This window comes from Pimephales promelas, chromosome 7 (genome assembly GCF_988280905.1).
Source record: "Pimephales promelas chromosome 7, fPimPro1.hap1.1, whole genome shotgun sequence".
Taxonomy (NCBI): domain Eukaryota; kingdom Metazoa; phylum Chordata; class Actinopteri; order Cypriniformes; family Leuciscidae; genus Pimephales; species Pimephales promelas.
Window position 1 is genome coordinate 24,820,177 of NC_142775.1, and position 130,919 is coordinate 24,951,095.

Consider the following 130,919-nt stretch of genomic DNA (forward strand, 5'->3'; position numbering starts at 1 on the left):
TATTATTCATAATTATGCAGTGTCATAACAACATCTCTGACATAAACCAAACCGTTTGAAAATCTGTCAAAAATTGAGTAAGTTATGGTTATATAAATTACCATCACCATTAAAACGCGATGTTACGAGTGAGCGAGCTGGCTGTGACAAGATGGCCACCAGGTATGGACGTTGACCTCTATTGGCCAGCCTTTATTATGGATATCTATGGTCTCTAATCTCTATTATGTGGATGACAGCTGATCTTTTCTGCTTGATCTGCTTCTTTGCGTGTTTTGTTCAAGAGGTTCAGTACTCTTTCAGAAGATATCACAGTGCCCCCTACCGAATAAAAGTGAAAAACACGGAAAGAGGTAAAGTCTGTTGCATGTACCCGCAAAATTAAGTTAAAGGGTTAGTTCACCCAAAAATGAAAATTAAGTCATTAATTACTCACCCCCATGCTGTACTAACCCCGTAAGACATTCGTTCGTCTTCGGAACACAAATGAAGATATTTTTTATTAAATTTGAGAGCTGTATAACTACCACATTGGCTGCCTAAGGGACTGCCTCTTGACGGCCCAAAAAGTCAATGAAGAAAATGTTTAAATATCCCAAGTGACTACCGTGGCTCAACTATACGTTTATCAAGCGACGCGAATACTTTTTGTGCGAAAAAACAAACAAAAATAACGAGTTTATTCGACTATTTCTTTTCTTCCTTGTAGGCCAGAAACGAGACTTCCTTAGATTTCCACGACGCATGCGCGAGAATTGCGATCTGAAGTAGTGTAAGCTGGTGTGAGCAGATCGCAATTCTCGCGCATGCGTCGTGGAAATCTAAGTAAGTCTCGTTTCTGGCCTACAAGGAAGAAAAGAAATAGTCGAATAAACTCGTTATTTTTGTTTGTTTTTTCGCACAAAAAGTATTCGCGTCGCTTGATAAACATATAGTTGAGCCACGGTAGTCACTTGGGATATTTAAACATTTTCTTCATTGACTTTCTGGGCCGTCAAGAGGCAGTCCCTTAGGAGCCAATGTGGTAGTTATACAGCTCTCAAATTTAATCAAAAATATCTTCATTTGTGTTCCGAAGACGAATGAAGGTCTTACGGGGTTGGTACAGCATGGGGGTGAGTAATTAATGACTTAATTTTCATTTTTGGGTGAACTAACCCTTTAAGATCCGTGGTTAAGTGATAGAAGAAAAAAGATAAATTGAAATGAGCCACTTTGATTCCCTGCAAACTTATGGGTAAGTGTATGGGGAGGAAAAAACAAAAAAACAAAACAAAACACTGAACATGGTAAGATTTGCAATCCTTTTAATGACATTGTGCCACTGAGAATTTAATGACAGAAAAATGTCACTTATTTACATGACTATTCACAGTGTAAAATAGACTTTATTCAAATACATACAAAAAAAAGGCTTTCCACCAAAACATTCTCTTAAATAATATTTTTCAATGTCACTATGTACAAATATACAGTATAATAAAATACTTTTTCTTTTTAATAAGCCACAGACTTATCTATAACATTTATGATGAAGATTTGGTCCCTACAGGGTGCAGGGTTAGGAGGGTGAGACACAAAAAAATCCAAAAAAAGCTAAGGGATACTGAAAATTTGGCAGTCAAGTAGGAATACATTAGCAGCAACTTCCCATGTCAATGAGTAAGTGGCTCTTGACTATCATGGATGATTAAATATCAACTTTACATCATTTCATTAGATCCTTCTGGTTGTTACTTTTGTAAATCAAATTTTGTCACTTAATGCAGAACTGTCATTTGCATTTTCAGCAAAGATATAAAAATTTATATTCCTGTTACTTCTAGTCCTTACTTATTCACAGAAATTTGCCATGGTTCTGTGTTCTGAACACCATGATATAAACCTCTTTTGCTAGAAGCAATGTTATCGAAGCCAGGTGGAATAATTATGGGTGGTTTAAGATTGGAAAAAAAAGAAGAAAAAAAAGAAAAAAAGGAGTAACTTTTTTTTTTTAATAGATAAGAGCTTTTTTACATTTTCAGGCAAACAAAACTTCAGAAAGATGTTCCTCTACTGCCAAAAGCTAAATCTTTTGCAACATCATTCCTGAGATTTTAATTTATAATAAACAATGCTTTCCGGAGTGTACAAGACTACATTTAATTATAAAACCTCAGTCACTCAAACCTCCAACATTAAAGAATTGCTTTTTAACTCGCCTTTTAATTGGAGAAGAATATTGCTGATAAAGATCTACTTTCCAGTAAATAATCTTGTCTGAAACTGAATGCAGCAGTGAGTTTCCAAACTCTATTCTTGATTGAAACTAAATTTGAAAACACATTGGTGATCAGTGCCACGTGTCAAAATGTCACAGGGAACTGGGAGGAGAAAACAAAAAAGCAAATGAGATGAGGCGGAATCTGATGCCATTCAACCAGTTCTCTTTGGCACAATTAGATAGGAAATAATGTCTAAGAAAAAGAAAAGGAGCAGTGCGTTTATGACCATCTGACAGAAACATTCCCATATCCCCCCAGTCCTGAGGTTTAAAGACAACCCATTAAGTCCTCATCAATAAAATCAGCTTCAATACTGATAAAAACTGGAGACACACAAGTCCCAAGTAACGTTACATAAATAGTGCAGATCTGTGTGCGAGTATTTCAAATAGGGCAGATGGAGTGCTCAGAAACAGTCCAGATGATTCATGCTGTTGGCTCTTAAGTGAATCTCCTCTAAGAAGTTCTCCAGCTGCTCAATCAAGACCCTCTTCTTAAACCTATGCACACAAACAAACATACTAAGTAATTAGATTAATTAATAGAATAGAAGCATCATTTTTATGGCTTAATGCATTGCAAGTGCATATGTGCAGCAAACATGTACTGAAAGTACACTACTTTTGATAGCACACAAACATGCACACCAGAAAGCTTCATCTCCACAAGTTGACCAATTAAAAAAAAAAAAAAAAAAAAAAAATCAACTTGTATGTATGCATGGATGCATGCATGCAAGTCCATTTCTCAGATTTAAGTCATTGCTTACACAGCACAAGTGCCCACTACTGGTGGAACCCTTGCAATATGATTAATTATAATGCCCTAAGCGATTGATCACTTCTGGGTAAAATAAGTACGATCAAAGAGAGTTGCTGTTGGAAAGGTCACAGTTGTGTTGTATTGTTATCTATAGATCTGCATGAAGTGCACACGAGTACAGTAGACTTGCTCCCCCAGTCAGAATCGAGGGTCTAAATAAACTTCCCTTGTCCACTAGAAGTTGAAAGCAAAATCAAAATGGTGGCTGGGATTCCACCAGGAAGTACTTGGAGAAGTTTGCAAATGTATGTCTAAATGTGGAGTAAAACGCAGGAAATGCATGCACCTATTGTTGCGTCTCTAGTAGTTTGTTGTTCTGTCTGTTTCTTTTTTGACTGTGAATCCAGTGCTGCCACCTTGTGGACCAAATGATTAGTGGCAAAAAAAAATTCAAGGTGCATTTGAACTGAGCGTACAGTGTAAAATCTGGCTCCATGCATTCTATGCATTCTTAAAAAATTTAATTATCCTACACTTCAAGTATATCATATTGTATGTGTATTTGGGCCTTACTCTTTATACAAATCCCAATATGTAGTCAATCTAGTTCAAAATGTTGAATCTGGAGAAAGGATTTTACCTGGCAGCCTCTTTGATTATGCTTTGCAGGAAGATCAGACGTGTTTCCAAACTGCCCTGGATTTGCTTGAGGAGGTAGAAGATTTTCTCATAACCTGCGTTAAGGACGGGGGGTTGGGGAGGTAAAAAGATTTGATGTATGGTGTCATGAGCAATGTCCAAAAATAATTGTAAAACCACTGGAACAAATGAAGACCGGTAATACTGTACAATCTACAAATAAAAAGAACAAAATGGAACCCAGCTGTAATATTACAGATTTTCACATTTAGCAAAAGCCAACATGTCCAGTGGATTTCACAAGACAAAGCATTGGTGGGAGACCACCCCTCCTTCGCTCACTGGACGCCATCCAGGAAAGAGCATTTAGAGAGGAAATGATGGAAACACTTTACTTGAGCAGTGTTTAGTTACATACATCTGCACGTGTTGTTACTTACGTCTTCCAGGTTTCCGGATCTCCTTGGTGATGAGCACTCGGAGTTCAGAGTTTAGCTCCTGGCTCTCTTCGTTTCTGAGTTTCTTCAGCTGGCAGGGGGAAGGGTAGCGGCACGGGACTTCCTCTTCACCCTCACTGCCCAGAGAGAGCTCGCTCTCGCTGGATTGACCGTTTTCCTGAACTCTGTCCTGCTGGATCTCAATCTCATCCAACTGAAGGTTGTTTCTTTGCTCGATTGGTTCAGACTCTGGCACAGGACTCAGCTCCTTGTCAGAGTTGTTGTTGTTTGACTCGAAATGGTTGGTGATGAGGTTTTCCAATTCTGTGCAATCGTTATCTGCTGCTGTGTTGGATCAGACATGAAACATGCACAAGTAAAATTGGAGCTTCCATGTTTTAGACACCAAGGAACCAGAATTAAGTTGGATGATTGTCACACCTGCTACTAAAGTTTTTTTTTCTGCATGAGTTTATTAATTACTTACTTCTGGGTGGTGTTTTGGGAGGTGTATATGCCCGTCCCGGCCGAAGCAGTGGAGACATACAGCGCCTGCGTTTGGGGGCCCCTACCCCAGCAGGACTACTGGACTCTCCAGGACGTTTGCCTTTGCCTTGAGTGCCAGTAACAAATTCATCTGCCTCATCCACCATCATCGCCTGACATGAAGAGAAGAGAAAAAGTGCTATTTGCCTGAAATTCAAATCTATGTAGGGCTTCTTTTTGAAAGCCTGAGATCTAAAATTACCTTCTTGTCCAATTTGAAGGGGTTACCAAAAGTGTGCAGACGTTTAGGCTGATCGGGGTCTGCCTCTCTCAGAGGGGCCGGGCAATGCTTCAAGAAGTCCTGATAGTTGCCCATCTGAGCTATAGGCACACTGTGAAGCTGATCTAGAAAAAAGTTACATAAATAATGTTTAAAAATGACCATATAAACGGCATCATGAAATTTAACTTATCATATCTCAGATTGAAGTTAAAGGCTTGCAGTACTTTCAGAAATCAAACTAAATGTAATTTAGAGAATCGTCCAGACATTGAAAAAAAAAACAAAAAAAACTGCTCAGTGGAAATCAATAAGCATTTATGGCTGTCTGAGCATTACCTTGATCTTGTCCTTTCAGAATGCAGATGCTAGAATGCAGGAGGTTCCGCCTCATGCGACTCAGCTGGTCCAGCAGATGAGCTCTTGGGATATCATAGGGGTTCCGCAATCCTTGTGGTTTTAATGCCTGTGTTGTCAAATAGAATAATGAAAAATATGAGGGATCCAAATTGGTGATGAGGGATCTGAACTAACCACTGAAAATTTGCTGAACAACACCCTGTTGAAAAGTTGGTTATGCACAAAAAAATGTGATTCTAAAAATCATGTTCCATATATACATTAAAAACACTCACAGTCAATTCCAGCCTTTTAAACATTAATCTCACACTGACTTGATTTAAATTCAGAGAGATCATATGTATTTGTGGATCTCCTGGTCTTAAGCACATGAAAACAGCACAAAACATCTACAAAGTGTGCAGTAGTGTACATGGACGCACTTTATTCAGAGCAGCTAATTGAAAGCCGGCAAACTCCTTGGTGTTTGCCTCCATTGGCAGAGCTGGCCCATCTCCTATGATACTTTGTAGCAGCTGTGTGAAATCCTTTCTGTGGGCCAGAGAGAGGGCGGAGCTTCTGCAGCGAAGTTTAATCCCACCTTCTGGCACCGCCTTTTTCCCAACTGATGCACAAACTCGGTCTGCCTCGACCTTCGTCTGTAATATACACAATTTAATAATTCATAACTTTATAAAGCACTTTTAAGAACAAAGCCTTTAAAAACAAGCTATATTAGTACACACCTGCTGACTGAGCTTTTTGAGATACGACACAACACTGTAGCTGAGGCCGTACTCCATGTTGTCAGCCAACAGGTTTGGAGCTCCCATCATTCTTAGTGCTTTCCGCAGGGCCTGAAAGAATCAAGATGAAGAAAAAATAATTTAAATTTACTTTTGTAACGTTAAAATGAGCATGAGTGATTCCATTACTTACAGTGATGTAGTAGGGTGGCATTGTTTTTAGATAGTTTTCAAAAGATTGTCGCCACTTCGCTGGAGGCTTGAACTTGTGTACAGTAATCAAGTCATCTATAAATGCATGATGAACAGTTATAAAACTTAAATCCATCAACAATCAAAGAAAATACAAAACCAAATATAGTGTCAAATTATGATAATTGAGATGTTAATAATGACGCTTACCAAGCAAAGGCAGCACCACAGGGTAGTTATAGGGCATGACAAATAGGTTGACACAGGTTAGAGCTGTGCTGGCCTTCAGATAGCCAAATGGCTGCCCGAGTTCCCCGTATTTAGCGCTATTACACACAAAAACCTGAGAGAGAATAAAGTTAGTTAGTAATTCTGAGGGTGCTTTCACACTAGCACTTTTGGAATTATTGAAACTACTATTAAGGATTTCACTGTTCTCATGTTTGAGTTTCTTGTTTTAACAGTTTTCTTAAAGCAGACACAGAGTGTTAATTGATATGATACATATCTGATGGTACAATGAATAAGTACACTAGATGAGGTAAAATAGTCTACAATGAACAAAAAGAGTTAACATTGCACTTGCACCATATGCACAAATCAAGAGAATAATTATGATGTAATGTAAAAATACATTCTTCAAATGACAACAATCTTTGCGATTATAATTATGCTTTCAGTTTAACCATTATACAGCATGGTGAAAAAAAAGTTACAAGACAAAAAAAAAGGACAAAAGTTGACTAAATATGATAAAAACTAAAAAGTACATTTAACAGGAAAAAGACTAAGATGAAATAAAAAAAGCTGACAAAATTAACTATTGCTCACTCATTTTCCTGACAAGTGTGACTAAGCAAAAGGGGTAAACAGCTGCTGCATTGATTATGAAAATGCACCACAGTTCAGACACAAATATTATAATGTGAACAATCCAGCGAGGGCAGAGGGAGCAAATAAACTCTAGCTCAGACCAGGCAAAGTGTGAAAGTACCCTGAGTGAACATACATGTTCCCCGATTAGCATGTATAGCACTAAAATATTGATTCTAGCAGTACCTGCCAGCAGGTGTGCGGTGATTTCCTCTCCAGTATATACTGAGTGAGCGGGGAGGGCTCTAGCTCATACTTGTCAAAGGGCACTTTATCAACCACCATGGGCTCTGAATCCACACATGAAAACTTTACTTGTGGGTGGGATGCACGTGGAGGCTGTAGAGGAACACAGGCAAATGAGCAGACAGCACACTTACAAGTTTACATTTCACTAGAAAATTTACAGTTTTTATCATTTAAAGCTGCCGTCGGCAAAATTTTATTGATCATATTCAGTAAAATCGACACTATAATCCGCTTCTAACAAACTCTTTGGGAGGGTATTCGTTGAGAGTGGGAAGTCCACTCAATCTCCCAGACTTGCCGACTGCAGCTTTAACAACATCAGTAAAGTTTATGTTCATGGCAACTCAAGAGTAATAAAATAAACAATAGTCATAATAAAAATTATATATATTTCAATTACTTGTATACAATCATTTGCATTACACTAGAAAAACCTAGAGCATATACACATTACATTAAATATAAAAAGGACTGAACAGATGGTCCAGGATACAAAAATTGAAACATTTTTCTCGCACCAAAGTAGGAGAGTTCTGGTCAGGCCAAAAGGACTCTGGGATAGGCCAATGGCCAACAGGAACACCAGTTTTAGGGTTGGGTCTGACATAGATCAACTTATGACAACTGTGCCATGATTGAGGTCCATATTTCATCTCTGCTGGACCATCTGGATAAAACAAACAGTTGTTTCATTAATAATGGCTTATTTTGAAATTTTTATTCAAATGTTTGGGGTATGATTTTTTTCTTTGCATTGAGAAAGAAATTAAAAAAAATGTCAGCAAGGAGCACTACATTTATCAAAAGTGACAGTTAATTTTGCATAGTTAAAAAACGTTTATATTTCACAATTACAGTTTGATTGTATTTATGATCAATTAATAATTAGATTTATTATTAATAGGTGCTTCACTGCAATACTTCTGAAAACTATACAAGCCTGGTCCTCCTTTACCTTCAGTTGGAGGAGGATCAGGTCCATTTTTCTCAAAATTGATGACGACACCACTCTGGATCTTCTGCACCAGAGACTCCAGGCACTGGTTTAGCATTCTCTGGGAAAACACGCTGTACGAGCGGCCTAAACAGAGCGGGAAAACAGTTCAATTGCATCTGACGTGAGATTTAACTTGAGTGCTTAAATGTAGGGGTGCATCGATATGAAAGTTTTGGCCGATACCGATAACCCATTTTCTTTACATTTGAAAGTTGATAACCAATATATTTGCACTCTAAATTGATAAAATAGTCTAAAATGGATATACTTTGATAACAAACAATAGGCTTACTATTAAAAGCAATGTCCCAAAGACTTCAACATAAATCAAGCATATCCAATACAGTAGCCTATTTTGAACCAGTGTAAGATTCCTTAACTTTTATCATTAATTTTACACTTGATTGGACAACTTCATTTAAACATGGTAATGCTTTATAATAAGGTCATTTTGTTAGCATTAGTTAACATGAACCAACAATTAAATGAACAAAACTTCTACAACATTTATCAATCTTAATTAATTAATGTTAATCTCAACATTTTATAAAGACATTAAGATCCAAAGTTGTTAAACTGTTAACATTAGTTAATGAACTGCAAACTAACATGACCACAAATATTTGAACTATAATTAAATAATGTAATGTTATGACGCAACCCCTGAAATAGTGCCCAGCTTCCAACGTGACCGGGACTAAGTTTGTGTAATCATTACGCCTGCTGCACTCATGGTACAGCAGTGAAGTTTCTTGATTATTATGCAGGAATGAGAATATAGTTCCTAGTCATATCAGCCTAGAAAATCACAACTTTACATTTTCCGTCTGTCTTAGTGCACGATGTAACTATAGACGAGTCAAGTTTTAAATAGGAAAAATATCGAAACACTTTGGTAATTTTTTTGGGAGAAATGCTAATGGTCTTGTGCACTTCAATGATGTATGCTAAGCTATGCTAAAAGTGGTACAGCCAGAACCGGAGATTGGTCGAATGGATTCAAAAAAGGTAAAGCTCAACAGTTTAATTTTGGGGGAGTTGTAAAATGAACGTATTTCCAAAAAAAAAAAAAAAAAAAAGACACTTGAATGACAAATTTACTTGTCCGAAGGACAAGCACATGAAAAGGCTTAATGGCAAGCCCTGATTATTGATTTTTATATATACTACAGGCATTGTAACAAAAAGCAGATGGAAAATCGACGATGTTGCGCTTTAATTTGAGTTCACTTTTAACATGCAGTCCATTACCTTTTCTATTCTACACCTTTGTCTTTCTGTGATAAAATTTTCACTAAAATAGGTAAAAACGCATACACACCCCCGGTGACCTCACACATGGGTGTAATAGGAGAAGAGTCAAGAGGAACTCCACCCAATGGTTCAGGGTCAGGAGAGGAGTGGCCTGGAATGCGGAGCACTAAAGAGAAGAGTCGCTGGTCCCATCTGAAGGGCTCTTTGGTCAGCTCACTGCCAGGCAATGGTGTTGTCAAAGGTAAATGCAACTGGCGCAGAGAAAAAGGATGAATTAATTCACATGTCAGCACATAAACGGAAAAATCCCTGGGGGAAGAAACTCCTGTAGGAGACACTGACTTAAGATATATTTCTCATTTTACAAGCTAGAGACTTTTTACTTTTACAGAGCTACAAGTCATACTGTTAAAAAGAACAATGAAAGATAGGTATGGAAAGGAAGGAACAAACTACACTCACCTAAAGGATTATTAGGAACACCATACTAATACTGTTTGACCCCCTTTCACATTCAGAACTGCCTTAATTCTATGTGGCATAGATTCAACAAGGTGCTGAAAGCATTCTTTAAAAATGTTGGCCCATATTGATAGGATAGCATCTTGCAGTTGATGGAGATTTGTGGGATGCACATCCAGGCACGATCTGAAGACTGTGGAGGCCATTTTGGTACAGTGAACTCATTGTCATGTTCAAGAAACCAATTTGAAATGATTCGAGCTTTGTGACATTGTTCATTATCCTGCTGGAAGCAGCCATCAGAGGATGGGTACATGGAGGCCATAAAGGGACAGACAGGACCAGAAACAATGTTCAGGTAGCCTGTGACATTTAAACGATGCCTAATTGGTGCTAAGGGGCCTAAAGTGTGCCAAGAAAACATCCCCCACACCATTACACCACCACACCACCACCACCAGCCTACACAGTGGTAACAAGGCATGATGGATCCATGTTTTCATTCTGTTTACACCAAATTATGACTCTACCATCTGAATGTCTCAACAGAAATTGAGATTCATCAGACCGGGCAACATTTTTCTTGTCTTCAGTTGTCCAATTTTGGTGAGCTCTTGCAAATTGTAGTGGAGATGAGTGGTACCCGTTGGGGTCTTCTGCTGTTGTAGCCCATCTGTATCAATGTGGTGTGTGTTGTGGCTTCACAAATGCTTTGCTGCATACCTCGGTTGTAACGAGTGATTATCTCAGTCAAAGTTGCTCGTCTAGCAGCTTGAATCAGTCGGCCCATTCTCCTCTGACCTCTAGCATTTTCCGCATACTGGACTGCCGCATACTTGAAGTTTTTCCCTTTTCACACCATTCTTTGTAAACCCTAGAAATGGTTGTGCGTGCAAATCCCAGTAACTGAACAGATTGTGAAATACTCAGACCGGCCCGCCTGGCACCAACAACCATGCCACACTCAAAATTGCTTAAAATCACCTTTCTTTCCCATTCTGACATTCAGTTTGGAGTTCGGGAGATTGCCTTGACCAGGACCACACCCCTAAATGCATTGAAGCAACTGGCATGTGATTGGCTGATTAGATATTGCATTAATGGGAAATTGAACAGCCATTCCTAATAATCCTTTAGGTGAGTGTTTATCAAGAGGAACACATTTAAGTGGGGGGAAAAACAAGAAGGGGATAGCAAGCACAAAATAAAAATAGGAAACCCACGACTAGACAGGGTGTTATCATGAGCCCTCAAGTCCAGCCCATACTGACATATGACCCACCTCATCTTGCACCCCAGAACTGCTGGTCAGCTTGGTCCCATCAGTTATGGCCAAAATGATAGCTGGCTCCAAGAAAAAAGGGTTTCTACCCTGCAAAACACAAGACAAAATAATAATAAAAAAAAAAAAACTAGCGAGCCAATTACACAAAGGCATTGCTTCATACAACCACTCTTTTTGATGTTAACACATTGACTTCATTATACAAATCTAAAATATGACCTCTATGCACTGATAAAATAATATATACTCAATCAGTTAAATGCTCTGCTCTTTCAATGTTTAGATTAAATTGTATCTTCAGCACAGAGCATATTTTATGGATGTCATTTCTTAAAGGGACAATCAACCCATTTGCATTAAGATTTCCATTGTTAGAAATCCAGTCATACTATTGAATGGTCGTGTAACACTCATTTTTCCCAGAGATGAGAGAAATCCACTATTTACTTTTTTCCCTTCATCCTACAATGTCGCAAAAATTGTCATTTTATGTCATTGTAGGAGGAAGTGTAAGAGGGGGGATTTCTGTAAAGACTACAAGCACTAGTTCCCACCCTTTCAAACCCGCCCATAGGGGGTTGGACCTAATGCGCTAACAGACCCATCACAGATCAGTGCCATTTTCAATATGCGGGAGACTCCCGGAACGTCTGATAGCGAGGGGATTAATGGGCTATATGCACAGCTTCACTACATCCTGAACTTCAGCCAGCTCCTTGTTTCCTGTCTGCTATTATTGGCCAAATTGATTAATTCAGGTGAGCTTGTCCTCAGTAGTCAAGGCAACAATAATCAGACACACCTGAATTAATCAAGTTTGGCCAATAATAGCAGACAGGAAACAAGGAGCTGGCTGAAGTTCAGGAAGTAGTGCAGCTGGGCATATAGCCTATTAAGATGCCGAAGACAAAACGCTCCAAGGTTTGGCTGCATTTCACACGTAAAATAACGCGTCAGTAAGTGTGCCGTTTGTCTGAAGCCCATATAGAATCACGCCAATCCATTGGCTGATAGCGCGGGTGCCGCCTTGACGCTCTTACGTCGTAGTAGTATTATATTAGCACACATGACATAACCGAAGAATGATATGTTCTTCTGGCTAAGACATCGCAAACCCAAAGGTTTGCCGACCAATCAGCTGTGAGCAAAGTGACAGCTCTGATGCAATAAAGTCACTCTCCCAGTTTCTCTTGCTCCAAATAAAAAGGTAATTACACAGAAAAAATTTAAGACAAAATCATCTGGCTTTTAGTGATGATCATAATTATTTTTTTATGATTTATATAATTATTATACCCTTAAACACATGGTTCCAAATTGTGGACATCGGGCATCATTTCCAAGTTAGCCTTAGTATTATTTATCAGTGGAGACAGTTTTTAAAAATTCTCATCCAATCGTTCCAGTTGCATAGTTCGCAGGTGTTAGGCTAGGGTGAGTCAACGGTAACTGCTAGCCTGCCAGTAAAAACAGTTTTACCCACTCCACAGTACACCAAAAGCAAAAAATTATAACGCCTGTAAACAGAATAATGTTAGAAATCAAACTACCCTTTTTTAACAGCAGCAGCGGCAGCATGATATGTACCTAGGCAACCGAAAGAGGTAGTGAGAGAGGTAGTAAAGGTAGTTCCGACTGTAGCACGCTTCAGTTCGGTGTTTACTTTTTACTAACCGGAGAAAAGTAAAATTGCGCTGCTGCAGAGAAACTAGTTCCTGTAAATGTATAGCGATAATTCTCTCACTACCTCTTTCAGTTGCCTAGGTAACTACATATCACGCCGCTGCTGCTGTAGACTGCTAAAAAAAGGGTAGTTTGTTTTAACATTATTCTCTGAACAGATATTTATATCAATAGTCTGTCAAGCATTATAATTTATTTGCTTTTGGTGTACTGTGGAGTGGATAAAACTTTTTAATAGCAGGCTAGGAGTTACCACTGACGCGCTATCCAAGTACCGGCAAACTATACAACTGGAACGACTAGATGGAATTTTTTTTTTAAACTGTCTCCACTTGTTACATGTGCATGTATTGGTGATTTTCATTTGTTCTGTTATGCGTTTGTCCTCTAGGAACACTAAGTAAATAACACTAAGGCAAACTTAGAAATGAGGCCCGATGTCCAAAATCCTGAACCACCCCTTTAATCCATTAGACACAATAATTTTTAGTTTAACGATTATGCATTTAGTTTAAATGCACTACTAATATCACTTTAATGTGAACAAATTCCATGAACTCAGGATCAAATTCAGTGGAGAGGAAGTAGATGATCAGTGTAATGGTACAAACAAAGAATAACCAGATAGTTTTGGTTGTCAACTCAAAACCCTGAGTTTAACCAACTACTACTACAAAGAAAAAAAAAAACAAAAACAAAAAAAACACTAAATCTGTGTGGGAAAATGTTGCATACGTTGCATTTTCCCAGCTCAACATGCAGAAATACAAGAACTGTCCTCTAGAAAATTTCTGTGAACTTTGTGTTTACAACCAATAAACTAAAACAACACAACCTGGAACAATTTTAACTAGAGTACACTTTCACAGCATAATCAAGGTTGCACTTCAGCTAGTCACCACCCTTATTTGCATCCACAATGCAGTTTACATATTTCTACAGTGTCAAGAGGGGCCCTTGGGATTGTGTTGGCACAGTGTGAGCCTATTGGGTGCTTGTATAACTGTGAGATGTTGGGGATGGGCTCATGGGGTTAGGCCACAGACTTTATACCAGTCCCTGGTTTATAACATACCTGTCCATAGTTGTCTATCCCCGAAACTAATCTATTGAGATTGAGCAAATCAAAAGAGGTCCTTAAAGACTGGCCAAACGATGTCAATCCAACTGCTTGCAGGTTCCTCAGCTCGGTCATGAAAGTGGCATGACTGTCCTTCCATCCTGCCTGAAATATCAAGTCAAAGTGAAATGATTAGTTAAGTTTTAAAGAGATCCTCACATCACATCCCTTCAGGCAAACACGTTTATCTGAAAATGGCTGAGGCAATAATGTAGAGTAGAGAGTCCTCTCTCTGGGTGATAAAACTAAGTTAGTCCCCCATCTCTCTTTCCTCAAACACAAACACACACACACACAAAACTCTCTGCTGCCACACTGAACAAAATGTCGGCCATGTTTAAACACACAAATTCATGCTGGGCAGAATGTTTTCACACCACAAATTTAGACGTGGTGTTTTGACAAGCAAATAGACGAAGTGAATGATTAAAGTGTCTGGAGTGAAACAAAATAGGTTTGGAAATAAATAAAGGAGTTTGTACCTTTATTCCTGCCGGCGCTTCCTCGAAACTCACTAACATGTATCTGTCTCCCCTGCTGGCCGGATCTCTGCTCCTCAGCTGTGAAAAGTGGATGGAAACGTAGATTTTTAAATAATTTTTCAGTAAAGTACGAATGTGGAGCATAGACGTGTATAAATTTACCTTCAGGAAAGTCTCAACTGCGCCCTTCGCTATGTCCAGATAGCTAGTGCCCAAGTGGGAGCGCTGGTTCATGGAGGCGGACGTGTCTATCAAAAAAAGTAACACTGGCATTGTGTTGATAATCGTCCCTTCTACATGGACCGAGTGTCAATGCAAGCGGACAAATGCCGAGAAATCTTTTGTTCGCCGCTTGTCGCTGCTGTCAGCACGCTGCTAGCCGGCTAATGCTAACTGTCTCGCGCATTCTTTCTGTCAGAGTGTAACGTTAACTGTAGTTAATGTTGAAAGATCGATGCCTTGTAAACTTGAGCAAACCTCAGACCCTGGGGGGGAAAGGTTGTTGATTTACAAGTGAAACGGGTGTTGTTGTTGTAATTTGAAAGAGATGCCTAACTTTTATCATGGTAACTTTCTGTTTAGTTTACGTCCATGACTCTCCTCACTCTGAGATCTGCTCGCGGGCTCCAGTGGTTTTATTCTGCGTTCAGCACTTGACTCCGCCTCCAAAGCCCTGCCCGAGTAGCGTGCGTCCAAACGCCTCAGCTGATTGGCACCTGAAAATCAAACATTAGCATATTCTCAAAAAACGAAGCTCAACGGGAGCATGCGCATTTGTAAACATTCGATTTTTTTATTGTTATTATATGTAATTTCAAATGCATGCATCAAAAAAAAAAAAAAAAAAAAAAACCTAATACAAAAGTAAATACAAAGTATTTATCAAATTCTCTCAATTTTTTTAAGTCTTTATAGCTTTTTTATTCAAATAACCTCTAAGTCTCTACTAAAGGTACAGTTTATATATTTTTTTTTACTTATTTTTACATTTCTGTAAATAATGATTTGCTGGATAAAATCAGTTTATACTCATTTATATATTACATTTAGCCTACCCACCTTTCCAGTATGCATAGAAGTACATTAGATGTGACATGCTATTGTTGCATGATATACATTTATTCATGTTCTATGTTAGTTTTTTGCTGGTAGTTGGTCTTTGGAAGCTTGTGCTAAATTGTGACTTCAGAAACAAACATTTGAATAAATGAAATCTAACTGATTTTTTTTTTTTTTTTTTTAATTTCGTCTTGTAATTTGCACACTGGGCAGTACCATTAGCATGGGGGTGTGGCCGTGGACTACCATTATACCCAGATAGCATAAGTCTATTTGATGTGATTTTTAACTGGAAGGCCTATTTTTAAGAGTGTTTGCTCATCTGCAATACGTCAATGCCAAATAGACTTTTAGAAGATGTCGTGTTCATATATGAAAGAAAAAACAAACGAGCGAGACCCTGCAAATGATTTGGGATATAAAAAACCTGGGAGAATCCTTATTAGTTCAGGCTTTCATGTAGAGATAAGAGAATGAACAATTCTATGTCTGTCCGCACATGATAAAGCCGAACTATAAATAGAACAGTTTTCACTGTTTATTGTTAAAACCAAAGTATATTTACAAATGTTGAGGAAAAAAAGAAAACAGACTAAACTACCATGAAGAATTAAATTAATTATACTTGTGTATTGAACAAATGTACAAGTTGCATCGTTGTACAAGATGCTCATCATGTCCTACAAATGTCGATGTTTTTTTTTTTTTTTTTTTTCAGTTTTTTATTTTATTTTTTATTTCCAGTGCCTGTTCGTTTTGCGGTGACGAAGATGCAACTTTAATACACTTATTTTTTTCTTGCAAATTGGTTCAGAAATTTTGGTCTAGTATGTTTTCTCATTTAAATAAAACCCCCATCCATGCACACTCCTTTAATTTGAAATATATTTGTTATTATACTGATGCCCACACATCCAAAGAATACATTTTTAATTTGTTTATTTTATTTGGTAAATTTTTCATCCATAAACAGAAATTTATGGGATCACTCCCTATTTTCTCACAAATGTCGATGTCAATGAAGTGGGGAAAAAAAGAATGACGTTCAACTTCCTGTTCTACACATTTGGTATTCGTCAGAGTCAACCCTGCACATCGCAAACGCATCTGCGATTCATTCAAAAGTCGGATCGTCTTACACGGTCAGAGAGAGAGAAGAACACGCTTATTCAGATGACATGGCGATCGTGTTTCACTAAACAAAAAATTGTGTGAGAGGTAATCAGCTGACCTGCAGCATCCCTGCTCGTCACGCTTTACCGTGCTGCAGGTCTAATCGACCTGCGCTCGCTCAGCGCTAAGGCTAAGCGAGCGTGTTATGCAGCCGAGAGAGGTGGATTCAGGTGACGGAGAAACTACAGCGCCATGGCGGCAGAGATTCCCCGTCCGCAGACACGAAAGCCCGTCCTGTTGAGTAAGATCGAGGGTTTCCAAGATGTAGTGAATACGGCTGTGATCATCCCCAAAGAGGACGGGGTTATCAGCGTATCTCAAGACAGGTCAGCAGCACGCGTATGATTAGAAACCCAAAGCAATTACTAGAATTACAATGCAGAATACGCAAAACACGTCATACAACAATCTGTACACTGGCACGCACAATAATACATTGAAACATAAATTATGTGTCCTGTATGATGGATTTATTCTGTTTTTTGTTTTGGTTGAATAATTCGGAGGACTAAAGAATAGCCTATTATCATAGCAAATGGATGATAATAATGAGGCTGTAATATGCAAACACATAACGTTAACTAAAGCTCATTTAAGCTGCTGCTATCGATGATCTCCGTTTGTATGCTGTCGGCTATTGCCGGATCTTTTCTGTGTAACTTAGCTGCTATATCGTTCGCGGGCGAATAACGTTATTTAAGAGAATCTTTTAAGTGAACGATTTTGTGAACCATGAAGCGCGTGACTACCTTTTCCTGCCAGTTTAAAGACTGTCAGAAATGATCAGAGAGCACTGAAAAAAATAAATAATTAAAAAATGGCTGATTTGAATTACAAAAAGACGAAATTTTGTTTGTACGATTGCTGTCAGTCTCGTTTCACGGCTATTAATAAAGTGTAAAAATTATAAATGACCATATCAAATATGTATGATTTTTTGTTTGATTAATGGATTAAAGAGCTGTGTGTGTGTTTCATATTTTATTGTATCCCTTTTTCTTTAAAAAGTAACTAAACTCAAGAAACACCAATGATTTTGGCAACCCTTATCCTGGTTATATTTTTTTTTTGTTTGTTTTTTACTTGGCAACCAAATTTAGTTAGAAGTCTTATTGTGTCTGGTGATTAAGGTGCCAGGGTTTATCTTAGCCACCGACGTGTTCTGAGCTGTCCGTCCGGGTAATTTGTGTGCAGTGTATTGCATGTCATGTTGTTAAGTAAGGTTCTGCTATATACATGAAATGTTATAATCAAGATTATTCATTTATTTGCTTGCTTGTTATAATTTTTAGGACAATCCGTGTGTGGCTGAAGAGGGACAGTGGTCAGTACTGGCCCAGTGTCTATCACACAATGCCTGGTGAGTCCAATGCAGTTCCTGGGCAGCTTTCTGAGAGCCAAAACAGCTACATAGATCTCAACATTATGAGACATGCAACCACATAACTTCAGGAATTTTACTATCAAAGTAAAAAGGTGAAGTGAAACCAGTATGGGCATGAACTTCTGCTTGTGTTCGTGTTCAGACAGCAGTTTTATATTTCTCAACAATGATGTCACGGTTTTGCTTGCTTTTTACTTAACTATGGCAGACTATGGCTAAGAGGTCATTGACTGTCAGTAGAGGGTTTATGTTTACAGTTGAATAGCGATCGATGGATTTTGTAAGATAGAAGAATCTCATATTCAATGTCTTTCTTATGTTGCAGTGGCTTGTTCATGTATGTCATTTAACCCAGAGACAAGGAGGATCTCTGCAGGGTTGGAAAATGGCACAGTATCGGTATGTTCATTAAATATTTATTATCGTCAACTACATTATAAGTGGCACTGCTGCAGTATTCTTACACACACCTGTTTTCTATGTAGCAAAATGTCTCTAGCAGGTTGTAAGATACATTGCTAAGCTTCATTAAGCCAGGAGTTTCTCTTTCCAGGAGTTTATCCTATCGGAGGACTACAACCAGATGACTCCTGCGCGAACATATCTGGGTGAGTCACATCTCTTTTTTTTATTTTTAATTTTTTTAACTTAACTTAATATAAATCATATGACCATGCAAAAAGGCCTATTTACTAAATTGTCTGGTCTTTTGGGGGATTTTTTTTTTTTAAACAATTTTAATCCTTAAATGGATAGTTCACCCAAGAATATAAAGTCTGTCATTACTCACCCTCATGTTGTTCCAATCCTGTATGACTTACTTGCTTTTGTGGACCCCACTGAATTTCGTTGTATGACTAACAAAACACTATATAATATATATTTAGTTGGTGAACTATCCTTTAAGTAAATATAACTAGCTTATTACTTGGGGTCTTTTTGGGTGTTATTCTAAAAGATACAGGTGATTTATATTTTGGTTCCATTCTTATAACAGCAACCAAAGAACAATAGATGACTAATCCTTTAATACCCTTGTACATAATTGTAGTCAGTTCTGTATAAACCAATATATATGCAGGCAGGGCAACTTTATTTTTCAATATGTACTCTGAACATTCAGCTCTCAATCACAGTGTATCATTATGGCTTAGAATGACATTAGTGTGAAACAGCTAGCTAACCTTCTTTAAAACGCAATAGTTCACTTTGAAATTAATTTTGATTTGTTTTAGCTTACCTCAAGGGCATCCAAGATGGTTTTGTCTCTTTTTTTCATCTAAATTATCCATAACAATGTCTGGGCACAAATCTAGCACATGCTATTTCAATTTTTTTTTTTTTTTTTAATAAATGTGTTTTTTATTGATCACTGCAATAGTGTCTGATCATTGAGGATTGTGTTGGTTAAATGAAAACTAATAGCATTTTCACAAATATGTGTATACGTTTTGACTGAAGTATCTAATTTTGCAAACAATCTAGGAATTATCTAGGAGTGTGGTGTTTGGATAATTGTGATTTATATTTTGAAAAAAAAAATGTGTGTAAACAATTGAAAAGAACTGTATTAATATTATATGTGAAAGCATAATTCCATCTATTTTTTATATTATTTTTTTTTGAATGTGGTAAAGTGCTCCCTCCCTATTTTTATTGTGTTTTGTCTTTTGTTTGCGTTAGCTCATCAGGGTGTCGTGACTGTGGTGCTGTTCGTCTTAGAGATGGAGTGGGTTCTAAGCACAGGTCAGGACAAGAGCTTTACATGGCACTGCTCAGAGAGCGGACAGCAGCTGGGTACATACAGGACCACAGCATGGGTGTCTGGACTACAGTATCCATTCATACGCCACTTCAGATATGAAATATCCCACATGTTTTTATTCAGTCTTTATAAAATGTGGAATGTTACTTTCTATTTGCAGTTTGTGTTGTCTTCTGATGAAAACCCGTTGTATGAATTTACTTTTGCTTTATTATAGGAAATAAGCTTCCTTAAAATAATGCTTGTTTTTTTCTGTTCAACAACAAAAACACCAATTATGTGTAATTTATTTTACAAATATAACTAGATAAAAGGATTGTTCACCCAAAAATGAAAATAATGTCATCATGTACTCAGCTTCATGGTGTTCCAAAACGGGCTGGAATATGAGAAATGTTCACAATGTTTTTGACCATCCGAATGAAATTAATGATAGAAGATTATTAATAGATAAGAAGAGATTCAGGAGCGGTTCTGAAATTTTATAGCATGGGCTTCTTGACGATCTGTGTAAGATTTGATGTGGAGACCAGACATGCCTTCGTTGGAGATCTTTCCGGACAAGTGACAATCCTGAAGCTGGAGCAGGACAACTGCAGCCTTGTTACCACATTTAAAGGCCACACAGGTGCTTCCGCAAACAGCACTTTACAAATAGACACACTTTTCACATATCAAGGACTTCAAGTGAATAAATTAAATACTTAATTGGGCTTCAAGTACAAACATGAACTAAATTATAATTATTTCCCCATTTAAGAGGAATATTATGTGGATGTATGCATGAAGATTAGTTTATTTTGTTTATCACGTGGCTTTAAGTCCTCATAACCACATGATACACAAAATACTGATCTTCATGCATGCATCCACGTAATTTTGTATAATGGAAAGAAGTATCCCTGCACTTCCACTGTAACTAACCCTGCACACTGCAAATGTACATCTTATTGAATCTTTTAACATAGACCCTGTATGTGTGCAGGCAATGTTACGTCACTGTCTTGGGATCCTGTGCAAAGGGTTTTATTCTCTGGAAGTTCTGATCATTCAATCATCATGTGGGACATTGGAGGCCGTAAAGGCACAGCTATTGAACTGCAGGGACACAAGTAGGACATGGATAAATTGTTGTCATGTATTTAAGATTTGAGACTCTAGAAAGCATGGGTGTCATATCCTAATATTTGTGTCTGTGTGTGTGTGACAGTGATAAAGTGCAGGGCTTGTGTTACGCTCCTCACACTCGTCAGCTCATTTCCTGTGGCTCAGATGGAGGAATAGTTATCTGGAACATGGACGTCACACGACAAGAGGTGAGAGAGATGTAGAGCTAGAAAGTATCATCTAGGACAAAAGTGATTGTCTCTGTCAACAGGATGTGTGATATTTATGTTAGTTTCAGCATGTCTTCATCTGTTCTTTATCTCAGACCCCGGAGTGGCTTGACAGTGACTCGTGCCAGAAGTGTGAACAGCCGTTCTTCTGGAATTTCAAACAGATGTGGGATAGTAAGAAAATTGGTCTCCGCCAGGTACTGCACACAAAAACATAGATTGTACATAGATTGATAGAAAAAATAAATAAAAGAAAAATAAGTTAATAATAATGAAAATATATATTTTGTCTTATTTTGCTGCAAAATCAAGAAAAAAACAAGATTAATCTATTTGAAAAAAAAAAAATATATATATATATATACATATATACACACATACACTTACTTTAAGGATTATTAGGAACACCTGTGGTTCTCGCGCATGGGTCGAGGCGCACTCGTGAACTCATAGACCTTATTCAGAGCAGCGCCATGACAGGTATGAAAGTTAGGCTGTGAGGGATAGACTTACCGTGTTTTCAATGGCATACGCTGTAAAAAGCGGAATAAAGCTCCTAGATTACTTACAAATTTCCACAGCTTACATTGTCGGGAGTTTTTTGTCAACTGACATTTCTTGAAAAGATATTTTTCCAGTGTTTCAACAATCCGAAAACACATTAAATAACAGTACAGCCCATTGAATAGATGCATGCCTATCCCTCACAGCCTCGCTTTCATTCTCATTAAAAATCAAAGATGGCGCTGCCGTGAATAAGGCGTATAGGCCCACACAGAAGAAAATGATTAGTTGAACAAAGTCGTTATTTGTTATTTTAGGGGATTTTTTTGCACATAAAAAGTATCCTCGTCACGTTAAGGTTGAGCCACTGTCGTCACTTAGACTACTTTAACGATGTTTTTACTATGGAGGAGTGATCCAGCTCTCAGATTTCAGCAAAAATATGTTCATTTGTTTTCCGAAGATGAACGAAAATCTTAAATAGGACTGTAAATACATGAAGAATAGTTTTCCGAAAATATATCTCAAATTAAGTTTTTCTGGTTTAGTTAAATGATTGTTTGCAGTACTTTATTCAGCCAAATCTTGAGTATAATTTGAAGCAGCTTCATTTTTCTCCCTTGCCAGCATCACTGTAGGAAGTGTGGCCAAGCCGTTTGTGGAAAGTGCTCCTCTAAACGTTCCACGATTCCTCTCATGGGATTTGAGTTTGAAGTGCGGGTTTGTGACAGTTGTCACGACTCCATTACAGATGAGGAGTAAGTAAAATTTTTACTGTCTTCAATGTTTTGACTATCTCAAATGATGGGATCACCCAAAGCTTTCTTCTTGTCCAGACGGGCACCCACTGCAACGTTCCATGACAGTAAGCACAGCATCATACATATGCAGTATGAACCAACCAGAGGCTGGCTGCTCACCTCCGGGACAGACAAAGTGATCAAGGTCGGTCACTGTTCTCACACAAGAGTGTTGAGTGTACTGTTTGATAAATTGTGGCTGGAGATTGAAATCATTTGAAAATCTGTGGTGTTTACATGCAGCTATGGGACATGACTCCAGTGGTATCATGAGAATCATCTCCATCATCTGCAAGCAGCAAGAACTAAGAATCCGTTCTGAACCTGAACCACGGAGAACGTTCAGAGTTCTGGCCCCTTTCCATGGGCAGCTTCATCTCATGGTGGAAAAACTCAAGGATTTCATGAGATTTAACTGATGGTTTAAACTGAGCATGTGCATTTGTATGTATTTGTGCATGTGGGTTATGGAAACAAACATGTAAATACTTTCCAGTCTAAATCTGTTTAGTTCCAATTGTTTATATTGACATGACCTAATGTTATGTTGTCTGTAAAATATTCTTTCATCATCTTGTTATGTCTTATCCTAAACACAAATGAATCCTCCTGATAATGCATTAAAGCATGCTGGAACAGTTTCTATATTCAAGTGCCTTCACTGCACATCAATCAGTGGTTTTGGCATGGGAAAATACTGCCTGCTTTTGACTCTTGGTCATGATCTGGCAATCTTGACTCTTTAAATGTAAGCACTTAATTTTACTGGTATTTTTACACTGGTAAATTTAATAGAAGAATTAAACACACATAATCACAGATGTTGTTTATACAGGGTACAATTCAGCAATGCTTTATTGTAATAATACTGTGTTTGGTTTGATTAAAGATGATGTTTCATAGACATCTCATTACTGTAAGAAACATTCACTGTTTTTCATTCTTTCAATGGCAATGAGAAATTTTAATGTCTTTCTTCAGGCACAATTTTTGCTGTATATTAAATCAATCATGGCTTACATAATGACTTGCAAAGTGAGTGTCCTGTCCTATAGCACAATATGGACATTGAGCATTTTTAAGAGGTTACTGTAAAGCCACAGTATGTGAAACGCTACAGCTGAATGATTATGGCGAGGTTAGTGTTTTTGAAAAGGACTCATTTGACTAAAATGGGACTTGGCTCATTTTAAAGTAAACCATTGTAGTTTGGGGTCAGTTTTTTTAATATATATATTTTTTGAAGGAAGTCTCTTATGCTCACAAAGGCTGCATTTATTCTATTTGTATATATTTTAAAAAGTAATTTATTTCTGATGGCAAAGCTGAAGTTGCAGCCAATCCACTCTTCAGTGTCACATGATCCTTCAGAAATTATTTGAAGATGCTGATTTGGTATTCACATATATATATATATATATATATATATATATATATATATATATATATATATATATATCAGTGTTTATAGTTGTGCTACTCAATATTTTGTGGAAACTGTGATGCATTTATTTTCAGGATTCTGTGAGCAAAGAACAGCATTTATTTTTTTATTTGTAAAATTCTAAATGTATTTACTGTCACTGTTGATTATTTAAATGTGTTCTTGCGGAATAAAAATATTCACTAAAGAAAATCTTATTGACCCCAAACTTTTGACAAGTAATGGGAGTAAAGTCTTTGTTCACCTTGAATTAAATTCCCTTATTTTTTGTCACATGATAGTCAGATTCTTTTTGTTTGTAATGGCTCTTAAAAAATGTCAAATCCTACATAAACATGATCTGATCAGTTGTTTTGATAAGAAAGTCTTATGTAAAGCTCATAATTGTTAATACAAATGTAAATAAATTCAATTTGTCTAAAAGATTCAGACAGATTCACTATTTTCATATTTTATTAAAAATCACATTAATAGCCACAAATTGGCTTAACAACATTTTTTAGTCAATAATTAGCTAGTTAATTGTAAACTCGTTTGTTAGTGTGTGTATAAGAGGCAACACATCTATAATATTTGTGTATATGTTCATCTTCATATTTATTTGTTCAGTTTGAATTTTTTTTTTTTTTTTCAGTTTGAAACAGTCATCTATTTATTTGTATGATAGTGTGAGTACAGGTTATTGGTAGTGTTGTATATCATGTTCTCAGACAGCTGTTCAGGTTTGATGTCAGTTTCTTGGCCAGCCTGTGAGGCTAATTCAAAATTTGGGGTTTTATGGAACAGCAGTTTTAGATTTATGAATCAAATAATCTGTTGTTTTACAGACTGCAATAGTTGTCCAAACCATCAATGCATACTCAAAACCTTGTGGTAGTTGTTTGGGGAATGACTTTGCAATTTACGTAGAAAACACATTGGAATAATGTTAACCACAGCCATTTTACTTTTAAATCAAGAAACTCATACAACTGCCAATTCCAAAAAGCAGAAGTGCATGTATTAGTAGCCTTAAACTAGTATGTATTTGTTCAGAAGAATGGACAATAAATTTGAAATATTTTGAATATACATTTTAGGTTGTTTTGGTTAGCCTGATTTGGTATAGAAATCATGAGCTTCTCACATCTCTGCATTATTAAGAATGAACATCACAATCTCTGTGAGGAATGATTCAGCCAATAACTCAACCGATTAACACTTGAATTTGATGGCGAGCTCCTCCAGCGTGGTCATCAGCTTCTGGTCTTCAGCTGGAGAGGACCTGGAGAAGGCCAGAGGCAGATGCGTAGAAACAGCTTTTCTGTCTGCAGATGAATCCGTTTGTGGAAGAGAGGGCAACGATCAGTTACATGTTAAAGAGACCTTTAGTCTGCTATACATAAAGACATATTCAAAAGATGTGATCAGCAAACTAACATACACTTTCTGCTAAACAGTGCTGGGTGAAGTTGCTTTTAAAAGTAATCCATTTACAATATTAAGTTACTAAAAGTAACTAATTTTGTAACTTCTCATCTGGTCTAGGCTTGCTTGTTTGGTTTATACATTTTGTTGTAAATTTAAAAAATAATCCATTACTTTGCTAGTTACTTGGAAAAAGTAATCTGATTACATCACACATGTTACATGTACTTTGCCTTAACCCCAACACTGCTGCAAAATGACAAATAACTGCACACTTTATAAAGATGCTTGACCTTGGAAGAAGAGGCCACTGGGCTGCCTGCTGGCAGCATCTGACATAGCCAGCCACACCACTGTGTCAGCGCCCTGAGCTTCAGTACGGAGCTTATTCTTCATTTTCGCATGAAAATCAGGCATGGATGACTGTACCGCTGTGGACAGAACACAGATCCAAAACAATATTGTAGCGACTGAGATACACAATATCTTATTGTATAAACACGCTGCCCACCTGGGGTGTCTGCCCAGCCGGGGTGCATGGATGAGAAGTGGATTTCCTTGTGCTGAGCTGCGAATTGCTCGGTCATGATCACCTGTTGCCTCTGAGAAAGGTCACAGTTTAAGCTAATCAACTCTAGAATTTTTACTGAAAACATCAAAACAATATTTTAAATCCATTTTTTTTTTCACATACTATAAACTCAGAAATAACATGAGGACAGTGAATCAGGCTACACGATGTATAAAAGCTTACACGGTGACAACAATAAATTATGTTCAATGTAACAAAAGCAGAGTGGTGATGCTGCTGTCTTGTGGTGAATATGTTGTCTTGTGCGTTGTGCCACTATTATTTTTTATCATTGATGGACTGGATTGGTTAGCACCAAAAGTATGATGGTTTTGTAGTCTATGGACTATGGAATTAATTTTTGTAGTCTATGGACATATGAAATAAGAGTAAAAAAAAAATGCAGTGCAAAGTTTTTACTAAAGAAGTTTATAATTTAGAGTAGTACCTTGTTCTGTGCATAAACCATAGTCCCGTCAAAAGATCCTTTCTCAAACTGAAGGTCCTCTACATTCAACTTCTGAACCAGCATCCCACCAGATGACACAGTGATCTGTAATAAAACAAAATGATAATTAATCAAAATAATTATTCTAAAATAAAATAAAAACAATAATGGTAACACTTTACAATAAGGTTTCATTGTTTAACATTAGTTAACTACATTCGTTAACAAGAACTAACAATGAAAATACTTCTAAAGCATGAATGTTAATCTCAGCACTGGTGTAAGTGTAAATGTGTTTGGAAACAGAGATAAATGGTGGCACTGCCTCTGTTTGCAAACGGCGTGTTTATTACTCTACTTATTAGGACGCAGGAGAACTGATGCATTTCTTCACACTCACCACTCTTGGATTCTCTGACTTCTTCAGTGTAGGAATCAGTGCTGTCGTCAGAATATAAGTCCCTGTAAAACAAACAAGATCAGTGTGCCAACCGGTCTCTTTTATCTTATCTCTAGATTTGAAGTGGTGACCCTAAAAACATTCTCTACCATAAGGGATATCCTCCGACCTTTGTAACTCAGTACTATAAATAAGCAGTAAGAGCTCATACTGTGTGGTCCCTATTGGAAAAATGTTAAGATATGATCAATATCAGATCAGAAAAAGCATGAATTAACTTTCCTACCAAGTGTGTTTGTCGCAAAGTTTTTCTCCAGACCATCCTCAGTCAGTTCTCTCTGATTGACCATGCAACCCGCATTATTGATCTATGGCAATAAATCACATTTCAAGTACAATCACAAGTGGAGACATGATGACAATGTACAGATGGCACATGCTTTGTTGTACACTGTAAAATGGTTAGTTGTCACACCATTTTATAATAGTCATCACATTAGCAATATCCCTGTGCAGTACAGTGATTTTGCAATGCACTCGACTGCTTTAGCTTATTATGGTATGTTGATATCTCCAAATTAAAGCCATTCACCAAAGCATGTAGATTGTGTTTCTGAGAGAATCCATTGGCAAACTCCCACACTTTCCTGGGGCTGGACATGTCAACTAGGTGAACATGGACATTCTGAAACACACGAGACAAAGAGTTCATTGCTTCCATTTCAGACGCATGTGAAATAATGATTTAAAGCATTAAGTTACATTTACCTCATTTTTACTTTGCTCCACGATCTCTTTTCTTGCCTCCTCCGCACGATCTTTATTTCTGCACACCAGATGCACTGTCCCCCCTGAAGAAAAACAAAATCGTTTGAAAGAACTTTGAATTGCTGCGATTTTCAGTAGCACTACACATCATTTGCCAGTAGGAGTTACTGTTGTGTCCATTTTGTTGAAACGTCCAATTGTCATAACAAAGGTGACAGAATGTACAAGATCTTCGCTTATAAAAGAGTATGAATGAATGGCAGTCGTCTTTGTTCTCACCTCTTTTTGCGATTTCGTAGGCGGTGGCTTTCCCTATGCCACTGTTCGCTCCGGTGATGATGAACGAGCGGCCGCTCACATTCACTTCCAGATCCGCAGCGCTGAAGCGCCTCTCTGCTGCCTCATAACCGCCCCTGATGACAATAAACTGGACTTTAACTAGAGCACTGCACAAACTATCGATGGTGATATTAGGGAGAATACCGTTTAACGTTATATGTCAAAGTGATGGGCAGGCTGGCTGAGGCGAAAAAAGACAGACCGATTATGACTTACTTTGTATATTCCTGAAGACCTTTCAGGAACCAAACTGTGTTTCGGTAGAGAGACATGAGTACGACCCATAGACTGTAGAAACTTACGATATCACTCGTTTCCACTCGAAAGTGGTATCATAAACATAGACTGGTCATAAACCACGCGAACGTTAGTATTCAGAGCCCCGCCCCTGTGGCGTTTAATAACACATCACATGTTGAATGTGTTGTAACGCAGGGTTGCCAATTCCCCGGTTTTACAGCGCAATATCAAACTTGCGCGAGCGAGGTTGACATAGATTGCAAAAATTACGTTCGCCTGAAATGATTGTAAATATTTTATATTCTACTAATGATAAAAATGGTCTATTATAAGTTTTGTGAGGGAGGGACACTAGCCGACTTTGAGCCTCTGTGAGCTTCTTTATGAAAACAAAATATGTTAATGATTAATACTATAGCGATGGTAAAATTGTAGTAAAAATATCAAGTTAAAATTGTTAGCATACTAAACAGTGACTGTAAATATGTATTTTAGGAATGGGAGTGGCATGTTTTCAGTTTTTATTTTGATTGGCCTATGGAATCGTTTTGTTACGCAGACCTGGCAACCTTTGTTGTACACGCGGTATCAATACGCATGCGCACTTGCGCATATTCCTCAGAGCCTGTCTTGCCAGAGAATGTCGTACTTCATAAAACGATAAACATGTAATTTGCTCGATGAAAAAAAGTTAGCTTGTGTGCTTATTTGAAAAAGATTTCAAAACATAAATGATATACATAAATTATTAGATCCAAGTTCCACCACATAGTGGGGTTGTATTTTTTTTTAGGCCAAGTCGAGTGTTTCAACCAGTCTATGGTTTCAACCTAAGTAGCAGCTATATCTGTTATACCTACAGTAAGTGCACAGGCGCGCAACTATATATCTTGAGATATAGCAGCGTATTTTCTTCTCTCTCTCAGTGTCAGGATGGCCGAGTGGTCTAAGGCGCCAGACTCAAGGTTAAAACCTTCCATAATTAACATGGGTATTCTGGTCTCCGAATGGAGGCGTGGGTTCGAATCCCACTTCTGACAATACTTTTAATGGATACCTCCATAAAATGTATTTTAAATTGATTTACATACTTAGAATGAAGCAAGTAAGCATAAATACAAAATTAACTTGTGGTTTAAACTATAACATTTAATAAAAAAATATTTTTATATCATTAAATTAATCAGCATTCAAGACCGAACAACAAAAAAACTGTTAATATATTTTCTTTTAAAATATATAATTTAATTATATCCAAATGTGCTTTAATCATGATTTTTCATATGATAATTTTATGAAGGTAAAATGTGCAAGAGAAGATTTGTAAAGGTGTAGCCTAAATCGCAGAGTGCACTGAAAAAAGGGAGACTGGTCTGTTAAATTTATCAAATTATATTTAGTATATTTTACTAAAGGGTGTTATGTTCTTAAGTAAAACGTGATAGCATTGTGTAGACTGCACATTAAGAAACATATTTGTAGCATTTAACTGTTATTCCAAGAGTAATTCATGTATTTTGAAGCTGCAGCTTCATGCTAATGCAAAATGAATAAGATCTTTTTCGTTCATTCATTATTCTATTTCGGAATGAAAGATGAAATTTAAAAAAGGGTAGCAATTGTTTGTTTTTTTTTAAAGAAGAAAAAAACAGAAATGCATGTATTTTGTTTTCCAAAATTGTTGTTATCAGTATATGAGAGTTTTCTTTCGTTTTGAATTGTTATTTTTAGAAGTAAACATTTTAGATTTCTCAGGTCTGTGAGGCATGCTACCTTATGCCGAGTTTTGGTTAATTTATGAGACAAGCTCCAGTTCACGTGCCAGCACTTGCTGATTATCTATCTGCTATTAGCCTACTTCTTATTTCTTAAATCCGGGCAATTGTTGTAAGTTGTTAATGTTCTTTTTCTAAATTAACCCTTTATATTTAATTTATTTGGATGTATCGTCATCATGAGAACCTGTTATATTGAGTAAAAAGAATCATTTAGTCATAGTTTTGTTGTAGTCGTATAGCCGTCTTTGAGTCTATTGGGATGTTTAGACGTTTATTAGATGTTTACTGACAGCCCAAATTTAGCCTAGTTTTAGCCTAGACGTCTGGGCTGTGTTTAGGCGGCTATTAGACGTTTTAGACGCAAAATTGCTTGCTGGGTTAGGCTATATGCACTGCAAACGCAGTATATGTGAAAGAAGCGCTATTAGCGCGTGCTGCTCCTGCACCGCATATCCACCGCAACTCGCACCACCACTGCAAACGGAGTATGTGTGAAACGGGCGTATACAATTACACAAATAATCCACTTCCAATCCAGGTCACAGTGTTATCAGTGTCACAGTAATGCTCTTGTATTGAATTGCAATGGCTTCGAAGCTCCTCGAGATGGCACAAGACAAGGTTTATTCAACTATTGGGTTCTTGGAAAAAACACAAGACATTGCATGAAAGCCAAATGTAGCCTACAACAACGACTTAAGTTTAATTTATAACAATTATTTAAAACCTTGATGGGGACACTATTTTGAAATCTTGAAAAATTAAATAGGCCTATGTTTTGGCTATTCACGTGTGAAACGGAAACACTTTACATAAGATCATTTAGTTAATTAACTAGCCTACTACAACAGCAGCCTTGGCTATTTAATAATTAATGAAAATACTAGAGTTTATGTTAGCTCAGGTCCAAATTTTAATTAAAAAATATATGGCCTAAATGGAGAAATTATCATTATAACTTAATAAACGCGTTTCATTAATATTTAGGCTATGGTGGCGTTAATTTCCACTACTAGGCATATAAATGTTTATTAAAAGTCATTGTTTTCCTAAATGTTTGGTGTAAGAATATACACAAATAAATAAATCAAAAAGTGCACATATAAAGATGGAATGTTTTAATTAAAGAGACAATAAAAAGTTTAAGCTATCTGTCATTTAAACTAATATGTTTCTTGTTCTGTTGTTGTTGCTAATTTCTTAATAATGTGCCTTATATTTCAGTATATAAATCTCGACCGTGCACACTTTATCAGCTAATGATGTGTCTCTTCGAACAGACAACTTTACATTTTCAATCGTTTTGGTTTCGAGGCAGATCCTGTTTGTCAACTTTACTACATGAACGAGTTTGTAGCCTACTTTTTCTCTCACACAGAGAAAAGGGTGGAATTTAGGCGTGTCTACTTATTGGCCATGCCAGGTAAAAAACCCAATGGATGGGAAACACGGAAGTTCACAAAAAAAAAAAAAAAAAAAAAACTGACAGAGAGCCTCCACAATCTCAGTTGGTGAACGAGACGGTCACCTGTGATGATGCTGAGCGCATCTCGGTAAATTTTCTGTTTACAAACTGCATCTGATGGTTGGATTTGGTTTCAAACAGCCTGTAAAACGTTTGTTTAGCGATCGATCGACAGTCGATGATGTGAATTCAAACGCTCGCTACTTGTTTAAATAAGAATCAGGCTCCATATCAGTCACAATGAGTGCTCCAGTCACTGAGGGTCAAGAGCCCTCCACCTCTGATGGAGATCCACAGGGACTCAGTGTAAAGGATGTCAATCAGATGATCATGGAGTTCATGATGTTCATGATAAAGGCGATTATCCTGTGCTATCCCGTGTACCTGACCGGCTCGCTTGGACTCAGCATTAGTTGGATTCTTCTGAGCATTCTGATGTGGACAATGTGGAGAAACAACCGCAGGTGGAAAGATCGGAGGATCGATACAGCCATTGACTTTTTGGAAAACGAGAAGGACGTGATCAACACTGAACTCAAGTCCATGAACATGCCAGCTTGGGTGCGTGGTCTTCTTGACTTTTTTAATAACATGTCCTGGGATAATTCTAATTTTAAGTGCAGCCTGCAAAATATACATTTGTAAGTTGATTCTGAAGATGCAAACTAATGCTGGTGGGTAAATACTGTACTGTATTTGTGTATTAGCCTACTGCTTATATCCAAACAAAACTGGATGGTATTAAACTGTCAAAGGTGTGGCTTCTTGTTGTGTTGCTTTGGGAACATCACAAACAAAGATGTCAGCTTGAGCTTTTTAATTAAAATACCAAGCCCTTCATACTTTAAAACAAGAATCTGACACACCCTTTAATATGGTACTAAAGTTGAAATAAATAAATACACAAAATTGGTTAGGTGTAAAACCATTTTAGTGGACCTGTACAGTTTCAAATTAGTCTTTACATTTGCTACTCCAGTCTAATCTTAAAGAAAAGGAGATGTGAGGTTGTCAAATATCTAAAGAATGTTTGTGACACCATAAATCAATTAAGACAAAATTTTTATTTTGGGATCTCATTCTCTGTAAAAAAAAGTAACCCGTCTCAGGTTGTCAGGCTGCTCTCTAAAATAAGAGTGTGAAATAACACACCCGATCTTTACCGTAGATTTTGATATGAAAAGATTACAAAGGCACACATATCCATGATACCATAAAATAAAATAAAAAATGCCTGACTAAAAAACTGGTGTTTTCTATTTAAATAGCCCATCTGAACATCATAAAGTTATTAATGAATATTGATCCTTTCACAATATATATATATATATATATATATATATATATATATATATTTCAGAGGCATTCAAACTTATTTAGGAATTAATCTAAAAACTGAAAGAAAAACAGAATTAAAGGGAATTAGTTTAATATGGTGAAAATGAATTCATATTTAAACAACTTGATCTTGAAACTAAAAGTGTCCAATTATTGTATTCGTATTCTTTGCCCTGATAGATTGATTTTGCAGATGTTGAGAAGGCTGCTTGGATTAACAAGGTAAGATTTCTGCCGTAGAAGTTATTTGCCCTTGACATATTTTTGCAGACCTCATAAATGTGTCTGCATGTGGGAGTTTAGACTTTCGATATTTCTACCTTAAATGCGTGTCTCTAAATGTGCTTGTTTGTTGTAGATTCTCCAGCAGGCATGGCCATTTTTTGGCATGTACATGGAGAAGCTTCTCATTGAAAACATTCAGCCGGCCGTAAGATCATCCAGCACCCATTTGAAGACCTTCAGCTTTACTAAAGTTCACATGGGACAGAAGGTACTATTCCACAATCTGGCGCTGTGTGCTTAACTACGATTAGACCGTGATAGCCCTCTACTATAACTATTTCAGCGATCAAATATAGAGTTTACAAGGGTGTATTTGCATTTCAGGCTCCAACTGTTACTGGAGTACGAGTGTACACACATGAGCTGGAAACAAGAGAGGTCATCCTTGACTTCAACATTGTGTAAGCTTTGCTTGCCCATATGACTGCTATAATGTGTGGTTTTATCACTACAGTCCATCACTTTCTGAAATGTTTTAAGACTCTCTTTTTCTTTCATCCACTGTAGTTACGATGCTGATGTGGACATTGATGCAGATGTTAAACCAGCCATCAAAGTTGGAGTCAAAGGGCTTCAGGTTAGTGATGGAATGTAATGAATGTTAAAACAAAAACTTTTTAAATAGTTTAATAGTAATCGATAGGCATTTTTTTTTTTTTTAATTTTGATGTTCAAATGTTGACTTTGAGTCAGATGAGGTCACATATTTGATATACACTACTATTGAAATGTTTTTGTTTTTTTCTTATCTTTTTCTGGTCTCTTATTTTTAACAAGGCTGCATTTTTTTGTAATCAAAAATACAGTAGAACAGTAATATTGCTAAATATTATTACATTAAAAAAAATGTTAAAATGTAATTTATTCCTGTGAGGCAAAGCTGAATTTTCAGCATCATTACTCCAGTCTTCAGTGTCACACAATCCTTCAGAAATCATTCTAATATGCTGATTTGATGCTTAAGTAACATTTACTATTATTATCATCATCAATGATGAAAACAGTTGTGCTGCTCAATATCTTTGAGGAAACTGTAATAAATATTTCTCAGATTAAAGTATAGAAAGTTCAAAAGAACAGCATTTATTTAAAATAGAAATGTATTGTGACATTATACATGTATTTACTGTCACTTTTGATCGATCAAAAGATGATAAATGTATCCTTGCTGAATAAAAGTTTTAATGTACTTAAAAAAAAAAAATCATACTGACAAAAAACTTTTGAATAATAGTGGACAGGAGGTTTTTTTTTGAGCTCATCTTGCAGAACCCTCAGCCACAATGTACCAAAAAATTTATTATCTGTGTCCATATGTTTGTTTTTCATCATTTGAGAGTATTTACAGTTAATGTATACAAGTTTTTAATAACTATGAATGTTTATTTTTTTCCTTCAGCTTCAGGGAATGCTACGTGTAATTCTCGAGCCTCTGATTGGCCAGGCACCCCTTGTAGGTGGAGTCACCATGTTTTTCATTCGCCGACCCGTGAGTATGGATATTGCAAGCAATTGGCATGTTCAAAGTAAAAAAAAAAAAAAATGTGTCATGAGTTGATTAGCGAAACATGAACATTTTAAATTACATTTCCAGGCTCTGCAAGTCAATTGGACTGGAATGACTAACCTTTTGGATGGTCCAGGGCTAAGGTACGTTCACAGATATTAATAGTTTTGCTTGTCACTCAATAATATGTGTGTAGCTCCTTAAAATGTTAAAATGACCATGTCCATTTGTTGTATTTATGAAATCTGTCAGAATAATGGGATTTTTTCTTTTTGTAGTTAGATACATGTTATCTTAGACGTATTAAATTATAATTATTGCATTATTTCATAACTAAAGCACTTTGTGCTTTTAATTGTGTGTATACTTTGTGTTATCAAGCAGTCAGCCCTGTAATAAGCATGAGCAACTTGATCACATTAAAGCTGGAGTGGCTTAACAAACAATGAAAAAAAAAAAAAAAAAAAAAAAAAAGCAGTAAACAAGTTGGCCACCTACACTCATCCTCAAAACTGCTTCAGGACATGGAATGTTGTCATGCAAGTTTATATATAGACGACTGTGTATAGCCTGAAAGCCTCCAGTGTGTGGAGGGATAAATAGGACAGGTAGTAATGATAAGGATTAAAGGTGTCCTTTTTTTTTTTTTGGGCTATAAGACTATTGCAGTCTGAGTAATCCAGCCACATTTAATTGATATGCAACGTGATATAAAGTCTTCCTCAACAACATTTAAATCGGAATCTCTATTTACTCTTTAGTCATATGTCAGAATCAGCCATTGTGGACATCATCGCCTCTCTCATGGTTCTGCCCAATCGGATGTGCATCCCTTTGATTGACCAAGTCAAGGTCGACCAAATGAAGTTTCCTCTTCCTCGGGTAAGACTGGCAATGATTGGTTCCCATTACCAAAATCAGTCAAAAAGCTTTTGTGTGTGTTTAAAACTGGAGAATAAGTTACACCATGTGAACATCTTTAGGGTGTTGTACGGGTCCATGTTTTAGAGGCTCGGAATCTTGTAGCAAAGGACACACACATGATGGGACTAGTAAAGGGCAAGTCAGATCCATATACTGTGCTAAGGGTTGGGAACAAGCAATTCAAAACAAAGACCATCAAAGAAAATTTGAATCCACGCTGGAATGATGTTTATGAGGTAATTATTATTATTTTAAAACTGAATCTAATAACGCATATTATTTAACCATTCAAAATATGTATTGGTCCATCTTGGCTAATTTTATTTTATTTTTACATGGTTTTTAAGGGGAAGATGGATGTATTTTTCTCAGTCCTGTTACCAAAACTTGTGTCTTTTAAAAAGAATATTTAAAAATTTGTCAATAATTCCTTTTTTTTAGTATCAAAGAGATGTTTGTTTTAAATAAATTTTTAACTGTGCCGTTCTAAATTTTTTTTTTGTTCCTATTAAAGGCTACTCAAGCCTCAAGTTTATTATTGTTTTTAATAATGCAATTTGTTAAACAATTGGATTAATGATAGACTAAACATAATTAAAGAAATTGAGCTTTAACATTATTTTATATATATATATATATATATATATATATATATATATATATATATTACTATTAACATTGGGTAACAAAGGCCTATAAATCAGTTAAAATAAATCATGTTTCTATTTAAATCTAGTGTTTTGATCAGGTTTCTGTAAGGTTTTGTTTTGTTAAAAAATGTAGCAGAAATGGGATATGGAGGAACACAACAATGAAAAGAAAAAGATTTCCAATGGATATTAATCATATTTTATGTTAAAATTTAGCATTAAAGTTTACATTTTCTGTTAGATTAAAGTGCAGGACACTTAATGATAAAATGTACCTTAGAGTTCTTTTTTATGCATATTTGTACACATAATGTCCTGGGAACAGAAATGGAACCCACAAGTCATTTCAGATAGTCAATGTGAAGATCTCATTAATATTTGATTTCAATAGTTTGTCATTCATGAAGCTCCTGGACAGGAGTTGGAAGTGGAACTTTATGACGAAGACACAGACGCTGATGACTTTTTGGGCAGGTAATGATGATTATGCTCCTATGAGATGCTCATAGTCATTATTTTACCCATTTTATGTGATAGAGTGTGAGATGTTGGATTGTCTGCTACAGGTTCAGTTTGGATTGCGGAGATGTGAGAAAAGACAGAGAGATAGACAAGGTGAGCTTTAGAAAGATAGAATCAATGCTCTTTTAATGATAGTTGATTGGAATGAGAGAAAAAAAAAATATATATATATATACTTCTCTGAACATTGACAAAAAAGTATTAAAATATAACATGATGTACTGTAATCAGGTTTTTTTTTTTTTTTGTTCACTAAGTTGTGACTTTGATTTGCAGTGGTACACTCTGGAGGATACTGAGACTGGCGAGATACATTTGAAATTGCAGTGGTTTTCCTTGCTCACAAACCCCGAACTGCTGAAAGAGGTAAGCTTGTATTTATTGCATTTATTATAGTTACCTTAGTTACCTGTATTGATTTAGATACTGCGGCAGATAGTTGAAAAATATGTGCCATGATTTAAGTAGTGTGTTTAACAAAATATGTGTTATGTGAATATCTAAAGAATCAAACTGTGTCGGGTCACATTTAAGTTTCTTTTCATATATGTTTTCTTTTAATTTGTTTATTTTCACCGTTCAGACCAGTGATGGGCTCGCTTGCGCCATGCTGGCAGTATATCTAGATAGTGCCTCCAATCTGCCTGTGAGTATACTTGTACAATGAGAGCAGTTTTAAAAGACTGCCAGCCTATTATAACACAGCACTTGAAAACAATTGTAATTAGGTTTCCATTTTCTTTGACTTCAGAAAGAACAACATGAATTTACTCATAATGAGAAGCATGGAAAACAACCCAAAGTGGCCCGGGTAAGAAATTGCCTCAACTCCTTTATTATACACAGTTTGCAGTCATTTCTTCAAAAAACTTCATTTCATCCACTATTGTCCCTGACTTTATGGGGGAAGAATCTACTTTTGAGCTTCTCAGAATCAATCCAGCTTACATGGGTAAATTAACAAACTTTCCAGGTAGGATTAATGCAATAATAAAAATGTTGTCATCACTTACTCACCCTTGTGCTGTTACAAACCTGTGTTGTTATTTCAGTAGAAGACAAATAGAGTTAAAAAAATGCAATTATGGTTTATGTCCATCTCCAAAAAGGCCTCATTAAAAACTATAAAAATATCAAGCTTCTGAAGCCAAACAAGGAACAAACTGAAATTTCAAACTGAACTAAAATTCACTGTTAATAAATGGATGTGAGTAAATGATAATAAAATTTTCTATTATTTTAAGCCTTTCTGAAAAGTTTGTCTAGGCTTACTCATGAACAAGGTGATTTTTTTCCCCCTTTTACTGTTGGTAGGTCAAAATGCTAGATATCTAGGAATTTGGCTCTTATTCCTTCTCATGTGTTTGGAATGCAGCCTCCTGCCATGTTGTACTGAATAGAGAGCATTCCAAAGATTATATCATACCATTTTAACTGTGAGCATGATAAAGTCAAGGCGCAGGTTTTCATTTCTGTTTCTGCTTCTGCTTCTTTCGGCTTGTAACGACCTGTTCATCTAGTTTCTACCAGTGGCAGCTATGAAAATGATCACGTTAACCACATATACACATCATGCAAATCAAAATGTGAAACATTAGGACTTTTCATGATGCGAGTTCAGTGAATTACAAACCTATTTTGACATTTGGCCAGACATCTGCTGGTCAAGTCATTTTCCTGAACACATTCTCTGAATTATATATATATATATATATATATATATATATATATTTGTATATATATAACATGTATATATATATATATATATATATATATATATATATATATATATGTGTTTTTAATTTTTTAATTTTTTTTTTGTAGATGCCAGAACTGGTTTTGGCTTGATGTGGTTTTTAATTTAAACTTGATAATCATCCATAAGCATTTTTTTTTTGTCGCACTATCAACATTTTTTACACTGATAAGCATAATTGTTTGTCTATAACTTGACTTAGTCACTCCCTGACTTAAATGGAAATCTGTGCTAGATTTGTAAAAAAAAAAAAAAAAAATCACATACAACTGGGAAGTTTAAGGAAAAGTCATGGAAAATCATTGATGGATTTGGGTTACTTGGAATATACATCATCAAAATGTGTATTTCCCTAAGTAAGCTTTATTTACAACTGTGTCCATTTTTAATTTCAGCTCACCAGAAGAACTAATGATCCTAACTCATACGTGGAGTTTTCCATTAATCAGCAAAGTCAAAAAAGCAAGGTATTTAACTTATTTGGAATGTATAATTCTAATGCCAGTCCCCTTCAGTTTTTCCTTTTTTTTAACATTGTGTATCAGATATTTAGAAGCTGCAGTGTTTGTATTTGTTTTGACAGATTGTGTATGCCACAAAAGACCCGACTTATGATGAATGCTTCACATTCTTTGTGCACAGTGTGAACAACCAAGTGTTGAATGTTGAGGTAAACCATGTCTTAAAATAATCAATTTTACAATTTTTCTTGTTCTTCAATACAAAAGGCTTGATAAATATAACAAAAATCAGGTATTGATTTCATTATTATATAATATATTGAAAATAAAATCTATAATTTTGATGTGACCTCAGGTAAAGGAACATGAGAAGAAATCCTCATTGGGCAAACTCACTCTGCCATTGGTCCGGCTGCTCAATATTTCTGACATGACAATGGACCAGCGTTTTCAGCTTGAGCGCTCTGGAGCCAATAGCCAGATCAAGATGAAAGCTGTTCTCAGGGTGAGCGATTGAACTAAAGCAGATTTTATTTATTTTTTAATTTAGAAGCTCAAACACAGCACTAAAACTTAAAATCAAATGTTTAAAATGTATTATTAATTTATAATTTATTATATTGGTTACACTTAACAGTAAGGTTAAATATGTTAACATTAAAGTATTAGTTATCACAAACAAAGATGGACTTTACATCATATATTAATATAGGTTAATATTACAATTTTCAACATTACAATTTGTAAAAATGACAAAATACTTATTAAAGGATATGAATAAATAAGGAACTAATAAGAATGTATTTTATATATGCATTTATTAATTATTATTGACACAAATTAATTTAAATGGTTGAATGAATTCATTTTATTTAAATTTTTGTTCAGTGGTACATGGACAAATTGAACAGGCGAAAGGGGGTCAAACACATAGTATTAGTATGGTGTTCCTATATATATATATATATATATATATATATATATATATATATATATATATATAAATGATAGAATTAACATTTTTGGTTGGAGTCTCCCTCTAAATAGGATTTGGTGTAAATATAGTTCTATTGTAGATATGTTTTATTGTGTATTAAGACATAAATTAATAATGAATATAATATTTGCTGGTAAATATAACAATGACTTAACACCTTTCGCTTCAATTAGATCCTTACGTTGGAGAAACGGGAACCAAAGGTTGTCACTCCACCAGCTCAGGATAAGGCAAAAGTCTCATCGAGCCAAACTCCCCCTGAGCCTCCAACTCCAGTTCCAGTTCAGACCATACAGAGCAACCAGAAAGAAAAAGTGCCCGTTTCATCTATCCCACTCTCCAGAACACAGACTGTTCCTGTCCCTATGCCATTTACAGTTAGCTCCTCTAATGAACTGCAAGCAGAGTATCCCCCGTACCGACGAAGAACTTTCGTGGGCACAGAGGCACTGGATTCGAACCCGTCAACCCCTGGTCAAATGCGTCGCTACGATTCCCACAGCCTGTTGTCAGAGAACTCAATAGCTTCATCTCGCTTTGATCTAACAGACACTAATGTCCCTTATCCTGAGTATGTAATATGGTGACACTTATTTTGATTAATTTTTTAGTTATATTGCGCTTAATACAATACACATATGAAGCAGTGCTATGAAGTAAACTCAGTTTAACTATAAAGCAGCACTGTGTCTATATTCAGCTCAAGTCAATTCAGTTTTGATTCAGTTTAGTTCAATAATAGTGAGAGTTAATCAAATTATGAAACAAGCTTATTTTAATCTATAAGCAAGTCTTATAGAAGACAATAATGTAATTATTTAGCTCAAGTCATTTCAGTTCAATAACCGTTCAAATGTTTTGTTCTACATAAATCTTTCCAATCTTTAAAAATTTCACCAATGAGTTTATATGTTAATTTAAAGGGCCATCTTGAATCATCAGGGCAGCTTCGGGCAGATCCAACTCACATTGCGTTATGCCACCTTAAGGAAGCGGCTCATCGTGATGGTCACCTGCTGCAAGTGAGATGCCTATGTCTCCATTTTTTATATATATACTTTTGAATTATTTTACCACACAGCTGAAAGAATCATAAAAACTATTATCTTTCTTCATGACTCCTTAGGGATCTGTTCTCCTGCAGCGAGAATGGCTCTGACACGTACGTCCGCATGTATCTCCTACCTGATCTGACGTGGAAACACCGCAAGCGCACTCCAGTTAAAAAGAAGACTGTGAACCCTGTCTTCAATGAGATGTTAGAGCCATTTTTCACTTCTTGAAAACATACTCGGTTACCAACGTAACTTCGGTTCTCTCTAAAAGAGGGAACGAGTACTGCGTGATATCTTACGCAAGGGGAAAACCTCTTTTCCACAAAATATTGAAGCCAAAAATTATCCTTAATTTTGAAATAATGTAAAACCTGTTGCGGCAGCATGCAGGCATAGGCAAGACGGCTTGCGTGCCTATTGGCTGTCCTGCAGCAACAGCAGCAGCAGCCTATCGAGAGAGGTCCTTGGTGAAGGGCACTTCGCGGCCACTATGTCACCTCATGGCCTGGGCCTATAAATATAGTTAGATGACCTGATTTTTGTATCGCCAAAGCGAACCAGAGTGTGTTGCAGGTCTGGCAAAGATATGCAGGATTCTTTCCCTCTTCTAGAAAGAACCGAGGTTACGTTCTCTTACAAAAGGTTCTCTCGTACTGCATAAAATCTTACTCTTGAGGAACACGGTGTAAAACGCCCATGCCCAGGGCTCATATAGTGCATAATCACCAGGGACTCACAAAGAGTATGAGAAGAGAGGCTAGAAGTGTCATTCCCACTAAGTTAGCGTCCTAAGGGAGATAATCCCATCAACAGTGTTCCACAAAGTCAGGGTGAAAATGTTTGGCCTGAAATGGGTAAAAGTATGGGTCTTACATTTGCCCATGGAGTTATTTTATCGATCAGTGAGCGGTGGCCAAGCGGTTTTAGTATTGTGAGCCGAAGCAACGGGGCATACAATAATGATTTTTAGACTGAAAGTAGTTTAGCCTGTAAGGCGGGAACCTCTTGGTTAAAAAACCTTATAAATGTAGACGAGGAGGCCCAGCCTGCCGCCATACAGATATCCTGCAAGGTAATCCCGCTAGACCAAGCCCACGATGAGGCCATGCCTCGGGCACAGAGCTCGCCCAATCCTCACTGTCCGACGCCAGGATAGAGCAGCTGGCCTCGTCTTCAAATGGAGCTATCTCGTCGTCAATAATGGCGGAAGCAGAGCGCTGTCTGTTGGTGAGCGACTCGAGTGAAGCTGGCGGGTAAACCGGCGAGCTTTCACGGTCTGGAGAAGGCTCAGGGACCCGCTGAATATGGCGCTTTTCACGGCGCGGCACCCCATTGGATCTGACGTCACCAAGGGCCTCTCTTTATAGGCTGCTGCAGAAACCGCAGGACAGCCAATAGGCACGCGAGCCGTCTTGCCTATGTGTGCATGCTACCACAAAGTGTTTTACATTAATTCAAAATTAAGAATAATTTTTTGTCTTCAATATCTCGTGGAAAAGAGGTTTTGCCCCTTTTTATTATATTGCGCAGTACGAGAGATTCTCTTGTAAGAGAACCAAGTATTTTCATTTTTTTAAAAAGATCTATAAAATAACTCTTCATTTCAGATTTGAGTTTTCCGTGTCACCGGAGGAAGCAAGAACCAGAAAGTTGGATGTTGCAGTAAAAAACAATAAAATGCTTCACAAAAGAGAGCGGAAGGAGATTGGAATGGTAAGTAGATGAAGAACGTGGATTGACATGAATACATGAGGCAGTGATAGACTAAAAGCATTATCAGGATGTTGACATTAAAAATGTTATTTATATTTTTCAAAAGGTTTTGATTGATATGTCTGAAATAGATCTGATCAAGGGCTCCACCGAATGGTAAGGACAGGAAATGTGGTCAAGGAAATTTGTTTATTTGTTTATACAATTTGGCATTACCTTTTACCCCACTGCATTTTTTTTTTTACTAATACGGCATACAAATGGTTTGTGTTTATGTATAACTTTTTCTCTCAAACAGGTACGAACTCTCTCTCCCCGGGCTAAAGAAGACAAACTAGCAAAACAGAGGTCAACTAGTAGCAAAATAACTTAGAAAATGTATTATTAATCTTGTAATTTTATCTTTTAACCATTACTGAGAGCTACCCAGATGAGACAGACTGAGCACTTTAACACTGACTTTAAAGGTGATTTGAATACATTATTCCAAATTCTACACAAAATTTCCTCTTCATTGCTTATGTTGACCATTATGCCATACTGTAGGATACAATTTTATACGTTATCTATTTTCACATTTATACTTTGAGTTTTATGCATTTGCAGTCTTTTTATGTGATACAGTGATTCTTGAAATGACTTTCAGTCTTTTCTATTTTTATGTCCATGTCTTCAAAACAGGTTTATATATATATATATATATATATATATATATATATATAAATTTCAGTATGAACTCATGAAATGGTAGGACAACTTTTGGAATTCCTTAATATAGAGACAAATATGATATAAAAACATCTCAAAGTATGAAGTATTATTTTTGGTTGTTACAATGGAATTCTGGATTCCCAAGATCTATTTTTCCAGCAATATCTTTCTGGACTAATAAAAAATAGAAGTGTATTGATTTATTGTTATATTTGTAAGTAAGATGTGGAATAGCACGTGGATTGTGTTTATAGACTTTTTTGAATGTCAAAGATATCAGTTGTATAAGGGTGTAATACATTGCAATAAAACAATTAGTTTTGTTTAAGTTCTTTATTTGCAGTGCAGTTTGTTTAAATGTGACTATGTATTTGTGAATATTTAGTGAAAATATCACCAGAATAAATTTTTTTTGTAAACTTTACAGAACAACATTTTACAGCAAAAATAACAGATATTTTTAATATTAATATTTATGTGGCATTAAAGCCCTTTCAATTTTTAAAGATTCAGTAAGGAACATTATGGGAACTACAGTTTCATTTATACATCTTCTCCCTGATTGTATCTGATGTGATCAAGCCCTCAGTTTCACTGTGTGAAATGATTGATCTTCAAATGGCTAAGTGAAAGTGATTAAATATTCAGGATAAGCATTATCATCACGAAATACAACAAAAATGGTCGGAGCAGCAGGGTTGTCCACAACTGTGTCGTACAGGTCACAGTTGGCATTTTTTGTAGGTGGCACAATCATCCCACCTGCTCCTTTAGTGAAGTCTCCCGTAAGGACTCTGCAAAGGTACATGTGCTTATGTCCCTGAGCATTAGGCACAGAGTATGTGTTGCTTGAAGAGTAGCTTGCATTACGTGCAAAGTAAGTGCCGTTTCCAAATGCTGCAGCTGTAACAGGAAAAATTAAGAGATAAAAATACATATATGCACCACTTCAATTAGAATGATGGAATGAAAATATTATAATGATTGTAATAAATGATTTACCATTTTTTCCTGCATAACTGCGATTAAATCCACTCTTATTGATGTGACTGATAGTCTGCTCACTGGTTCCATGAAAGAGTCTTTCCTCATTATTTTGATGACCATTCTTCTTTTCCATGACACTTTTGTTATTCTGGTAGTTCTTCCACATGCCCGGATTCTGGACTCGTTCAATCTATAAACAAAAAAACAGGTGTAAAAACCAGATACGAATCCCATATAAATATGAGTAAAAAATTGAGATGTTTGTGAAGTGTGTTTATTTTTTATAATGTATTGCACTGGTTTTCTAATTCAAAAATTAGATCCACCCATTCTAAGAATTCTATCTTTAACTGGGGTTGGAATCCTATAAAATGTAATGAACTGTTCATAAAACACTAAAAACAATACAATAAAATGAAACGCACCTTCAAGACTTTGTTGTTTGGACAAGTAGCCTGAAAGCGCGCCAAAATGTCTTTGTATTCTGTGCTGGTCGGTTGCAAATTAAACTTTTGGTACAAGTCATTAGGTGCCATGGGATCCCAATGCTGTGGGATACTTTCAGTAACTGGAGAAAAATATCTAGTTATTTAAAATGGAGGTAAATTTACACATTTATTCACTTTAAATGAGTTTTTATTTATGTATTGTTTTCTTTTTCATATTGATAAATGATACTACACAGCAAATACCTTTCAGTCTGTCAATGCGTTGAATGCTCATCTTGTTTCCTCCAGTGGTGCTCACCGCAGGACCCTCAGGCAGTTTGACGTGGTACGTTTGGCCTTGGAAAGAAATTCTGATGTCTGGAGCTTGGCTGCCGAGGGCCTTTTCCAACTCATAATTTGTACGTTGATCAAAACTCTTATATTGCCCACCTTGTTCATACTGCCAATCAACAATTTCACTTAAGAAATCAATTTCTCTTTTGAGTATCTCATCCTCTTTGGCTGTTTTGAGCATTTCTTGGATTTCCTGAGTGGCTTTTAGAACATCTCGGCTGAGACCTTGTACTGTGAGTGTGGCCTGTCCTGGGGTCCCTTCTGAACCCTTATGGGCTTTATAGTCTAACCTTATAGTCACATTCATAGAGCTTTGCAGCTCCTGGATTCGCTGTTGGTCTTTGTCTGAAAAGGTAAGTATGGCTGGTTCTGTGATAGAATGGAACACTTGTTCCTGAGAGATTAGATCCTCTAAGAAACGCTTTGTTTCATCCACTTCTGCTTGGGATGGTCCACAGATAGAAAAAAACACTGGATCTGCTTGCACGCCTTCAATGACAAAGTCTTTGCCACCATGTTGTTTCATTTCTTTCTCCCAAGATCCACTGAAGAAGGATTTAGCATACGCTGCAACATACACAAAGTTGGAATGCAGAAATCGGTCAGGCCGCATTTGATATCTTTGTTGTGCATGACCTTATTAAAATGCGTTTCTAAACTACACTGTTTTATGAATTAAAATTGTAATATTTTAAATGTTTCTCAGAAAATGACATGTTCCATGAAATTAGGTTGAAGTGAAAGTGATGAGATTCATACTTTTGATTTTTGACCATGTACTCTCTTTCTCTTGTTTGGCAGGTCCAGCTTCTCGATACTGCATGCTTTTGAGGAACTCTGGGAGCATGGGGGCCTGGAACACAACCAATCTGACCAGTTTGAGAGTGGACTGGGGAGATTTTCCTATCATGTCCACCACACCATCCATCATGGAGTCTGCAACTTGACCTGGAGACAACCCCGCTTGTCCTATGAAAAAGAAAGCAATGTGACTATGAACAATGTTCATGTATTTAGTGAAAGTCAAAATTTTGTAAGAATGTGGGCTGCCAAAGTTAATGCAAGCTAAAAAAAATCACTTTTTAATATATATATAAAAAACAATTCATCACTTATTTATATATAATGAAGTGAAAAAAGAAATTAACAAAAAAAAAAATATAAATCTAATACAGGTATATTACTTATAGAAATTGTATTCATATAATCTCTTTTCATTTTAAGGACAGTCATTGTATGACATAGATAAATAACAATATCACATTCCCTCTCATCTGTTCTTTTCCCTGTTCTCACCTGTGCCAATAGCTGGGAATGCAATGGAGGTTAACTTTTCCTTGGCACACATTTCCAGTGCCTTTTTAACATGGTTTTGGATCTTAATAGCATTGCTTTGTGCTGAAATGTGGATGATCTTTTTACACTGTAAATTTCCCGCTTGAGTCATTATCAGTTCACTGTTAGTCTTGGCCGCTGGAAAAAACACATGAACCAGAATTATAAAGGACCACCTGTTCTGTGTGATAAACTGTGTAAAATTTCAGGACATGTGAAAAGATTATTAAAAAGTATTATTTAAAATATAGTTTATTTATTATTTAAATCTTATGAAAAATATTTTAGTTTAGTTGTAAAATTTCAGGACATGTGAAAAGATTATTAAAAATATTGAATATATAATTTATTTATTATTTAAATCTTAAAAAAATATATTAGTTAAGGAATAAAAACATGCTTCTCACCAAGCTGCTGGCACTCAGCTTCAACGTTTGGACCAGCTTTCTCCATAATAGCCTTTGAGACACCTTGACAGTTTGAGATAAAAGTTTGTTTTATTTAAATCTTAGCTCATTTATTCCTATCTTATAATATGAAGCAACAAGCAATTAAAGGCCAAGTGCTTGAAAAGTCATTAGTAAGGTATAAAAGCATGGTCAGCCCTCTACTAACTCAGAATTAGTAACTTTACCTGATTTCAGTGTGAACTCTTTATTGCTGGAGTTCACAATGGCATCAGTTTTCTCTGTAGTAATATCACCATTCAGGACCTGAAGTGTTATTCCTCCCACTGTAGTCTCATGAATCCCAGATTTCGTTGTGACCTTTGAGAAGGGGCCTGTGATTTCATTGTAAAATAAAAACATATCAAGAGGAGCTGACGTTATACATCCATTAAAAATTACATTGAGACCAATTAATTATAGGTTTGAGGTAATTTGTATATGAAAAGTGATGTTTTGGGCACCTGTGCTCTGTGGCTGTGTGGGGTTACTCGCTGAGGCAGACTGGCCTGTGAACCTTTTGCTGAACTCATCTGTGAATGCCTGTTGGGAACGACATTATAGTATTACTGGGGTTAAAATAACATTATTATTGTAAAAAATCTGCAAAATGCGGAATTGTGACCCCATATGGATCTAAAAAAGGCTGATATGAAATCATACATCAGATACCTGAATGGTTTGGGTATCTTTGGGGTGAAGAGCAAATACCACTTCCTTCACGTGCTTTGAACTTCTTTTACTGCTAAACGTGAAGGCCGAGTCCAACATTGTACTGACCACCAGTGGCTTTGGAAATCCCAGGTTTCCTGTGCCAATGGCAGAGAAAACAATGGAGCTCTGCTGACGCTGCTCTGCCAGACCCAAACATTTATCCACAATATCCTCCAGCATCTGATCAAAGAGAATAAAAATGTCATCAAAAGCATCAGATTTTAAATAGTAATCTCTAAATCAATCAATGAGTTCTACCTTTGACTCGTTCCCTTGTCCCTGATTCCAATGTGGTACAACTGCATGGAACACCAGTTTGTTCTTCAGGTTTGCACCAGCTGTTTCAAAGACTGCTCCGACATTTGCAGAGCCTGTGACTTGCTGATTGAGCAGAACCTGAAGCTGTGGACCAGCTGCTTTGAGAAGGGCAATTGAAATAGCTCCCACACCAAGATTCAGGTCACTGCTGAGAGTGTTCACAACAACATCCATCTATACAAAAAAAAAAGAGAGAGCATTTATTTACAAAGGATTAGTTTGCTCAAATCATGCTCCAGCATTCACTTAGGAATTTCTTGAACAACAACAACAACATCTTTTTTTAGAAAAAAAGCTAAATCTAGACATTTTGATATTACAAATCCAAAAATGCACATCAGAACAAAACAATACACCAAATAATATTATGCATAATCTGTAAACTCACTGTTGTATCCTCAATGTTTCCTTTCATAAGTGTGATAGTTAAGCCTTCTTTTGTGAGAAAACTTTGTGATGCCCCTTGAGAGAGCACAGTTATCTGGTGTTGGCTTGGAGAAGAGCTTGCTTGGTTTTGCTGCTGGCTGCTTGAACTGCTTCCAGCTGTTATGATTTGGGTAGGTGAACTGACCCCATAAATTTTCTTTACAGCAGCTTCTAAAGCTTGAACCGTTTTATCATTATTGTCAACTAGGTGAATCTTCCTCAGTGCAATGTCCCCTTCAACAAAATCACAGAACTCTTTTATAGCTTTCACAATGGTACATGCACAAAGGTCCAGAGGGAAACCAAATGCACCAGAGCTAATGGCTGGGATTGCCAACGACTGGAAGCTTTCTTGATCTGCCACATTCAGACTCTTCTTCACAGCCTTCTTCAGGAGCTTTTCGGACTCCTGAGGTTTTGAAGGATTATAGTGTGGTCCTATTGCTAAGATGACATGCTTGCATCGCAGCCGTCCTCCTGCTTCGAGGAGAACTGCGTCACCTGTTGTCAACTTCCGTCTTTTGACAAGCTTGTCGCAGGCATCCTGAAGTTTAGGACCAGCAGCATCTGAGAGTGCTTTTGCTAAACCTCCATCCAGTAGGAGCGTCTCTTTGCATGCACCAACCACTGCATCCACTTGAAATGAACACATGTCAGCTTTGTTTACTGTAATTTCAATTCCTTCACGCGATTTATATTGATACGCAGGCTTTATTAACTGTGACTGAACAGCGTCATGTGGGTGGTCATACTCATCTATTAGTTGGACCAGGCAATTCATATTTGTCTTGGCACATGTCACACACACTGACTCTTTCTCCTTGAAGAACTTCTTTGCCCCTGGTTTAACAATTTTCATGGTGCAGTGATGCACAGACATAAGCAAGTCCTCAAATAGAGACACACACTCAGAGACATACAGCTTTGGGCCACTGATCATGATGGTTTCATCTTTGAAGTCCACATTCACTTTACCTCTCACCTCTTCAAGCCAGTCCTGCTTTTTGTGATCCTTGATGAATGTGACAACGGTCTTGTGAGCCTTCAGGGTTTTCTCGATGTGTGAGTTTTTCTGAACAAAGTCATTTAACTCTTGTTCAACACCCTTGATGGAGTCTACAAAACCAGAAACCACCACCTGGTTGATGGATGTCTGTACTGTAACATTTTTAACATTGTTTTTTACGTGAGAGACAAGGTCTTGCCAATCTGATCTCGTTAGAACACTGGGATCTTCTACGTTGAAGCTCAAATGATCCAGATCTGTCTGCAGTCGCTTCTCACCAACATCCAAGTCATTGTCTGTTTTTCCAACAAGCAAAACTCTCTTTCCATCAGATTCTAATGCGACATTAATTTCTTTGTTAAAAAACAAAACGTTGGACATTTCCTCCAGATCCTTCTTTTGTAGAAAATCTAAAACAGATTGGTGGAGCTCAATTGGTTTACGAATTAAATTAAGAACAGCCTCCAGTATATTGTTCTTTGTTTCCAGCACCTCATCTTTTAGACCGTAAAGAGTTAACTTTTGGCTGTGCGCATGGTAGGTTATGTCCATTTCTGGAAATTTGTCTTGAGTTTGCTGCTTCAAACCATCACAGAAAAGAAGCGTGTAAATGGATGGAGTTAATTTTAATTCGTCAGTCTCACTACCCTTCTCCCTTTGGATTCTTTCGGTGACTCTCTGAACAGTTTGTCTCAGAATTCCCTCAATCCTGTCCACATCTTCTTTCAGTCCGGCTACAGCTATTGTCCCTTCATCTGTGCAGGGAACCAGGGTGACTGCCTCTCCCATCACTGTATTTTGAATTTCAGGCTGTATCTCTGTCCATGCATCCTTCTGAATTTGGAGCTCAATGGATTTAAAGTTAGACATAGCCACTGAGAAGCCAGAGAGGGCATTTTCTTTCCACGTTTGAATGAGTTTTCTTGTTTGCCCACCTTGGTTAAGTAAGGAAGATGAAGGACTGATTTTCACTGCTGGGGATTGAAAATCCATCTTACCAAAATGACTGGATATAGCTTGGGTGACTAAACCCAGAGATTTTTGGTTTTCCTTAAAGTGGTGCCATATAGTCTTATCAATGTTCTCAATAAATTCCTCTGGAAGTCTCAGAGTGGGTCTATCTTTACCATATAGAGCTGTTTGTAGTGTTTCGTAGTATGGCAGTACTCTTAAAGGCTGCTTTTTAATCTGATGTTGATGGTTGATGACTGTTTGCACATCTGAAAAAGCACATATTGTATAGTTTATGCATATGTCCAAATTAAATTCAATACAAACATTTTTATTGTAACCACCTTCATTACCTTCAGGATTTTTAAAAGTGATTATTGCTGACTGATCTGTTTCCATGGTAACCCCATCATCCTCTACTTCTCCAAATTTTTCAAAATAGAGCATGAGGTAGTCTAAGTTTGTGTTCGGAGGTAAGCCTTCAGCTTTCACCTTCGATGTCATCTCAAGTAATCGGACTTTAATGTTTTTCCTCTTAACAATTCCATTGCTTGGGCAGGATATAATGAAGTTTTTTGTATCTGTGTGGAACAAAATATATGTAACAGGAAACGTGGGTTAGAGGCAAGGTGATTAACACCCAGAACATCCCACCCCCCATACCATTTTGCATGTACATCTGAAGAGTATACTCTATTGGGAAACACAACCCATGACTTACCCTTGCTATAAGAAAAGGTTACCACAGCACAATTGCTCTCTGGTATCATTTCAATGCTGAAGTCCTTTGACTCGACAGAAGACCCTTTCAGCACATTTTCCACCAGCATTGTCAGAAACTCTTGACCGTTGTTTTGGATGTTTTCTATTACAGCTGATCTATGGGTTGTATCTTCTTCTGTTTTCTCAGGTGGCTCAACCGTCTCTTCTTCTTCTTCTTCTTCTTCTTCTTCTTCACAGTGGGGTTCACCTGAATATGAAAACATCATCCATCAATGGTGGCGAGTGCGACTCAACACAGGAACAAACAATAGAATCCATTACAATTAGTGATGATGTCTACACTGGATGCAATGTGGTGCAATATTTCTATTTCTGATGTACTCCAAGCACCTATAGCATTTCTGACACAAATAAAATGCTTTGTCACGTCTGGTGTAGGCAGACTACAAATTCCTATTGCAGCACAATGTGTTCTACACGGTGTTAGTTGTGTTGATACAAATATAAAATTAACTTAAGGATTTCTGAAGATAACGTTTATTACGCTTGGTATCCTTTTTGTGCAATGGTATCATGTGCAACTGACAATGCTAAAGCTGAATAAAATCTATTCAGTAGTATACTTATCCCTTTTTTGTCCACTGCTATAGAATACTTGATTCTGATTGGTCAATCACGCCACCCAGTGATCAGATTTTCCTTATATGAACAATCATAAGAACACAAAACCCCATTCTCTGAACCCATTTTTTCCTAAACCGATGTGTCAAATAAATCACTCTTTCTGTTAAACTGTAAACAAGTGCAGGCAGTTAGACACCATTTGCAAATCTCATGCACTTTTTGAAAAACAATGTAGAGAATGTAGAATTTTCTGAAGATTAGCAGTTTTTCCAAGTGGGCCTTAATTGAGTACCACTTTTAGTGTAAAGCATTTATTTATTTATTTATTTAAAAAAAAAACTGTATTATTACTGTAATATTGTTGTGGTTTTCATCTTATTGCAGCTGCTAATTCAATTTTCAGCTATGCTGAAATGGACTTTTTTTTTTTTCTCAGCGGAAACTTTAAAACTGTATGCAGGTGAGGTAGGATTATAAAATTTCAACTCAAATCAGATTTTCAACTCAAATCAAAATTTCAAATCAAATCATTCAGATTGAATGATGAACAAACGGTTTTCCATTAACGTTTACAAGCACAAAAACATTTAAGTTGGTAATGGATTTTTTTTTCTGAAATATTTGCAAATGTTATTACTTATGCAACTACTTGTTTCAGAATGTTAAAGAGATACTCCAGTTTTTTTTTTTTTTTTTTTTTTTTGCAAATAGGCTCATTTTACAACTCGCCCAGAGTTAAACGGTTGAGTTTTACCGTTTCAGCCGATTGTCTGATATTTAGAAGAATATCAGTAACCAGACAGTTTCTGGTCTCATTGACTTCCATAGTATATATTTTTTCCTACTATGGAAGTGCGATATTTGTAAAAATCCTTTTCCAAAAATTTCCAAAAAAAGTGGAGTATCCCTAAGAGAACAATCAAAAGTAAAGTTCCCATAGCCTAATGTTTGCAATTGCAAAGTTATAAAATAGAACGTTCCTTTAATGCTTTCTGTTTATCTGGAAAACACTCAGAAATCATGACTTAATGGGAACTTTAACCAAACTTTCTTAGAATTTTTGTTGGCTGGGATCTTTAAAGTCATTATGGAAGAAAGTGTTCATGCTGGCATCACCAGCAGAGGGCAGCAGAACAGCGTTTACTATGAAGTATTAACGGGACCTACCCGTGATTGTGCTGACCGAAGAGGTCGATTCCTAGAAAACAAAGTTTAGTTTTTACTTCAGGTCAAAGTATTAGCCATTCAGGTAAGTCGGTTGTGATATTTTATACTCACACGAGGAACTGAAGCGTCTGATGACGAAAGACTCACAATGATTTTCACAGTTTTTTCACCAATCTTGAGCTCATGCTTTTGTTTGTTCAGAACTCGCTGTCTCACTGAGAAAAACACCAGAGCATGCATTGAGTGAACAAACAGAGGCTATTTATTTTCATTTGTATTAAGCAAATTCTTTTTTATAGATCAGTTTCGTTTCATGGTCTCCTCCCACGTACGGTAACTCCACATCATCTTTCGACATAGGCCTATAGGCCTAAGCATGAAACTTCTAATTAGAAGAATATTAACGCATCACTTTATGCATGATAGGGAGTCAGAATTCTTAAGATTAGTTAGGCCAATTTTACCTTCCTCTGTTTTGAATCGAACAGTTGCTGTTTGTCCGTCAGAAACGCCGTATTCCACCTCACAGTCGCCTCCGTCAGATTTCTTACTCTGGAAATAGATATTAAGTTTATTTTTTAGTTTTTTAGTGTTGGGGTCCCACTGGCCCTCCACGCTGAGAGCGTATGGGAACTGTTCAGCCATGTCAGTCTGTCCTGCTGTGACTGAGGTGTTTGTCGAACCCAGTGAAATTGGTTTAAACTTTCACTTTTGATTTCCTTGCAGCCTAAATGGTCATGCACGAGGCGGGGTTTTTTCCCCAACAACAAAAAAACTTGTTTCAGCGTCAAGCAGAACCCCGTTTAGTGTCTTTTCGAAACGTGAAACCATCGCAGTTTTTGGGGGAAAACTAGGAAAGTAGGCCTATTGCACGTTAGATAAAATAAGAAGGTGAGTAAACAGATTAGCTACGTTATTGAGTAAATCGACCGCTGTTCGCATTTAATTCATTGAAGGTCCCACAACTCTTTTGCTTTCGATTTCAATTCAACGAACTTTGTTACTGTTTTAGAAGTTAGTAAAAACTATAGAAGTTAGTCAAAACTATAAGATGTGTTTGTTATTTCAAGTAGCCATCTCAGTTCTACATGGAACTTTACTTCCTGATCAGGATTTGTTGCCGTTTGACGATGCGTTTCGGCATTATCACGGACACGGTATAATTATGGTGTTGCGTTAAATACGGTGTTCTGCTTTAAGTTGTTGATTGCAAAACCGCAACGTAACTAGTTTTACTCTCTTAATGTTTAGTGTTTGTAAATCGAATTTTGTGTGATTCTTAGCCCATGTTGCTGAATCTCCTGTTATTGTTGTGCAGTTTAAAGGGATAGTTCATAATAATTTCATCATTAGCCTACTCGCCCTCATTCCTGTCTTAAATTCTTTCTTTTGTGAAATGTTAGAGAATGTTAGAGACTAGGTGTTGAAATATTTTCAGTTAGCATGACTCAGTTTTTTTTTTTTTTTTAATTTAATGAACTTCCTTTTTGGCAGCTAGGCCACCTATGACTTTGCTGTCAAAAGATTCACAAAAATATTGACAGCTGTATAATATTTTTTGGCATATCGCCCATAGAATCATTTTATTTGATTCCTAAAGGAGGCTAATTAATTTGATCCTATAAGTAGTATTCTTTAGGACATGGTTCCAATTTATGAAAGGCATTCCAATATAAATCTTGTACAAATTCCATTATGGTGTTTTCATTAATGTTTTTTTGGTCTGATATGTTTTGTATAATTTTGTCAATACTTTATTTTCACCCAAAGCCATTGTGTTCTGTGTTCCCAGGAAGCGACAAGCCATAATGGGTGACATACAACAGATTCCACTGGTTCCAGAGCAAGCTGCCATTCTGAGAAAGTGTCAAAGTAGCTTTTGCCAAGCTGTTCAGGCAAAATTTAATTGCATGGCTATTCTCCATAATATGGAAGCGTCTGGCTCTTTTGGTAGCACAGGTCATGCCTTACGTGCTGAGAAGAGGTACTCCACAAAGCTGTCTGGTGAAGTGGAAATATCAGTCTGGAAAGACGATCTTACCCGTCATAAAGTGTATGCTGTGGTAAATGCAGCCAATGAGAATCTAAAGCATGGAGGAGGTCTTGCACAAGCCCTGAGTGATGCTGGGGGACCAATGATTCAGAAATGGAGTGATGATATTATTAAGCAAGTAGGAAAAGTGAAAACCGGTGAGGCAGTGCTCAGTCCTGCTGGAAATCTCCCATGTAATTGGATCATACATGCTGTGGGTCCTCAAGTGCCTCAAAATCCATCCCAGAAGGTGCTTGATCAAGCTGCACCCTTGTTACATTTTGCTATTATTAATATCTTAACAATTGTTTCACATCAAAACATTCCCTCTGTTGCAATTCCTGCTCTGAGTTCTGGCCTTTTCAATTTTCCAAGAGATCGCTGCGCAGACATTATTGTAAAGGCTATAAAGCACTTCCAATTATCTGGAGGGTTTTATGGCAAGAGCGTAGAAATCCATCTGGTCAATAATGATGAACCTTCAGTCCAAGAAATGGAAAGAGCCACTAGAGCGCATTTAGATCCGTCCAACATCATTGGCTCATACAGTGGGGCTGTGCAAGGCCATAGCATGCCATCCTCTTCAAGCAACAGTTTGCGGTTTGGCAATGTAATGCTACACCTTAAAAAGGGCTTTATTGAGGAGGAAAAGGTAAGACTAGTAATGCCAATCAATCAACATTGCTCAGTGAGATTTTGTTAGTTGTTGCAAATTAAAGGTGTGGAATAATGTGCCATTAAGTGACAGAAATATAATATTTCACTTTGCTTCAATCTCCAGGTTGATGTAATTGTCAATACAATTTCGACAAGCTGTAAATTGGACCAAGGAGAAATTTCCAAAGCTATTTTGAAGAAAGCTGGCAGAAAGATTCAAGACGAGATTTACAAAACGAAAATGTGCGCACGTTTCTCAACTGGTGTTCTCTATATTACACGTGGACATGATCTAAAATGTGAAGCAGTATATCATACTGCATTAGAAGAAATGTCCGATAAGGTAGATAGCAATATATATATATATATATATATATATATATATATATATAAATGTAATTCATATAGTTATGCCTGTCAATATCTTTACCCACTGTCTTATGTTGTTGTATGTAGTCTCTTAAAAATGCCGTCACAGAATGTCTGAGGAGAGCTGATGGGAAATACAAGTCCATCTCCTTCCCAGCAATTGGTACTGGTAATCTGCGCTTTCAGAAGCGAGATGTTGCTGGAATCATGACAGAGGCTGTGGCAGAATTAGGCAAAGACAGCACCAAAAAACTGGATGTATACTTTGTTGTGTTTCCAAAGGACAATGAAATGTTGGAGGTGACATAACGCTAATTGTGTACTATGCTTTTCAGTGATTGAGCATTAATGTAGCAATTTTTGTTTTACTAATTTAATTTAGTGTGGTTGTTGAAAAAAATGAATTAAGCACAAATGTAATTCAGCAGAAAATTAACTTTTCCACATATTTCTTCTATAATGTTTAGGCATTTGATAACGAGATGAACAGAAGGAAAGGACAGGCAAAGTTGCCAGAAGCACGCACTGATGTGACAAGTGAGCAACATTACTGCTTTTATTTACTTTCATGTTTATGATTTCACAGTGTCACTTTTGCCCACATACTCATGTAAACCACTGTGAGAAATGTTCTTATATCAGTCTCAAATACTTTCAGCATTTGCTTCTGCATCCAAAGAAACCACAGCAAATGAAACACCCACTGTTGAGTTCCAAAGTTCCAGCGGAGAAGCCCTGAGAGAAGCAAAAGAGTGGACAGTTAAAATGCTAAACCTATCAAAAAAACGAACAATAAAGAATAATCACATCATATATCTTGGACAAAAAGACCATGAATACCTGCTCTCTCTCCAAACAATGTTTGATGTTCAGATTGAAGAGTTCTTCAGGAGTGGAAATGGTGGCATAACAATCACTGGAAGTCCTTCAGATGTCAGCTGTGTGGCAATTGAGGTAGAGTTCATGCTTTGTAAGGCCCAGGAAGACTTCGCCCAAGCTGAAGAACGAGACATGCTATATTCTGTGGTTCGCTGGAGCTGTAAAGATGAACCTTGGATACAAACACCTGAAATCAGTGCAAGTTTGGAGAAGGCTTATCTGGCTGGGGCTGAAAACCATGTGGTCAATAACCACAAAGTCAGCTTGAGGCTCAGGACTTTGGTGGGCAGCACTGGGAGAATTAGCACTGTGGAAAGGACATGTATGTTTTAATGCTTAAACTGTAAATATATTAGTTACAAAAGTTGGTTTTCTTAGCATCAAAGTGTTGATGTTGAGTTTATGTCTCATAACATTTGATGACCTGATCCAGTCTTTTGTCATTTACAACACAGGCATGTTTCCTTTTGTCAAGTCTCTTAACAACTCATTCTATGAAAGAAAAAATGTGACCAGGAATGATTATTCTTTAAAAGATGAAAGGAAAATCTTCTATGCTTGTGGGCTCAATATTGTAAAGGTGAGTAAGCTGCCATTGCTACAAATCAGTTTAGTCCATGTAATTTCTTTTTATCAAAAGAAACTATAACTGTTCAACTATAATATGGGAACCAATGAGAAAGTTAAGCACAGTGTTGTGGCAATAATAGGATCTAATGGCATGTGGTTGCACTGGTTGTTGCAGGTGGAGAAGCTAGAGAACATCGTGCTGAAGCAGCTGTTCGACAGCAATGAGAGGAGAGTGAAAGACAAACCCAAGCGCCTCTACCAGCGTGTGTCAGCTCAGTTCTGTGATCTCATCTGCAGAGTAGGCTTTCAGAAAGAGTTCGCCCCTCCTGCAGGTATCACAAAATGTGATGTCATTCAGAATAATAATTAGGTTTTTGTATTATTTAAAGGCATTTCTTGTAAAAGTAAAAATTTACTATGTGTTTTTAAGGTACAGATGATGTTTTGATGTTTGCCATCAAGTTACAATATCTTCAATAAATATTTTTTCCTTCATTTCTAGAGCAAAGGTATGGCAGCGGAATATACTTCAGCGGTACAGTGGACGGAGCCCTGAAGCTGTGGAAGGAACAGGAACATGAGCAGTACGTCTACATCATTCAGGCCCAGGTCTTCACTGGGAAATCAACGATTGGTTCTCCAGATTTAATTTTGCCCCCTGCCATGAAGGGAGACCCTTTGGATCGTTATGATAGTGTGTCTGACGGGGCACAGACTTGTGTCATCTTCAGCGGTCAACAAGCTCTTCCTGAATACCTGATCATATGTGACAAATCCACCCCTGTGTAGCTGCTCAAAGCAATATGCAATTACAATGCACATAAAAAAAAAAAAGAATGGCAAATCTGGCCACACAATAAATACAGAACTTTACAACTAAAATTTAAAGGTCTTCATAAACATTTGTTTAAATCATATTACTAGATTATTGATTGTAATATATGCCTGTGAAATTGATTATTTTGATGTTCCTTAACCTGCTTTGATAACCAACTTTGAGAACTACTCCTTTTTCCTTTTAGATTGCCGTTTAAGGTCTTTTTGAAAACATGAATACATTTATTATTATCAACAGGTGTTAGGTGAAGAAAAATAGATTTGATAAGTTCATCAGTTGGACAGAAAAGAATGCAAATGAGGGTAAATCATTTAGGTGGTGGGTTTACGGTTTAAAAGTGCTGAAATTAAATGAATTAAATAATGCAAAACAAATGATCTCTGTTTACTTGATCAATTATCAAGACATTCGTATTCATGTATATGTGATCTGCACAACTGAGAAATATGTAAAGCTTTAACTTAAATAAATGCCAAATTTCAACCAAAATTCTCTCTTTTGATGATTTTTCTGAACAGCAATGAGCTATATATAATGCAACTCTCCTTAGATTTATATAAGAAAATATTTATTACAGAAATATAACAAGACCATAGCGAGACATTTTTTTAACATTTGTAGTGTACGAGTTGCTCTACATACATACTGAAATACATCCGGGTCAAATTAAGATTTTAACAGCACATTGAGGTTAAATTCAATACTGATGTCACCATTCTAATATTTATTTAATTACAAAAAGAAAAAAGAAAATAACAAACACCATTTGAATACAAATCAAATTTCCATTCTACTAAGAAAAAAAATGCTTGATTCATATTTAGATTCAGATTATTTTTCAGTTCCACCTAAACATTGTTCCATACAGCATGTCATGAAAATATTTTCACATTTAAGATCATTGTTACAGAAGGAAGCTGATGTTAACATAGGACTAACACGTCACAACATCTTGAATTCACCAGACACAAGAAGACTGAATGAAAGAAACTATCTTGCTTGTCACAAGGCTTTTAGCCAAAGTGTCTAAAAACACATTAATAGTCACATTACAGTATATTTCCAGAAGAAAGTTATTGCTGAAGTCTGACCCTATTTAAAAGTCGGTGGGTGAGAGTCTGGACAGAATATTCTAAACAAGTACACATGTTCACATTGAAATCACATGGAGACCACTCTATGCTATTAAGAACATGATTGTGCTACCGCACAAAGAATAAACAATTTGACATCAACATGGGCATCATAATAAACTATCCAGTAAAGGTACATCCATCCTCACATCTTTTTGTTTCAAAGTTATTGAGAAGGACATTGAGAAGAAAAAAACACATTGGCATCACTTCCAGGAATTAAGAAATTAACCGTTTAAAGGGTTAAAACACTCACTCTAATGTTGCTGTGAGGTATTATAGAAATGTTACTAAACCAAATGTTTGTAAGACACATCTGTCTCTCATGCCTTTAAAACGGCCCATTTACTGAACCAGCACATGCTGATCTGTGGTCAGAACATGCTATGTTTGGATGGCTAATCCAAACACACTCACACACTCATTCATACACACAGATCATTCTGACTCTGAGATTTCCATGCCGTCCACCAGCATTGTGTGAATGATGCCATCTCGTCTCTTTCCGCTGCTCACAGCCTTGATGCAGCAGTCGTGGTCACCCAGAGAGAAGTGCGTCTCTGTGCCGTCCTCAACAAACTCACCCTGAGGAGCAGGAAAGATCAATGTTTTCCTCTTCAATGAATGCTATGGTCACGTATGTTGAATAACTGGTACGCTCAGTAGGGCTGTGACAGTCTACTTTGACAGTGTCAAACACCAGTCACTGTGAGAAAAACTAAACTACCTACATTTTTTACATTCTCTTTACCCTGTTGATGTCAGGGGATTTAATCGAACCTGTATTAGATAGTTGTGCAGTACTGTAATTTCAGAGCGAGAGAAAATAAATCCTAGACTACTCTGCTGATTTTACTATAATTCATATTCAATCTGATGGGATCGTTTTCCACCAGTGAACTAAGACTGCAATATATGATGTGTTGTTGATCTGAGACTGAACTGAATTAAAGGCTGATCAGCAACGGTTTACTGTAGTCATATTCACTTTTAAAGAGCAAGACCTTAATTGACAGGTGCTAAAGTGCCCCATTAATGTTTTTTTTTTCCAATATTCCCTTTTATGCAGTGTGTAATATACTGTTTGTGAATGTAAACATTCTACAAAGTTGTAAAGTATAAAGTGCATGATAAATAAGTTAATGTCTCCCAAAAAGAAAGAAATACTTATTTGCTAAAATTAAGACTAGGGCTGGAGTTGTTATTATTTACAAAATAATATAATAATAATAAAAGAATATTAACACTTTACAATAAGGTTTCATGAACTAATAAAGAACAACATTTTACACAGATTTTATAATCTAGGTTGATATTCAGTTATAAATATAATATTGTTCATTATTAACTTATGTTCGTTCATAACACATTATGTAATTGTATACAACTTGAAATGTGAAGTTGTATAAAACAAGCAGAAAAATTAACAAAAGAAATTAACATTAATATAGATTATTAAATGCTTTAAAAATATATAGAGTAACCTAATTGTTAAAGTGTTACCAAAATAATATACAAAACTGCTTAAAAATATATGAAAATAAATAAAGCAACTGCTGGACTTACAGCTGTTTCCATTTTCTGTCCATTGCACCATATATCCATGGTATCTTTTTCTGAGGATGGAAGAGTTTATAAGTGATGAATTAGCAGATTGCAGGATGAGTGTTAAAGATAAAAAACAGCAATATGAATAGGTCAACTGCTTCACCAAACTTTCAGTCTTTTTACTAGCCTCACTGACTATTTAGTGAGACTGTTGCTGCGTTCCAATTCGCCCACTTATATGCCCTAAAAGTATGTCCTGTTTTTATGAAGAAGTGCATACTTTTAAGTGCGTAGCAGAATAAGCAAGCTTTGGAAAATACTACTTCGTCATAATTGCGTCTTTAATGGATAGCTGTGTTGATTAGTTCTCCACATTCAAGCCTCCATATTCAATTTAATTTAATTTCCTACTGTTTTGAACAGAAATATAGTTTTTATGCATGAGTTTGAAATTCACATAATGATGCATTTAAAAGTTAATGACCAAACGTATATTTGCAAGAGTTGAACAGAATGTGGATAACATTGTATAAATATTTACCTCTCTAACCGTCTGACTCGCACATATGCAATGTTTGTAGTTTTTTAACATTTATTTAACACTTTATTCGTGTTTGAAGTTCTAATAGAAACTGGATCTGCACATTGGATTCTAACCGGTAAAGGTCAACCATGAATTGTCAGATATTTTCATATAATACCTGTGCATCATTGTTGTTTAAAAGCACAAGCCAAATTATCGCAAGTAATGATTAACCTTAATAACATAATAACATTATATTATCTGGTGATAACATGCAGTTGGGAGGATCTGAAAAATGAAGAGTTCTTAATATCAACCTAAGGTTTGGTCCCCCACCCCCCTGGCTAGTTTTCAAACAGTCCAGGCACAACTTTTGTTGCTATTCCCTGGATGAGCCATATAAACATATAAATCAAAGGTCTGGAAAGTCCTTTGGAAGTTTCGCTTTCACAGTAATAAATGTTTCTAACTAGGCCATCTGCTCACTAGCGCCCCATCAGGGTAACAAGATGTTTGTGTTTTTGTTATTAGAAGCGCCTCCTTTTGTTAAGAACTAATTAGTTAAAGCGATTTGCAATCTTTTTTTAAACCTTAATTTAACCTGAAGTTAATCACTGCTGCTGTGCGGCCGGTCACAGAGGCTAAGTGAGGAAAGGCTTTCAGCATATATAGAGATCAGCTGTACTTAAGGGGCAAAATAGAGGATTGCTTTACACAATGTGTTTATCGTTAACAAGTTATCAGCTTATTTCTATTAAAATTAATACTTGCTTTTGGATGCTACATTCTAGCAATACAGGAGTGGAGGAAACAAGAGGGACAAACTTCATCACAAATAAATCAAACTCTATATTTTTTTTGAGGGACCTATGATCAGGTATTTCTTACCCAGAACCACCCTGCAGTCAATGCCATCCAGGTTGAGGAGCCATGTGCTGGTAACTTTGGAGCGATTCTCCATGTACTTCTTCAGGCTCTGTCCGTTGATTTCTAGAGTGTACTCGTATGCAAAGCCACTCACTGCGTCTATGTTAATAGTGGCCTTCGTGTCTGTGCCACCCACATGAAAAACCTCCTTTCCAACCAGTTTGAACATCCAATCTCTACGTACAACTTCCTGTGAAAGTCACGAAAACAAACCGGTGAGACACCTGCGCTTATTTTCTAATATCTGTGCAGATCTTCTCCTAATATTATGGAATGGCAACAGGTATAAACCATCTGCCTTAGTGTGCACTAAAACAGTAGTGTACACTGGCGTTCAGAGGTTTGGTTTAAAAATGTATCCTGAAAAGATAGTTTACATGGTTAAAATGGTTTACACAAAAATATTAAGTGATATTATGATATTAATAAGAATTGTTTCTTGAGCAGCAAAACAGCATATAAGAATGATTTATGAAGGATCATGTGACATTAAAGACTGGAGGTATGGAGAGCTGAATTGTCAGGATCATCACAGGAATAAATTACATTTAAAACATATTAAAATATAAAAATGTAATTTTAAACTGGATATTGAATTATTATTTCATTATTATTCATCAATTATTTTTATTTTATTTTATAATTGTTAATTGGCAACTGATCAGTGTTGCCAAATGTACAATAATTATCGTATTTGTACATAATGTATGATCATTTCAGAATTGTGTGACACTTCAAATGATGGTCGTTGTAATCATAGAGCTTCTATACTCATTGATCTAGCTGTGGATTCTATGTCTACCGTGAGAAGAACGTAAACGTGGTGTTATGCATGGCTTCCATCTCATCTCACGCTATGTCTTCTCGGCCAATCATCGTGGAGAATGACTCTCCCATGAGCACAAGTTAATGTTTTTGTATATTGTAAACAAAGTTGTATATCATTAACATGTCATCTCTGTATGTTTTGCAAGAAGAAGAAAAAAAGTTTTAAAAAGTAAGTAAACGTTCCTTCCCCAGTGCTTAGGTCAGTTTTTTTTTTTCCAAGATGAGGTCGATATTTTAGCAATAAAATAATTTTCATGTCGTTTCAAAAGTTTGTTGGTGGATGAATAGGTATTCTGTACTTTTGACTCATGTACGATAGTTTTATTTCAAATACCATAATTTTGAGCTTCAGGTACGATACTTGGACACTTCCAAACACTCCAACACACACTCCAATCACTGCAACTGATTTTCTACATAAATTTTCCAAATGGTAACACTAACTGCAGCATTTTCACCCAATTTGTGTCCATCCTTGGTTTGTTTCCATTTAATAATTATTGTGTAATAAGTTTTAATTTTGTAATTTGTCATTAGTGGATTCTACAAGTACTACTGCTGAAACGTTACACGCATTGTCCTCCTGATTGTCAGCTAGGCCTATGTGTATTAAAAGATGTTTACCTTTCCATCAATGTAAATAACCCGTTTTCCTGTGGTTGTCCCATGTTCAAATTCAATCCTGTGCACACCATCACACAACGCCACTTCCCACACAGCTACAAGATCTCCAGACATCCTCCAGAACCTAACAGAGATATGAGTATAGATATGAGTGAACCGCTCATTGGATCACATGGATAGTAACATTAGCAATAGACAAGTCAACACGAGAATAGACTGAAATTAACAGAGAAAAGAGAATAAGTTACAGAGTAATTGCAGATGTAATAACGTTACGCAGAGAGGAAATATATGAAGAGAAACTGGCTTATAGAAACATAAAATAACATTACGTATTTGATCTAACGTTAAATAAATAAATGTGTGCGATGATTAATGTTTGACTGTTGTACTAAATGTAGCTGCTAGTTACAAATCAGCACTGGATTTTGAGCTACATAACGTCTCGTTTCATAACTTAACTTACCCAAATAAACGCTAAACATTACGTATAATAAATAATAAACTCTAACAGCAACAATCGCGTACGTTGTTAAACGGTCTTAACAACCGTAGAGAAATGAAATAATTGTGGTCAGAAAATAATTTGGTTAACGTTATCGTTACTGATCTTTGGTAAGAACATGATCTGTGATACTGAACAAGCTGTCGGTCGTTCAAAACACAGATTCAGAGCAGTATAATTAATATATTTAACGTTAGTTACCGATCCCAGTCACAGCAGAAATAAACCGTTCCTCTGTATATTTGACAAGGCAGTCGAATTTAACACAACTGTCGCCCACAGCATCAAAACACTAGCTCCAATATTAGCCAACAACAAATCTGTTCCAGCTAACAACAGTAACTGTGGCAACAGCGTATTCTTCTTCTATCCGCGGTTCTGTGAGTTTAAACGCCACCATTGACTTTACTGACATCTATTGGGAGTAACTTACTGTGTTCGTTAAGATCTTTTACTGTCTATGGTTAAAATGCATGATGTGACGCGGCTTCCACTGGAATGCAACACATTGTCCAGCACACAAATGTGAACATACATTTCTTTTCTGGTTTTCAAATGTACAATATCTACAAAGCCAATTTAACTCTGGACTGTTCGCGATCTTAGCACACATATGTGTAGTGGTGGGGATGGACACAAAATTCACATACTAGCGTTAGACCTGCTGTCTATGGTTAGACGTGATACATTTTTGTAATCGATCCTTTTATTGGAAGCCCTTGTAGAGTTAGTGAAGGATGTGCATCCCACAAATCCCTATCAACCCCAAGATCCTATCAATATGGTCCAACATTTCTAAAGAATTACTTTCTGCACCTTGTTGAATCAATGCCACGTAGAAATAAGGCAGTTCCGAAGGCGAAAGAGTTACAGTATTAGTATGCTGTTCCTAATTCTTTAGTTTAAATGGATGATGCCATCTTGACCCACACTCCTAACTAGCAGGGGACGGTAATGCACCCAAAAGTTGTATGCCAACCGACATAAACAAGCAAGAAGAAGAAGAACCATATGACGCACCGATGACGCAAATCTTTCGCGACGCGACACATAGTTCCTTCGGCGACATTGAGGATCATTGAAGTTTCGGGAATGTCGTTGCGATTATTTCGACTGATTGTGCCCTCGGGTGCTGCAGCTTGGAAAGCAGTATCGCCTGTGTCGACGGTAAGATTGAAAAAACAGCCTTTACACTCCAGAACGAAAGTTTCATCTATTATGTCGGGCCTCATGTAACGTTGTAGTTCAGACTGAAGGACAACGTACAGCAGAACTACAGTTGTGGAAATCACTTCTTACTGTCAAATTAATGCATCTATTCATATGTTTATTAAATCAATGCAACTTTATTTGTAACATGCATTCATGTTCAGACATGACCAATGTTTAACAATGGATCTCCGTGTGCGACTGACACTAGTTCTGTCAAAACATACTTGTTTTATAGTTTTCTATTAAAGCAGTAATTGTCAGTAAATGTCAGCAATAATTAATCGCTTGAATCCATATATAGATACTTCAACTGATCAGGACAGCATACGTACTTGCTGTCAGACTACATCACCTTTATGGTAGGAAACATAACAGGATATTTTGATACCCTCCAGGCTCAAATCCACACAAGTGCTGTCAGTAACCTGCGGTATGGATGGTGGGCTTATGCTCTGGGGGAGAGGACAACCTCCCGCTTCAATGAAAACAGCAAGATCATTTCCATTGATGGCAACTTGGCATCTGGGAAGGGAGCACTTGCTCAAAAATTGGCTGATAAAATGGGTAAGACAATTTCTGGCTCACTCGTTTTTTTAAACACACACACACACACACACACACACACACACACACACACACACACACACACACACACACACACACACACACACACACAGAATTTCTTTGGGATGTACTGGAATATAATATTTTCTATTCTATTCTTTATTATTCCTATTTCCTAGAAGTATTTGTTCAGTTTTCAATGTTTCATTCATTAGGGATGCTGTACATGCCAGAGCCAGACACGCACTATGTTGACAAAATGACAAAGGAGAAAGTTCCTCTAGATCAGGCTTTTAATGGAAACTGCAGTTTGGAGAAGTTCTACTTGGAGCCCAAAGCAAGTGACGGTAACTCTTACCGCCTGCAGTTTTGGATGTACCTCATGAGGCTGCTGCAGTACTCTGACGCTATTGAACACCTGCTCTCCACAGGTAACCAAAGCTGTTGATATTGTGATTAAAAATTACAACCCTACAGCATGAACATATTTTCCTATGTAACATTTTTAGTAAGTTGTGGGAACGCAGTAACTTTTTAGGATATTTTTGTCATTCTCTCTTCTCTGTTTCCCTTGCTCAGGACAGGGAGTTGTTCTGGAACGATCTCCATTTAGTGACATGGTTTTTTTGGAGGCCATGTTCAAAGAAGGCTTCATCCGCAAGCAGTGTGAGGGATTATGTCTGAAATTCATATGATAAAGTATTAGAATGCAGGCAAAATGCTGTTGGTGACTGAAGTCGCATTGCAACTGATAATATATCAAAGCTGTTTTTTGTTGATTGAACTGAACTGTATGTGTTGGTTGCTATTCTGCAGGTGTGGACCACTATAATGAGATTAAGAATATCAGTATCTGTGAGTTTCTGCCCCCTCATCTGGTCATCTATGTCGACTCACCTGCTGAAGAGGTCCAGAAGAATCTCAAGGCTTCAGGAAAGGTGTGTGTGAGAGGATCATGTTGGTCCAAATAATTAAGATTATAATGTTTAAAAATTACACGCTGACAAAGATTTTAATTATCACACAAAATAATTGAATACAAAATGATTAAATTATGGTTGGGTTTAATGTATAGTTTTACATAATTGTAGTAATATATATTAAACAAAAAAATCCATGTTTTTTTTTGTGCATGGAGGCATTTATTTAAGGAGAAAAATTTCAGGAGATTTTGATTATTTCAGGAAGCGCTGATTATGCAATGATGAATGAGTGACTAACATCACATCAGTGAATTTAAATTTTCATTGCCTTATACAGTCATACCTCCAGAATGTTCCTTTAAGCTACCTGAAGAGCATTGAGACTGCATACAAGAAGACCTTCCTTCCTAAAATCAGGTCAGCACCTAATAAGTATTACTGTATATAAATGTTATAATCAATATAAGTACTGTAATTATCTGTAATTGTATAAAAAACATTAATAATATTATATAAATAAGTGATCACACTTAACTAACAATTAACCACTCAATAAACTACTAATACTGCTTATTAATAGTTTTAGTTTTGAAAAACGGTCTCATTTTCAGTGAAGAGGCAGAGCTTCTTGCCTATGACGCAACCCAAGCCCAGGACATTGAGAGGGTAAGGTTCAAACCTGTATGTGGAGCACATTGAGGCAGTCAAATGTTTATTACTTAAACGTTTTTAATCTATTACTCTACTTTACCTTTGCAGGTTGCAGAGGATATTGAATACTTGAAGTTTGAAAAGGGCCCTTGGCTGGAGCAGGATGATGTCACTTTCCACCATATGCGAATGCTGTAAGTGCTTGATTTATTTACATTTCACTCATGTTTTTTTTTTTTTTTTTTGACTTTTGACTTTTGCTAGTATTGGCTGTAATTATTATCTTTCCAGCTTGGCCACATCCTTGAGCAAATTGAATAAATGTACCCTTTTCTCTTATTCACTAGGGTGGAAGACAAGCAGAGGGTAGCCAACCTGACCTGCGTCCCCATATATCTCCCAGAGGTCACAATCGGTGCTCATGAGTTTGATGCTGCCTACTATGCTTTCAAATCGGTATGTGCCCCCACTGAAACTGTAAGAGTAAATTTCTACTCTATTATACTATTCCATTAAGACCTAATTATGGCCATGTGCAGCTATGCATATCTTGCTTAAACTATTAGCAATTCCAAAATGCTTTATTTTTATTTTATTTTCATTATTTTTTTAATAGTAGTGACGGGTAATATTGACTAGGTCTTACTACTATTGCTAAAATAATCGTTAGTGCCAGCCCTAATATTAAGTCTATGTATTAAAAAGAGTATGAAATCATTGATGCATCAGATGCCTTGCTGATGATAGATCTACCTTAAATGATGTTCCTGTCAGATATATTTGTGTACACGGAATTGCATATGTCCAGGAGCCCAAACAGTGTCCCTTCAAATGCCTGCACAATGATTGAGTGTTTTCACAGAGCAGAAGCATCACCTGAGGACATTCAGTGATGTCAGTGGCATTACAAAATCAGTAGACAGATAGACTTTTGGAGTGGGTGACAGAAGCACTTTGTATGGCCATTAGTGATTCCTGGCAATATTATATTGATCTTTGTGAGCGCTGTGTTCAGCCATCAGATCTTTCATCTGCTCATCTGATCACCACCTTGTCAGTGTTCGCGCTAAAACATATGGAGCTTTACCTTAGCCCAGAGAACATGTGGAAGTGGAGCTCATAAATATAGATTAAATGTCTAGTCTTTTACTAGACATTTCTTTAAAGGTCACAGTAAAATGTTGCCATTGCACACCAGGGCTTTAAAGAATCTAACATGTGATATGAAAATATCTCCTTAGCTCCCAGGAAAGAGGTACGCTGAAGGCTATAATGAAGACGTTGGTGACAAAGGCATCTGGCTGAAGTGAGAAACGCCAGTGTCGCTGGAGGGAAGGACATCTGAAAGACAGTTTCCTTGGGGTATTTCAACCATTCGTCCATGTCCCGTGGAGGAAGATGTGTTCTGCTCTTCTGCAGCTGAAGATATCATTGTACATTGCTATTAAAACCTTTATTGTATATGTTAAAAAACATTTGTTTTTCTTTCATTTCGAGTCAGTGTTGTTCACGGCTGGATCTTTTTGAGTTAAACTCCAGTTCTGGTACCAAGGTCATGGTCCAAGGAGGCCCCTGGGCATGACTTTACACCTACTTATACGTTCCCGCTCTATGCACCGAGGGGTCCAGGGCCCCTGGTGGTTTGTTTCTGGCTATACAAATTTAGGGTCACAGGACAGGTCAAACTGAATGTGCTTAGGACACTGGTGATCTTCCTTTGGCAGTTTCAGGCAATGTTGCTTTAGTTTAGAGGCCCCTGGCAATCAGAGGCCATTAAAACTAAATATGAGACTAAAGTACAGTTAAGTCACTTATCATTTTTATACAGTATATCGTTAAAAATAAATCCCCTGAAATTTATGCAACGAATGTGACATCTAAGGTAGTAGCTATGTAAGGGAAAAATCAATCTGCCGGCCGATATCTGATTTTGTTTCATTGCGGTGAGACGGTGACTAAACACCCCAATTAAAATACTTTTTGTTTGAAATAGCACAGTGCAAACTGGCCGCAGCTCATTAGACACCTGAAACCAGTCGTTTCTCGTCACTCAGATGAGATGAGAGGAGATGATATGAGTCTGCTGCCGGTAAGAGAGCGGCCGCACGTCCAGGAATAGAGCCGCTGCTCATTTGTTCCTGAGCGCATCTCATATTACCATCATTTCTCATATTCTGCCCTTTATGGGTGATTATTCACCAAAATGTGCAATGACGCTGAAATAAAAGTGGCTGTTTGGACAACGCCGGCCTTCAGATTCCCTTAGCTTTCATCAATTTTTACACTCCACTGAGTCCCTCTATAAAAGTGAATGGGATTCCATAATTTTAGATTCATTTAATACTTTGGGAGAATCTGTTTTCCTATTATGCTGAAAATATTTGAGTGGATAAAATGAAGAAAAAGACCTACAAATTCCAAAATTAGTTCCAAAGGAGATCCAACTGGACTGTAAGTACAAGTTTATTTCATTTTAAAATGGTTAAGAATATCATTGAGGTGTGGTTGTGTTCGCCGCCATAATTTCCTATTTGTTGTGAATCATGTCAGCTTGGCGTTTTAAAGGCAAGTAGTTTATAATGGAAACCACTAGAGGGCGCTTAACATAGTTTTAAATACTAGTCCCACAAGAGAACTGTTATTATCTTACTTTTGTGTTTGCCGTAAGCCCTATATGAAAGGGATATTTCACCAAAAAATTAAGACTTTGTCACCATTTATTACCCATCCCCCTTTTATTATAAAAAGATGCAATAAAATTGAATGGTGATTAAGGCTGTCAGGCTCAATTCTGTAATGATTTTGAATTTAACAGAAGAAACAAAGATGCTAGAATGTTAATTATTGGATGGATGTCCCTTGAAGTTTTACTTGTCTTGCTTTCCTCAGAGGAGGGCACTGTTGTACTTCCACTCTTCAAGTCTCTTATGGATTCATGTCTCGCATAGCAGAACACTTTCCCTTTCTCCTTCACTTGTTTCTTGTGTATTTGACTTGAGGCTTTTATTTTGACAGCACTCTTTTAAATACATAAATATTTCATACTCATAGATCCTCCCACAGCTGTTATTATATGTGCTCTTTCAGTGCAGGTCTATTAATGACTTGGCACGGCAAATATGACTCTGAATTTAAATTTAAAGTGGTTTGAAAAGTGCTACATTTGAATTAATCTGTTAATGCATTTTCAAAAAGGGTTTAAAGAGGCTGAATTAAAGTGGTTAGTTCTAGTGAATTAGTTGGATCTCTGTATTTAGTACTGCTGTGGATTAAGGACTGTCACCTTGCTATTTGAGTTGTCGGTTATTGGTGGTGTTATCAGGCAGCTTGGAGGGGTGGTTTGCTAAATGAGGAGGATGGAAAGATAAACAAAGCTATTGTAACAGTGCTGACAGACAATAGACACACAGCAATGCCCTGAAGCAACATGAATGGATGTAAAATGATTGACGTCAATGACAAAGCAAAATAAATTCAACCATAACAGTGGTGACATAACAGTGACCGCTTCAACTTCTGCCTATGTGCAACATTAGTTTTCTTTATATAAAAAAGAAAAAAAGCTTATGACTTAGCCTACATTAAAGGTTTGGGGTACTATTAATAATTTAATCTGCATTATATTATTAATTAATTTAGATTTGCCATCAGAAATACACTATATTAGAATTATTTAATAATTAAAATGTGTATGAAGAGTTCAGATGCAAAAGCCTCTAAGTGCCATTTGAAATTTTCTTCTAGAATGATCATTTTTATCAAGCTTGTATACTTAAGTTCAGTGATTTCACTTAAATGGCAATGATAATTACCTATTAATTGTTATTTAAGTGAAATTACTGAACTTAAATATACAAGCTTGATAAAACTCATCATTAAAGAAGAAAATTTCAAATGGCATTTAGAGGCTTTTGCATCTGAACTCTTCGTATATACTTTTTATTGTAATTATATTTCACAATATTACTGTATTTTGCTCATGTAAATGCAGCCATGTTGAGCATAAGAGACTTCTTTCAAAAACATAAAAACATTGTACCGAGTGCTGACCCCAAACTTTTGGACAGGAGTGTATGAATGTGCAACAGATGAATGCTCACTATAGCATAAGAAGAAATGTGCTGCTAAATCAGTATTTGCAGGGGATTCAGAATATCTGTACCTTGACATTGACTATAAACCAATCATGTTCAAATATGACATGTTTTAAAATACTGCAGAGTTCAAGACCTTTTGTGTCCCTAAAGAGAAGAGAAGCTAAAGAGAAGCTTTCACTCTGCTTAAAAAACCTGGGGCTACAATTTCACAGTCAGACCACCACAAGTGTTATTTAAGTATAGCTACCAAACAGGAGCAGATACTGCTGCCACAGTATTTATTCACATAAACTGAACAGATATTTAGATTAACTGTGTCACAACCAGCGATGTCCCCACAAAGATAGTAAACTCACAAATCATCTACAGGACATTGTGAGGTTTCTGTGAGCATTAACTTAGTTCAGTATACTATAAAGCAGTAAGACTCCATAATGGTAAACACATTTAAAGTTAGTTAACAAATATTAAAATGATGTAAATGTGAGAAAGTTTCTCAAAAACATGCCAAATCCAAATCAGCAACCCATGACAACATACAAACTACTCAGTAATTGCTATAATGGTCAGTCTACTTTTATTGGTTATACCCTTGAGAACAGCGTCAGACAGCTCTCTTTGATGTCTCTCAGCGTCCATATTTCTCATGTTATGTCAGACTTGTTCTTGATGATTTCTACAATGTTACATGTTCTAAGCTTTGATGAAAACCACTTTCATTATCAGGTATTCTTACCTCATCTGCTATCAGATAAATCATTTGTCAAAAACTGTTCAGGTTGAAGTGCTTTTATCAGGTTATGTCTGATATTTTTGTCAGACCTTATTAGTCTATAGTATCGGATACAGTCACTGATATTAAAAACAAGTGCACATATTCCAGCTCCTATTAACAAATTCGTTCACATACAATTTTATCGTCTGGCCTTTAAAATGGATGCTTTAATCATATTTCCATATGTTAAACACACTCAATGGGAAAAAAGGGGGATGTTTCTAGAGGGAACTTCTGGAAATCCAGTTAATTTGCTCTCTGGCTAGAATTAAGCCCGGAGCCATCATAAATTACCATTTCATTAAGATTCAGAACCCAAACAGTTTTAAATATTCATGGATTCCCTCCTTTCTCTGATTAGATTTTAATTACACGATATTGTCTTAAACAAACGAGGGACGTTCACATAAAGGAGCTATTTGTTTTGAGGGATAATGAACACCTGAAAGGTAGAGCTGCTTCAAAGAGCAGAAGCATTTACCCGCCGAGACACAAAGGGCACCCCCGAGCCCTGGGTTTTGTCTCGTTTCTGTCAAAGAAAAAAGCCAGAAGGAAATAAAATCAAATAAAAACCCTACACCCCAGAGCACTCTGTCACACCTGGTCAGAACCTCCCCAGTTTGTTCTACAACCCATTCATTCGTTCCTACCTTTCCTCCCTGCCTTTGTTGAAAATTTAATGACCTCTAGTAATTATTCAGAGTGGTGCGATACAGGACTCGTGTACAGGATGCTTTATTTTATAATGCAAGTTACACCCATCAGCTTTTCGGCGCTTTTCCCCAATGAGTATTCAGATATTCATGTAAATTTCTCCATTTTAAATTCAAGGCAAGAGAAACATGATGCACCTGTCGTGACCAAGGTCGGTGTAGAGGTTGCTGTAGACACGGTGTTTGCAACAGGGTTAAGGGCTTTTACTTTCTGTAACCAGAGTAGTTTTTTAAAATTAATTTTTACTCCCCCACTGTAGCTGATTAAATATTTACAAAGCTCAGCACGACCATTCATTCGTTTAATAAAACGCCTTTTTTTCTGGTGTCATATCATCCTTTTTTTACAGCCACGATGCTGTGATGTTAAAGCGAAAGCAAAGTATGAATGCTTATCAACTTTTACGAATTACTATGGTTTGAAGCCAGGCTTCACAAAAGCAATATCCAAAGGTTACAAATAATTGCTGTAGTACAGCAGTCCCATCTTACAGTAGGCTACCATGAATGCCTCTCTTCACAACAGAGATGTCAGCTCTTTGCTGCAATGGCCTCATTAAATTCACTTGCAGGTGAGCAAAGTGTACAATGCTGTGAAGGCATATCAAAGACACAGCGTGTTTGCCACAATATAGTGCTGTCCAAAAATGCGAACGAGCAAGTTGCTTGTTTAGCCCAATATTTATGAAGTATTCAAACAGAGCTGAATGTCCAGGGCAGCCACATCCACCCATTACAAAATACAGCACCACTTTCCCAATAAACAAACAAATCGGCTGCTCTTTTCCATAAGGTGGCTGTCTTGCACACCTAGCACTCTTGGTTTCAAGGAATAATAGGTTGTGATGAGCGGAGATAAATCAGCTCATTCAGGTAATTGTGCCTTATGGGGATTTCCAGCCTCTAGGTAATGGCCCTCTTAAACACACCACATAAGATGACCATGGCTGACTCATCAGGTTTGAGCCGACTGCACACATTTTCTTTCTCAGAAAATATCCTCTGCTCGAAACTGTTTGACGGTTTTACTGCCCATTGTGTGCTGGGAAAGACTAAAACCTCTGATTCATGCGGAGCGAGTCAGAAGTGTGGAGCAACACTTTGAGTTATATGTTTAGAGGCAGACTTTAAAGACTTTAGTTAATAGTTTGCGTGTGTTGTCTGGGCTGTTTTAGTGCTTGGTTCACTAAAATAATTATGCAGGTGACGTTACCAAAATATTAGTGCTGAGCAGAACACAATTTGCACAGCTCAGTGATGGCTATTACGTTATGGAGGATGCAGCAGACTACTGCTATCTTAACGGTGACTTAAAAGCATCGCTTCACCACTGTGAGTCAGACACCTCAAACAAGCCTTAAAAATGATGAAAGTGCTCTCATGCATCAGTATTTATGTCAATTGTTATGCTTTCAGTACATCATTGAATCATTTTGATGAATTATTGCTGCCCGTGATTAATAGAAAATGTATGCAAACATCTCACCAGATACAAGGGTAAACTGCTCTAGTTTTGGAACGAGTAAATAGTGTTTCAAACAAGAAGGTCTTATCTGTAATGAAACAAATGTACAGTAGCGCCTTATTTTACAGTCCTGTTCACCATGTACATACTATGTGCTTATTTACAAGAACTGGGTAATAACTAAGTGCTAACTCTGAACCTATCCCCAAACCTAACCTTAAGCCATGTAGTTACCTTATATTAACCAGTACTTTCTTAGTACTGTAAGTACACTGTACATTTACAGTAAGTGCATATACTGTAAAATAAAGTGCAACCAGATTTTTTTTTTTATTTACAGGGTCAATGCACATTAATAAACAAGTGTAAACGTGCCAGAATTAGCCCAAGAGGCTATTTTTTTAACCGTAGACCCTTGACAGAATGTTACACAGTCACCCTAAAAACAGAGACAGAGCATCACACATATACAAAAAAAAAAAAACAAGATAAAATAAAATAAACATATATTATCTAAAAAAAAAAAAACATGAGAGAGAGAAAGAGAAAGATTGCCACACAAGAGAGGGACAAAGCCAAGAGCAATTGGTACAAATAAGTCTATTATCTATTATAGTCTATTTACATATAAAGGCATGTTTGTTATTAAAAAAATGACACTTATTAAATTTAAATCTTTTAAATAAAATAAATCAAAAAAATATTTGTGCTGAGATTATTGAATTTATTGAATTTGAACCTATTAATTCATTGTTTGTCTGATGCATAAAGGTGAACTAAGAAATGTAATTTTGTTAACAAATGTCAAATCAAAAGAATGATAGTCATACAGATTTGTTTTAAATATAGCTTTAATGCTTAGATTTCTGTCCAAGAGTTTGCACTATTCTTCAAGGCTACAGTTTTTCTCATTGAAAATCTGCTTTAAAACATCCATTAGAGCTTCAGATCTTGTCATTGGAGAGGTCAGGAAAAGTCCTTTCTCAGCATGGTGCTCATGAAACGAAATTCTTAATTCTTAAATGCATTTAGCAGTTTTTATGGGGGATCCATCGTCCTGGCATATTGGATTATCATGGGGTAACCACCACGTTAGGAGCATATCAGGTACCTGTTCCTGTAAAAACCTCATATTACTTGGCTTAGCAAACATCCGATTTAATGACTTTAACTGCCCACACCAGTACAGATCCCTCATTACATTTAACACCTAACATCTTTTGTCCAGATGTAAACCTGTCTGGGAGTCTTGGTTACAAATGGTTTCCTTTTTCATATTGTGTTTATGTTATTTCATACATCCTCTGTACTGTCTAATGATCTGTGGTGAGCAGTTTGTTTCCTCTAGAGTGTTAACACTGTTCAAGAATGCTGACTCAATATGGAAATTTCATCAGGCGTTTACAAAGTGTCCTTTAAGGACCATTGGCCATTTTTTAAGTATTTGCTGTCTCAGTATGTTTCTGAAAAGATAATAAAGGACTGACAGACAAGTCACTGGCATCCTTTTCTGCAAAATATCTATATAAGATTACAGGGATTATTTGTTCAACTTTTAAGTTGTATTTCATTAAAATACTGTAACAGTATACTAATGCAACCAAAAACGATTCATTCCAGTAATTCAGTCCAAAAAAGCTGCTCTCCAGTGTCCACCCACCTGAGTGAGTAAAGTTCTCTGACAGAGGAATCAAAGGACCTTGGCTGTGGCTTTAAGCGAGTTCAATAAACATAGCCAGGCCACACTCTACTGTGGAGCTGCAGAGGGCATCGAGGTCACACTGAGTCACAGTCATTTTCAAGATGAACAACCTTGTCCTCATGGTCTAAATATATCTGCCGGAATTCCAGTTGTGCAGACCAGCTCCCTCAAGCCACCCCACTAAGGACAGATGTCATCCTTCTGTGACCCTGTCAGTGACACACAGCTGGATGGGGCGAGCAGATCTGGAACAGTCTCTGCAGTGCAGTGGCTGAACATGGTATGTTGTTGTGAGCATTATGTCGGTGTGTGATCCCAGTGCACTGATGGGTGAATTCAAAACGAGGTGGGGAAAGTAGGTTAATGGAAATCATAGTTGGCTCTCACCTTCTCTTCCTCTCTTTCTCATATAGGTTTGCAAAGACATACAGCAGGGTTCATTATGGCAACATTTAGTCGTACAAATCTATCAGATTAAATGATTTCCATTACACGAGTGTAGATGTTAAAACTGATTTGTACTCGGTTTTCGCCAACATAAGCACCAACTAAGACGTAGCTTTACAGCAAAGTATGCTTTTCCATCCATTTACGCTGATTTCCATATGGTCATGTGAATCTCCTTCTGTCCAGCGTTAACGCCAGCAGTTACACCTGCACCTCAAGAGGGCTTGACAGTGACTCTGGCATCCTAGAGTCACCCCCCTCTGTCCCCAACTCAACTCAGCCCAGCTTACTGACCTTTACATCCCTCCTGCTGCTGAGGTTGCTACTTCCTCGTAGTTCACATTCCACTCGATTCCACACACATTAACCACAATCTCACAATCTCTCCGCAACCCAACCCAACCAACCCGAAACCTAAGGCTGTCGAGCCACACTGTGTTTGTTAAAGTAGGTTCAGTGGCAACGGTTCCATATGGCACAACACAATATCTGCCCAAACACCAACCCTCATTCACGCAATATACACAGGAACGTAATAACTGTAATTACTATGCAAACTATACAAATAAACCAACAGAATCTTCGAGTTTTTCAAGAATTCTATGAAAGCGTAGCGTGGAGGCCTGTGCACAGCCAACTAGAATCTTTCCATCTCAACCACAGCCAGTTGCTGCTCCTCTCTGTGGCTTCAGATAAGTTCTTTACCGTGCAACACAACTCTTGGCCACCAAATCCGATGTCTCTGAGGAACCGGGTTGAAGAGTGTGCCACAAATCCTCGACAACCCACTTCCACTGGCTAAACCTGGACTCTCCATCATTGCTGTTCTGCTTCAGTGGCCAGATGAGCATACCGCAGTTTCTTCCTCTCATATGCCTCATCTACAGCATCCTCCCATGGCACTGTTAACTCTATCAGTTGAACAATGTGTGCTGATCCAGACCACAAAACAATATCTGGTCGGGGGTTAGTGGTGGCAATCTCAGGTGGAAAAATTTTCCATTCCCTAGCAGCTTCCAGTTGTCCTGGGCGAGAAATGGTGTTAACACCTTTTCCTGGTGGTTGCTCGCCTGGGCGGAAGAGTAGTCTTCTGTGTGTAATGTTTTGCTAGAACAGGCGGCAACTTATTGGTCATGTTACGCTTGCCTTCCAATACTAAAGCCAAACATCACAGTACTTGGTCATGGCGCCAAGTAAACCGACCTTGGCCAAGAGCCACCTTACATCCTGTCAAAATGTGCCTTAATGTGGCAGGTGATGAACACAAAGGACAAGAGGGATCTTCTTTAGGTTCTGTGGTGATGGGAGAACATCATATGTTGATCTGATAAGGAAACTGATCCTACTCATTTAAAAAATAAAATACTCTGCAAAACACAAAGCTTTGAGGTTTACATCCGAGGACAAGTGAGGTTGTCTGAAGCCAAAGGAAACTGTCCTGCTGCTTTGCTGTCCAGTCAGTCAGTGACTTCACAGGCAACATGTTTGTATGAGGGAACCTCCTTGGGAAACTGCTTTTAGACAGACTTTCAATGCACCATGATATCATGTCTAATGGTCAAAACCTGAGCTTACAGGAGCCTCAAAAGTGAGATTATAGGAGCCTCAGAGCCACACATCTTTGGATCGGATTAATGGTAGTTTGAAGGTGTTTATAAGCCGGAGCAAACAAAAGATTTGTTCTTTGATTTCACTTGAAGTACACCAGGGCCTCAAGCGAAGAATGAAAAAGGCCTTTAGAGATGGCCAAAAGAACACTCAATGAATACAACGCTTGTTTGTCATTTGTATTGGAATTGTAACCTTAAATCAATATCAATGTGTCAGGATAGAGATCAGGAGATTGGAGGTAAGTGACTCAAATATTTACAGGTGACAATAGTGTAAGGTGAGTATACAGTGATTTCACAACGCATTCTCACCCCAAGGCGTCACCTTTGACCATGCTTCAATATTTGACGTTTTAGGCGCCCTTTAGCGTCACTTACATGACGCGATCCTACGGCGTCATCTAACTGACGCTAAAGGAAAGCGTCTGCTAAAGGACGCGGTTAGGTTTAGGTGTGGGGTGGGGGTAGGGTACACGCGATCCTAGGGCATCATCTAGCTGACGCTAAAGGGCGCCTAAAGCGTCAGATATTGAAGCATGTCCAAATGCTTCCCAAGGCGTCAGTTAGGTGACGCCTTGGGAGTGAGAATGGGCTGGATTTCAGGTGCAGATAATGAAGATCACTTGATGCACAGATAACAACGGGTGATCCAGATAACTTCAAGAGGATAATCACTCAGCCTCAGTTCATTAATCCTTTCTCACTTCTCTTTTTGGTATGATCGGAGTAACTTGATCAAATCGCGAACATGGGATCTCACGAGAGAACAGGATCTCAGGAATCAAATGGGAGATCTGAAGATAGCAGAACAATATCACAAAAGGTTAGTTTGAATCAGGTAAAGAGACAGAATTCTCAGGCAGTTCAGAGATAACAGGGTTTTTAGGATACGGGAAGAACGGTCAGTTCCTGTTGGAAGCTTGACAAAGACTGAAATCACAGTGAGAGTTTTTATGAGCTGGTTGATGAGGTAACTGATAATGAACAGGCGTGTGTGTGATTAATATTCTGAAGAAAGTGATCTTTGAGGGGTGAACACAATGTTGAAAACTGTTGTGCTGCTTAATATTTTGTAGAAACAATGTTTTTTAGAATTCTTTGATGAACAGAAAGTTGAAAATAACTAAATTCATTTAAAATAGAAATGCTTCTTGCTGAATAAAGGTGTTTATTAAAAAAAGTCTTAGTGACTTAGTGTATGTGCCCTTTTGATAAACGAGCAAACTTTACACACTTTTTTAAAAGATGAATTGGGAAAGTAGCACTCTCTATTGAAGCTGTAGCTTCAGCCCATTCTCACTCCCAAGGCGTCACCTAACTGATGCCTTGGGAAGCATTTGACCATGCTTCAATATCTGACGCTTTAGGCGCCCTTTAGCGTCAGTTAGATGACGCCCTAGGATCGCGTGTACCCTACCCCCACACCTAAACCTAACCGCGTCCTCTAACTGACGCTTTCCTTTAGCGTCAGTTAGATGATGCCGTAGGATCGCGTCATGTAAGTGACGCTAAAGGGCGCCTAAAACGTCAAATATTGAAGCATGGTCAAAGGTGACGCCTTGGGGTGAGAATGTGTTGGTAGCTTTGATGCTGCAACGCATTCTTTGAAATAAAAAAACATGTCATGCTTTAAACTCAGTTGGCGACAGTCTTGAGACTTCATTCCCCTCCAGTGTTATATTTGTAAAATCAAAATATGTTACAAAAGCAATTTGTTTGGAAAGAGCTACTGTATTGAAGAGATATTCTGAATGCTCAATCATCAGAAATGTCACAGAGGAGTGTTCTGCTTTAAAAGTGGAAAACTGATGTGCTGATGTCTTCTTTCTGCTCATTTCTGTTTCAGTTTTCTGTTCACTTTTGTATTGTTTTGATAACAAATCCATGTCTGATTTCAAGTCTTAAAAAAAATGCATTATTGACATTCTTGACATACTATTAAAATGTTTTAATGTGACTCTTGAGGAAGAAAGGCACCCTTTCAGTCACCATGAAATCTAAATTATTTTTTAGGAATACTGCAGTATTTACTATAAATAATTTATCTGTATTTTAAATTAATGCACCCTCGTAGTCTTTAATTAAAATAACTTCCCCTCCTTCTTGCAGTGACATCTTTTCTCATCTCAGATGACATGTTTACTGGCATGAGGGATGGACAACCAGTCACTCACATGAGATCACAGCAAACCACAATGATAAAACAATCCAATCAATTCCTGATGGACAAAATCAATTCCCGTCCAAAATATTTTTCTTGTTCGAGAAACTGTTTCACTGGGACATACCTCACAATAGGGAAGAAAAGGCAATCGCAACATCTGTTTCATGCCGACTTTAAAATACACATACATAGAGCATAGGGCAGGTCTTGTTCACTTCAAAATGACCACCAGGTGTTTTTTAAGCATATGGAGTGTCAGGTTTGCTCTGGTTTTGCCTCTGGCTTTCTGTTATGCTGTAAATATAGACATTAAAAATAGCTAAAGGTTCTCCCAATCTCCTGTGGAAGCAGACTCTGAAAGGCTTGCAAATGATGTGAACACCAATATTCTTCAGTTCATTTGATCATTCTTCAAAAAGCAAAAATAGCAACAAAAAACATTTTTGTCAAAATGGTACAGGGTCGATAATGACAGTATAACAGTAAGTATATTTTTTTGCACAACAACAATTGAATCTTTGATGAAATAAGTGCAATTCCCCTTTATTCCACAATGTCTGACACACAGGTGACATTTCACTCCTAATTACCACAGGCAGGAAACAAAAGAATAGGAAATACCATCAGCAAAACTTAAAACGGATCAGCGATTTACTGCAGAGCAAGTACTGAACGCAGTACAATATTAGTGTGACTGTCACGTAATGGTGGATCTGGTGAAGAAGCTGTCAGCGATCAAAATATTGATTTTAAAGATGTTGAAAATGATAGTTTTGGGAATATGTTTGAGATCACGAATATGAAATGAGCTCTGATGAGGAAGATTTTATAAAACATCTTCTCAAACTCAACCCTTCCAAGCTCCAAAATGTAACAACATGATTTATTTTATTCTTCTGTATTTTTTACTCTAAAATCAGGAGAGTTTTGTATTATTGTGACAGGAAGAGATCCATCCCTTATAGATCCGGGTCACTAAAGACCCGGATATGCAATAATGATTGGCAAAACATTTATACATTTAAGGGTTAATGTGTGGTGCAACTGGCTAGATTTTAATATATCCAATTTAGTAGAAGGAAGGAAGGAAGGGAAGAAGGAAGGAAGGATGGAGGCTGAAAAAAATCACATCTCAGGAAAGAAGGGAGGAAGGAAGGATGGAAGGGAGGAAGGAAGGAAGGAATGCTGCTTCAAGGATGGAGGCTATAGAAAAAAATGACACCTCAGGAAGGAAGGAAGGAAGGAAGGAAGGAAGGAAGGTGTATAGCCTAATTTTTTTTAGAGCATATTTCCTCTTTTCTTATCTTCACAGTTCACTTTTGTTAAGCTCTGGGAACACATATGAAGTTTAAAGAATAATTTAGGTTTTCACAAACAGTTAAGAAATTATGATGTGATGTGACTGTAGGAAACACGTTTACAGTATGTTGAAGCATTGTGGGAGGTGATAATTGTGTCCTCATGCACATCTCACTCCTGTTGTGGATTGTTAATCATGGAGGTGTCAGTGTTGATTATCAAAATATAAGTGATGACAGACATTCTAGCTATTACACAAAATTGTCCTTTCAAAAAAAAAAAAAAAAAAGATGCAGTAGAAACCTTTAGTGGTGAGGTGTCATTAATCAAGAGTGCTGGATGGAGGAAGAGGGGGTGAGAAGGTGAGATGAGATATGGTGCTCAGGGCTTATTTTCAGCCTCCATCCTTGAAGCAAAGAATTAATCAAAAGAAAAATATCTCACACTCGTGTCGGATTCTCGCGGTGCCGCTCACATCCAAAGTGTCTGGCATTTTCATTTTGTTGCATCAGCATCTGTACTGGCCTTTGGATAATGTGTACATTTTTCGGTAAAAATCTTCCAGAAGAGATCTCATTGAAAAATGATTTATCACGGTACACATCGACTGAAATCATATTTTATCACATCCCACTGCCATGCAAACTGTTTGCTTGAGATAACATTGCTGTTTACCACGAGTGAATAACGCAACACCTGTTCTAATTACTCCCCCATGTAGAGGAACTGAATCTGTCAATGGCCCGAGGCCTGGTTGCTTGATCCAAAATCACTATACTCACAGCATGAGCTCACTTTACCACCAGTTGCTGTGAGCTTAAAGGAAATAGTTCACCCAAAAAGGAAAATTCTGTCATCATTCCAAACCATTTTTTTCTAAACATGTATGACTTAGTTTTCTCTATGGAACACACCTTGGGCCCTATCTTGCACTCCCAGGGCAGTTCAGCAAAAAGAGGAGGCATGTTCCAGCACAAACGTTCCCTGGTGCTATTTTGCAGTTTCAGAAAACAATTCCACCAAAGGCCAGAAAAAACCTAGTCTAAAGTCAGCGGCGTGTTATTCAGATGCTATTTTAAGGGCACATGCTTGGCCATAATGTAGCGTGTGCACAACACACATACAGTTTGCTTCTCTCATCTTAACAGACGCAACAGTTACACATTTACCCAAATTATTATACGCCTGTTTAAACTAAGCTAATTTGGGTGGGTTTCTTCCATCCCCATACAATGCCACTTCCCTTTCTTTTACAGCCCTGCAGAGAATGTTGGTATCCTCAGCTGTGCACCGCTCCAGGTGTGCGCCTGCCAAATTCGCCATTATAATAGCAACCCATGAAACAAGCATGCCTGATTTTAAAGGGAATGTGAGATGACTCTTATTTATTCCGCGGCCGCCGGTATGATAGCAACAGAGCCCGAGATCCACCCACAAAGTTACTTGCGTTTCACGCTTTACTTGCATTTCAGATCGTTAAAATAGGTCCAAAAAGATTTTTAGCATGTCTTCTGCTTACTATTCACTACATTTATTGCGTAAAATGTACATGCTATAAAAAATAATATCATACTCAAAGTTTTGAAAGATACAAAGTGGAGTTTTTGAGACTCTTCAGAATACTGATAAAATTGGAAAATTGAAAAAACAAAACAAACAAAAAAAAAAAAAACCTAGCACAAGAAGCAATGCAGTTAATTTTATTTGTTGCTAAGAGTTGATATATGTGAAATTGAAATGTCAAGGCATCTGACGCAGATATTTTTCTCATTTATGTACTCTTCTGACTTACTCTACTGCTTCTAATTACAAGCGGCTTTTCATTAAATTAGTCTTACAAATAAATCTTAGAATTCTTAGAATCTTTTCTTTTATTCACAACCAGAAGAAAAAGTTATTTTCAGAATCATCACAGTAAAAACAGAACCATGTAAATGGTTAACACCGTATTAACCTTTTGCTATGGATGACATATTTTTCCCAATGGCTTTTCCTGAATGTTTTTTTCCTATTGTCAACATAAATGTTCTTGTTCTAATATCCTTAACTTCTGACTAACAAGTCAATTTCGAAATAATTTTAAAATAATTGCACTTAAAGGTGCAGTAAGCGATTTCTGAGAAACACTGTTGATATTTGAAATTAACTCAAACAAACACACCCCTCCCTTCATTGCTCCGCCCCCAAAATGCACAAACACACAATGCAAGAGGGCATGTGCAAAATAATGCTTCATGAAAAATGAAGCGAAGATGACGAACGAATGTTAAACAAAAAATTAACACAGTACACTAGAGTATAGGCTGTACAAGCAAAAGTTGGTTGTTAGTTTCCAGCTGCACACCAGCTCCAGACAAACAACGACACTCAAAACTGTCCTGTTACTAGCTTACATAGCCTAACAACAGCACATCTTGGTTCTGTGAAACATAGCAAAATTAGTGTTACTCACGTATGGAGCAGAAACAACCCAGCCTTGTGTCCATTTTCAGGCCTCTATGCTCAGGTCTCTCAAGCACTGGAAAGCTTTTCTAATATTAATGCTTGTCCTAAAGCTCTTGCCTGGTCATAACCCTTCTTTTCCCAGTGATAGTTTTCTGACCTTTTCTCTTTTGTAATGTCTCTCAGACACCACTCTTTCTACAGTCTTTATTCAAATCTCTCCTCCCCCATCATAAGTGTGCTACTGCTGATTAGCTCCAAGTGTGTTGTGCTGCTCCGTCCGATCCACTTTTAACAGCTTTTCTCAGAAATCGCTTACTAATAAGATTTTTTATGAACAACTTTCAATTCTTAACTTGTTTCTTAAGAAGATTTTCATGAATCTGTCCCATTATATGTGCCAGGTACAGTGTATAGATGTGAGAGACCAATTCATTTCACTTGTTTGAAAAGTGTTTTTTTGTTGTTGTTGTTAATCCTACCAATTAAATGTCTTGAAATATCGCTTTCCATTCATATTCAAATACTAAGATCAATGGCTTTCCTTTCTTTCACCTGAATACCATCACATTCCAGCCCGTTCTATGCAAAAACGGCGCTATACTACGCACATGGCACCCTTTATCGTTAATATAACACGCGAACCCAAGACGTTATGAATCCTTTAGCGTGAATAAGACACGCACACCCTACCCCACACCTAAACTTAGCCCTCACAGCGCGTGTTATATTAACGATAACGGGCGCCATGTGCGTAGTATAGCGCCGTTTTGTCATATAGCGTTCTATATGACGTTAAAGGATGAGAATGCGTTCACATTCTCCTAAACTGATGTTGTGCTGACAACCAGCTTCCAATAGGAGTACATAATTTGTATCCATACTCATATGTTACCCTTTTTATTCAGGAAAAAATATATGAACAATGTCAGATATTGAAATATATAGGAATTTCATTATACTCTCCTTGTTTGTTTCTGTTTGCGAAGAGCTCTGCCAGCTACTTCACTGCTCTAGCAAACAGCATTAAGGCATCATGTAAGCCGAGTTGGGCTATCTGTTGTGCCTCATATGAAATACTCTTTCTTGCTCTCATCCATGGCGTCCTGCAATGCTGGGTCTCTACGAAGAGCGGAGTCTGCTGTCTCGGAAAACTCTGTGCCCTTGGCCTCATTGGTGTGATATGTGCCCTTGTGTTTGTACATGTATCGCAGAATGACGCCCAGGAGGAGGAGCAGGACCAGAACCACCACAGCAATGACAGCTAGGAGAGAGAGAAAGAGAAAGAGAGAGAGAGAGAGAGAGAGAGAGAGAGAGAGAGAGAGAGAGAGAGAGAGAGAGAGAGAGAGAGAGAGAGAGAGAGAGAGAGAGAGAGAGAGAGAGAGAGCGAGAGAGAGAGAGAGAGAGAGAGACAGACAAACTTGACTTTAACAACCCTTCACTAGTAAAATATTCTTTTCTTAAAAAAAATTGCCAAACTAACTGTCCTCATCACATATCATTATGCACATTAACATAAAATACATGTACATTTACACACAAGAAAATAAAAATAAAATAAATAAATAAATAAATAAAATTACAAATTTAGGAATAAAATTTCCTCTTGGTCAACTACACATAACACTTGTGCCTGTCCCCATAACTCACTGAATGCAACCACTTAAAAAAAAAAAAAAGAAGAAGCTAATTCTGCTTTAATCCTTGCAGATACAAAAGCCTTTAAAATAAGCTCATGGTTCAGTCATTCCGCTGATGTTTTTCCACCTATTTTCCCTTGTAATACACATTACCAGCTTTGCTTCACCAATTAAAAAATGTATTAAAGAATTTCTGTTTTTAATCTGTTTGCAACATATTTTTGGGCCAAATATAAATATATTTTCATCTATATCTTCTCTAAGCCAACTCTTTAAAATTTGAAACAAACCATTTAGTCTAGAACAATCTAAAAATATATGTTTCAAAGTTTCTTCAAGACTTTAAAAGACACATTCCTTCCCCACAGTGGGGTCGACACGTACCAAATATCTATTAGTTGCAATTGCTGAATGTACAATCCTCCACTGAAGATCTGCAGTGTTGATTTATATAAGGACCTCCAACATCTAGGAGATGAGCCCTGGCCAAACACCTCCAACCTGAGTCTTTACAGTTCTTCAGTTCAGATTGATGAGAGACTTTCAAATACAAGGCTTTCTTTGAAATGTCTTCAAACAAATTCAGTTCAGGTATACAGAAACAACAATTGATTCTTTTTTTTTTTTAGGCTTTTCATCTATTATGATTGAAATCTGAAGTTTTGGAAAACTTTCTTTCATTTTATCCTCTTGTTTACCACAACGATTCTATTGTATACTTTGTCTGTCGATAGAAGGAAAAACTGAAAAAAAAATGTCCTTCATTATTTTATCCATAAATCTCACAGACTTAATGCCCATCAAACTACAAAGTTCATGGGGACTTTTCTACTTGTTTCTGTTCTTTAGATCAGACAAACATGTGTATTCTGCTCTCACCATTGATGTTTGCAAACTTCTCATTTTCAACACATTTGCTTGTATTAGGGGATTGTTAAAAAGCGGTTCATTTTTATCCAACCTTCATCTCTCCTTACTTGAAAGACAGAATTCCACACTTTCAAAACTGATTTATAAAACGAAGAAGAATCGAAGAAGAATTAAGGTGATCACATGTCCCTTTTTCAAGTTGACCCTACAGGTTGACCTGAGGGTCGAAACATTGCCTTTTAATAATGACCAGTTATAATGGCCTCATGACAGATAATGTCAAAACCAACCACATGACAGTTTGATGTAATGTTAACCCATGAAGCTAAGTGGTTTCTTAAAGGGTTAGTTCACCCAAAAATGAAAATGAAGTCATTAATTACTCACCCCCATGCTGTTCCAACCCCGTAAGACCTTCGTTCATCTTCGGAACACAAATAAAGATATTTTTGATTGAATCTGAGAGCTGGATCAGTCCTAGATAGACTGCCTAAGGGACTGGCTCTTGACGGCCCATAAAGTCATTAAAGAAAAGGTTTAAATATTCCATGTGCCTACAGCGGCTCAATTAAAAGTTTATCAAGCGACGAGACTACTTTTTGTGCGAAAAAAAACATAAATAACGACTTTATTCCACTATTCCATTACTTCCTTATGGGCGCATGCGCGAGAACTGAGACAAGGACGTTCTCATTCGTCTACTTCTTGTTACCGGCTGCTCACCGCTTAGGAGTTTTACCGCCACCTACCGTATAAAATGATGATCCATATATGAGGCGCTCCGGATTATAAGGAACACTGTCGTTTTTTGAGAAGATTAAAGGCTTTTAAGTGCACCTTATAGTGCGGAAAATACGCAAATTGAAAAGCGTATGTACAGCGCGCATCTTCCTCTGCTTGTAAACAGAAAGTTTTGCGCTTCCAGCTATATCAGGACATCATCTTATACGGTAGGGGGCGGTAAAACTCCTAAGCGGTGAGCAGCCGGTAACAAGAAGTAGACGAATGAGAACGTCCTCGTCTCAGTTCTCGCGCATGCGCCCATAAGGAAGTAATGGAATAGTGGAATAAAGTCGTTATTTATGTTTTTTTCGCACAAAAAGTAGTCTCGTCGCTTGATAAACTTTTAATTGAGCCGCTGTAGGCACGTGGAATATTTAAACCTTTTCTTTAATGACTTTATGGGCCGTCAAGAGCCAGTCCCTTAGGCAGTCTATCTAGGACTGATCCAGCTCTCAGATTCAATCAAAAATATCTTTATTTGTGTTCCGAAGATGAACGAAGGTCTTACGGGGTTGGAACAGCATGGGGGTGAGTAATTAATGACTTAATTTTCATTTTTGGGTGAACTAACCCTTTAAGTTTGAAAATGAATCTGCAATTTATGTTGTCTTGGTAATGTTAAGTTGTCATTACCAAGACATCTCAAACATTGTCATATTTGCATTAAAAATGTCATAATTGAGCGAATGACACATTGTGAATGACAATGTGTAGTTTATGTATTTCATTATTTAAAATCAATATGTTTATTCATAAATATGTCCTCAATGGTGTACAAATACCTCTGCCAATTATCTGACTTATAAATTAAGAATTTATTATCTGTATATACACGGGACGGTTAGGTCCACTAGGCCAACACGTTTCCACGACGCTATTTCGTTCAGAGCCAGCGTGACTTAACTGAAAGCAGCAGAAACGGAGGAGCAGAGAGGCGCTTGTCACGGCCCCGGCAAGTTTAAACAAACAACATTTTTGTCAATGTTGGATTATGGTGATATTTTATACATGCATGCAAATCAATCTTCTTTGAAAATGCTGGATTCTGTATATCATGCAGCACTAAGATTTGTAACTGATTCTAATTTTTGTACTCATCATTGTAGCTTGTATGAGAGTGTTGGTTGTCCATCTTTACACAATCGCAGGCTTAAGCACTTGTATATTTTTCTTTTTAAGGCCATCCATTATAAACTGCCTTCTTACTTATGTTCTCTTCTGACTCCCAAAGTCACTACCATGAAATGTAATCTTCGATCATATAGGCAAATCTAACACAGTCTCATCCCAAGATGTCATATAACTGTTAATATTAGTTTTACAGTTAACATTAAATATACACAAATTACACATTATTAAATTAATTTAATCCAGTTATTTTTACGTCCATGTGAAATAAACATATTCTCAGTTTTAGTCATATTTATCTTGATTTTTCTTCTTTTCATTACCCCCCCTAAAGAGGTGACCCTTTCACCCAGCCATGTGTTCACTGTGGAGTTTCTATTGCTATGGTTACTAAGTATTCAAACCTAAAACAATGATCCCAGGATTCTATTTTTTACAGTGCGGTGGAAATGACAGTGAACCCAAGGGACAAGGGTTCTACCCACTTATGAAAAATATAAGAAAATGTGAATAAATATTGCAATATATAATATGTATAATAATGAAATAGACATTATTTTATAATTTGTACTTAAAATCTACATTATTTAAATCTTTAATTTAGAATTAAGCGAGGTTGAAGGCACAAAGTCTGGCTTAGGGACGGGGAAAACAGTAAAAATCATTCATAAAAGGCCTCATAATTATACAGCATAATAAAAAGAATGATTGAGCCATGATAATTTTGAACAAAAAAGAAGAATTTTTTTTTTTTTTTAGATTTTATTATTTCATCCAGGGACAAGAAAAGTAGCTACAATAGTTAAAGAATCATCCATACATCTGTGATTTAATTTGTTTAACTAAACCTTTAATGTCACACAAGAAAGAAGACAATTAAGATTCCCTTTCAAGGGAACGCTCTGCGTTATTACGTCGTGAAGCACATGTAAAATCAGTCCAATGGAAGCCCGAAACGTCAAGGCGGGTGACGTCATAGACCAGGAAACTATAAAGCACCCCTGAAATCAGACCGCGCTAGCTTCTGCATTTTCAGCAAGCGCTCTCTGTGAAATCTGTCCTTGTCTATTTATTGTTGTTTGTCAAAGCCCAATATATATATCACTATCTATCTTTATGGTTAGCAAGCAAGATTGGCTAGCCCTGCCCTCGTTACTTCACGGGTGGGGACACACACCAGCTATTATGTTGCCGTTTGGGAGTGGAGCATGCCAGCAGTCAGTTCTCGAGGGAGCTGACAATGTGAGCATTGCGGGAAGCTGTCTGCAAGGACACTCCGCTCCCGCCGGGCGTTCTTTGAGGAGGACGGTTCGGTTCGCGGTCCCCGCGCGGGTCTCTCTGTTGCCGAGGCGCGGAGACGACTCGCATTTCGGGGCTCGCAAACGGATCTGACAGCGGGGGTTGGGACGGGCTCTGCCCTTTCTCAGCTTTCACATGCCAGATCTAACGATTTCCAGTTCTGAGGAATTGGTACCGTTAGTGTTTTGTTTAAAAAGAAAAGAGTACAAAAATATTAAGAAAAAGACACTTATTTATTCATAGAAAATTCAAACATCTAAGTCAGCTCATATATCTGCTGAATAAAGAGGAGCTTTTTTAAAAGGAAGTTTTGTCTGTGCTGTTGCCAGTTAAATATTTACTGTCCAGCTGAACATTATGAGATTGGAAATAAAGAAGAGTTTTTTTTTTTTTTTTTTTTTTTTTTTAGATGAAATTTATCTTAAAACAGAAAAACTCTTTATCTCAGCCTCCTCGTAGGTGACTGCGTTTTTTTTTCCTTATCTCACTGAGGTGTCGAGATTGTGGAATAAACCGGTTTGTATTTTATGCGTTTAATCCCCAGATGTCTAACTATAGTAATGTTTGGGTATTGAGTATCATAGTATGACAGTGCCTCAGGTTACAGTGACGCTTGCAAGCTTTCTCTATCCCAAGTCGGTGTCATCGTTATTAACCCCGACGTTACCCACCAGCCATCATAAATAATGAATACATTTTTATTAGGCAGCCCTGGTGGGTAAAGTGTATATAAGGACATGGAAGAATGTGAGGGGCGACTCTCAGAGGAGGAGGGTCACAGCGCTGCCAGTTCGTTTTTTTCCCGCTGGTGGCCACAGAACTATATATTGGCCTATGTGTATATATTTATGTTTTTTCTGATGTAAAAAAAAAGGGAAAATAAAGATATAAATATGTCTGTTCTTCTGGACGCTCCACTTTCAAGAAGACTAAGAAACAAGCCATTCAGCGGCATTCCAAAGGTTTCTTCCTCACCAATCTAATGTTGCTGAGACTGCTGGGCGGGAGCAGTCTCAGCCTATTAAGCTCCTCGCAGCACACAGTACAAAACCCTGCCGGTTCGCCGTTTCAGGGCACCAAGGTGTCAGTGTCCCCAAACGAGCCTTCAAATATAAAAAGCTGCTTTTTCCAATGATCCTCCGAGGGGGGTCGTAGGAACTAAGGTAGTTAGAGGTAGGCAAGATCTGAGGACTGTCGTTATCTCTAATAAAGCTTAGAAAAAAAGTACTGTCACAAAAAACAAGGCTATCAGGCTTCTGAGGGCTCCTCCGGGGCAGGGACGGTTTTAAGAAATCGTTTTTCCTCAGCGACCTCTGGGGTGTGACTCTCTGAGGAGGGTCGCAGCGCTGCCAGTTCAGTTGTTCCCTGCTGGTTCGCCGTTCAGGGCACCGAGGTGTCAGCGTCCCCATACGATCCTCTGAGGAGGGTTGGATAACGGTCAGTTTGGTTGTTCCCTGCCGGTTCGTCGCTTCAGGGCACCGTAGTGACTGTGCAACCAAGGGATGGTTTTGAGAAATCGTTTTTCCTCTGGGGTGCGATTCGGGGAGTCGCAGCGCTGTCAGTTCGGTTGTTTCCTGCCGGTTATCGGTTTCAGGGCACCGAGGTGTCTGCATCCCCAAACGGTCCTCCGAGGAGGGTTATAGAACAGTCAAGTCAGTTGTTCCCTGCCGGTTATCCGTTTCAGGGCACCGAAGTGGCTGTTCAATCGAGATCCTCTTATTACGCGTTTTCTCCGTGGTACAGTACACTGAGGTTTAGACCTGCACTAGTTGGGGGACCTATAGTGCTGCAGGCATTTTATCCTCCACCTTTTAATACCCCATATCATGAACGACTGAACCTGTTATCTCCAGTTCGGGCATTAGATGCCTACGTTCACAGAGCTGCCCTGTGGCGTAAGTCTGAACAATTATTTGTCCACTTTGGGTCACTCAAGAGTTGGGTCCCCTGCATCTAAACAGGTTATGAGCAAATGGATAGTCGAGGCTATATCATTGGCTTATGAAGTAGCCGAACAGCCTTCACCTATGGCTGTTCGGGCCCATTCTACTAGGGTTATGGCGGCCTCTAACGGCCTTGATTCAGGGTGTTTCCCTTCTTGACATTTGTAATGCAGCAGGATGGTCCTCTCTGCATACATTTGATAGATTTTATGACCTTGACTTCTCCACTTCAGGGGCTATAGGTTGCTTGCCTCTTGGTGTGCACAAAGACTTCACACAGAACGGGTGTTTCTCAGTATGGTGTAGTGGGTATGGGGTTCCCACCGCGTTCTAACTCAGCTCGAGGCTCCCTTGAAAGGGAATGTCTCAGGTTACGTATGTAACCCTGGTTCCCTGAGAGGGAACGAGAGCTGCGTTCGCCTGCCATACTTCCTGCCCACCCTGATCGACTTGCTTCAGATTTTTTCAGAAGCTGGCGTGGTCTCACTTCAGGGGTGCTTTATAGTTTATATATATCTGATATCTAAAGATCAATGTGGTTAATTGTCATAATAATGATGCTATAATACAATTTAATGATGGCAAATCATACACGAAATTGCTGCCACTCACATTCATTTTGTTCATTCATTTATCAGCATCTTCTTCTGCTCAGCTGTCCTATATATTAAAATAGCCAAATATTGGCTGATTAATTGGCTTATAATTTGGTATATTTTAGTTTTGGAGTTCTCAACTCATCTTTAGCTATAAATTCAAGTGGGAATTTAAAAGAGAACCAAGTTAAACAACATTTTATTAAGGTGAGAGGACATGGAAATCAGATAACTGAAAGTTAGATTCAGGTGTAAATTTAGCTAATGAAAATATTGATCGACTTGACAACTGAAAGCAATGAAATAGACTAATTTATATCCTGATATGCATGTCCAGTTGTCTGAAATAGGTTATGAGTGCACGTATCCTTAGAACCCTGCTGAGATTTTACTGACTCGAATTGCTTCTGTGGATGAGAACAAAGCCACACACTGATTATTCATGTGTAAATGAGCTAAAGTGAGACCACAGTGGCACTGGTCTTTTCTTTTTCTTTTCTTTTTTTTTTTTGCTCAGCCACAGATCTTCTGAGGCCAGAAAAAAATCTTGTGCACAAATTACCTCTCATTTGTGCAGAAATCACCCAAGCCTCTCTGACCATCATCAATGTGCTGTTCTCAAAATGTTCCGGAGGCAAACAAGCATCTTTCTCCTCTGACACCCATGCATTCTGAATATTTATTTATTTTTTATTATTTTTTGCAAGCAACACAATCAACGCATTCTCATCCCAAGGTGTCATCTAACTGACAATTTTGACCATGTTTCAATATCTGATGCTTTAGGCACTCTTTAGCGTCAGTTACATGACACGATCCTAGGGCGTCATCTAACTGACGCTAAAGGTAAAGCGTCAGTTAGATGACGCGGTTTTGGTTTAGGTCTGGGTAAGGGTTAGACGTGATCCTAGGGCATCATTTAACTGACGCTAAAGGGTTCCTTTTCTGGTAGAAATAGTGACTTAAGGCAAAAGTGTATGTGAGTTGAGGGCATATTGGATATTTGTACATTTGTGAGCTGTTACAACACTTACCTCCAACTATAGCTTCAAAGTATGGCTCTGATCGCTCTAAAGACAAAAAGAGAAGAATATTTTAAAAAATGGTAATTGTATATGCCAAAACAGAATTGTCACATGACATAGTCTGTCCCCTTGTCCATTTTAAAATTTAAAGTGATTTCACTCATACATGTAGGTAAGAATTTCTAATAGAAGTAGATATCAAATATTAAACCGAGTAAGGCAATAAAGTAGAATAAAGAAACTGTCCTTAAACATGCTAGTTCTAGTTCTGCTGCTGTTCTGCTGATTTTAAGTGCAAATGTCTTTACATGTCATTCAAGTTTAGTGTTCTGTTTGATGTTTTCCTCATTGGCTAGAGGAGTGCTACAGTGAAGCCATGAACTGTCTCTCTACAACCAAATCCTTCAACGCCTCACTGATCCCTCGCAAAGCACGTACTGTTGACTTTCTTCCTGTGTTGTAATAACACACGTGAATCTTTCATGATGCTTTGTTTTTATAGACAGCTGTCTCTCCCCCGCTGTATTGTAGCGAGACTCGTTCTCTCCATCACCATGGGGACAACAAGCTCGTTAAAGAAAGTGACTGAAGATAATCATGAATTATTGCAAAGGCAACATCTGCTGCCTTGACTTGACTTTCACTGAAGGACATCAGGCAAATCAAAGATGTTGCTTTCAAAATGGAGATGGATCTAGTGAGACCCTCAAAACTATTTTTAAACTGAAAGGATAATGCAGGTTTGACCAAGCAGATGCCCCCCAAACACAAACAATTAAGCTCCCTCATTAGTGTCTAATAACCTGTTACATTGTGATTAAAAGCTCATTGTTATTTGGTGTTTACAGCGAGACTATATTTGGAGTAATTAAGGAGACATAAGAACATTCACATTTGGGTAATGTGAAGGGCATGAAGGTGTGTTTGAAGGTATAACATCCACTCATGTGAACTTTAATGTCTCCTTTTCATGACTTAGTAATTAGTTGTCCTTTAAAAAGGGTGGAGTAATATATATATATATATTTGCATAAAAAGACAAGCTCACAGAGGCTCTGAGCCATGCAATGAATTATTTATACATCAATCAAGTGCTTCCAGCTCTACCAAACCACAAGTCAGAAAAACTAAGACTCTGCATGAAATATATCTCTCTAATAGAGTCGGTCTTTGTTTCACAAAGTACGGCAGACTTTTCCTGGGAATCGTCGTCATTTTAAAGGGGTGGGTGATTATGATTTCACTTTTTAAACTTTTTTGACTTTAGTTAGTGTGCAATTTTGCTGTTTGAGCATAATTAGCATTTACTCGGCGAAGTTCCAAAACATTTCAAAGAAAGGAAGATATTTACTTTTAAAGAAATCTTTTTTTTTTTTAAGGACTACAACAAATGGCTGGTAGGGACTACACAACATTCCTCCCTGGTTAGTGACATCACCAACCCTAAAATTTACATGAACCTCGACTCCGGAACATGATTTATAGATTTAAGATATATCTTTTCTGAAAAAATGGACCCCAGAACTTATTGATAGGTCTATTTATTTAAACTATTGTATAGTGTGTGCTGCATGTGCTTTGTGTACATCCTAGAGTAAATGATAAACTAACTACTGAGAAGAAAACAAAGGTTATGTTATTTTGAAAATAAAGATAAGCACCTTTTCAGTACAATTACTAAAGTCAGCATGTAATGAAAATTCACCCTATTTATTTTCTAAAAGCATGTCATTGATCTTATTGTAAATGATTAATTAATGCATACTTTTCCTTTGTTGCAAATTTTTAATGACCTCATAATTCAGAATTCTTTATATCATAAGAAAATAATAATACGACAGACTTCTCTCTGACATATGATGAACTTCTTGCTGTTTTTGTACATATATGCCGTGATTGAGGTCACATGACCAGCTGAATACTATGCTTTGTTTTTATTTTAGTAATTTAGTAAACACTTTCCTTGCAGAATAAATGAATAATGGATGACTGGAAATTTCAACAATGGCGCTGGTAACTGAAACTTTTCTTTTGTAAATCCAATGCTGCTATGTTGGATGCTGAATCAAATGAAGTGATGTTTTGACAACGCCACAAAACAGAGATGCTACACATATTGGGAACATTAACCAACAAATGGCTTACTCTGCGTTAAATTGGGACAGTATAATGTATTTTAATTAAATGGAGTCTAATGGAGTTTTAAATGGAGTATACGCAGTGAAGTATGGGTTGGGGAGTCTTGAAATTTCGGGCTAATATATACTTATCTTCTCATTCTAGGCTACCGCAGAAATACTTATAGTGGATGTTAAGCCCGTTATAAAAGATCTTTCTAAGTCACACTCAGCGTACAGACATAACACCCCAGGACGGATTAAATCTCTGCTAAATTTGCCATGCAAACACGAGGGAGCCTATCTCGCCTGGAGGCGTCCCCTCGTTAGCCTCGTTAGTGAAATCCGCCAGTCGCTGTGACATGGAGGAGGACATCTGTGCTGTGTGGCCAGATCTGAAGAACAGCTTCTTTTTTTTCACAGCCTGCCATGAAACCCGATGGGTTGGACCTGAAAGATGATGAGGGCCAAAAGCATTCCACCCCCTCTCTCACTTCTGCTACACAGACCCAGGGCAGAGCAGACCCAGCAGCGAGACATTTGCTTTCATCACCTTCCCAGAAGTGGAGCTAATCTTGCCCAAAGCCGGCTTTTGAAGCGCACTGGTAATTGTCTCCCGATAGGATGGGCAGCAATGCTAGGAGCCAGAATGAATTCCAGTCCCTTCAGTTCTTGGGTGGGAAACGCATTAGGCTGATGATTTTCCAGCTTGAATAAATGCAAATTTCTCATTGTTGCTATGACCAGTGCCCAAACTGGAGAATTACCAAAGCAATGGCATTTAGCTCTGATCAGAACATTTTATTCATGGGGACAACCAATGGTCTGGCTCTCATCTGTTAGCCTCAAACACATTGGATAACAAGGCAAGTAGCCCTAAATAGTCTAATCCTTAAAATATACTTTTAAGGTTTGGTCATATCAGGTGCACATCAGGCACACAATTTTGTGTGCAAAATCAGGTCGGTTGTCTAATACCAATAGTGTAAAATATGTAAAAGACTGCTCACACAACACAAAAGTCGCTTATAAACAAAGCAGTATGACTGGATTTATCCTGTAAAATTTCGCTGAACAACTTTAAATGTGACTTGATTAGATCTTGAAATAAATTAGATATTTATCTAATTTCCTTTCCTAATTTCTATTTAGAACTTTGTGTGCTGAGTTGGTTGATTTTTCCACTCCCTTTAATTTCAGTTTAAGGTAAAATGTCCCACAAAAGGCCCATCACCTCCCTGGGCATAGCTCTATAGTACATTGTGAAAACCACAGAAACGGAGGTCCTTGTCTTATCTATGAGGTGATAAAGTGTCAGGGCAGGCCTTCATGTTTCATGTTGAGAATTAACAGCTCCTTCGATGTCTGTCAGGAAAGCACTCAACTGTGGCCAACTGCCTGTGTCTAACTGAGAGTGAAAACAGCCACTAAACGCCTGACTAAACTCTCTCTTTTACATTACTTTCCTCTCACTTTTTGTCTCTCTAGCACCTCTCAGATGATGTCTGTTGTTTACTATTCATCATCCTTTTAAAAGAGCAGCTATATATATATATATATATATATATATATATATATATATAATTTTGCTTTTGACACAGCTCCAATAATCAAACAGAGTTTCTTACCTTAAAATTAATTTGTGCATGTGCAATATCAAATATTCAAGGTCAAGGTCACAAATAAAACTATTGTTTTAAACAAAATATTTGCCAATGGTCAGACAAAACACTCAGTCCAGTCAAAACCACTGGTTGAGCCAATGTTGCTTTGCTGGACTAGCAGGATGAAATGTTTTGTTATATAGAGACAGTGTTTTCAGGGAAATCAACCTTGGCAGTAAAATGTAAGCCCAAATCCTGCTCTGTGAAGGAGCATTAAAAGCTAAGCAGCTTCCTCTTAAATAACCCATTACCAATGAGGACATTGACAATAGATGATAACCTGAGGGAAAAGCAAATCAGCCTTAGCTTATAATGAACCTCAAACAAACCATACAAATGCTCAGCCCTAGTTAATCAACATATTTTGATTAGATACATTTTTCAGTGGTGCAGCAGTCACAATGAGCAAGAATAAGGCTACCGCATAGTCGAACGTTTGTGTAGTATCCTGTAAAAATGCCTATTTTTTTCACACTGTTGTACATTGTTTGCTCATCAGAGAAGGTAAGCATGAGAATTAATTCCCACAGTCCTAAGGCGAGGGTGTTCAAGGGAGCCCAAAGGAAATGTTTGGTGGTCCTTGTGAACATTTAAATAAATAAATATTTCTCAAAGTAAGGACAAACATTGGGAACTCATATATTTTAATTATCCTGACATTAATGTGTTGCCTATATGTACATGACAAATAACACACACACACACACACATACAGTATATATATATATATATGGGAAGGATAATTTGGGTGTCTATGGAATTGTTTAAAAAAAGTTTGAAGGTTCAAAGTGCAACTAACCTGCTGTCTTCAAAGGAAGGTATTTTTATAGTTTAAGCTCAGAATGACTTACAGTAACCATTTATCAGACTTGGGATTGTAAAAAGGGGATATTGATCATAACATTATTTACTATGTTCGCAATGCACAGATCTACGTCAAGAAAGGCTTCAAAACAACCTTGAGTGAAAGCATGTTGTGAGCCCATCAATAAATCTCTCATTTACTGGTCAGGAGCTCTTCTTGGGTTATATTCCACCTCTATACAACACCAAGGCGATTCAGACCTTTAAATCCTCCTCTTAAACAGATTTTATGATATTAATTTCTAACAGACTTGAGAACTATCCACTGTATTTCTGCACTGTATTGTTGATGATGTGATTGCTTTGCAAGATCATACACTGAACAAAATTAGAAACACAACACTTTTGTTTTGCCCCCATTTTTCATGAGCTGAACTAAAAAATCAAAAAAAAAAATTTCTACAAAGGCCTATTTCTCTCAAATATTGTTTGCAAATCTGTCTTAGTCTGGCCAGTCCACTGGTAGAGGACATAGGAATTTACTTTAATCTTTCCCCACCACTGACTGAATTTTACAGCTATCCATGTTTTCACTGTTATACGGTAGGCCCTATGACACATCTCCTAGAGAATCTCTGGGTCAAAACACAGGAGAAGAAGAAGCTGAAACAAGTGATAGAAGATTGTTCACACAAATGTAAAATAACATGACCATCAAACATTAAACAGCATGTAAATCAAAACTGCTTAATGTTACCAAATGAAACGTCGAACCCATGAAGAGAAAACGACAGTAAAGCTTTGGGGTTGTTGAACTCGATTTAAAATAATACCAATTCAATACCTTTTTTTTTTTAAACAATATCTTAGTTATTCATTGAGTTGGCACGGTAGGCCAGAGCTGAACTCTAGGTAGACTAAGACTAACATAAGGAGGTTGATCACATCAAACTATTGCATCAATTTACATCATGCAACACCCATGTAGCTCACTAGGCGGAGAGGGCAGACACCAGGACAGCACAGGTGCAAGCATATACACACTGGTGATTATAGTAAATTCATAACCATACTGGGCTGAGATGGCGGAGACAGAATGAGGAAACCACATGCTAGTCTCTCTCAATTCCTAAAAGAGAAATGAGACAGGGAAGGAAACAGGAGTAATGGATGTGACTAATGGAGTAATATTTCAGCATGTCTTGGAGGAGGAGGGAGGGTGGGAAACGTGCTGAAAGCTTGTGCTGTTACAATGAATAGAGGAGAGAGGAACAGCTTTCTGTTATTGAGCTTGGCAGTCTCATAAGGGAATGGATGCTGTAGAAAATGGTATCCTGCATCACCTCAACACAGCTCTGCTGACATTCTCATCTCTGTTGAGGATTATGTAACAGCAAACGGTATAACACAAATAAATATCATATTTAAATTTTATAACATTTAACCCCACACCTAACCACTAAACACAACAATATCAAATATTGTATTCCCGGTTCATGCCAAGAACGATAACTATAAAGATAACTTTATTATCATCCATACCAAACCAACGGACAATGACGTCCTCGTTTACTAACGTAACCTTGGTTCTCTCTTGAAGAGGGAACGAGTACTATACTAGGAGAAAACTCTTTTCCACGAGATATTGAAGCCCAAAAAATTATCCTTAATTTTGAATTAATGTAAAACGTGTTGCAGCAACATGCAGACATAGGCAAGACGGCTTGCGTGCCTATTGGCTGACCTGCGGCAACAGCAGCATCCTATCGAGAGAGGACCTACTACGTCACGTCCCGCCGAAACAGGCGTGGCCTTGGCCTATAAATACAACTCGACAGGCTGATACAAACTGGTTTTTCCATCACTGAAGTGAACCAGAGCAGGTTGTAAGCACGGCAAGATACGCAGTACTCATTCCCTCTTCTAGAGAGATCCGAGGTTACATTAGTAACCGAGTACATTCTCTTACGAGAGGTTCTCTCGTACTGCGTAAAATCGTCCGTTAGGGGAACACAGTGTAAAACGCTGTGCGTACTGGGATCCGACACCAAAGCCCCAAGGGCAGGGGCCCGGGGCTCATATAGTGCATAATCACCATGGACTCACCATGGTCTCTAAAAGCGTCATTCCCAATAAATAGCATCCTACGGGAGCTAACCATATCTATGCAGTCAGGGTGAAATTGTTCGGCATGAACTGGGTAACAGTATGGGTCTTACTCAATGCCCATGGAATTGTTTTATCGATCAGCGAGCAGTGCTCAAGTAATGCTCAAGACAGTGCTGGTTTTAGCCCGACAGTAGTTTAGCTTGTAAGGTTTACCTAAGTCCGGTGAATTTTAAGTGAGGTGAATTTTATTGGCTCATAGTGGTCATAAATTATGTTGACAACCAATTAGAATCTTTCACTCATTATGTCTGATAACCTCCCAGATAGCAAACTGACATTGAATCAACGTGGAAATATGACATCGAAACAACGTTGATCTACATTGTTTTGCTCATCGAATTAACGTTGAACCAACGTCAGACGCGTCATTCTTTCAAAACTAACGGAAAATCAACTTGAAATCAACGCGTTGTTTCAACGTTATGAAAGCAAACCAATTTTCGATTGTCATTTAGCTTTGAAGAATGCCGCGTCTGACGTTGGTTCAACGTTAATTCGATGAGCAAAATCAACGTTGTTTCAATGTCATGAGAGACGTTGTTTCCACGTTGATTCAATGTCAGTTTGCCATCTGGGCTCATAACTCAAAACGATAAAAGCTAGTTTGAATTTTCAGCATCATTACCATGTCACATGATCCTTCAGAAATCATTCTAATATGCTGATTTGCTGCTCAAGAAACATTTCAATGGTTGTGATGCTTAATATTTTTTTATGGAAACGGTGATACATTTTTTTTTCAGAATAAACAAAACTGCATTTATGAAGAAAAATGTTGTACTATTAAAAATATTTTACTGTCATTTTGATGAGTTTAATGCATCCTAGAATAAAAGTATTAATTTCTAGCTGAGCCCAAACTTTTGAACACTAGTGTACCTCAACTAATTGGTTGAGGTCAAAAGAAAAGGCCAATGTTTGAAAGAATAAATTTTTTTTATAGCATTTGAACAGCAACTTTAACATACTAATCCACACACACAACTGTTTGAATTGGGTGTTTACTGGTGCACTAGTTTATGGAGGATTGTTGTATTGAAAGAGGATCCACCCCAACAGCTGTGAAACTAAAAAAAACGAGCAGCTTGCTCTTCCACACCATTCCATAGCCACACATCTGTCTTTACTTCTCTAACACCCTCACTTCTTCTCCAAAATCTATGAAAAACCTTGTCTGTAAGTGGCCAATAACAGTATTTTATATCATACATTGACAGCTATATATTTGAAATGGCAGTTTTTCACGTTTTATTTTTCTATTCTGGTCATAACAGGTCACTTGGGTTTGTCAGCATCTCAAAATTTTTGACTCTTTAGACCCTTACGTAAACTGGTGTGAATTGCCCTTGAGAAACCGTATGCACATCAGCGAATCCAACATATTCCTTTGAGCGGCGACACAATGAATCCGAATGGCCTCTGCTGCCTAGATGGCTTCATTCATCATCTGGATATGTCTCACAATGCCATGTGCCATAATCAAAGCTGCATAATTATTATTATGATATTCATTTCTATAGACAGCACTTGCCCTTAAGAAGGTCAGTCTATCATCTTTGGGACCAGGACATCTAATCTTTGCAAGCTGCGAAAGTGAGAGAAATAGATTGAGAATCGCAGAAAAATATGTAAGAGAAGGAAATTGCAAATGACCCCCAGGTCACTCGGCCACAGATACAGTTATTCAGTGGCCCAGAAATCAGATTGTGGTGCTGAGGGGAAGGAAAAATCAAATTGAGAAAGAGTACCGGAGGCGACACAGTGCACATCTATGAAGATAAGAGGAATGTGGAAATATCCACAGGGACCTAAACCTGAGTGTACAGAAAGGGTTTTAAAGTTTTCAGACTTTCCATTGCGAGTTTATAAGTATACAGACATGACATTACCGTATTCATCCGCCTGTCCAGCAGGTAAAGGATTAGCTGTTTCACACAGCAAGCATGACTGCAACAGCAGGCCCTACCTGCATATACACTACTGCTTTTTTCAGATTGCTTTATGAGACCTTCTTTTAAAGTGCTTTTGGGCCTCTTCTCTGTAGTAGCAGTTATGTTTAAAGTTTTTAATGAAAGCCTGCTGTAAAAACACACTTCCCTTGTCTACGCTCTGCTCCATCATCAGCACAATCTGAATCCGCTGATGTCTGTACACAGTGTGCAACCATATTTTTGCGCAGTGCATGTGTGAGGGATTTCAGTGCTAAAAAAAAAGTTCACAAGGTAGTGCACATGCATCAAAGACATCTATCTGCTCATTTGAGCGCTGGACTGAGTGGAATGCGGAAAAAACAAACATATTCTTTCAGTTTTTACTGTTCAAGTTACAATGAATTAACTTTTTGTAAGTAGAAGTTAGCGTTAATGTTTTCAGGGTTGCTTTATAGTTTCCTGGTCTATGACGTCCCGGCTTTCCATAGCTTGTTTTCATATGACGTCACGCCACTGCGTTGCCATGGCGCGAAATGCAAATGGAGGGCAGGAAGTGATGTATTTATAAAGCACTATAACAAACTCAAAAATGCCTATGTATTGGGTCGTTTGTCGTTACTTAATTCGATCAAACCACAGTTTTTATCGTGTACCAAAAGTTATTGTTCATAAGGTGGGAAATGCTAGAAATTGACGAGAAAAACTCTGGAAAAACGGCTTGCAAACCTACGTCTGCGGTCAGGTGTGAGCCGAAAATGCTTGTGTGTGCAGTGATCACTTCGTCAAAGGTGAGTTAATACAACTTAAGTGGCTATGTTTGTGTAACGTGTAATGTTTCTGAACTTTGTAAAGTCAAATTATGTCTGCGAGGTAGTTGCTGATATCTACCGCCTCGATGGCAGGAAAATTTTTCAGTTCAGTTGAAAAATCGCTCCTCTTCATAACAAAAGGATCACATCCAACATATGTTTGATTTTTTTGTTTATTTATTTCTCTTGTAATAGCGTGTAAAGTAGTACAGTACGGACTTTCCTCCATCTCGTCCATTGCGCTCTTCACTCCCGCCCTCCATCTGAATTCCGAGCGTCATCATAGTGGATTGTGAAATACTGTAGTGATACTCAACTTTTGGACTGATTTTACATGTGCTTCACGACGCAATCGCGCAGGGAGTTCCCACCGCGTCTCAAACGCAGCATCTCGTTCCCTCTCAGGGCACCAAGGTTACATACGTCTTTCAACACATCTTGACAAGTTTGTGCCTGATTTGAATGTATAGATGAATACATGGGTAAAATAACTAAAACTCTAATCAGTAGCTTTCTAACATCCTTCTGCCTTCTGTTTCTGCTGTGAGGTTCATCATGATCACAACACTGATTTTAAGCTCACTTGTTTATGGGGTTAGTCATGAGATTCAGAATATGTTACAAACACACACACACACACACACACACACACACACACACACACACACACACACACACACACACACACACACACACACACACACACACACACACACACACACACACACACACACACACACACACACACACACACACGCACACAGTCCCGTGGGAGCCTTAAAGAGCTCTTCACTATTCCATTCTCTGTGTTTTTCTGCAACTGTTTTCCTCAAACAATCTGGTGTTTCTCTCGTTTTCCTTCATGGCCCGAGGTTGCATTTGCTTGGGATTTTTGGCTAAAGTGGTAAACGCTCCTATCTCACCCAACCATATGTCAAGCATCTTGCCTCAAAAGAATACCACTCCTTCTCTCCTCTCTCTACTCTCAGATTCTCTTATTCAAGCTGAGAGTCAGTGATTCTCTGAGAGAAAAAAAGGCTTTTCAATGAGTTTACTAATGGGCATGTGCTCTCATGAGCCAGTCAAGTGACTGCGGGTCCACTGAGGATTATAGACAGCTGGTTGAGAACAGCGGCTGGTTTTGTCAGTAATAATATATAAGGCATCCGCTGTTGATTCTCCAACATTCCTCTGGAGAGACATATAAAGCTGTATGAATCACAAACAGGAAACTGCAAATATTGCTGCAAAGATACAAACTGTTTTTAAGCTGTATTTCATACATAACGCTGATCAATTCTATGCAATGCTCTTTCAAGACTCATTATTTAACTGAAGACAGCAGCTACATTAGCTAACTGCATTGTATCAGTGTTTTATTTTAAAAAGCAAAATTCAAATTGTGCAGGTTTGTTAATCATGTTTCTCAAATGAAGCATATTTTTTTATAGCGGCCTTAGAGGCCCTGTTTATTAAGATGCGATTTGGTTGATCGGATCACAAGTGGACGGCGCTAAATACAGATGTAAACAGGGTCTAAAACATTTTGAGCTTGTCCACTTTTGAAACCACATTTGACCGAATTGCTTTTCATGTGGTTGAATGTGTTTGAAAAGCCACAAAAGACTGCCTACTCTCTGTCTATTGACCTAAAGCATTAACATTATGGGAAGCGTGTCAGTCGGAAGGGATTTAAATTTGTTGGCTGGAGATCCAATTTTGGTTTGAAGATGAAAAACGCACCAAACACAACGTTCTCTCGCTCTATTACTGATTTCTAACTCACAATCATCGCGTTCTGTGTTGTCTTGCGGCTGTCAGAGCAGAAACGATAGCTGATGCTCTCTGCATGTTTTTCCATCTTCTCCAAGCACATATGTAATTGTGTGAGCTTATTTTGTCAATTAGATTAAAAGATATGAAAACAAACAAACAAACAAACATATTTACCCGCCCAGAGATCCTCCCTTCAAAGAAATGCGGAGAGAAGTGGTCGAAAGTGGACAAAAGAGATTAAAACACCAGGTGTCTCCCTCATCTGCTTGTGGTCCGATTGAGCAAAACTCATCTTAATAACAGGGCAATAGATACATTTAAAAAAATAATAATAATAATAATTGTATGTATACAAAGACATATTCTGGCCTGTCGCTGTCATACAGTCTCATCATCATACAAAGGTAATTGAATTTGAGGTCACAATTATTAGTAATTTTGCTCAGACAAGAGCATATATTGTAACTGTTGATGCAGAGTCAGTAGAAACAGAACGAAATGTAAAAATAATTTGAAAAACAAAATAAATTTAAGATTTTTTTGTTGTTGTAATTTTTAAACCATTACAAACAAAGATATCATCAACCATTATAATTTACTTATGTTCCAAAGTCATAAAATCAAAAGCTAAAATTCTTCTAATTAAACTAATATAATAAAATATTTAGGACCAGAGCACTGATGGTGTGATGACCCTATTTGAATTGCTCTGTTTATTTTGACTTATTATTATTATTATCATTTAAAAAAAAAAAAAAAAAGTAAAACAGAACCATCCCGGCACCAATTGTAACACAGTCCATCACTGGTTTAGTAACCTCTGGTCCATTAGAGTCACAAACACAGATGTGCAGACTGTCCTTCATTTAACTAACCCGAAAAAAAGAACATAAAGAGCAACAAACGTTTTCTTTGCTATTTTTTTCCCCTTTACATTGTGGGGGATTTGGATGTTAGGGAACAGAAGATAAATCAACATTTTGGCTTGCTGTTATGTTCCTCTGAGGAACACATACACACACTCACTCAGCGTTTGTCCTGTAGCTGGTAAACATCTGTAACCCCTCTGGTTCCTACTTCGTTTCATCCTCCTCCAAAAACAAAGCAAAGTCTTGTCCTATTTCCCTTATTTATTCTCCCTCTTCTCCCGGCGTAGCTTCTTCCCTCAAATGTTTCGATCTACAGTATCTTTGTCCCTGTTTGATTATTTAATTTATCTTTCTTTCAAAATAAAATGAAAAATAAAACAAAACATAACTTAAAATGTCACATCAAGAAGTCATCAATTAGCATTACTCTGTCTTCCGGGGCACAGAGAGTCAGCTTATGCCCCATTGTCAACAAACAAGAGGTGATGGCCTGCTGGTTCTTTGCAAATGTATCCAAATTTCAAAGCCTCTGATCTAAAATATAATCTTGTAACTTTTCATAGTTTCTGATCTGTTTCTGTCACAATGCTTTTAGAATGACAAAAAAGCAAAACAGAAAAGCATATAGAGTAATAAGATGGGGATGATGACAAGATGGGGATGATGTCATTATTTTGAACAAAAACATTTTTCTTGAGACTCATGAAACCCTTTTCCAATAGTCACTTGTTTTTTTTTTTGTTGTTGTTGTTATTTTTGGAGAACAATAAAAAGTCAGTATTTCTACTTTTTTTTGAGTGTCAGTTTTCATTATTTTAACAGGCTACACACAAACATCAAATGAAAGAAAGATGCGGAGTGAAAGTATATTACAAATGCTAAGACATAAGAGGTTCATATTTTAATAGTTTCAATATGAAATATCAATTCACGAGTTCACACATACATATATTGGATAAGATTAAATGTGTATTTGTCGTGCTGTCCGGGGGGAGGGCTCAGAGCTCTGAGGTTGGCCCGATGTAAGTGTTTAGGAATGGAAGTGTGGAGAAGGGGCAGTGGAGGGAGGCTGCTAAACCCTCAATGGAGTGAGGTGAGATTGCTGAATCTATATATAAACCTCTTATCATTGATAACTGAACGTGCTCTCCCTGAAACATCATTTAAAATATCACAACATACCGAACATTTCCGGAAAAATCAGAATAAATTTGTAATAAATGTCAGGAAATGTCAGCCCCAAACCTACAGTAGTTGCCTTGTAGAAACTTTAAAATGGTGATCCAATAAGTACATGGATTTTAAAATATTTTAATTTGTTTTGATGGGTATCTTTCTAACAATATTGGAATGCTAGAAATATTTCATTCAGTTCATTTCCACACTTCAGGAAAAAAACAAAACAAAACAAAAAAAACTCCACTACAGAGAACTGGCTTGCAAGATTGGAAATTTCATCAAGCAAACGACACTTAGCACTATTTCTTTTTTAGGGGGGTATTTTTACCATTTATTGATTTGCATAATTCCCGCAGGTGCTGAAAACAATAGTAAACAGTATGGGTAAATAAGGGACACTATCAGCTGGCACAATTCATTCATGGTGAATTATACCCAAAGTGTACTAATACGGATTTCTGTTTATTATCAAGAGCCTTGCTGTATTTCATGTGCTTGTTATGCTGTTGGCTATGCTTTCACAGCTGGTTGCTTCTGATCTAGTAAACATATCCCATATCTCACATTTAGAGCTATGGCACCAATATATATATATATATATATATATATATATATATATATATATATATAGTAATGTACACTATATATATCATACCTTACATACAAATATGATTACACACATCTGTACACCACACATTTCGTTGCCAACATACACAAACCACAAACCTAATTTCAGTTCCACATGGTGTGTGAAATTCAGAGCAGTTTGCTGTTCTAAATGCCACCAAGCCACATCCAAACACATCCACTTGATAACGCTGCACTCTCTTGTCACAGATCGTGCTGATATTCAGTATAGCGCACACAACTACAGAATACTTACGAACAGGTATGAGTGATGAAGTATCAAAGTTGCTTTCAGCAGAGGTTGCGGTAAATGCTTGTGCTGTGGAGTTGGCCATTACAGACACGTGAAGGAATATTTGGCAGTGAGATTGAGGGGGACAGCTGTGGGAGAGTGTTCTCAGGGATGATGAGATGTCTGTAGAAAGAGAGAGAGGGCAATTGCTTCACTCAAGTGTGCTCTCGGGGAAACAGTGAGGAAATAGCATGAGAGTTTCTGTTTTTTGGTCTGAGATAAAGCACACATGACAGATTACATCATCCGAATCCCTATGTGAATAGTGAATCATATTTGCACTTGAATTTTCCAATGTTAACCATTATTTATATAAGCCACACTGCATATTTACGTTTTTATTAACACGTTATTTTGCATGTTTATTAAGTTTTCCTATTGTGGTATAATAACCACGATGTAGCCGATTTCAGGTCAAATGTTGCCATAATGTAAACAAAACCTGCCCCCCCAGGTTTTTTCTATTAGACCATATAAAGATAATGTGACCCATTGGCAGCAAAATGGCACATATCCAGCCAGCATTGCACATGTCGATCTGAGGCTTGTGTGTATTTGATGAATCTATGTTATAAAGTTTCTTCACATTTCTGTAAAAAAAGCAACAGAAGGCTAAATCTTGAATGATAATTTCCTGGCTTTTGACCAGGTCAGTGGAGCATATTAAAAACAATTCAAAGAGGGGAAAATGTATAAATGACTATTATTTTATATGTAAATCATTGTAAATCAATAATGACGTGACGGGAAAGCATGGCGACATACTCAGAATTTGTACTCTGCACTTTAGAGTAGACACTGATTCTCAATACCACGACCTTCGGGTTACAAGTCCGACTCTTAAACTATTAGGCCACAACTGCCCCACATTAATCTGTTAATCTGTGCTTAATTTTAAGTGGATGCAGGAAACTCCCATTTTGCTGACTGAGTCCCCACACACAGCTGTCAGATGTGCAGTCCACTTAAAACGCTTGAGTTTTAAGTGAGTGTGCTCGCTCTACACATTAGGTTCTGGTAACTTGATCCTGATAGATATGGAGTAAAATTGTATTGTTTTTTATTCAGCAAAGCATTTAATTGACACTAAAAGCATTTAAAATGTTACACAAGTTTTTGTTTCAAAGAAATGCTGTTTTTTTGTTGTTTTTGTTTTTAAATGTGTCCTTATTGAATATGCTACATGTACTCCCCATTAGTAATAACAGTAAATTTTTCATAACTAACCCTCAACCAAATCCTAATCCTTCTCTAACCCTATAAGTACATGTTGTTAATTAATAATACTTAGTAAATGTATAATTACATTGTAATAAATGCCACATTAAAATTAAAAAAACAAAGACTTTTTATTTATCAAAGAATCCCCCCAAAAATGTTATAGTGCCCACAAAACCATTAGAGCACTACTGTTTTTAACATTAATACTAATAAATGTTTATTGCAAACCAAATCATAATATCGAAGTGATTTCTGAAGGACCACGAGAGAGCATTATTGATTCTGTTATTTTCCTGTTTATTACTGTGAAGCTGCTTTGAAACAACCTGAATTGTATAAAGCGCTATATAAATAAAAGTGACTTGTCTTGACAGAAGACTGAAATAATGGCTGCTGAAAATTCAGCTTTGTAATCATAGGAATAAATGAATGTAGGCATGGTGAGCATAGGAGAATTCTTTCAAAAACATAAAACAATCTTACAGACCCCAACTTGCTGATACCCAGCTGTCAGCCCTAACATACGGTAAATGTTTAGGTACTATAGACAGAGGTTCTGTCAACTGTAGATATGATATGTTGTAAACATAGTGCTTTGTGGCACATTCAAATAAACTCAATGGCTCTTCTTTATCATTTGTTGACCCTTTAAATAAAGGAAGAGGCCTTTAAAGACTCTGGACCTTATCACCTACAGTGAAACAAAAGAAACCCACACAGTATTTCCTTCTCTCTTCACTCAGTGTCCACACCCAGTGCTTCCTTCCTGAAATCAAGCAATTTACTTCTATTTGCATATATAAAATGCATCTTACACTGACATTCTTGTGTTTTTAGTTCGTAATATTTGCAGGATAATAATGATAGAAATTTTACCTGTTATAAAAGATGGACTTGACAATGCTACTAATTTATAACTTTGTTTGATTCCATGAAGCTGTGTCAATGTTTATGCCTGCGGCTGAATTAAGAGCTTTCATACAAGGAAGGAAGGGATGCTGCGGAAGCCACATCCTGCCCGAAGGGAGGGAACATGTGGACAATACACAAATGAACTGAGGGGATGACCGGGCAGTACAACATATGAAATGTCACTGGGTTGGCTCCAGCCTAAGACAGGGGGGAGACTCAACCAGACAGTGACAGCAGAGTGGGCTCTGCTAAGGGAAGACCAGGGGTCACCGCAGGGAGCCATACTGTGGAAGAATACACATATGGGATTGCCGTAGGGATCACAACATATGGACCCAGCCTAACACAGGCTCCACCAGTGTATACAAGTGATAGGCCTGGCTTCGGAAGTACCGCCACATCCTTTCCCGAAGGGTATGGAAGAACTCGACAGGGTTCGGCTAAAAAAGGGGAACTCAACTGGAGCAAGAATTGCTCATGTTTCTAGTCCATAAGAGGGGAATGGTGCAGCAAGCCGACACAACAAACCGGGCTTACAGTGAACTGGCTTCATGTGAAGGGACCCCACAGGAAGCAGCGGTTCGAATAATGTGTTGTCCAGCCCCCAACTCTCGATTATCTATCAGCGAAGCACTCTGTATCAATGCCGAAGCGAAAGCACACACTCATTTAAGAGGAGCATCTCAGGCATTTCATCAAGATAAAGGCAACCACATTTTCAGTGGGCCAACCTCTCTTGGAAACAGCCTTCCCTCTCTGCTGATTTCCTTAACAGATAAGAGCTTCTCTGAGGTCCTAAGGCTTGCGTTCTGACCACATATAACCAGAATGAAGCAGACGGACAGAGAAAGCAAGGGCTGGGTCTGCCTCCTCCGGGGCAGCACTTGCAGGCTCACCACCTGATCCCAGTTTAAGGGAGAGGTAGGAACTTGGGCACATATCCAGACCAGGGTCTCAGCTAGTGAGAGTTAGCTGGCCCGAATTCCAGGCACAAGTTGTTGACCGAAAGCGAGCAAGTCCCTACCCTCTAGCAGAGACCATAACTCACTGCCTGCAGTGGCTCAGGGGTGGTCCCCGCAGTGCAGTAGCACCAGAGACAGGCCCACGAGGATAAAGAGGGGCGCAGGGATGAGCCTGGCTCCCTCAGGAATCTGACGATCAGGACATGCTTCCCATGCTTCTGCATATGATGTTCATCATATTGAGGGTGAAGGAACGGCCAACTCCAATCCAACTTGCAGGAAAGAGAGCATTGAAATGACTGAACGCTCTCAGGATCTCCTCACAGAGAGAAGACTCTAGCCTAACACACTCTTCTAACACACCACTTCCGTATTTATAGCCACGCCGCGGGGGCGGAGTGCCAATTCCATTGGCTCGTTCAATAGTACTCAAAGATGATTGGCTCCCTGGTGTGATCCCCCATTCAGTCGACGTCGACTACGTCTGATGTTCTGGACTGAGAGGGAACCCTAATTTTCCAGACAAATATAGTGACTACATATGAATGTTTTTGCAAAACTTGGACTGCATAATGAGGAAAAAGCAGCCAGCAAGTTCCCAACAAGGAATGAAGTCAAGACAATTTAAAAGCATCACAAATGACACCTCAAGAAATTGGTTGATAGGTTTGAAGTTTTGATAGGGCCATTTTATACAAAATTACACAGTAAAAGACAAGACAATCATGTCATCATTCACTCATTCATCTTCATGTCATTTCAACCCGGTAGAACTTTTTTCTTCTGTGAAACATAAAATTGGATACATGTTTTTTTTTTTTTTTTTTTTTTTTTTTTTTTTTTTTTTGCACATGAAATACATCAATGGGGTTTAAAGGTGCCCTCTGGGATTTAAAATCAAATCATACAACATGTTCCATACCAGATGGGGGCAGTATACCTCCAGAAATACCTCCACGGCCACGCGCTCTCTCATGTCTTCAAACAATATGGGCGAGTGCTGTGTTGCTCTGTCTCCCTCGTGCATATTAATCAAATCAATTGACACGATAGTAAAAGGTTGGAAGACCGCAGTTTCACGTGGAGCATTTGGAGATTTTCAGAGATTAGAGACTAAATGAACAACATCTCAATACTAAATTATAAGGGCCGTCTCATAGACAAGTCGGTGCATTTCGACGATATGGGAAAATTAAAGCCCAGGCTATTATTTCTAGTTTTATGATATTCGATTTGTTCATATTACATTTTTTATCATTAGTTTGAATTAATTTGACAGACAGCATTCCCTGATGTGGACCACGCCAGCGTCTTTCAGAGCTGCCAACTCTCACAACACTTTTCACACACTCTCACGCCACACATCAATTTTGTCATGCACAGAAAAGGACACGGAGACCGATCTCAGCTCTCAGATTCTGTTCATTTTATTATGCAATTCAAACAATAAATACAGTATTGGCGCTTTACACGACAGATCCCTAGCACACGTGAACCGATCATCTCTACTAGCTAATGGTAAAAGAACACGAACACTGTTAAAAGATAAAGTATGCTACAACTTACCAAAATGTATTCCTCATGCATAATATCGACCAATTATTGTTTTTTAACTCTTCCCTGAACTGAAATGTAGTAGTGGGCTGTATTTTCCACACGACTGACGTCAGGTTCAAGTAAACACAAGCTGGCGCGAGCGCGACTCACTCGTGTACTGCAGTTTGGCTGGTGCTAACGTTGCCCGCCCGCATACCGCCTCCCATGGTCGAAACTGGTATTACGACACCTGCCGGGCCGGGGCTAGTAATTTAGCATGCTAATTCAGATTAATATCTCGGCAGCACTATAACGTGTCAGTTTTTTAATGACATCATCAACCTTATTTCTTCTCAATCTTTTGATGCGTGTAGCTCATTTTTGGGATATTTTAACCTCAATTTTTACAGATGGCACCTTTAATGTTGTTTTCAAAGATTTCTTCTATATTGTGTTTCATCAAAGAAAGTCATAAAGGTTTAGATCGATGAATGAATTTTGATTAATAATGAAGTAATGTTCACTTCAGTATGAACTACCCTACAAGTTGATTGTCAAATTGTAAAACAACAACAACAAAAATAGATATATTATTCTCTGTATGTTTGGAGTTGCCAATAATGGAATATGTGTGCCACTTAAAAGAGCAGGGCAGATGTCCTCACCACTGTTTGCTGTTATATGCTGACCTGGCATGTTTGAACTCTGTCACTCAACACCTCTAAACTACCACAACCCTTTCAAGGACCAGTCATGAAAGACCATTTATGAAAGAAAGCCACAGTTTTATATATAAATGTAACACTTTGTTCTGACCATGGGAGAAAATCGAGGCAGATGCATAGAACAACTTTTTGACAGAATACTTTGCACCATCTTAAAAAAAAAAAAAGAAAAAAAAAGAAAGTATTTACTCATTTAACACTTTACAACTTAATTTGTAACTTTCCACTCATTAAATCTAACATTTAAATCTGCAAAGCAACTCACCAACTTTTCCTTAACAGTTCTCCCACAGCCTGCAAGCTTGAAAACCCTTTAGGAATAGAAATATTTCCTCAACTCAGGCTGAGTTGTTCTTTTACTTTCTAACAGGATGGGAATAATATTATGAATCATAGCAGAGGTCTCTCTTTTTTTTTTGATCCGTTAGGTTTAAATGTATAGCATATGAACTTCCCCTTTCAGCCCTCTCCACCCTTAACATACTGCTTTACCAATGGTTTCTTGTGTTCGACCAATGGCTGGGCAGGCTCCTCCTCCAAAATAAGGCACAACTGAACAAACTCCTCCTCAGGAATAACACAGCTGTTGTCAGACTGAGCACAGGGAGGGGGAAAAACAGAGGCAATAGTTACGTGAGAGTTCAGATTAAGTCTATGGTGAAATCTTGCATTTTCGAGAAGGGTTTGTCTGTATCCCTCAGTACTACAAACCAGACCCTCTCAAGTTACGCCTATCCTGTGAAGAAACAAGCTTGGATGTCATTGCCTAAAGCAATCTTTTCAAGTACATTTATGTTATGTTTAGTACAGTCAATGTAATTAAAATTGACTCTATAGTTTCATAATTAAAATCTTTTAAAAAGGGGGAAAAAACAAGATGAACAAAACACAGGTACTTATTTTTTTATTTTTTTATTTTTTTTGTTCTGTATAGTATGAGTGTCTGTGTGGTATGAATATGGACTACATCCGCTATGCTTTCATTATCATGTGACCTACCAGCGTTGGTTGTTTCGTTTTTTTTGTTATTAATATTATTCATTTGGACTATTATTGAAAACAATCTAACAATTATGTACAATGAAATTAATTAAATGATTCAGCTATATCAATATTTGCTCAGAAAAGCCCATATATTATGACAATTTGATAATAAATTGTATATTATATTAGTGTGCAGTTGTAATGTGTAATAATATCCATAATCCTCTTGTAAGTATATAAATATATTGTAATGTTCAAAACTGCCCTTTCAAATACACATTGTACTGCATTTACCCCTAAAGGGTAAATAATACCTTATTGTACATATTAGTCTCAAAGTGTACATGCTATACCTTTTGAAACTGTATTGACAGTTTTTGTACCCTTTTTCTTAGAATGTGTAGAGCACCCTAAGTTTTGGCTGTCCAGTTATTTATTGTAACTGCTAAAGGCGGCAGGAAAAGCAAAAGCAGTGGATGAAGGACTAGAATAAATTAATGAAAACATCCAGTCACGCTCATCTTCACACCTGCCAACTGCAATCTCACACCTAGAAAAATAAGCTACAATTTAGCAAATAGTCACTATAGCTCCAGCCATCTGTCACAGGATCTACATGAAGGACTCGTATGTGTTAATTCAGGTGTGTTATCCTGCACAGTCATTTAAAATCTTTGATTATCTCTATAATAATGGTACACGATCATCAACTTTCTCTCTCAACTCAAGATTTGATCCTGAGTTCATGGAGCATGTGCATATGAAAGTGTGTCGTAGTGAACAGCCAATCACATGCCTTGAAACACAGATAAACTGTAATTCACTTGCAAGAGAATCAGAGAGATTCTTTTGTCTCTAGAGATTTGGAGATTGAAGAATATAAAGTACATAAATGCATTTACACAACAAGAAATAGTTGACAATAAGCAACTGATTCCAAATCTAATTTATATAAAACAATAATGTATATTCATCTACACTAAATGCTTAATAATACTTAAACTAAAATTGCTTGGATTAGGGGTATAATAATTATGTAAATAATTATAATAAGTTGTCATCGCTATAGCCAGAAAATTTTGTCTTCCAAAAATCTCTTACTATGAATCTGTTATAGTGACCTTTCATTTGGAGCAAGAGAAACTAGTGGCTTTATCGCATCAGACATGTGTCCCTTTGCTCACTGCTGATTGGTCTAACTTTGGTTTGACATCTCTTACACAGAACATTACTTGGCCCGGGGCAAGTTAGCTGTGGAGCATAATTTATGATGATGAACACAGCTAAAAGCCGAACCATGCACTTTCATGTGCTTAAAATCCAGGGTCAGTACAAACTAAACTGGAACATATACTGGCTAGGCACCTAAACCGACTTCATAGTATATAGGCCCCAGGATATGTTCTGGGCACATACATCAAACTCTAGCTTCAATGTACTTTGAATGAAGCAAATCATCTTAAATGTGATTATATCTGCTAGCTAAGCACAGTGTGACTATATAAGGGCTTTAATTACTCATCAAACTGCAACACCTATGAAATGCCAGCAGTTTCATTAAATATTATGAAATGAAGTATACACTATCATTAAAAACTGTGTGATCAGTATAAATATAAACAAATTAATTGTTTTTCTGTTTTCAATTAATTTCACTTCTTGAGTGGTGCCAACGAGTCTGTTTCATTTCGATTGACAATGACATTGTGACATGAATTTAACTCAGTCATGTCAGAGGAGACTGGGATTTTAATTGCCCCCCCCCCCCCCCCCTCCCTATAAAAAATATAAAAAATTAGGGGTGACTTGTGACTGCTGGATAGCACATATGCTGTGCAAACTGTTTTTCCATTTATGCTTTGCATGGACCAGATGTTGTCCCATTCTATTCCTGAAATCCATCAATGAATTGACAACATTTCTTCTGCTGCATACAGTGCTTTCTTGAGAAGTGCCATGTATGTTTAAAGACGTCTTAATTAACTGTTAATTAGCACAGCAAATCTAACCGAATAAATTAGACTGACTAAGAGAACTGAGACTTCCTGACATAAACTAATAGATCCCCTTTAAAGATTTATCACCTAAAAAAAAGAAGGGGGAAAATGAATATTCTGCCAACATTTACTCACCATCATTCTATAATCTGTATTAATTTTCTTGGAACACGAACTGAAATATTTAATCAACTGAGGCCCATTGGAAAACGTGTCTTTGGCAACATTTCTGCAAAATGATGTTGTGTAGCTTGCACGTTTTGCAAGTGAGTGCATTAAAAGTGCTTCCAGTGCACGAATCTGCCACCCTAAGGTAGTGTTAAAAAGCGAATGTGAGGAAAAGCACATTTGCTGTGGCAACAATGCACTTTAGCTTCTTTCTACATGTTTTTGAGCTCTTTGATCTTTTTCACTGTACTCATAACAGACTGTATCAAGTGCAATGGTAAGCATAAAAAAGCCATACAACCTGCTTATGTGATGTAGCTTGTCATAGTTTACAAATTGTGCACAACGGTAAAACAAATTTGAGGTCATGACAGTGTTGTGCAAGAAAGCATGCAAAAATAAGTTTTTATTAATCAATAATATGCCCCTGAAATCATAATTTGTGTGAAAAGGCCAAAGGAATAAAAATGTTTTACTGCCCTGAATGTGTAAATGTAGGTGCATGGAGGCTTGTGTTGCAAGTTAATAGATTCAGTAGTTGAGCTAATTAGAAGTTTAATTATCCAACATTAATGATATATGACACCCACAATCAATAGATACTGAAAACTCCCGGTAAGAACAGTCGTTTGTTTGGATAACCAATCCAGCCTTCAATTACAAGTTCATGTTCTGCCGCTTTGCGTTTCAAAGAAATTTGTATCGTTTTCAACGATACCGTCACCACAAAACTCCCCAGAAATCCACAGTGTCTCTTAGCTTTTGCGACAGTCACTCTCTCATTCTCTCAGCCAACAAGATCTCTCATTCTCTAAGCCAACAGTGTTTAGACAGACCTCTGATTGGCTGCCAGTGAGAACATTACAGTCTCCTCACACACAGACAGAAATCAATGGTTAGGAAATTGTGCAAAGAAATAATATTGGCACTTCTACATGTGTAACAAGGTGTTATTTTAAATGGTAGTAACATTACATGTTGGTAATGACCTGAATTTGTTTTTGGAGTTTTTATGGTCTGATGTCTTCAGCAGAATTTAGATTCATAAAATTAATCCGGCTACTAACTCTTTAATTCAGTTAAATAACTCTTTATTGTGTTGGTCCCCCAAAAGACATTCTACTGACTAACTTAAGTACATCAACTTATTCTAACTACTAATATTTACAATTTCTCACTAGAAATTATATCAGAAGAACATTGGTCAAAAACCTACATTTACACATAAACTGACTACCAACCACAACTTGTTTTAGACAAGTCATTGTTTTAGAAAACTGGTCTTGATGCTATTCGGCATCTCTAAATTTCTCTTTAGAGAACCCAACTTGTTCATAATCACCCACAAAAAACAACCTTGAGAAAAAAAAAAAAATAATTGGTTGTGTCGACTTCCTCACTTGACATTGGTTTGATGGTTTTCAATCAAAGACAGTCAATCCCCTGCTGTTTAAACTGCATCCGAGGGAGCACTTGAGTGTAAACCATGATCAAAAGCTGATCATAAACAGCAACTAAGACAAAATATAAAGACTTTTCAGGTCGCACAAGGAGAGACGAAGTCGTCAAATTACTGACAGACATGAGTAGACTATAGAATCCGGAGATGTGCGCAGTCAACCAGAGCGAGTCGGTTCATCAGTGTTAACAACCCAGGACTTTAATGAGGTACTAACTCAAGACTCCAGTAGGATTTCACCTCCGTTTATCAGCTTCTCTGTTTTCTAGCACTGATTGGATCTGGAAAATCAATCTACATCACCAAATTCACTGAAAGCATCACCAACAGCAACAATGCAATATGCAGCTAACTGATATTATGCATCCAACAGGGGGTGCACTGGTTCCTCATCACAGAACCAGGAAGTTCTTTGCTGTTATAATAATTTCACTTCAACTCGATTCTGATGGTTACTACCAACATAACTTCTAACTTTTTTTTTTGCTTAACTCTAAAAATGGATACACATTGAATCCAGTTTTCTAAAGCAATGCCTAGCAGGCTATTGGTTAACATTATCAATGTCAATGCAAAAGAAAAGTAAAAAAAAAAAAAATTACAAAGAAATAATTAGGAATATGAAGACGTAAAAGACTAACATTCATAGTAACATACACTGATGAATCTTTTACAATAATAGCAGGAATGTGCATTAAATAAATAAAGTTATTATTCTTTGTGACCTAAGGAATCATTACATAACCAGTCGATTCCCCCTTCAACTATCTAATTATCCCTGTAACTGTCCTTTTGTCTTCCTTTTCTTTTTCAGATTCCCTGTCCACCCCCCACCCCACATTTCACTTAAATCCCTCATTTCATTTATTGTCATTGTCTCTCTCAGCCTCTCTCTCTCTCTCAAACACACGATGTACGCACACACACACACACACACACACACGTGCACGGCGAAGAGTCAAAAGGCAGATAACTGGAAATCTATGATGTTTGTTTTGGCACAGTGATGGACAATAGCATCCAACACATGAGTGCCCGCACACACTCCACACTACAGTAGCTGCTGAATGAAGCTGACCTGTATGTGACTTTGTGGGTGTGGTGTATAAACTGGATTGACAACCATACTGATACCCTACACTCCAATTATGTGTCACATAGCTTACATAAACAACCAAAAAAAAAGTTAATATTGAATAGCCTAATTTTCTTTTAGAGACATTTGCCACTTTATTTTTGTCTGTTTTTGATCCGTCAACGAAAATAGAACCATGCGAAAAACAGTAGTACAATCAACCATCACGCTTCTCTGAACAACAGACAGCACAATAGTTGTTGATTGAATCAATGTTTTTGAGTGAATCAGTTGAGTGAATTATTCGTAAATCGTAACCCACTCTCTTTGGCTACCTCTAAAACCTGAAAAATGCTGCCTTCGGAGGACACATTCCAAAGTAGGAACGAATCAAGGCATGTTCGAATCCAAAGTTAGCTTCACTTCCTGTCTCCTGAGATACCTTTATCTGATTTTTGAAGGCAGCATATGTTTTTATTCACCTTTGATGTCCCACAGTCCTGTGATTTCATTCTGTGACAGCTGAGCTAAAAAATAAAGATGGCATCTGAAAGTTGCAGTTGGTAGTCAGTTTGTGTGTAAATGTACGTTTTTTACCAAAGTTCTTCTGCTATAATTTCTAGCGAGAAATTGTAATAATTCAATACTTTCTCAGTTAACACCAATATAAATTAAAATAGAATAAAACAGTTAGGCTATTTGTCACCACCTGCTGATATTTAAGGTAGCAATGAGTATTTAAGGAGCAATGACTCTTATTTTAGTCAGAAAATCTTTACTTTGTAAAAACATTTCATTGGCCATGTATTCTGCATCAGGACCACTTAATTATACTATCTGACTAATAATAATTATGTTCCCTCAGTTGCCACAGAGTCTTGTGTCTCTGTGAATATTCACTCACAACATGTCTTTCTGTCCATCATGTCCAATTCCTTCTGCTCATTTACTATCAAACACAATTAGTCAGTGAGTGACAAACTAGGTTGTAATTCTTCAGACCTGTGAGCTTCATTTTAGCCACACGGGAGGCAGTCAAATCAATTACAGCATGTGTTTGTTCTCTCTGACATGGCATGGCTGAGTAGCTGTGACCTTGCAGAAATACTCACTGTTCTTTCCCTCTATCTTTAGGGATCGGTAATCATTTAAATGGAAATTTCCTCCCAACAGTGGGTAAAAACTGGGGCAAACTGCTCTCTTCTCTTGACACCCAGATAAGACCACCCAGTCTTATAAATGTAAACTGCTTAGGTTATGATTGCAGAAAAAAACATTGTTTTTCAAGTAATTTTGTTCCATATATACGAATATGATTCTAAGATTGTTTTTCACACTAGACTGCCCCCAATATGGGTTAAAAAAACACTTTCTCTGCTCACTCAGAGGGACAAATAATATTGAGCATGTTCTGCAGAATGAAGGGAGGGTGAAACCTTTCATTAGTGCTGCACGGGGTCTCTGGAGCTGTTTAACTCATCAGTGACATCCTGACCTCAGCTTCCTTTCACTGACAAAGTAATTTCCCTCTTGAGGAGCAGTGCGAAATCACTGAATCCACGTGATATCCATCATGATATATTGACTAGCTGAACTTTCGTTATGAACTTCATTGGATGACAGTGTACAAGTATAGGTGTGAAACAACCTTAAACATAATATTGATTTACCAATTAGGTCACATTCAAATACAATACTAGTACAATTTTATTTGTATAGCAATTTAAAAACAACTGTAGTTGACCAAAGTGCTTTACAAGGCCAAGAAAACAAAGGTAACACTTTATAATAACTACATGCTAATAATCAGTAGTCAAGCAAGAGTAAACAGTAATTCATCAGTCATAAAGCATTAATATACATTAATAAGCAGTTTATAAATACAGCTATAAAAATGCTTTCTTTTTTATTTAAAAGCATATCTATAATTGTTTAATACATGTATTTTCATCCTTTATTAATGATCAATTTATCATTTCTAAATGAAGAATTGTATTTTTTATAAACCAGTTATTTAAAGGTATAGTTCACCCAAAAATGAAAATTAAGTCATTAATTACTCAGCCCCATGCTGTACCAACCCCGTAAGTCCTTCGTTCATCTTCGGAACACAAATGAAGATATTTTTGATTAAATTTGAGAGTTGTATCACTCCTACGTAGGCTCCCTAATGGGTTGGAAACTTGACGGCCCAGATAGTCATTGAAGAAAATGTTTAAATATTCCTGTGACTACAGTGGCTCAACTTTAAGTTTATCAAGCGACGAGAATACTTTTTGTGTGAAAAAACAAAAAACAAAAAAAAAAACAACAACAAAAATAATGACTTTATTTGACTATTCCTTTTCTTCCTTCTGGGCCTCAGACGAGAGTTCAAGAGATTTCGGTAACACTTTAGAATACGGTTCCTTCGTTAATCATTAACTGCACAAGAACCAAAGAGTAACACAACAATCTAGTAACTATTATTAACTAACATTTAAAGGTGCTGTATGCGGTTTTTAGCAGCCTCTAGCGGTGATGTTTCAGAATGCAACAAGAGCACTCGTGCTCATGTGCTTGTGTGCTTGTGCGTGCTCGATCTTAAGAGCGAGCATTCACTACCGGCCACACGGAGACTTTCAACGCAATGGCGAAAGCATCACACACAACATGCTGGAAATCTAAACTCCCACTGCAGTTACAATAATAGCCTACTTTTATCAGCTTGACGTTGAACTAATGCTCTGTGCTCGTACCATGATCATAATGTTACAATAAACTGCATTTAGCCGATATGTGATGTTATAAAGCATAAGCCAGTTCGCTAACTATTTGTGTATCTTTCACAATCACCAATGGCAACATAGGGTGAATGTATAATATGATAACAAAAACGGTTAGTGAACTAGACTAGTGAACAGTTTCAGTGTAACAGTTTGATCGTATGAAGTAACATTACTGTACTAAACATGTCTGGAAATGTGAATAAACAATATGATAGTAGTGGGATGACGACGTTAGTCAGTAGATCTAGTAAATAAAATAACTGACTTTTTGTTATCCTGGAACATTCTTTTGTATTCAGTTCATGTCTCATGTAGTTTACCTTGCTATTTCACTAGAGTTTACTAATATGTTGTACTAATATGTTGCCGATGTTGATCCACGCTTTCGCTCGTCGCACGTTTTTTGACGAGATTCACGTTTTGCCTAACGAGCTTCAGCAGATTTGTGTTTGTTTGTTTTTTATATTTTTTGCAGTTTGTGTTGGAGTCTGTGTTGTGCTGGAGGCAGGAAGTTTTGTGGTGTTATCAGACTTCATGTTGTCAGCTGAAGTACCGTTGGTCCAACCCGATCTCACGACCAAGTCGTACGAATTCGACGAATGATTAAAAAGTGGCTAATTCGTAACAATTCATACGACCTCACTCGTACGAATTAATACGATTTTGCTAAATCGTACATATTTTACGAATTGGGACGACCTACCCCTGACCCCGCCCCTAAACATAACCATCACGTGGGTTTAGGCAAATCGTACGAATTAGTACGAGTGAGGTCGTATGAATTGTTACGAATTAGCCACTTTTTAATCATGCGTCGAATTCGTACGAATTGGTCGTGAGATAGTGTTGGTTGGTCGCATCGACTGTAATAAGGATAGAGAGGCTCGGGAGCGCGCATGCACGTCACATCTGATGGATTTCACAGGAAATCGGACCCGGAGACCTCACATATAAATATGAATATTAGCCTTCAGAGGTAATAGCAAAACCCGAAAAGTGGATCATTGCAATGTGTGACTACAACCCCTTCAAACACAGGGAATAAAAAAAAAAGGATTCATTTTATAAAAAAAAAGTTACATATAGGACCTGTGGTAAGTATCCTGTGATTCTGGGGCATGATCTACCAGTAATTACCCATTATTAATTATGATATGCAAATTCCCCATGGATTAGATCCGCCCATGAGTCTTTACACTTGTCTTCTTCAAAAACTGGAAGGCAGTGGGTATATGTTTGATTATGGCTACACAAGTCATTTTTAATCCCAGTGAAACAATACTTTGTAAAAATGTGCAGTGCCATACATTTATGGTCATCACTTCTGCTCCTTGTTGAGTCTAATATGGTTTTTATGACAAACACATATAGAGATAGAGAATAATAACAATTTTACACTGATGCATTCAACACAAATTGTTTAAGAAATGATATAGCTTGACAATGAAACAATTTAATCTGACCTTTTTTCAGTAATAAAAGCAACACTTTCTGTTTTGCTTATATAAAAATTGAAGCTTTAAAAAATGTTGTGCTTGTTTAGGCTCCAATATAGGCAGCTATCCTTTTGAGTAAGCTTTCAATAGTCTATCCATGCAGTTTCTCTCCCTCTCTCTCTGTGGGCCATTTTCCCCAATGAATGCTCATATCAGTGCATTCCCAACCCCTTTAATGGAGCCTGAATGGTCACTGGCCTGTTATTGACCACATGTGGACTCTAATAATCACAACGTAATATTTCTCCTTGGGGGATGAATGTGGGCTGTAATTTGAGAACTGTTTGGATCTCTTCAGCAAAACATTGAGGGTTGTGGGGCCATATTTTTGTGTATTTCTCTCTGCCATCATTATGTTCAACTGTACAGAACTACAGAACTTTTGCAGCTGAAAAATGTGCATTGTCCATTATCAATAGTGTAGCAATGATGGATGATGCACCAATTATTCAGAGGTGACTCTAACTCTAAACTATTTGCTTTCAATTGAAAAGTGCTGCAAATTCACATGTCCAGTCTTTAACCAAATTGAATGCAATGAGAAATCCGCATGGAAAAATGTTTTGCCTCGCGAAATTCCAGATTGAGCGGATCCCTTTTGCCAGTGGAAATCTGGTTCTACAAAGATAAATGTAACCACACCCTTAGAAAGTAGTGTGTGGAAAAAAGGGATAGTATTTATTGCATTAATACTGCAATATGATGGATTGCAGATGAAAAGATGGATAATAAATTATTTTTACACTATTGGCAGCAGATTTAGCCAACCATAAATAAACAACTCAGAAGAAAATGCACTCAGCTGAAAATTGCATATAATGTGACACAATCCAAACGCAATTGCAAAATAATATATATTTATATATATTACAAAATAATAATATTTTATACAAAATAATTATATACAGCACACACAAATATATTATGTAAACACAGACTTTTATTTTGGATGCGATTAATCGCAATTAATTTTTGCACAGCCCTAATATATATATATATATATATAAATAAATGTGACTTGACTTGGCAAAGGGGCTTTTCTTGCATTCTATATGGGCTGCCAGGTTGAAGTTGACCTTTATTTGTTCACCTTTTTTCCCCTTCATTTGTTTTTGCTGACAGAAAGCTCTTTAAAGCTATAAGTGCTGACCATTGGGATGTATTTTGCTTGGAGTGTGTTGTCAGCAAATTTCCATACAAACAAACCACTTGATTATAGTAAATCTACCATCAGAGATTCCCAGGTGGCTTGTTTGAAATGGTTTGTAGTGGAAAGGGAATACACATCTACATAACCATACATGGAGGACAAGGCATGGTGTTGGTGAAGGATGATTGTTGGAAAAATTTGAAAATTGAGAAAAATCAGTTTTATTATGTTATTTCAAAGGTACCCTTGGTAAATTTTGTCCCTTTAGGCGTTAAAACATGAAACTGCTTTGAAACATAGTTCTCTCTCATCTGTCTCTCATTTGTCGCGCTCCTTCTTACTCGCTCTAGATTCTGGTAGATTTTAACTAATTTGTGGGCATCAGGGAGCCCTTATCAATATGCGGGAGACTCCCAAAACGTCTGATAGCGAAGGGATTAATGAAGATGCCAAAGACAAAACACTCCAAGGTGTGGCTGCATTTCACGCGTAAAATTACGCGTCAGAGTAAGTGTGGCAATTGTCTGAAGCCCATATAATCACACCAATTCATTGAAATGATATCCAGGCGATAGCATAGAGTGGAGCTTAACTCTATTCTTCATTGATGGGTAGAGTAGTGGGAGTGGCCTGCTGAGCATTGCAATGCACTATGGGGATTGTTGTCTACAATCAAATTTTTTGCCTTTTATCTGCCAAGAAGGACCAAAATTAGAAATGTATGATACTATTGCACTACATATATGACCCACTTTCAGTATAACTCAATACACTTTCAGTGCTTATGGATGACTCAAAAAGACCTATTCCTCTGTTTGGTGTTTGTTTAAAACAGGTGATTCCCCGGAGGTTTACAAATTGAGTGTGCTCCCTGTCAAACTTTCACATCCAGCGTGCTCTGTGTGTTAAAATTGTGCCACATCATTTGGATTCTGCCCGTGGAGCTGCTGCCACTCTCTGCTTTAGTGACAAATAGGACATCTCTCTACATGAGACTTGAGTGGCATTAGGGCTACGGTGCGAGAGTCACGCTTGATAAACCCTGGTAAGAGGTGGTCATTTTAAATCCCTGACACTCTGTCGGCCATCACTGATTAAAGAATGATTGATTGTCACTCACACGCTCATCACATGCTTGCACAGAGACCTCATGTGAATTCCTGTATTAAAATTCCAAAATCCCTCTGACTTGAAAGTACGGTTTTATTTAATCCAATAATGTCAATGCTTCATAACAAAAACTCTTTTGATTGAGTGATCATGTGCCTCATTTTGAGAAAAGCTGATGCAACAGAAAGATGCAGATACATTAATTCGAGAAAAGAATGTTTCTTTATGAAGCTTACTTCCATTTGACTAACACATTGATGATGACAATTAATTCTAGATTATTTATGTTTTCATTTAAATAAAGTCTTGGTGAGTGTAAGAGACCACACAGCTGCAGACTTCTATGAGGCAATGCCATTATAGTCTTAAAAAAAAAAAAAGAGAGATTTGTTGCATGCAGATACGTTTTCACGGACTTTGGACTATTCTGCAAAGTCTTCTTTCATTTTAAACTCTTGTAATTTGTCTACAGCAGAATCACTTTGGAGTAAGTCAGCTGGAAATTGCACCACATGAGGCAAATCCTTTTTATAATTATTCTTACATTCTGCATCAATTTTCTAGTTTCTACTCAATCTTGTAGTTTAAATTACATATGAAGAATGTACGCCTATAAAATAACTGGGTATCTGCTTCATATCAAACTGTGATTTTGCTTCTGCTATAGATGAAAAAATCCCTGCCACTTCTTCATTCACCAGTTTTGGCAATAACAATGTTATAATATTTCTTATGCTCGAACCAGCTATTATGGCACACCCTAACTGTGCAAAGGACGCCAGTCTGTCTTTAGTCCATATTAAAAAGTAGCTAGCCAGTCAAAACAGTCGACACAAAACTACGGGCTCACAATACAACTAAGATTAGCGGAAGTGGCTTACCGGAAATCAAACACATTATATTTAAAAAATGGCAGTGCCCGCTCCTGCGTGAAAAATAAGGTGATTATCCTCATGCTTACTTTCACCTTACAAATCCAAACACTGTTGATCTAACATGGGTTGAGCCTAATTCATTAAAAGCAGATTACTAAAAAAAAACTTTCCACATCTCCCCTTGATCTACATTCAGAGTTAATTACCTGCTGTGTTTGTTCACTCCTTAGTGGCCACTGACTCATGTGAAATTAGATAAAGATATTGTTCAGGAGAGAGAAACTGTTCATTGTGATCACTGACAGTTTTATTGTGGAGTGCTTGGCTGCACTGCATTATTGGTCTCAAAGGACAGATCATGATCAAGCCAAATGTGCTCTTCAGCTGTTTCATATCAGGTGTGAAAATATTTTCTCTTCATAAAAAAAAACAAAAACATACATTTTATTTTTATATATATTTTTTTTATTAACCAATCTTGAAAAGCAGCTAGAGACCATCATACTTTAATTCTTTGCATTCCAAAGAAGACTGAATGAGAGACTGCAGTATTTCCTGTTTCCCAAGTTATTTGGAGTTTAAATGATTTACTGAGAGTTAGGACCCAGAGGGTATAATTATAGAGTTTTATTGGATTGTCACTGGGAAGAGATAAGGCAGATAATTAGATAAAATGCCAAAATTGTCCTTCAAGCTACAGTATTTAACCAGGGGTTTATAAGATAAAGACGTCTTCATCAGCCATCTCTGCATAATTAGCTTCAAATACAGAGAGAAATGTCAGTCACCCCGGCAATTATTCAACAGATATATTTTTTTTTTTTTTTTTTTAGACAATTACATTTTCGGAATTCGCAAAAATAGGACCAGTTACTGTATCTTCCTCTGTTTGATATACAGACATATAAAACAAAAACAAAAAACAATGACATTTATCAATATCTGCAATAAATGCCTCTACCATTTTAAAGGTTAAATTAAATGATTAAAGGATTTGAGAATCTGAAGACATCAGCCATAAAAACAGAAACAAATATGCCCAGCCAAGTGCAATGCATTTTATACTTTGCTATATATTCAATAATGGCTGCACACTATTGAATTTGCAAACTCCTGAGGAAGTAGGTGAACATTTTGATCGTAGATTATTCTTAATAATGAGTCCGTGTATAGTAGTGGTTAACAGAATATTCCATTGTAAAATATGTGAATCTTCATGAGTGATGAGTTGTCTGGAATAGCTCAAAACAAACATGTAAGACATGCTATGCATTTTGTCATGCTATAGTAGACTGAACATCTTTAAACATACATTATTATTGAGCTTTAATGGTTCTCTAAACTGTCTTCCTCGATTTAAATAAAGCCACACAGGCTATATCACTGGAAGTTCAGCAAAACACGTTGCCCCCCCCCCCACCCACCCACCCACACACACACACACACACACACACACAAACACAGGTAATGAGGCATAAAGCAGGTGTAGTGAATGCAAATTTTTCTCTCTTTGAAGGGGTAGTCATGGATTTCAATATACATTTCAATCAAATTGAATGGTTAGATTGAATTCAGAGTTTACCATGTACAGGATCTGATACACAGTAAATGTTCCATAAAAGACACTTTGCAGATGCAAATAAAAGGGGTGTCAGCCCTTTCCTGGCAATCCTGACCAATCAGAGAGAAGCACAGAAGTATTTTCCAAGATATGTAAACATATGCTGCAATTGTAGGACATGTCACATACATTTTTTTTTAATTCAGTGGTTGTTCATTGAAAATGTTATTTCATTTAATTAAAATAGAAGGTTACTTATCACAATATATTTATGCACAAAATTAAAAACAACAACATTTTTCTAGTGTTACAATTAATGGTTACCACTGTAGGTTATAATAACTGCTCTTAATCTTGACAATTAACAGATAAACTGTAGATTTTTAAACTACTTTAATTTAAAGCAGACAGATATGGGAATATTATATAAAAATTATATATATATATATATATATATATATATATATATATATATATATATATATATATATATATATATATATATAGCACAAAAAACCCCAGACATTTAAATGAAATCTGTTACAACAATATTTTCACACATCTATTATTTTTTACCTTCTTAGCATATGAATATAAAATAGAGTCTACATGCTTGAAGCATATATTTGTTTACATCAGATATAATAATATAATGATATCAAAATATCAATATGATGACATTAAACAGCAAGAATCCTAACACAAGGCATTCATCTTTATTCTCTTGAGTTTTTTAAACACACTTACAATTCCATGGCGAAACACAGACTGGGAGAATCCAAAACAAAGTATATTTCCTAAGCTGGATGCTGAGCAAAAGGACATTGTGATAAATCTATGAGGATCCACCATTTCGAAGAGGTCTGTTAAGTACAAGACAGAAACTGCAACAGTCCACAGGCTGCTGGGTAGGAACAGGGCGGCCTGTGCCATGCCTGTTACTGTGACCCGCATCTGGCTCTTCTGCTGGGGCTGGGAAAAAGATTCACTACTCTGTCCCATCTTCTTCATATGTTCACGCAGATAAACAAAGGTTTTGCCCCAAGAGACTAATAACGTGATCATTGGACAGGTGCAATATAGCAAATACAAAAAGTTTGCCAAATTAAATAAAAACAGGTCTGCCTCTAAGCTTTCTGCTGGTGATGTTGTGTTCAGTTCATGTGAGGTAAAATTCTCTGGGACGGGCTCAAGCAAAAAATATGTTACTGTTCCCAAAGACAGCGAAAACAGAAGCACTATCTGATTCAGAACGAAGCCGACGTATAAAATGGCTCTAATATTCCTCTTAATCCAGATAAAGATGGCACGATGTTGGGGAACAATCGACATGTGGTAGAAAATGCTGATCCAGGCATTGCATGAGAAGTTGCCGCAGAAAAATTGATAAAAAAAAGCTCTGCATAGCGTTTGAAGCCAGAAAGGTGATTCAAAAAAAAGCATGATAATGGTAATTGCAGTGACCAGTTGTTGAAATGTTGAATTGATTAACACAACAATTAACAAGAAGCGCAGTGGATTGCGAAGCGTCACTCCAGAGACTGGCCGCAGTAGGCAAAAAAAGAAGATGATGTTGAAAACGGTGGCTGTGAGGCAAAGGGGACTGGAGATCAAAACAAATAGCCATGGCTCCATCTTCAGTGTTGCCTCCAATCAGTTGTGTGCAGCAAATGTCCTGCTCTTCCTGATACACATAGGCTTTTATTACGACATCACATTGCCAATAAATAAGGTGAAAGTAAAATAGGTTGGTAAATTTAATGTGGCTCAACGGCCAGCCATAAGCAAATCATACTCATTCTTACATGGATTAAAACAGAAGCTCTTCTTGAAGAGTTATGTAATCAGCACAGCTGTAAAAAGATAGTTTTAACTCTTCATACTTTACAAACTTTATATATACATAAAACTGGGTTTCACTTTATTTTGATGGTCCCTTCAACACATTCTGTTGACTATAAGTTATGTTGCTCCTACATGACTACAAACTTTCATTAGAGATGTATTAGACTATTAGTAGACTGTTATGGTTAGAATAAGTTAGCATGTACTTACAGTTAATTCATTATAGTCAGAATGTCTGTTGGAGGACCCACACATTAAAGAGTTAGCAGATATTAAGCAGATACTACTCTAATGATAGTTAGTTGACTTTGCTTCAAAGTTAAACTGCTAAAAAAAAGATTCTGTTGATCTTTTGTTTTTGTTGACCAAGTTACTTACTTTAAGCAACATCTTTTTTTTGTTTGTTTGTTTTTTTACAGTGTACTTGGTCAACAGAATGTTTAAAAGGGACCATCAACATAAATTTTACCAAAAACTGTTTATAAATATTGTATACTGTAGATTGAAGACTTACACGTTTTATATTTGTATTCTCTCTCCTGTCTTAAAATCTTGTCCCATAGTTACCGAAGAATGACAGATTTTATCTCCAAAATGTCATCTGATGTGTATTAAGAAAAATTCAACCCGATCTCACGGGAATTCGTACGAATTTTACAAGGTGGCTAATTCGTAACAATTTGTACGACCTCACTCGTACGAATTAGTACGATTTAGCTAAATCGTACATATTTTACGAATTAGCCAATTCGTATGAATTCGTACGAATGACCTACCCCTGACCCCGCCCCTAAACATAACCGTCACGTGGGTTTAGACAAATCGTACAAATTTGTACGAGTGAGGTCGTATGAATTAGTACGAATTAGCCACTTTTGAATCACTCGTACGAATTCGTACAAATTGGTCGTGAGAAAGGGTAGGAAAAATTGCATTCTGTGATATTATGATAATTAGTGGTGTTTATAATAATACTAATAACTGCAGTTACAACAGGTATAGGGATTTAAACAAGTCTCTAAAATAAATTAGGTCAATACATGTATGATTTCTGCCTGGTGGACAAAATAAAAACAAAACAAAACAGATTCCACAATGAAAAAGGGACCTAAGCCATAGACCCTAGATGGACTGCAGCATCTTGTGGGCTGGCTCTGGGTAATTAGTAACCACTCAGAACACACAAGAAATCACATAGCAAGCAAGAAGCTTAGTGGTAAGTTTTGC

General features: G+C 37.3%; 10 protein-coding genes and 1 non-coding gene across 13 annotated transcripts; 5 read left to right on the top strand and 6 right to left on the bottom strand.

Annotated features, from left to right (window-relative positions):
• Positions 1-2,027: 2,027 nt before the first annotated feature.
• On the bottom strand, positions 2,028-15,147 carry ints6 (integrator complex subunit 6). 2 transcript variants are annotated; one of them, XM_039655780.2, is made up of 18 exons: positions 14,713-15,147; positions 14,551-14,628; positions 14,024-14,173; positions 11,263-11,352; positions 9,586-9,769; positions 8,223-8,348; positions 7,786-7,934; positions 7,205-7,357; positions 6,356-6,488; positions 6,147-6,241; positions 5,954-6,064; positions 5,651-5,866; positions 5,208-5,334; positions 4,851-4,993; positions 4,590-4,761; positions 4,106-4,444; positions 3,667-3,760; positions 2,028-2,764 (listed from the first exon to the last, which is right to left on the bottom strand). In XM_039655780.2, exons 1-18 carry the CDS (start codon positions 14,821-14,823, stop codon positions 2,671-2,673), a joined length of 2,565 nt encoding a protein of 854 aa, XP_039511714.2. In that variant the 5' UTR covers positions 14,824-15,147; the 3' UTR covers positions 2,028-2,670. The 2 variants fall into 2 exon arrangements, with proteins under 2 accessions (XP_039511714.2, XP_039511713.2); XM_039655779.2 differs by having other exon boundaries at positions 4,106-4,447.
• A 1,688-nt stretch (positions 15,148-16,835) lies between these two features.
• wdfy2 (WD repeat and FYVE domain containing 2) lies at positions 16,836-23,085 on the top strand. Its single transcript, XM_039655540.2, has 12 exons — positions 16,836-17,108; positions 18,075-18,142; positions 18,492-18,565; positions 18,720-18,774; positions 19,850-20,000; positions 20,447-20,559; positions 20,917-21,043; positions 21,142-21,247; positions 21,364-21,465; positions 22,400-22,530; positions 22,609-22,717; positions 22,816-23,085. The coding sequence occupies exons 1-12, from the start codon at positions 16,975-16,977 to the stop codon at positions 22,843-22,845; spliced, it is 1,200 nt and encodes a 399-aa protein (XP_039511474.1). The 5' UTR covers positions 16,836-16,974; the 3' UTR covers positions 22,846-23,085.
• A 1,854-nt stretch (positions 23,086-24,939) lies between these two features.
• On the bottom strand, positions 24,940-28,352 carry dhrs12 (dehydrogenase/reductase 12). Its single transcript, XM_039655539.2, has 10 exons — positions 28,166-28,352; positions 27,890-28,023; positions 27,611-27,693; positions 27,435-27,527; positions 27,129-27,210; positions 26,843-26,904; positions 26,443-26,547; positions 25,935-26,025; positions 25,717-25,854; positions 24,940-25,323 (listed from the first exon to the last, which is right to left on the bottom strand). The coding sequence occupies exons 1-10, from the start codon at positions 28,219-28,221 to the stop codon at positions 25,211-25,213; spliced, it is 957 nt and encodes a 318-aa protein (XP_039511473.1). The 5' UTR covers positions 28,222-28,352; the 3' UTR covers positions 24,940-25,210.
• A 764-nt stretch (positions 28,353-29,116) lies between these two features.
• On the top strand, positions 29,117-29,229 carry trnal-caa (transfer RNA leucine (anticodon CAA)). Its single transcript has 2 exons — positions 29,117-29,154; positions 29,184-29,229. It is a non-coding gene; the product is annotated as a tRNA-Leu (tRNA).
• Positions 29,230-31,436: 2,207 nt separating this feature from the next.
• esyt3 (extended synaptotagmin 3) lies at positions 31,437-43,677 on the top strand. Its single transcript, XM_039655534.2, has 23 exons — positions 31,437-31,993; positions 32,951-32,992; positions 33,129-33,263; positions 33,380-33,456; positions 33,563-33,632; positions 34,455-34,544; positions 34,650-34,705; positions 35,324-35,444; positions 35,546-35,722; positions 36,528-36,610; positions 36,703-36,751; positions 36,935-37,024; positions 37,242-37,304; positions 37,410-37,469; positions 38,810-38,881; positions 38,998-39,084; positions 39,231-39,380; positions 40,046-40,443; positions 40,796-40,894; positions 40,999-41,130; positions 42,535-42,640; positions 42,747-42,796; positions 42,939-43,677. The coding sequence occupies exons 1-23, from the start codon at positions 31,673-31,675 to the stop codon at positions 42,976-42,978; spliced, it is 2,568 nt and encodes an 855-aa protein (XP_039511468.2). The 5' UTR covers positions 31,437-31,672; the 3' UTR covers positions 42,979-43,677.
• Positions 43,678-43,682: 5 nt separating this feature from the next.
• Positions 43,683-53,475, bottom strand: parp14rs1 (poly(ADP-ribose) polymerase family member 14-related sequence 1). The gene is made up of 17 exons (XM_039655533.2): positions 53,295-53,475; positions 52,942-53,045; positions 52,831-52,861; positions 51,038-51,286; positions 50,670-50,897; positions 48,322-50,585; positions 47,874-48,107; positions 47,574-47,795; positions 47,366-47,444; positions 47,090-47,236; positions 46,863-46,925; positions 46,417-46,593; positions 45,880-46,089; positions 45,031-45,687; positions 44,764-44,906; positions 44,354-44,528; positions 43,683-44,254 (listed from the first exon to the last, which is right to left on the bottom strand). Exons 1-17 carry the CDS (start codon positions 53,473-53,475, stop codon positions 43,974-43,976), a joined length of 5,445 nt encoding a protein of 1,814 aa, XP_039511467.2. The 3' UTR covers positions 43,683-43,973.
• On the top strand, positions 52,783-58,154 carry parp9 (poly(ADP-ribose) polymerase family member 9). 2 transcript variants are annotated; one of them, XM_039655536.2, is made up of 9 exons: positions 52,783-52,912; positions 54,623-55,514; positions 55,644-55,862; positions 55,976-56,188; positions 56,356-56,425; positions 56,547-57,089; positions 57,223-57,347; positions 57,513-57,669; positions 57,840-58,154. In XM_039655536.2, the coding sequence occupies exons 2-9, from the start codon at positions 54,639-54,641 to the stop codon at positions 58,124-58,126; spliced, it is 2,490 nt and encodes an 829-aa protein (XP_039511470.2). In that variant the 5' UTR covers positions 52,783-52,912; positions 54,623-54,638; the 3' UTR covers positions 58,127-58,154. The 2 variants fall into 2 exon arrangements, with proteins under 2 accessions (XP_039511470.2, XP_039511469.2); XM_039655535.2 differs by lacking the exon at positions 52,783-52,912 and adding an exon at positions 53,584-53,721.
• A 236-nt stretch (positions 58,155-58,390) lies between these two features.
• faima (Fas apoptotic inhibitory molecule a) lies at positions 58,391-64,641 on the bottom strand. The gene is made up of 5 exons (XM_039655537.2): positions 64,465-64,641; positions 63,759-63,882; positions 62,268-62,496; positions 60,875-60,924; positions 58,391-59,893 (listed from the first exon to the last, which is right to left on the bottom strand). The coding sequence occupies exons 2-5, from the start codon at positions 63,870-63,872 to the stop codon at positions 59,747-59,749; spliced, it is 540 nt and encodes a 179-aa protein (XP_039511471.1). The 5' UTR covers positions 63,873-63,882; positions 64,465-64,641; the 3' UTR covers positions 58,391-59,746.
• A 629-nt stretch (positions 64,642-65,270) lies between these two features.
• Positions 65,271-69,086, top strand: ndufa10 (NADH:ubiquinone oxidoreductase subunit A10). Its single transcript, XM_039655873.2, has 10 exons — positions 65,271-65,430; positions 65,871-66,039; positions 66,255-66,470; positions 66,619-66,705; positions 66,856-66,977; positions 67,300-67,379; positions 67,574-67,628; positions 67,722-67,807; positions 67,961-68,069; positions 68,855-69,086. The coding sequence occupies exons 1-10, from the start codon at positions 65,356-65,358 to the stop codon at positions 68,921-68,923; spliced, it is 1,068 nt and encodes a 355-aa protein (XP_039511807.1). The 5' UTR covers positions 65,271-65,355; the 3' UTR covers positions 68,924-69,086.
• Positions 69,087-84,950: 15,864 nt separating this feature from the next.
• Positions 84,951-113,694, bottom strand: gypc (glycophorin C (Gerbich blood group)). The gene is made up of 4 exons (XM_089133254.1): positions 113,470-113,694; positions 107,813-107,971; positions 93,621-93,656; positions 84,951-85,591 (listed from the first exon to the last, which is right to left on the bottom strand). Exons 2-4 carry the CDS (start codon positions 107,889-107,891, stop codon positions 85,395-85,397), a joined length of 312 nt encoding a protein of 103 aa, XP_088989380.1. The 5' UTR covers positions 107,892-107,971; positions 113,470-113,694; the 3' UTR covers positions 84,951-85,394.
• A 14,849-nt stretch (positions 113,695-128,543) lies between these two features.
• tas2r203 (taste receptor, type 2, member 203) lies at positions 128,544-129,482 on the bottom strand. The gene has a single exon (XM_039656002.2). The coding sequence runs from the start codon at positions 129,480-129,482 to the stop codon at positions 128,544-128,546; it is 939 nt and encodes a 312-aa protein (XP_039511936.2).
• Between the last annotated feature and the right edge of the window lie 1,437 nt (positions 129,483-130,919).

Bases quoted from the DNA above. Each gene is read 5' to 3' on its own strand.
- ints6 (XM_039655779.2), bottom strand. From the start codon at position 14,823: ATGCCAGTGTTACTTTTTTTGATAGACACGTCCGCCTCCATGAACCAG. The intron at 6,065-6,146 runs GTAAGTAATGGA...TGATTCTTTCAG, and splicing joins TGCCACCCTACTACATCACT to GCCCTGCGGAAAGCACTAAG. The intron at 4,448-4,589 runs GTAAGTAATTAA...GATCCAACACAG, and splicing joins TCCCAAAACACCACCCAGAA to CAGCAGATAACGATTGCACA.
- wdfy2 (XM_039655540.2), top strand. From the start codon at position 16,975: ATGGCGGCAGAGATTCCCCGTCCGCAGACACGAAAGCCCGTCCTGTTG. The intron at 18,775-19,849 runs GTGAGTCACATC...TGTTTGCGTTAG, and splicing joins TCCTGCGCGAACATATCTGG to CTCATCAGGGTGTCGTGACT. The intron at 21,466-22,399 runs GTACTGCACACA...CTCCCTTGCCAG, and splicing joins AGAAAATTGGTCTCCGCCAG to CATCACTGTAGGAAGTGTGG.
- dhrs12 (XM_039655539.2), bottom strand. From the start codon at position 28,221: ATGTCTCTCTACCGAAACACAGTTTGGTTCCTGAAAGGTCTTCAGGAA. The intron at 26,026-26,442 runs GTACTACTCTAA...GACCTTTCTCAG, and splicing joins TGGTTTATGCACAGAACAAG to AGGCAACAGGTGATCATGAC. The intron at 25,855-25,934 runs GTGGGCAGCGTG...TTCTGTCCACAG, and splicing joins CGGCTGGGCAGACACCCCAG to CGGTACAGTCATCCATGCCT.
- esyt3 (XM_039655534.2), top strand. From the start codon at position 31,673: ATGAGTGCTCCAGTCACTGAGGGTCAAGAGCCCTCCACCTCTGATGGA. The intron at 34,706-35,323 runs GTACGTTCACAG...TTTACTCTTTAG, and splicing joins TTGGATGGTCCAGGGCTAAG to TCATATGTCAGAATCAGCCA. The intron at 41,131-42,534 runs GTTAGAGCCATT...TCTTCATTTCAG, and splicing joins AACCCTGTCTTCAATGAGAT to ATTTGAGTTTTCCGTGTCAC.
- parp14rs1 (XM_039655533.2), bottom strand. From the start codon at position 53,475: ATGGCTGAACAGTTCCCATACGCTCTCAGCGTGGAGGGCCAGTGGGAC. The intron at 46,926-47,089 runs GTAAAGTTACTA...CAAACTGTCAAG, and splicing joins AGAGTTCACACTGAAATCAG to GTGTCTCAAAGGCTATTATG. The intron at 46,090-46,416 runs GTGAGAACAGGG...TCTTTTTCATAG, and splicing joins ATTCCCAGCTATTGGCACAG to GACAAGCGGGGTTGTCTCCA.
- parp9 (XM_039655536.2), top strand. From the start codon at position 54,639: ATGGGTGACATACAACAGATTCCACTGGTTCCAGAGCAAGCTGCCATT. The intron at 55,863-55,975 runs GTAGATAGCAAT...TGTTGTATGTAG, and splicing joins TAGAAGAAATGTCCGATAAG to TCTCTTAAAAATGCCGTCAC. The intron at 57,670-57,839 runs GTATCACAAAAT...CTTCATTTCTAG, and splicing joins AGAGTTCGCCCCTCCTGCAG to AGCAAAGGTATGGCAGCGGA.
- faima (XM_039655537.2), bottom strand. From the start codon at position 63,872: ATGTCTGGAGATCTTGTAGCTGTGTGGGAAGTGGCGTTGTGTGATGGT. The intron at 60,925-62,267 runs GTAAGAAATACC...TTCCATCCTCAG, and splicing joins TGACTGCAGGGTGGTTCTGG to AAAAAGATACCATGGATATA. The intron at 59,894-60,874 runs GTAAGTCCAGCA...CCTGCTCCTCAG, and splicing joins GACAGAAAATGGAAACAGCT to GGTGAGTTTGTTGAGGACGG.
- ndufa10 (XM_039655873.2), top strand. From the start codon at position 65,356: ATGTCGTTGCGATTATTTCGACTGATTGTGCCCTCGGGTGCTGCAGCT. The intron at 66,040-66,254 runs GTAAGACAATTT...TTCATTCATTAG, and splicing joins AAAATTGGCTGATAAAATGG to GGATGCTGTACATGCCAGAG. The intron at 68,070-68,854 runs GTATGTGCCCCC...ATATCTCCTTAG, and splicing joins CCTACTATGCTTTCAAATCG to CTCCCAGGAAAGAGGTACGC.
- gypc (XM_089133254.1), bottom strand. From the start codon at position 107,891: ATGGCCAACTCCACAGCACAAGCATTTACCGCAACCTCTGCTGAAAGC. The intron at 93,657-107,812 runs GTAAGTATTCTG...TTTTGTCTTTAG, and splicing joins TTCATCACTCATACCTGTTC to AGCGATCAGAGCCATACTTT. The intron at 85,592-93,620 runs GTAAGTGTTGTA...TCTCTCTCCTAG, and splicing joins CTTTGAAGCTATAGTTGGAG to CTGTCATTGCTGTGGTGGTT.
- tas2r203 (XM_039656002.2), bottom strand. From the start codon at position 129,482: ATGGAGCCATGGCTATTTGTTTTGATCTCCAGTCCCCTTTGCCTCACA.